Source organism: Mesocricetus auratus, unplaced genomic scaffold, assembly GCF_017639785.1.
Source record: "Mesocricetus auratus isolate SY011 unplaced genomic scaffold, BCM_Maur_2.0 Super-Scaffold_4256, whole genome shotgun sequence".
Taxonomy (NCBI): Eukaryota; Metazoa; Chordata; class Mammalia; order Rodentia; family Cricetidae; genus Mesocricetus; species Mesocricetus auratus.
Window position 1 is genome coordinate 71,507,900 of NW_024429182.1, and position 138,678 is coordinate 71,646,577.

At 50.3% G+C, this 138,678-nt stretch overlaps 8 protein-coding genes, 1 long non-coding RNA gene and 1 pseudogene across 18 annotated transcripts; 3 read left to right on the top strand and 7 right to left on the bottom strand.

Moving 5' to 3' along the window:
* The first annotated feature begins 7,192 nt into the window (after positions 1 to 7,192).
* Stx1b (syntaxin 1B) lies at positions 7,193 to 26,684 on the top strand. Its single transcript, XM_005064344.4, has 10 exons — positions 7,193 to 7,485; positions 16,531 to 16,605; positions 16,776 to 16,875; positions 16,949 to 17,023; positions 19,756 to 19,829; positions 20,016 to 20,124; positions 20,301 to 20,374; positions 22,854 to 22,991; positions 23,092 to 23,202; positions 23,430 to 26,684. The coding sequence occupies exons 1-10, from the start codon at positions 7,456 to 7,458 to the stop codon at positions 23,508 to 23,510; spliced, it is 867 nt and encodes a 288-aa protein (XP_005064401.1). The 5' UTR covers positions 7,193 to 7,455; the 3' UTR covers positions 23,511 to 26,684.
* Positions 26,685 to 26,779: 95 nt separating this feature from the next.
* On the bottom strand, positions 26,780 to 30,156 carry Hsd3b7 (hydroxy-delta-5-steroid dehydrogenase, 3 beta- and steroid delta-isomerase 7). Of its 2 annotated transcripts, XM_005064345.4 has the most exons (7): positions 29,719 to 30,140; positions 29,200 to 29,371; positions 28,823 to 28,978; positions 28,529 to 28,637; positions 28,359 to 28,458; positions 28,061 to 28,223; positions 26,780 to 27,776 (listed from the first exon to the last, which is right to left on the bottom strand). In XM_005064345.4, the coding sequence occupies exons 2-7, from the start codon at positions 29,363 to 29,365 to the stop codon at positions 27,361 to 27,363; spliced, it is 1,110 nt and encodes a 369-aa protein (XP_005064402.1). In that variant the 5' UTR covers positions 29,366 to 29,371; positions 29,719 to 30,140; the 3' UTR covers positions 26,780 to 27,360. The 2 variants fall into 2 exon arrangements, with proteins under 2 accessions (XP_005064402.1, XP_012967206.1); XM_013111752.3 differs by lacking the exon at positions 28,823 to 28,978 and having other exon boundaries at positions 29,719 to 30,156.
* A 135-nt stretch (positions 30,157 to 30,291) lies between these two features.
* On the bottom strand, positions 30,292 to 54,591 carry Setd1a (SET domain containing 1A, histone lysine methyltransferase). 6 transcript variants are annotated; one of them, XM_040753711.1, is made up of 19 exons: positions 54,348 to 54,591; positions 52,959 to 53,123; positions 52,650 to 52,745; positions 49,861 to 50,131; positions 46,832 to 46,953; positions 46,369 to 46,598; positions 44,900 to 45,809; positions 43,973 to 44,764; positions 43,361 to 43,537; positions 43,088 to 43,175; positions 42,265 to 42,422; positions 42,017 to 42,104; positions 38,885 to 39,211; positions 33,559 to 34,617; positions 33,010 to 33,182; positions 32,823 to 32,933; positions 32,542 to 32,661; positions 31,191 to 31,328; positions 30,292 to 31,114 (listed from the first exon to the last, which is right to left on the bottom strand). In XM_040753711.1, exons 2-19 carry the CDS (start codon positions 53,106 to 53,108, stop codon positions 30,941 to 30,943), a joined length of 5,184 nt encoding a protein of 1,727 aa, XP_040609645.1. In that variant the 5' UTR covers positions 53,109 to 53,123; positions 54,348 to 54,591; the 3' UTR covers positions 30,292 to 30,940. The 6 variants fall into 6 exon arrangements, with proteins under 6 accessions (XP_040609645.1, XP_012967125.1, XP_021084337.1 ...); XM_013111671.3 differs by having other exon boundaries at positions 53,876 to 54,591; XM_021228678.2 differs by lacking the exon at positions 54,348 to 54,591 and adding an exon at positions 53,710 to 53,823 and having other exon boundaries at positions 44,900 to 45,806.
* Positions 54,592 to 56,085: 1,494 nt separating this feature from the next.
* Positions 56,086 to 62,094, bottom strand: Orai3 (ORAI calcium release-activated calcium modulator 3). Its single transcript, XM_005064349.4, has 2 exons — positions 61,265 to 62,094; positions 56,086 to 57,357 (listed from the first exon to the last, which is right to left on the bottom strand). Exons 1-2 carry the CDS (start codon positions 61,490 to 61,492, stop codon positions 56,713 to 56,715), a joined length of 873 nt encoding a protein of 290 aa, XP_005064406.1. The 5' UTR covers positions 61,493 to 62,094; the 3' UTR covers positions 56,086 to 56,712.
* Positions 62,095 to 62,559: 465 nt separating this feature from the next.
* Fbxl19 (F-box and leucine rich repeat protein 19) lies at positions 62,560 to 83,243 on the bottom strand. The gene is given in 12 exon segments (XM_040753752.1): positions 62,560 to 63,652; positions 63,757 to 63,793; positions 63,795 to 63,976; positions 68,128 to 68,289; positions 68,405 to 68,568; positions 77,375 to 77,886; positions 79,010 to 79,042; positions 79,546 to 79,761; positions 79,842 to 79,928; positions 80,053 to 80,196; positions 81,596 to 81,796; positions 82,916 to 83,243. Coding segments are annotated over 11 exon segments (1,893 nt in total). The 5' UTR covers positions 81,773 to 81,796; positions 82,916 to 83,243; the 3' UTR covers positions 62,560 to 63,473.
* A 574-nt stretch (positions 83,244 to 83,817) lies between these two features.
* On the bottom strand, positions 83,818 to 85,771 carry LOC106020935. The gene is made up of 3 exons (XR_001196325.3): positions 85,535 to 85,771; positions 85,265 to 85,407; positions 83,818 to 84,929 (listed from the first exon to the last, which is right to left on the bottom strand). It is a non-coding gene; the product is annotated as an uncharacterized LOC106020935 (long non-coding RNA).
* A 15,224-nt stretch (positions 85,772 to 100,995) lies between these two features.
* On the top strand, positions 100,996 to 103,968 carry LOC101840897 (cardiotrophin-2). The gene is made up of 2 exons (XM_040753782.1): positions 100,996 to 101,363; positions 102,769 to 103,968. Exons 1-2 carry the CDS (start codon positions 101,175 to 101,177, stop codon positions 103,225 to 103,227), a joined length of 648 nt encoding a protein of 215 aa, XP_040609716.1. The 5' UTR covers positions 100,996 to 101,174; the 3' UTR covers positions 103,228 to 103,968.
* Positions 103,906 to 108,526, bottom strand: LOC101841165 (cardiotrophin-1). Of its 4 annotated transcripts, none has more exons than XM_040753766.1 (3): positions 108,432 to 108,526; positions 107,148 to 107,263; positions 103,906 to 105,064 (listed from the first exon to the last, which is right to left on the bottom strand). In XM_040753766.1, exons 1-3 carry the CDS (start codon positions 108,454 to 108,456, stop codon positions 104,597 to 104,599), a joined length of 609 nt encoding a protein of 202 aa, XP_040609700.1. In that variant the 5' UTR covers positions 108,457 to 108,526; the 3' UTR covers positions 103,906 to 104,596. The 4 variants fall into 4 exon arrangements, with proteins under 4 accessions (XP_040609700.1, XP_040609693.1, XP_040609712.1 ...); XM_040753759.1 differs by having other exon boundaries at positions 107,148 to 107,266; positions 108,432 to 108,522; XM_040753778.1 differs by lacking the exon at positions 108,432 to 108,526 and adding an exon at positions 108,159 to 108,264.
* Positions 108,527 to 112,189: 3,663 nt separating this feature from the next.
* Positions 112,190 to 116,135, top strand: Bcl7c (BAF chromatin remodeling complex subunit BCL7C). Its single transcript, XM_005064351.4, is given in 8 exon segments — positions 112,190 to 112,642; positions 113,107 to 113,185; positions 113,494 to 113,602; positions 113,684 to 113,845; positions 115,289 to 115,323; positions 115,325 to 115,375; positions 115,936 to 116,019; positions 116,022 to 116,135. Coding segments are annotated over 8 exon segments (654 nt in total). The 5' UTR covers positions 112,190 to 112,550; the 3' UTR covers positions 116,064 to 116,135.
* Positions 116,136 to 122,412: 6,277 nt separating this feature from the next.
* On the bottom strand, positions 122,413 to 122,649 carry LOC101827197 (annotated as a pseudogene).
* Positions 122,650 to 138,678: the final 16,029 nt, after the last annotated feature.

Here is a 138,678-nt window from a genome sequence, read left to right on the forward strand (position 1 = left end):
AGCAAGCTACTTCAATTCCTTGTAATCTGTAAATGGAGATGATAGCAGTAACCTCAGACAGTCATTGGGAGAAGTAAATGCCTACAACATATTTAAACAGTGTTCGAGGGGCTGGAGAGATAGTTCAGTGGTTAAGAGCACTGACTGCTCTTCCAGAGGATCTGGGTTCAATTCCTAGCACCCACGCGGCAGCTCATAACTGTCTGTAATTCCAGTTCTAGGGGACCCGACAATGCACATAAAATAAAAACAGGTAAAAAATTAAAATCCTGCAATTAAAAAGCAAAACCAAACAAAACAGAGATTGGTACCTCATGAGCACTGGGTAAGAGTAATATGTCAGCAGCATCATTACCATCTTAATTAGTAAATAATCTTTATTAATATTTAAGTTAGCATAGAAAGACCATCACTGTTATTAATAATATTATTGTTACTTTCAGGTTCATGACAGTTTGATGGGGCAGTGAATGTGATGAGGAGAGAGACATAAAACCAAGTTCCAAGACCCTAATGGGATAGACTGGAAACAGGCCGAATCCGCAGAGAGCGGGAAGCGTGCCCACTGGAGTCACAGGCCCTCCCATGACCACTTGAACTCAGACCCTCTAGTTCTGGTGATTTCCATGGTCATTTTCTCAGTGATTCCTTTCTCTGGGCCCAAACCAGAAGGTATCAGAGCTGCTTTACAAGCTTAGAAACTAGGGTTCAGAAAAGACAGGCACTCGGGCTGGAGAGATGGCTCAGAGGTTAAGAGCACTGGGCTGCTCTTTCAGAGGTCCTGAGTTCAATTCCCAGCAACCACATGGTGCCTCACAACCATCTACAATTAAATCTGGTGCCCTCTTCTGGCATTTAGGCAGAACACTGTGTATGTAATAAATAAAAAAAAAGAAAAAGAAAAAGAAAAGACAGGCACTCAACTCACTCCTTAAGGGCAGTCCTGATGTCCCCTCCAGTGGCTCGTGGTGACCACGGGGCAGAGCTTCCTTAGACACTAACAGATGGATGCTCCGGTCTGATTGATGGCTGTTCATCTCTCCCCAGTCAGGCGAGCTGTGGCAGGTACTGTGTGCTGTGGATGGGCCAGGGGCTTAACCAGAGAGAGTTCAGCAGGTAATCAGCTGTGTATATGTGCTCCACCTGGAGCACAGTCTCCCTTATGAAAAGAATCTCTGCCGGGTGGTGATGGCACAAGCCTTTAATGACAGCACTCAGGAGACAGAGCCAGAACATCTCTGTAAGTTCAAGGTCAGCCTGGCCTACAGGGAGAGTCCTAGAACAGCCAAGACTATACAGAGAAACCCTGTCTCGAACCACCCCCCCAAAAAATGAAGAAGAAAAAAAAAAGAGAATCTCTGGAAAGTAAGCCAAACTTCCATAGGTTTTTGTGTGGCCTTGCCTGCCCTGGAACTCTGGAGACCAGGCTAACCTCAAACCCAGAGTGCTGGAATTAAAGGCATGCTCTACCACACCCAACCTAAAAATCTCTGCAGCCGTAAATTACTCAAGATTAGAGGGATTTCTGTCTGTTTTGTTTTTGTAGCATAACCTGGCTAACCTAATATCCAACAATTTTCAAACTTGATTGCAAAGAAGTCCCCAGGTAACTGCTAAGAACTCAGGTCACATCTATGGAATCAGAATTTCTAGGAAAGGGGCTAGACAATCTAATGGGCTATATCACCCAAACTCCATGGGAGTTAAGAAAAGTTGGAGAAGCTAAGCTGTGAAGTTATGACCTCCTGGAGATAGGAGCTTGCAGAAAGGCATGGTGGGAGAAAAGTGTGGGGAATGGCTTGAGCCAGGAGTCAGGGTGCTCATGAAATGGCAGCATGTGCCAATGTGAGCAACGGGGAGCACAGACACTCCTGGACAGGGGCTGCCTGGGTATATATACTGAGCCTCTAGTAAGGTCACTCAGGTAGAGAGACTGCAAAAGAAACTGATGCGTGGAGCAGACTCCCCTCATAGGTTTATTTGGTAGACTTTAAGTGATCCTGGATGTGATAAGTGGGAGTCACTGAAGATCTAGCAATCAGTCCCGGGGACCACAAGCAAATGAAACAGAAACCGCAGAAGGTACAATCTGAGCGTGGTGGCCGCCACATTTAAGGGATTGGTTCCTATTGTATGAGTGAGTGAGTGTGCGCGTACACAGTGTGAGTGGAGGCCAGAGTACAAGAGTGGGCTCTGTCCCTGCACCATGGATTCCAAGGACTGAATTCAGATCGTAGGTGGCAGCAAGTCCCTCCGCCTGAGCCACCTTGCTGGCCCTGGTGCATACCTTCAAATACAGCAACTTGGGAAGCTACAGCAGAACAGAAAGTTCAGTCAGCCTGAGCAAGTTAGCAATATTCTATCTCAAAATAGAAAATTCAAAGGAGGCACTGGAGAGATGGCTCAGCAGATAAGAGCACCGGCTGCTCTTGCAGAGGACCCAGGTTCAGCACCCACATGGTGGCTAAAACCGTCTGTAACTCCAGTTTCAGGGGATCTGATGCCCTCTTCTGACCTCCATGGGCACCAGGCACACATGTAGTGCACGGACATACATGTGACTGAAACATATAAAATAAATATGTTTTAAAATGTAAAAGGAGGGGCTAGAGAGACAGCTTAGCAGTTGAGAGAGCATACTGCACTTGCAGAGGCTCTGAGTTTGGGCAAGCACCCATGCTGGGCAGCTCACAGCTGCCTACAACTGCAGCTCTAGAGGATTCAACACCTCTGGCCTCCATAGGCACTGCATTCATACACATGAACCCCCCACACACACACACATACACATACATACATATTAAAAATAATAATAAATCTTGGCCAGGTAAGGTGGCACATGATTTTGGACAAGTGGATCTTTGTAAGATTGAGGCTAGCCTGGTCTACATAACAAGTCCCAAGCCAGCCAACGCTACATAATGAGAGCCTGTCTCAGATAATCATCATCATCATCATCATCATCATCATCATCTTTCAAAATGAAGACTGGGGGCTGGAGAGATGGCTCAGAGGTTAAGAGCACTGACTGCTCTTCCAGAGGTCTTGAGTTCAATTCCCAGCAACCACATGGTGGCTGACAACCATCTACAATTCAATCTGGTGTATATGTAATAAATAAATAAAATCTTTTAAAAAAATGAAGACTGGAAATGTAGCTCAATGCTTTTTCTCATACCCAAGGTTCCAGGTTCAATCACCAGCACCACATAAATAAAAAAGTTCATCATATCCTCTGTGTGAGCCATGTCCACTCACTCTATTTACTCACTCATCGCCTTAACAAACATGGTGTACTCACCGTGTTCAAGGGTCCACAAAACCACGGGAAATTAGCAATAAGCACAATAGACAAAATCACTAACTTTGTTAGGCTTATTTCCTTTGTCTTTGTACATGGGTAAAGGTGTGAGTCAACATGCCTCTTATTCAGATTTCTGGAGTGTCTACTTTGTGCTTGGCTTGTGTCAGATCCTGGGAAAACGTAGTCAGCAATTAGGCCTGTGCTACCCTGGCAGGAGGCTGGAACCTGGCCTCACAGGATGTGGTGGCTTGAATAGAAATGGCCCCCACAGACTCGTGTGTTGAATACTTGTGATGGCAAAAAAGGAAACATTCCACAATTAGATCACTAACTCCTCCTTCTGGACCCTTTCACCTTGCCAAGACCTGCTGTCTGCTCACCTTCAGTGGCCTGGTTACTAGGCATCAACCCCTCTCCTTTGATTACTCTGCCCTACCTAGTTTCCCGCAATAACCACTATATAACGGGCCTGAGAAAAATAAATATCACAGCTTGATCAGCCATGTTGTCTTGCTGTCCATTTCTATGTCTCTTGTCCTGTCATTCCAGGCTCCCGTGGGCTAACCGTGGTTGTGCCCTGCTGGCTAGGGCATTTGGTCCATAGGGAGTGACAGTATTCAGAGGTGTGGCCTTGTCAGAGTAGGTGTGGCCTTGTTGGAGTAAGTGTGTCACTATTGGGACAGGCCAGTGTGTGATAGTCTCCTGCTGCCTGGTGATCCAGATGTAGAACTCTGAGCTCCTCTCCTGCACCACGTCTGCCTGCTCACTGCCATGCTTCCCACCATGATGACAATGGACTAAACCTCTGAACCGTAAGCCAGCCCCAAGTAAATATTTTCCCTTATAAGAAATGCCTGCCCAGCACTCGGGAGGCAGAGGCAGGCGGATCTCTGTGAGTTTGAGGCCAGCCTGGTCTACAGAGCGAGTTCCAGGACAGCCTCCAAAACAATACAGAGAAACCCTGTCTCGAAAAAAACCAAAAAAAAAAAGAAAAAAAAAAGAAATGCCTGGTGATGGTGTCTCTTCACAGCAATAAGACTCTAACTAAGAGGTAGAATCAATGTGTGACTGTCACACAAAGGACTCAGTGCTACGCCACACACAGCCCCGCCCACAGCAAGAGGCTCGATTAGTCGAGGTTATGATGTCTTGGATGAAGGGAGGTGATGGGGAAAGGGGGTGAGGTTGATGTAGTCAAATGGCAGAGGAGGCTTTTGTTTGTTTTAGAGACTTTTATCTAACAGTATTTTGTCTGCATGAATGTATATGTACTACACGTGTCCCTGGTGCTTGAGGAGGCCAGAAGAGGGCACCAACCCCTCTGGAACCAGAGTCACAGATGGTTGAGTGACACGTGGGTACTGGGAACTGAGCTGGGGTCCACGGCAAGAACAGTTCTTAGCTGTTGATCCATCTTTCCAGCTCCTAAAGATTTGTATTTAAGTGTGAGTGTTTCACCTGTGTGTGTCAAGGCACCACCTGGGAGCGGTGCCTGTGGAGGCCAGAAGAGGGCGTCATAGCCATTGGGACAGGAGCGACAGGCAGTTGTCAGTGCCATGGGGGTGCTGAAATCTGAAGAACACCTCTGTATGAACACCCTGTGCTCTTAACTGCCCATTCGTCATTCTGAATTAAAGTTCCACCGCATAACCAGGCTGGCTTCCAACTCGACATCTTCCTGTCTCTGCTTCCTGAGTCCTAGGCTTGCAGGTACACACCACCATGCCAGGCCTTAGATTAGCTTCTGAGGGCAATCCTGAAAGCCATGGGATGTGGGAGGTGGTGGTACTGCAGGTAGCATACTCACACAGCTTGGAGACAACCATATCAGAATCCAGGGAGGAGGAGGGGCATAAAGGAAAGGGCCTTCAAGAGGGAAGAACATTGAGGAAGTGACCCTGATGATTCAGGTGAAAGGAAGGTGGTGAGACTTCAGACTGATCTGAGGTGGTGGGGATAGTTCGGGTGTGGCAAACCAGGGCTGAGATGAAGCTCACTGTAGAGAATTTAGCCGGCATGTGACAAGCCAACTTTGATCTCCAGCGTCAGGAGGGAGAAACTGTCAGAGAGAGCTCTGCCTTGTAACACTGGACACACTACTTAGTTCTTCGAAGCCCTAGTTTGCTGATCTGTACACTTGGGCTAGGGGGAGTGGCTAGGAGGCTGGTGAGTTGCCATGTGGTGAGTTGGACATGGTGGATACTCATAGCAGCAGCCCTGTGGTGGGGAGGGAGTAGCTGGATCCTTTGATGGAGAACAGGAAGAAGCACTTAGTAGCCAAAGCTGACCCTGTTTGGGGTTCCCTCGCCACAGTGCTAGCCTTGCTCTCTGACATCTCCGATTGTACGTTTGGTTTTTTAATTTTTATTATTTTTTTGTGTCTTTGCTCTTGGACTCAGGCTATGGTAGGGCTTTCCTCCGAGAAGGGCTCGGTGCACAGGTGTAGGTGCCCCAGGCATAAAGGCACAGAAAGGAGCGAGATGAGAACCTGGGCTCAGTGGACGGTGTGTACCTGAGTTCCGATGCCCAGAATCCACATGAAAGCTGTGCATGACAGCACACATCTATAACCCTGTAAGACCCCCCCCCCAGGAGGGGTGGCGGAAACAGGAAGGCTCCAGGGGCTCTCGGTCAATAAGTACATCTAAAATGGAAAGCTGCAGGGTCAGTGCAAGATCCTGTCTCAAAAACTAAAAGTAAAGCAGAGAGAAACAGACGCCATCCAGCCCTGACTTCTGCCTGCATGTGTACACATGTACATGTGAGCATACCTGCACACACATGTGTACGTGAAGTCAAAGGGTTAAAAAAGAAGATGAGATCCTAGCATGATACCCAGGAACCTTGACTGAGGGTCATGGGGCAGAGGAGGAGCCTGGAGGCTGTGGCGGGGAACAGGAGGCAGGCAAGGACACAGGAAGGGGGGTTTTCACAAGAAAGCCACTGGCTTTAGGAGCTGTTGAAGGTCATGGATGTTAGGTCCAGCCATGACACAGACAAATTGTGTCTCAGGGTAGTTACTTGGCAAAAACAAGGACAAAGGCCACTCCACTGACAGTCCAAAGCTCACTGCAAAGGAGAGGAAGAATTCATGTGTTCTTAAGGGATGGGATGGAGAGAGGAAGAGGGGAGGGTGGAGGGCTCACTGGGCCTTCTGCAGATTCAAGATTGCAAGATTCAGCAGAGATTTTCCTTTCTTCTACAACCCCCCACACATACACACCCCTGGCGTTAGGGGTAGAATCCGGGGCCTTGCAGGCACGCTAGGCAAGCATGTACCACTGAGACTCATCCTAGGACAGGATGAATGCCATTTGTAACAGAGCCATCTAAAATGCCAGGCCAGAAGGTCTCAGCAGGTAGTGACCACCCTGTTCTTCTTGGTGGACAAGCTGAAACCCACCAGCACCAGGGCACTCCCACGTAGGGTGACGAAGGATGTACAGAGAAAGTATGTCCTTCTCAGCAAGCAATAGCCACACACAGGGTCAGGGCTGTTATTTCTAGTCCAAAGAGCCTCCTGCAGAGCCGAAGGGTCAGGATAAAAGTGGCCCGGTGTAGGCTCATGGAGACACCCGTACATACACTCTACCTCTCTCAGGTTATTCCCGTAATTCACTGCCTTAGACTGCTGGTCCACCCCAACAGCCGTTCACCCAGCATCCTTGTCCCTGCCTTTGCATCTCTCCCTGATTCTTGGGCTCTGTTCTCCCTCCCCCCCCCCCGCACTTCTGAGCCTCCCCTGTGCCCCTCCCGTGGGTGCCCCTCCCTGGACTACAACCCCCAGGCGCCCCCAGCCCGGGGCGCTGCGCATGCCCCCTGCTCCCCGCCCCCTCCTGCTCCCCCTCCCGTCCCTTCTTCCTCACCTCCCTCCGCCCCCCTCCCCCGCGCCTCGGCTCCCGCATCCCTCCATCCAACCCTGTGCCGCAGCCGCATCGCCACCGCAGCCCAGGCAGAGCCCAGTCGGCCCAGGCCCCTGTCTCTGCCTGGCCTCAGCTCCTCGCCCCCCCGCCGCGCACCTTACCCGCACATCCCTCGGAGGTCTAGTCCGCACGGTGCCCCCAGACCCCGGCCTCCAGCACAGAGGCAGGAGGCAGAAAGAAGCAGCGGAGGCGGGAGGACGAAGAAGGGGAGGAGGAGCCCGTCGCAGGATGAAGGATCGGACTCAGGAGCTGCGGAGTGTGAGCTAGGGGGTGGGAGAGGTGGGGAGGCGGGACCCTGTATTTGGGGAGTGCGTGGGGATGGAGTGGCGGAGATTCTGGGGCATGGGGGGCAAATGATAAGGCTAGAGGTTGGAAGTCAGGAACCCTAACATCCCCTGGCACCTGATATCTCCAGTGAACCTGCAATTGGAGGACAGTGGCTGGAAGGAGTTGAAGGCCATTAAGACACAAGGGGGCAGGAGAGGTCTCAGGGGCCTGGGCAGCCCAGATGCCCAGGAGGGCCCTGGGATCTGACCTGGGGATGGGAAAGAGTGAATGTCAAGAGAGGATCGAGGAACACCATTCTCCCTGGAGCTGGCTTATCAAATTGGTCCGATGCAGATGGTTACTGGCCTGGCCGGGCCCAGTAGGACCCAGATTTGGTATGCTATGGAGGACACAGGTTGGGGCTAGATACCAGCTCCTAGCAGTGAATGAAGTGTGTGGTGGTGTTCGTGATGTGTGTGCACGCAAGCGCACTGGTGTGTTGCTCCGTGGGGAGAGGGCACTGCTCAGGGGGAGTGCAGGGGGGGGCTGAGCTCCCCGGGGCCAGAGACTCCGCTGAGGTGACCCCAAAGGTGGGAGAGGAGAGAAAGATCTACCCACCAGGTCACCGAATTGGGTTGTGTGACATAGGCCACATAGTGCTTGGGGGAACTGGGGCATGGGAGCAGCCAGGGGCAGCTGCTGGCAGCCAGGGCCCAGGCTCCGGGAGGCTGGCCGGCAGAGCTGGGCGAGGATAGGTCAGGAGGTTGCAGGGGAACCTGCTCTTTGGAGGGACTGCAGCGGCCTGATGAGAAGGGTTTCCGGGGTGGGGGGGCACTGAAACATTTGGAGAATGACATGGGCCCAAAGAGGTTGAGGTACCAGTCTGCTGTGTGATGGTGGCCACTGGGTCCTGAGTGGGTTATGCCAGAATTCCCATAGATGGTTATTCCATCTGGCAGGTGAGGAAACTGAGGTCCAGGGATGGGAAGGGACTGCCCCAAGGTCATCAAGAAAGTGCATATGTAGTGCAGGTCAAATGGCTCAGGGGCTGCTGAACTGACATGGGGCTACAGCTCTCTGCCTTTGAAATACAAGTTTGGGAGTGGAGGCAAAGAGCTCTGTTGTGAGAGATTCTCTAAAGGCTGGACTTGGAGTTGGGGACCCCAGTTCACAGGAGACACAGGGACTGCTTGTGGGGGCAGGTGGGAAGTGTCGGAAGAATGGAGGAGCTGACGGTAGAGGGAGGGGATAGGAAGGATTATTTACTGCGTGGGGAAAGGATAGTAGCAATGGCAACTCTATTCTGCGTGTTTTATAGGAAATCACCTCTGATTACCGGCAATCCTATGAGGCTGGCGTTAGCATGAGCTCATCCCACAGAAAAGGAAGCAGAGGCTCAGAGACGTTAAGGAACTTGGCCCAAGTTACATAGCTAGAAAAAGACAGGATTCAAACCCAGATCAGCAGTATCAGTATCTAAACTCCCCTCCAGGTGCAGTTTGCAAAGCAGGTTGTCATGGCAATCCCATTAAATTCCAACCAACTTCCTAGTAAGGTAGACAGGGAGTCTGCCTTGTCTAATATTTGGGAAAATCAAAGCCCAGAGGTTTTGAAGAATTTCCCCCTCCACACAGCTAAGCAAGGAAGAAAACAGAATTTGAACTCAGATCCCCAGCTGCTAAGAATGTTCCATGATACCCAAACCTAGAGACATGTGATGGAGTAGGGGCGGGACTGTGGTAAAATTGGAGGGAGAGGGAGAGGAGAGTGGGGAGTCCTCTGAGTCAGGGCTCCCTGCCCCGAGGTGAGGAAACCTGTGGCCAGGACTGTGGGGAGAAGCCAGGTGGCTGACGCAGGAGGCAAATGCCGTGGAGGGCTGGGGCTGAGGGGCCGGGTGGGTGCCGTGGAGGGCTGGGGCTGAGGGGCCGGGTGGGTGCTGGCGGCGGCTTGGTTGTTAGTCACAGCTTAGGGAAAGTGGAGGTTTGGGAGGGTGCCGGTGGAGAGGGCTGGGTAGGCGCTCCAGATGTCTGGAGTGCAAGAGTCTGCCAGAGTTGCAAGCCAAGCTATGGGAAGGCAGGAGAGGCTCAGCAGCCCTGATGAGGACGTGGTAAAGGGGCCTCAGGGACGCTAGCTGAGAGACTGGTTGTCCTGCCGGGGCTCCATAGTCTTCCCAAGGAGTTTTCAAATCTGTTTATCCTATGGAGGCTGAGGGCTCACACTTGGAAGTCAGATTGTCTGGGCTTATGTCCTAACTTAGTTACTTCATGTGTGACCTTGGGCAAGTTACTTAACCTGTCTAGAAGTCAGGGTGTTTTGATGGTGGTGGCGGGTGGCTTTTGTTTGTTTTCTGTAGTGTGTATGTGTGTGTGTTTGTGCATCTGTGACTGTGTATGTGCGTATCTGTGTATCTATGTGTGTATGAGTATAAGTATCTGTGTATCTATGTGTGTGTGCATCTGTGTCTGTGTGTATATGTTTGTGCATGTATCTGTGTGTGTGTGTCTGTGCCTGTCTTTGTATGTGTGTATGTACATGTGTGTATCTGTGTGTGTGTTTGTGTGTGTTCCTGTCTCTGTATGTGTATATGTGTCTGTCTGTGTGTATGTATATAACTGTGTGTATGTATATATCTGTGTGTGTGTGTGTGTGTGTGTGTGTGTGTGTGTGTGTGTGGTGCTGGGACTGAACTGAGCGCATGGAATACACCAGGCAGGTACTATGTCATTGGACTGCACCCCAGCCCCAGACTCTTCATGTGTAATTTGAGTGTAATGGTATTCCCTTGTTCCACAGAATTATTTGGAGAATTAAAAGTTGATGAATCCATGGTGCCTAAGCACAGCAGTGCTGTGTGGTTGCTATGCCCAGGTGACTTCTGAGTTTCTCTGGAACATCACATAAGCCCCTTGGATGACACCTAATTGATGTTGGAATTACCCGAGGGCTGCAGGAAAAAAGACAGACTTGCCAGAGATGCCAGAGGTGCCATAGCTGGTGGAGCTGGTGTTGACCAGGGCTTGCTGTGGCAGGTTTTCCAGAAATTTTGGTTGGGAGCTAGGAGGCACTAGGCTAGACATGGACCCTCAGTGGGAAGGCCTCAGTCGAGTAGGTGTCCCGGGTCCAAGGAGGAAGCCAACCAAGACATCAGAGACTTGAGTGAGGAAAAACAGGAGAACATGTGCTGGCTTGGGGTGGGAGGGCAAAGGGAGGAAGGAGGGGGGGAGGGGAGGCCAGGAAGCCTGCAGTGAGGATGGCCTCCCAGCTCACAAGAGCAGCAGAGACTAGAGTGAACAGGTTCATTCCGTCCAATGCACTGGGCTTTCCTTCTGCCCAGGAATACTGTTCCCATTGCCTTAAGTTCAGTTTCTCCCACACTGCAGCACGACTGGACTCCACTCAAATGTCACCTGCTCAGAAAGACCCTCCCTGGCCATCTGAATAAAGTTGCACATGCATGTTGCACACACAGACACACACACACACACACACACACACACACTCCATCCCGTTTATCTCCCTCTGCTGCTTCTCACATTTAGGCACTATCTTACTCATTTTTTTCACCATTTGTCCCCCCCCAACGCACACACCCCTCAGCTCCTTGGAGGCAAGTCCTTCCTTCTCAGGCTTGCTCGCCCCCGGTGCCAATCACATGTATTTGTTAGATGAATGAGTGAGCTGGGAGGCAGGAAGATCAGGAAGGGAGCAGGCGGGTTAGGTCGGGCTAACAGAGGAAAAGGAGGTGTGGAGAGCCAGGCTGGACCATGGGGGTCGGGGGAGGCCCAAGCTAAGGAGGCAGATGGACAGAATGGCGAGAGGTGCAGGAGGGGGTCTGTGACATAGTGCTTGCACATTGAAGAGCCTGGGTGGGCAGCATATGGTAGTGTGTGTGAGCATGTGTGTATCTGATACCCTCGGTTCAATCTCCAACACCACACACATGCACACATGTGAACACACACGTGCACACACACTCCAGAACCCTCTTGTTGCTGATGTGAAGAACTTGGACTTGAAGGAGCCAGCTCGAATGGATGCCCCACACTGCCGAGGAAGCTTCAGAGGGTGACAGGAGCTCTAATTAATCCCCTGAATTCTCCCAGGTGGTCAGCAGTTGGTGGACAGTGACAAGCAGTGCCCTGCCACCCACCAACACCTCATTGGCTGACCACCCTTGGGCAAGTTACGTAACCCTTCTGTGCCTCTGTTTCTTTATCTGTCAAGCAGGAGTGAGAGCATCTGCCTCACGGAGTGACTGTGACATTAAATGTGAGGAACTGCATGCTGGCCATGGGCTCACACCTGTGATCCCAACACTTGAGAGGGTGAGGCAGGAGGATTGCTGCAAGTTTGAGGCTACTCTGAGACACATAGTGAGGCCCTGGAGAGAAATGGGTGGAGGAACAGGCGATAGGAGAGAGTGAGCATAATTGTTCTCTGTGGCCAGGTAGGAATGGAGGGGCTGCCTCCTGTCGTTAGGATGCATGGGAAAGCCTTGAGACTTGACAGGTCTCCACCTCAAGCTCCACCTCTGGCCCTGTTTGCTGTGAAGCCTCAGGTGATAGAGTGACCTGTCTAAGCTGTCCCCTCATTGTCACTCAGAAGGCACAGGGGCTCACAGACCACCTTCACCAAACACTTCCCCCTGGCGGCATTAGGCATTTCCCTCCTCTCTCATTGCTTCCTCCTGTCCTCTGTGGGAGGAGACTGCCTTTTGACAAAAGAAGGTATGAGGCCCGGAAGGCGGGAGCCTACAAGCCAGTTTAGCTGCAAAATGGGTGCAGATTCACTGACCTTTCTCTGCCTAAAGTTTTCCCACTTATAAAAGGGGGATGTGATAGTATTGTCTCAGGAGACTGTTGTAAGAAATGAATAAATCTGGTGGTGTGGTTTATAATCCCAGCACTCAGGAAGTAGAGGCAATAGGATTCCAAGTTAAAGGCTACTCTGAGCTACAGCAAGACTCTGTCTCAGAAAACCAAGAGCTGGCATGGTCACTCAATGACAGTGTTACCTAGCATGCATGAGGTGCTAGGTTCCATCCCCCCCCACAGACACCACACACATAGACACACACATAGACACACAGACACACACACACATACACAGACACACAGATATCACACACATAGACACACAGCACACACACATACACAGACAGACACACACAGATATCACACACAGAGAGGGACACACACAGACATAACACACACAGACACCACACACACACACACAAAGGCACCACACACACAAAGACACCTCACACACATACACATCACACACACAGACATCACACACACACCACCCACACACACATACATCAATAATGAATTAAATGGGAAGCATGTGCAGAATATGCAGACAAGCACCCTGAACTTTGTAACACTGTTTAAATGTTTGTCAGAGCTCAATTGTGTCACTCAGTGGTCATTACAGAGTTTTTGTTTGTTTGTTGTTTGTTTGTTTTAGACAGGGTCTTCCTATGGAGTCCTGTCTGGCTTGGAAATGGCTGTGTAGACCAGCCTGGCTTTGAACTCACAGAGATTCACCTCTCCCTACCTCTACTGTGATTAAAAGTGTGAGCATGCCAGGTATATGACTGTTCTTGAGACAGGATCTTATTCTGTAACCCAGGCTGAGCTGGAACTCACTTGCTTCAAACTCATGGCAATCCTCCTGCCTCGGCTTTCCATGCTAGGATTATAGGTATTTGTTTCTTACAGAGTTATTTATTTACTTTGCATGAGTGTTTTGTCTGCATCTTCATCACAGTCGTGCCTGGTGCCCCCGGAGGCCAGAAGAGGATGTCTGGACTCCCCAGGGTTGGTGTTCCAGAGGGTTGTGAGCTACCATGTGGGTCATGGGATGGAGCCTGAAGCCTGTGCAAGGGCAGCCATCTCTCCAGACCCTGTTTTTGTTTTGTTTGTAAGATTTTAAAATAGATTTTGTTTTATTTTTGGGTTGTTTTGTTTTGGTTTGTTTGGTTTTTTGAGACAGGGTTTCTCTGTATTGCTTTGAAACCTGTTCTGGAACTCACTCTGTAGACCAGGCTGGTCTCGAACTCACAGAGATCCGCCTGCCTCTGCCTCCCGAGTGCTGGGATTAAAGGCATGCGCCACCACTGCCCAGATTATTTTTGTTGTTTTTGAGACAAGGTTTCTCTATGTAATCTTGGCTGTCCTGGAACTCACTTGCTGTAGACCAGGCTGGCCTTGAACTCAGAGAACTCCCTGCCTATGCCTCCCAGGTACTGGAGGCAGCATTACCACACCTAGCTTTAAAAAATATTTTTTAATCTCCCCCCCCCCCCCCCGTGTGTGTGTGTGTGTGTGTGTGTGTGTGTGTGTGTGTGTGTGTGTGTTGGTATATGTGTGTACTGAGTGCAAGGACCTACACAGACCAGAAGAGGGCGTCAGATTCCCTGGAGTGGCGTTACATACAGGTGGTTGTGAGCTACCCAACGTGGGTGCTCTGCAAGATCAATACATGCTTTTAAGAGCTGAGCCATAGCCGGGCGTTGGTGGCGCACGCCTTTAATCCCAGCACTTGGGAGGCAGAGGCAGGCGGATCTCTGTGAGTTCCAGGCCAGCCTGGTCTACAAAGTGAGTTCCAGGACAGCCTCCAAAGCCACAGAGAAACCCTGTCTCGAAAAACCAAAAAAAAAAAAAAAAAAAAAAAAAAAAAAAAAAGAGCTGAGCCATGGTCCCAGCCCCTCCATCCAGAGTTTTGAAGATCAGGGGACGAGGAGAGTGTAAGGTACCTGCAGGAGGCGCTGGCACTGTGGCTGGGTTGTCAGGACTCACACCTCTCCTAGGCAGGAGCTGGCCTGGGAGGGAAAGGAACCCATGGCAAATAATGATTGCTAGGGCAGCAGAGCCTTGGGGGCAGCAGACCATGTTCCTGGACCACAGTACCCTGGTCCTACTCTGCCTTGGGCAAATCACTGTCCTTTCCCGCCCTGGCACCTTCATCTATGAAACATGAACAGTATTTGTCCAGCTTTTCTCACTGGACTGTGGAGTGAGGATCAAAAGGGATTATGAATGGGAACATGTTTGTACACACAGAGGAATTTAGCTCTCTTTGTAATTATTAGTCAAACCTTTATACTTTCCTCTTCTCAAGGACAAGTAAATAAGTAACTTGAGTGCTCTAGGAAGAATCTGAGGGAAGAGGCTTTGAAAACATCAGGAGAAAGTGAAATCAGACTTTAGGAAGGACTTCCTCAAGTTGGCATGGGAAGGGAAAGAGCCAGAGAAGAGGAAGGTTCCCAGCTACCTAGACCAGCAAAGGGTCTCCTGACCTGTATGAAGCTGGCCGAGGGTGGGCGAGTGGCGGATGGGAAGGTCAGCGGGAGGTTGTGGCCCTGGAGGCTGAGAAGCTGGGAAGCACCATAAGAAACTAGTTCACCCCAAAGATGAGCCCTTCTGCTCAGAGGCTTGCAGGGCCAGCATCTGCCGGGCCAAGTTGAGGCTGGAGAAGCCGGAAGTCCTAGCAGAGTCTTTGAAACCCTCGAGTTCTGTTTGAGCAAGACCTGGGCAGAATCAGGTGGCTGTCTGGCCTCAGCAGGAGGTCTCCCCCCTGGGTTGTGCTGGTCCCAGAGCTGCCTGGGTTCTGTGGATCCCAAGCCATCTTGGTGTCTTGGTGGCATCTTGGTCCCATCTGGCTCTGTGTAGGTTCAGTCTGAACAGATGCGTCTTAGCCGAGTGCAGTTCCCTGCACTCTGTTGTCTGGGATCCGCTACAGAAGGGCCCGCTCCCTGCTACAGGTCCAGTGGCTCCACTTCCAGGCAACTGCTGTTTGGCCCCTGTCTTGATCTCATGCAGGCTCTCTTGGCTGCATTCTGTCTCAACTCTGGCTCAACCTGTCTGGGATTCAGGCTGACCCCTTTAACTTTCCACTGGGGCTGACTAAGGCTCCAGACTTAAAGCCAGTCAATGGCTGAGCTCAACTTTGTCCTGAGAATTTTGTCCCAAGCAAAGCTGAGTGGGGATCCCAGGGGAGCCCTCCTGTGCTTTCTGCCCAGCTGGCTGAGAATGCAGTTCTGGGGCTCACAGGCTGGGTGACTAGCAGTACCCTCCCCCCCTCCTGGGGACATGGCTGCGGGTCTCTGTGTCCTCGTGTCAGTGAGGCAGCTCCGCCTGGCAGCGCGGCAGTGTGGCTCTATGTGGGTGTCAGGGGCCTATTTCTGTGTGTGTCAGCTCTTCTGTCTGTGTCACTGGTCTGCCTGGAGATGGCAGTGTGGGTGGGTAAATCCCTTTGTGTCTCTGAGCTCTGAGGGTGGAGGGCTGAGCAGCTGCCGGTTGCAACTGGGAAATCCGAGTCAGAGAGAGTTGGTGGGTGTGGGGTTGGAAAGGACTGGAAGAAAGTGAGTGAACGGCGTGGGGGAAAGAATGGTCTTCAACCGCTGTGTGCAGGGCGGGGGCGTGGGGGGAGCAGGTCAGAGTGCTGCCGGCATGGCTCAGCCAGTCCTTACTAGGCCTGGCTGTGTTTGCTCAACTTGGCATCAACCACCGGCACTTGGCAGCGATGTGACCTGCCTGCCATGAGGAGATGAATGGGCAGGGCAGGGAAAAGGGAGACCCCAGCAGGCACTGCTAGAGGATGATGGGAAGGTTCGCAGCCTGGGAAAACATCCTTGGAGATCACAGACCACTGTCACAAACATGGGGTTTAGCTGGTTGTTAAAATATTGAAATTTATTTTACCCAGCAGTCAATAGCGTCAGCCTCGACTGATGTCTCTTTCTAGGGAGACTCTGAAGACAGGAGGTGTTCCTACCTCAGAGATTGCCTTTAGCTGACTCACTTGGAAGTACCAGGGCAACTAAGACACTGTCCTTCAAGATATCCCGAGCTGGCTCTGACTGTTGGTGTCCTTGCCCTTCCTGCTGACTAGGACCCTTCCCTAGTTTCTGAGCCTAGAATTGGTACCATCCATGTATGTGAGGCGGGAAGAGGACCGGAGAGCAGGAGAGTCAACCGTGGGGAGCAGGATAGGGACCACTCATGGATCTGGCCTTGCTTTGCTTCCCAGGCGAAAGACAGTGATGATGAAGAGGAGGTGGTCCATGTGGATCGAGACCACTTCATGGATGAGTTCTTTGAACAGGTAGAGCCCCCAATGCCCTGACCGGAACCGTGCCCCTTCCCAGCAACTTCCTTTGCCACCTGCACCCCTCTTTCCTGCATACCCCTGGGCCTTCTGGGTTTAGTGTGTTTAACTGAGCACTGGCCAGCAGTCCTGATTCCCTGGGTGAGGTGTCCGTGCTTTCTGCCCAGGTGGAAGAGATCCGAGGCTGCATCGAGAAGCTGTCTGAGGACGTGGAGCAGGTGAAGAAGCAACACAGTGCCATCCTCGCCGCCCCCAACCCAGATGAGAGTGAGTGCTGCTTCGGGGGCTCGGGGCTCGGGTCCCCCGCAGGCTCTCACTCCCCTCTCTGCCCTTCCCGCAGAGACTAAGCAGGAGCTGGAGGACCTCACAGCAGACATCAAAAAGACTGCAAACAAGGTCCGGTCCAAGTTGAAAGGTGAGCAGTGTAACCCTGCAATTGCAGAGAAAGATCTCTGCCCTGCCCTGGACAAAACAGGTCTGTGTGAGCAGTGCTCACTGGCTTCTGGGGGCCAGATTCCTAATCAGGGAGAAATACACAAGCCCACTTTTGCCCGTGACACATGACAGGGGAGTGAGCTGGGTAGGGTTTCCGCCTGACTGCACCTGAGAGCCATCAATCAGAGAAATACAGATTTCCAGTCAGTCAGGGTGGTGACGACCTACAATCCCAGAACTCGGGAGGCTGCTACAGGAAAAGTGAGAGTTCCTGATGCACGTGGGCTAACAGTGAGACTCGGTTTCAAAAACCCAAGAAGGAAGGGAGGGGTAAAATGAAGGAAATGTACTCCTCCGAGAGGTTTGAGTTTTGTTCAGTTAACAGGCCCTGAGCAGGGGCACAGAGCACCCAGTAGGTGGCTCAGCAAATGCTTCTGAATTATTGTCCTCAGCTCAGGACAGATTGGACAGTGTGGCTGACATCAGGGGTTGGCACGCTTTCAGGAGGGCCTTGCCAAACGCTCATGTATTCGCTCTAATTTAAGGACTTGGGTGCTGGTAATGATCACCTTCCCTCAAAGCACTGTGGGTTGGGAACCTCCTTGTCTGCTGGTGCCAGGGGAATAGCAGTGGTAAGGAGCAGTCCCCGGTGTAATTCGGCAGCATGAGACAGTTACCAAATGTCTGCAGCACTGCGACCCCATTGACAGGCTTTAGCCAGGCCTTGGCAAAGGCCTGTCCCCCAAGCCTTGCCTGAGGAGGTGAGGAAACAGGCTTTGTGTCCTTTTGGACTAAGGGAAGGCTGTGTGTAAGCCTTTGATGCTGACCTGTAAAGACAAGCCCTTTGTACTCAGTGAGGGTGCTCTGGAACCAGCCATGTTTATGCAATCTACGTGGAGGAGTCCAGCCCCCAATGTCAACTCATTGTGGACAGTTCCTGTCCTTGGTTTGCTCATCAGTATAGTCGGGGAAACTGAAGCAATTACAAAATGCCCTTATTTGCTTCTGTTTTTGACAACAAAACATTTTTCTCCAGATAAAGTCTTACCAAGAATCTCAAATACGAAACATAAAAATTGCCAGATGTGATGATGCCCTTTAGGCTCAGCATAGGGAGGCAGAGGCAGGTAAATCTCTATGAGTTTGAGGCCAGCCTGGTCTACACTGTGAGTTCCAGGCAGCCAGAATTGTAAGGTGACAATCTCAAAACAAATATCATAAAAGGTGGTTTGCATCCAACCATGGTGTGCCCCCACAATTTTAGCACTTGGTAGGCTGAGATGTGGGGAGGCTCACAGGCCCAGGACTCTCGGTGGTTTCTTCAGATCCATTGTGTCCTGTTCTAGAACACTTTCTAGGAGACCATGAAGAAAGCCTAGTGGTCAGGTGCTCAGGAATAGGTCCAGACAGAAGACAAAAGTTTAACGAAACTGACCAAGAAAAAATCCCCACCTTTTCCCAGTTGATGGCATCAGGATGACCTTGATGAGTTGTCTCAGGAATTCAAACCCCAGTTTCTAGTGTGCACTACCAACCGGTATCAAGGAGTTCCCAGAATTGCTGTATAAAAGACCCCTCTGTCGACACTTAGTCCTAGCCCCAGGTCTCACAATACAGCCCAGCAGGACCAGCAGGTCTCTGGGGCCCTGGTCCTGTGTGCCTGGTGTTTCTCTGCTAGCGCTGTCACTGTTCCTGCTTTTGCTTAAGGAGAGTCCTGGGGAGCCATCTAGTCCCATCCCTCCCCCGCTGCTGGTAGGACAGAGAGGCGGTATTCTCAGGACTGTCCCAGAGCCCCTGAGTCTAAGCACGCCAGGCAATTCCTCCCTGCTGCACTTTCTGATCCAACCTGGAGGAGCTGTGATTGCTTTTCTGAGAAAATCTGAGTGACGACTCAGGACTCCACGGCCCAGAAGCAGTACAAGACATCCGTTAGAAGTGGGAACTCGCCTGGCGGTGGTGCCGCACGCCTTTGATCCCAGAACTCGGGAGGCAGAGGCAGACAGATCTCTGAGTTCAACGGCCAGCCTGGTCTATAGGGAGGCCGAGTTCCAGACAGCTAGGCTACACAGAGTAACCTTGTCTCAGAAAACCACAAAATAAAATAAAGAAGTGAAACTCACAGGACAGGCAGGCAGAAGGAGAGCTAAGTTTCCTGGGCTAGAACATCACCTGTCAGTTACAGAATTCTCATGGAAAGATCAGCCACCAAGAGCATCAGAAGGTGGTGGGAGGGTCTTTGCTTGCAGGAGCAGCTGCTCAGAAAGTTGAGGCAGAAGTGTCTTTGAGTCCACATGTTCCAGGCAATGTAACAGCATCCCATCTTTAAAGGGAAAAAAAAAATGCTGGTGGGTTTTGCTTCTTGTTCAGAGGTGAGAGGAACTGGAGACTACTTTGGGGGGAGCAGTGTCCCCTCTAGTGGACTGGTTATATTCCCTCGTGAGCTTGGGCTCTTTCCAAGGCAAAACCCTTCCATCAGAACAAACCTGTCTGGTGACCTTTTGACTCTGTCTCTCCCTACCTGCCTTAGGAAACCCCCTCAGATCCCTGGGCCTGTGTACTTGGCAGCCTGTAAAACTATACCCCGCCGTCGTTCCTTTCATGGAGCATGGTGTCTCTTCCCCAAGCCTGGAACCTGCCTCTTCCTGCACCCCAGATCCTGGTCCCCTGCCCAGCCCCCTGATTTCCAGCCTGTCACTGCCTTCTCTCCCACAGCTATCGAGCAAAGCATTGAGCAGGAAGAGGGGCTGAATCGTTCCTCCGCGGACCTGCGCATCCGCAAGACGCAGGTAGGCTCAGGGTGCAGGGGACCAGCCGGGGCTGGAGTGGTCTCCGTGGGGGGCTTTGGGTACCATTTGTTGCCTGCGGGGAAAGGATGGGGATGTGGCTTTGAATTCGTGGGCGGCTGGTGCTGCAGCCTCCTCAGCCTGGCGTCTGCCCCTGACGCCCCGCGGTGTCTTCCCCCATTCTCTTAGCACTCCACACTCTCGCGGAAGTTCGTGGAGGTAATGACCGAGTATAACGCAACCCAGTCCAAGTACCGGGACCGCTGCAAGGACCGCATCCAGCGGCAGCTGGAGATCAGTGCGTGTGCCCCTTCTCTCCCCAAACTCCAGGGCTTCCCAGGCCCCTCCAGGTGGTTCCTCCCTGGAGGCAGCACCTGGCCGGAGCCTGGTGGAAGGGTGGGTCCTGGGTTCCTGCTCCCTTCATCCCACCGCCTCAGGCCCACTTCCTGAACAGGAAGTCCTTTCTCTCCACAGCTGGCAGGACGACTACCAATGAAGAACTGGAAGACATGTTGGAAAGTGGGAAGCTGGCCATCTTCACAGACGACGTGAGCCCCCGGGTCGGGTCAGGGGCTGTCGGGAAGACGGTTGCCTCTCCCCCTGCCCCCATCCACCCAGGCATATCAGACAAAGGGCAATTTGAACCAAGAACTGGGGGATTCCATGGGGGCAGGGCAGGAAGGCAGCTCCTTAAACACGGTTGATAATGCTGTGCCAGGCAGAATTTTTTGTTTTGTTTTGTTTTTGGTACAGAATCATGTTATGTGGCACAGGCTTGTTTCAAATTACAATCCTCTTGCCTCAGATGAAATTACAGGGGTATACCACTGTGTCTAGCTTCATTTAATCTTCCCCATAATCTCAGAGGTAGCCCATTTCACAGATGAGGAAAATTGAGCCAGAAGGTGAAATAATTTGCGGAGAACTCAACTCCACAGTCTAATTTACTAGTCAGAGCTCTTAGTATGGCAACTGACAGTATGCTTCCCTCCCCAGACTCACAGGCGAGCACAGCCCCCGCCTGAGGCATGTCATTCTCTGTGACTTGGTTTTGGAGGCTTTTCTTTTGGTTTGCCTTATGTTTTCCACACTGCCCTGTTCTGTTCTGTGTTAGTGGATGGGCTTTCCCTGAACCCAGGTTCTCTTTCTCCTTGTGGACATGTGCTCTGGCCTGCCCAGTCCTGCCTCCGTTTCTGCCTCTGTGGCCAGAATTGGGAAACAGGTGTAGACCGGGTGAAAAGTATTCACCGTGATTGTCTGATGGTTTGCAGTAAAGTGGTGTTTGAATAGTTGTTTTTTGTTGAATTAACCCTGGGCAGATAGGTTGTGGGCCAGTTAGATACTCTTCCTCCTCCCCCCAGTACAGCTCTCCTGAGACTGTCTGTCTTTCTGTGTGAGACTGGAGAGGACCCTGGTGGGTGACTCTAAGAGATCTCACTTTAGTGGGTAAGAGTTGACCTCTGGCCAGGCATGGTGGTGCACACCTTTGATTCCAGTACTTGGGAGGCAGAAGCAGGAAGATCTCTGTGAGTTCAAGTTCAGCCTGGTCTGCATAGCCTCCAGGACAGCCAGGACTTATATGGAGAGACCTGCGCGTGCGCACACACACGCACACACACGCACACACACGCACACACACACACACAAAGAGTTGACCTCTACTCCCTGGCATTCCATAGTGCAGTGGAAACCACCTTTACGAAACTCTCTCGGTTTCACAATATCAGTGGTTGTGAGCCTGGCTGAGGGTTCAGGAAACTGCAGATGAGCCCTGTGTGTTGCCTGGGATTATTAGTACTGGGGTGAAGGAAGACGTCAAGAGAAGGCATTCAGATGGTCTGAAAAGGCAACAGGGTATGGGGAGAGATGGTTCGGTGAGTATAGCACCAGAGTTCAGTCCCCAACAACTATGTCAGGGGTTCACAACTTCCTGTAATTCCAGCTCCAGGAGATTCAAACTCCTTGACCCATGTGGACACCTGTGTGCACATTCACGTGCAAACACATGTATACACTTTAAAAATCTAAAAAGAGAGAAGCAAATGAGCTTTTAGATATGAGAATATTGGCAAAGAGTAGTCAAAAACAGGGAGATGGGAACTCATGCAGGGCAGCTGTTGGATGACCTTGGCTCTTACAACACGGGCAGGAAATATGGGCAGAAAGGCTGTTTTGGGAGTGAGTTTGGAGCAGGGGAGAGTGGAGGGGGTGTGTTGCTCCTAATGTGTGGGGAGGGACTTGGGGAAGGGAAGGGCAGGTGTGACATTCTACTGCTTCTAAGCTCAGCAAGGGCCAACAGTGGGTCAGGAGCAGAGGGGGCACTGTAGCTGTGAGCTGGAATTTCTCCTGGTCTCTTGAGGCCGCTGTGCATTTTGCCCTTATGTCTCCCTGCTTCACCTCAGGCAGGCTTCTGTTGACTCCCGGGCACACTGCCTTCACGTCTGAGCCTCCTGTCTGTTCCGCTTTCCTACCTGCCCTATCTCTCCATCACCCTGTCGGCTCTAACCATCTTCCTTCCCTGGGCTTCCTTGATGTGTGCACTACTCCAGGGAGCCCTGGGTGAGAGTGTGGACTCTATAAGCTTTATTCCTTGTCATTCAACAGACTTCTCTTTGATGCTTATGGTGTTCCAGGGATTGTTTAACGTCACACACACAAACTCACTCAACTTCACAACAGTCTTCTGAGATAGAGCTATTATGAGCCATGCTCTCTCTCTCTGTCTCTCTCTCTCTCTCCAGAAAGGGTTTCTCTGTGTAGCTCTGGCTGTCCTGGAACTCTGTCTGTAGATCAGGCTGGCCTTGAATTCACAGAGATCCACCTGCCTCTGCCTCCTGAGTGCTGGGATCAAAGGGGTGCGCCACCATACCTGGCTTATGATCCATATTTTCTAGGTGGCGCTAACAAGGTCTAGAAGAGGGTAAATACTTTGCCCAGGGATTTGAACCCAGCCCCTCCAGCTGTTAAGTTGAAGCTGTCACATGGCAAAGATTGGTCACAACCCTCTCTTCCCTACTGTCACCCTAGATCAAAATGGACTCCCAGATGACAAAGCAGGCACTAAATGAGATCGAGACAAGACACAATGAGATCATCAAGCTGGAAACCAGCATCCGAGAGCTGCATGATATGTTTGTGGACATGGCCATGCTCGTAGAGAGTCAGGTACGGGCGGCACCAGTCTGGAAGCCCCCCTGAACCCCACCCAGGGTTGCCTCTTCCAACTCCACCCTCCTTATCCCCTCCTCACACTCCCACTCTGCAGGGCGAGATGATTGACCGCATTGAATACAATGTGGAACATTCCGTGGACTATGTGGAACGAGCTGTGTCTGACACCAAGAAAGCTGTGAAATATCAGAGCAAGGCTCGGAGGGTAAGCCAGCGGAGGTGGCCTGTTGAAGGGGTGGGGGACCCATGGGTGGGGTGTGGCAGTTATGATATGGGTGAGCGGCCTTATCTCTGGCTCTGACCTCTTCCTGTTTCTGTTTTCTCTCCCCTCTCTTTCCTTATGCCCCACATCCTAACTCTCCCTTAATCTGTCTGTCTGTCTGTCTGTCTCTTGCCTCTCTCCCTCTTCCCCCCTAATCTTTCCACCTGCAGAAGAAAATCATGATCATCATTTGCTGTGTGGTGCTGGGGGTGGTCTTGGCGTCATCCATTGGGGGGACACTGGGCTTGTAGGCCCCTACCCTTCTCTTCCCTAGGTTCCTCTCCACACATCGGGAGCAATACCCCCACCACCCTTCCACTCTCCCCTGCTCCAAGCTCACTCCCAAAACAGACCCAGGCAGTTCCAGCTCCTCTCACCCTTACCGCAGACCCCGGAGTCCCTGGCTCTCACCTTGCCATGGATCCCCCTCCACCTTGCCGCACATAGATAGCAGCAGGCGTGATCACACATGCACACCAACATGCATGCCGCGGGCACATGCTCAAGACGTGTGGATACCCCAGCGTGTGTGTGCCTGTGTAGATGTATGCAGATGCCCTGAACCCTTCCTTGCTGCCATCTCCATCCTGTGTGGTCTGAACTTCCCTCTCTATCTGGCTGCTGTGCAGAGTGGCTGAGTATAACACAACAGCCGACCATGCCCCAACCTGTCTTTTGTGAATAGACATATGTGTAGTACAGGCGTGCATGTGTGTGTGCGTGTGCGCGTGCACGCGTGCGTGTGTGCGTGCATGAACATGTGTGTACATGGAGTTTTGTAAGTGTGAAAACCCAATGCAAAAGCAATTCCTTCACTGACCTTCTCTCCTATCTGCTATTTGGAGTGGGAGGTAGGTGTGAAGATAATTCACACCTTCAGAGGATCCAGGGAGGTCCAGAGACCATGGCACATGTTTCAAGTGATGTAGAACAAATTCACAAACTCTCCTGGCTCAGTTACTGCCAGGGATTGCATCATGTCCTGGGACCACCTCCCCCACCGTGTGTGTGTGTGTGTGTGTGTGTGTGTGTGTGTGTGTGTGTGTTGAGCCTTGGAGTTCAGGGGAGGCAAGTGGAAGCCTGTGTGTAAATGATAAACAACCTGTCTTAGTTTGTATGAATGTGTATTTCCCCAACAGATGATGTAAAGGGCTTGTGTGTGTGTGTGTGTGTGTGTGTGTGTGTGTGTGTGTGTGTGTGTGTGGTGATAGTTTTCTCTTCAGACAGAGCTATCCATGCTGTGAATCAGACACTAGTTTGGATGGGGACAGATGTCTGTTTCTAAGTTACCTGGAATTTGACTCTGTGTATGTACACGTTTCTGCTTCTGCATAGGACATGCACACACATTTCTTTTTAAGGACGTGCTCCCCAGGGTTTGCTTCTGCGGACTTAGTTTCTCCCTCCCTCTGCTCAGAACAGCAGCCACACACACTACACTGCTCCCGCAAGAGTGTGCAAGCCGTGCTCCTCTTCCCCAGACTGTGTGACGGACACACACCCAGACTCTACCTTTCTGTCTCTGCCTGACAGTAGCACTGAGCCTTGGATAGGTAGCACATCCTAGTGTGTTCATAAATGCCGAGCTGCGGAAGTTGAGAAAGGTGACCTCACATTAGTGCTGGGCCTCACACATGAACAGCACGGTGCCCATCCTGGGCCACACCCATTTGCACATCAACTGTCTCCTGGAAGGAGTGTGGTGGACCAAAGGAGGTAGGATGTCAAGGGCTGCTCCAGGCAGGCAGGAAACCATGGCATTTCCTCTTCCTGCCTCTCAGATTCACTCAGAAGCTATTGTTTGTCCTCACTGCCTCAGCTGATGCTCTGGACTCTTCCTCAAGAAACTTGGGTTTGGGAACTGGATTTCACACATACCTGAGTGGCTACTTAGGGCCGTCCTTGAATCTGTCCCTCGGACATGTGTACTGCTGAAACATGAGCCATGGCCACTACCACAGCTGGGTGACAGGGAGGGTGAGACAGTGAGACAGGGATTGTTCTTTGCGGTGAGGATGGCTGTGCATTTTGTGGGTTCTCTGGGAGTAAGCAGGAGGTAAGTGGGATAAAGGACTGGGCTAGAAGTCCTGTGAATGTGTAGGTGACACACAGAGATGCATGTCCTGCCCTGGACTGGGGAAGCCATGTGTGTACACGAGTGTGTGCAGGACTGGGGGAGAAGGGGGAGGAGACCCTGCAAATATGACGAGACTTCTGAGCAAGCCTTGACAGTGCGGCTCCTCCCCGCCTAGCTGTTTGAGCTCTGCCCACCTGGTGTGTGTGTGTGTGTGTGTGTGTGTGCCTGTGTCCACATGTATGTAACCCCAGGTTAGCTGTGCTGAGGAGGGAGCTTGCCTATCAATTTCCAGAATATTCTTTGACAGGACAGGAGTCCACCCAGAGCCTACTGCCCCCATCCTTGGCTTCTTTGGAGATGTCACAGGGGGCCAAGCCCCAGCATCCATCCGTCGTCCCCTTCTTCCTTCAGCCCGGCCAAAACTCCCTTTAACCCAGGTGTTTCCAGCAGCCTCCTTGGCACCCCAGCCACGGTGTCCACCAGGACAGGACTGTGGCTGGCATGCTGCTTCTGCCTCTTTGGATGGCACTGGGCCCATTGCTGTCCACCACTGGGCCTCAAGTGGATTAGCAGTCCGAGTCTGCTGTAACCCAGCTTTCTACAAGCCACATGATGGACATGTGTGTGGACTGCTGTCCAGATGTGTGTTCTGGATGACTGTCTGGGGGCTGGTGTCTTTTGCATGTTCTCAGATAAGTGTGTGCCGCCTGCTCTCCACACACCTAAAACCATCGAGCCCAAATGTGCCCCCTTGGTGGTCCTGGGCCCACGCCAGGACTCGCTGCTTCCGTCGTCACTTTCCTTGCCTCTTACAAAGCACACCGTGTGTCCATCCCCTGTGCCTGTGGGTCATCACGCTCTTGCCATGCCTTGAGCGTGTACACATGATGTGTTCTATGCACTTACCCTGCCCCACCCACCTCACAGAGGACAAGATGGTTGGTCCCTAGTTCCCTTCTCCCAGACCTAGACTCCCCACGCCCCGCTGTGCAGCTGTGTGTGTTGGTGTGTTTCTGTGTCGCTGGCGTGTCATGTGATGTAGCCATGTTTGCTGACATGAGCCCCTGCCCCCTTCTCTTTTTCTCCATTGGTTTCTAGAACTCTCTCCCTTCCCTCCCCTGAGGGACAGGACTCCTGGGGCCTGGCTGGGGGCCCAGAGCCTGGCCACCCCCCTGTTACCCCCTCAGAGTCTTATTTCTCTCTATTGGTGACCAAGTTGCAAATGGATAAAATACAGGAAATTCTGACCCCCTGCCCCAGACCTGCATGTCCTGTCTCCAGAGCCCCTTGGACCCCATCTTGGGCCAGGTTGGGCCTGGTGGGACGGGAGAAATAGCAACTAATCCAACAGCGGGCTTGCTGTGTGCTCCTTCTGTCCCTGCACGGGACAGGCGCCGTGGAGAGGGGAGACATGAGGGTGGGGAGCAACAGGTAGAGACAGACTTGGAAAAGGATTTTAATCCAGGCTTGGTCAGATACAGCATGGTTGACATTCTCGGCCAAAAGCTAACAGTGTCACAGGCATTGAATTTGGTTGGAGAGGCAAGACATGAGTTCTTCAGCCTTCTTTAAAGCAAATGAAAAGATAAACATCTAAGAGATACACTTAAGAAATTCACGGAACTGTAACCCTTAAGGAGAGCCAGATGTGGCAGAAGCCAGGTTTGAAGACAGCATCCAGAGTACGCCAACCAGCACTGGTTCTCTGGGACCTTTGCCCCTTCCTGCTTGAGAAACTGGAAATGTGAAGGGGTCATGAGACCATTTAGGAATCAGTTTTGCCAACCAGCTGGCAGGCCTCAGTTGGGACCAAAGACAGGCCTGTCCCCAAACCCTGTCCTAGAACTTGGAGACTGGGATACCATCCATGTTCAAGATCTGTGTAGGTAAAACGTGGCAAGGTCCATACTGCCCAGGCAGACACCGCAGCCCCCACTTCAGAAGGCAGCCATTTCTCTCCATCCGGGCTCTGAAGGCTCAGGCTCTGAGTATACCACAGTGACCTCCAGTCCTCGGCCCTGCTGTCACCAGGCCGAACCCTCCAAGGCCTGCACCCACTGAATGGTGCGGGCCTTGCTCTCTTCCCATGAGAAGAGGGGCTTGTAGCCAAAATGGCGCTGTGCCTTGTTGGTACTGACAGTAAAGGTGGTGTTGGCCACGGCCAGGGTGTAGGGATTCAGCAGGGGTGTGTACAGCACCAGTGGGCGGAGCAGCCACTGCAGCAGGGCATTGAGGGTAGCCAGCAGCACCAGCAGCCAGTAGGGCAGCAATGGGTGGGTGCCTATCAGTCGAAGTCCACAGGGACCCAGAAACTCCATGTTGAAGTCCTCATAGCTCTTGTACGGTGACTTGTCATAGCAGAAATACACCTGGCCACCCATGAGTGCTGCCCGCTGCTCCAGCTCCCGGGCCACCAGCACGTGCATCCAAGCCACATTGCCTACCAATAGGGAGGGAGGTAGATATGTCACTGAGGGCCCCTGATCCAGTCCCCGTTTGGCCCCATATAGATGCCACCCAATGTCACTACTGTCTGGATGTCCTGCATAGATGCTGCCCTTCTCTTTCTTTGGAGAACTGTCACTCACATTGCTTCAGTGCTCAGCATAACTTAGGACATATTTTTATGTCAGCCCTCAGGGGGCCAGGGGACACTCATGACTCTGCCATCTTTAGACACAGTCCCCTTGCCCTGCTCTCGGCCTCCCTTTGCCCTGTCCTTACCGACATACACCCGACCGTGCTCCACAGAAGCTGGGATGGCCCGAAACAGCCGACCCCCAAAGCGCAGGCCCTGGTTGTAGAAGTCTCTCATGACCTGATGACCTTCACCATAGATGCCTGTGGGTCGAAGGGCACATGTCACGAGGGGTAGCCCTCCGTTGACCTGGTAACAAAGGGAAAGTGTTGGAGCACACCGCTCTACCCTGGCCACCATGCAGTGGAGATGGAGTCAAAGAAGCCTGGGGGTCAGGCTCTCCCTCTGCCTTCAGCACTCCAAACAACTATCTTTGCAGAGTACCTTCCTCCCATTGGCCTCCAGGACCAGTTGCTCAGCAAGGGCTTTGCTGCAAGGGTACGGGTGCCTGTGGACTGCCTCGTATGGGGTATCTTCATTGCCCCTAGAGCAGAAGAAAAAAGACTCAGTGCTGGAGGGAAATGGACTCTGAAATTAAGTGGGGCTAAGCTTACCTGTAGAAGGGGTGGCCCTTGACATTAGGTCCCACAACTTCCATGCTGCTTGTGTAGATCAAGAACTGAGTTCCAGTCTGCATACAAGCCTCAATCACATTCTGTGTGCCTGTGAAGGGAAGGGACAGATGCAAGCTGTGTCTTCCTGACTCGACCTCCTCCTGCTCCACCCAGTGTCTAAGGAGAGGGTAGGACAGCAGTGATGGGGCTGGGTTTTCAGCAGGACAGGAAGATGACAGGATGGCCAGACTAAAGAATGACAGGTGTCACTCTAACAGGTAGGTAGCACCTCACCCTGCACATTCACTCTGTGGATGGTCTGTGGACTGGCCTTCCCAAACACATCCACCAGCCCAGCTGTGTGGATGACCACGTGAGATCCGGCCACGGCAGCTGCCACCTCGTGGGCCTGAGTCACATCCCCTTGGATGGCGGTCACCTGCACAGGCCCTGGTGGAGAGGCCCCAGGCAGTGTCAGAGCTGGGGCCTTGGCCAGCTGCTGAATTCAGCCTGCATGCCTCCAGGGGCCACGTGCTCCCAGTGACTCACGCATCCCAGCTGTGTGAGCTGGAGACCAACACAGGACTCATCTTTCCCACAAGTGCAAGCATCCCAGTCAGGGAGGGATGGAGCACCACACCCTCCTCACGCTCCTGCCCCACTTCCATCACCTGTCTTCAGCTCCTCTAGCCAGGGACTCAGGTGCAGGTCAAAGACACGCAGCTCCCGGAGCCTGGGCTCCCGTTCCAGCAGCATTCGAACAATATGCTCCCCCAGGAAGCCACAGCCACCTGTGACTAGGTATACCAGTGATGGCACCTGCGCAGGTTCTGCCATGCCCAGCTGTGGGAAGAGAGTCTTGCTCACTAGAATTGCCGGATACCGCCTGCTTCAAGTGTGTGATTCCTAGACGGAATCTAGCAGGTGGGGCAACGATGTGGAAGGCGCTGAGCACTAGCTGTGGGTTGCAGTTGTGCGCTCGTAGCAGTCGGGCTGCCTGCCCTCTTGACCCTAACCGCTGAGTCACTAGGGCTGGATGCAGAAAGGGTTAGGGATTGAGGTGGATGGAAAAAATGACTGGGAATACCAAAGAGGAAGAAAATGGCAGAGCTGGACAGAAAGGGCTTAGGGAGGGAGGAAGGGCTGAGACCAAGAGAAGGGCCACCTGGAGTGCAGTGTCATCTGCCTACCTGTTGCTAGTCCCAGGGAGTCCAAACTGGCCACTGGGAGAGGTTGTCCTGGGCTGGTGGGTCAACTAGCTGCACACGGGCTTCCTTCCTTCCGCTTGCTCCTCCCTCCTGCCCCATTCCAGGAAGGAGACCAGCCTAGCCTCCACCCCTAGGGGCGGGCAAGGAAGTTTGGAGAAGGGAATTTTGCTAGAGTGCCCCCTGGTGGCCAGTTCACTCTGTGGCAGGCAGGCAGAGGACAGAACCTACCCACTTGGTAATGTAGTTGGGGATAATGGAGTAGAAACAGGGTGACCTTGGTTCATCCCTCCTACTGGGTTCCCCAGTAGGCTGGAGGCCCAGCACTAGCTGTGGTTCTGGGGAAAGAGAGGGAAGCCTGATCTTGGTACAGCTCTGGCTAGCGTGCATGGGGAGATATTGGCGTGGTTGTTGTGGTCGTTAGGTTGGTCCACAGCAGCACTGTGTTGTAGGCCTACTCACCCCAAACTTCAAGCCACCCATTTTCCCCTTATCTTGCTCCACCCACTATGTCAACTTGCATCCCAGCCTGCTCTTCGCAAAGATAGTGACCAAGCATTTTTGTACAATAAAGTTTAATCACAATTATAAAAATGTGGCGTTGGGTTTTCACTATTAACATTATGTACAATCCAGCCCAACAAGAAGGGCCTTCCCACCACCATCCTGGCCCACTGAGCCAGAGCCCTGAGACACCAGGGTGGGAGGGTGACCCACAGGGTCTGGCAGGAACAGATGAGGCAGGGTTCCAGGCACAGAGTTCCCAGGACTAGGGGCCAAAGGCCCCCCCAGGGGGAGAACATGGCCACTGCCCCAGAGACCCCTAAACTGGGGAGGGGTGCACATAGAGCTGAAGGGGAAGTCCCCACTAACATGAAGCAGAGGGGGCTATTTAGCCCCCAAGAATAGCATCTATACAGGCTGGTACCCCAGGTTTCCACAGGAAACAGCTGCTGGCAGCTACAAAACATTTACAGCTTCTTCTCCGCAAAGAAAAAAAAATTAAGAGGGTGGTTGGGCATGGGGTACAGGGGAGTCAAAAGTTACCTCAAAGGACTGAGGCTCCCTTGCTGGGCTCAGGGCCCCTATCCCACATGTGGAGATGGGGGCATGTGGACCCTGCTGAGCCCACTAAGGCTGGGGGTGCTGGGAGCTTAGGGCACCAAGGGGGAATAAATAGGGGTGAGGGCACCAGTCCTGCCCCACCTCAGTTGAGGGAGCCACGGCAGCTTTCGGTGCCGCACAGACACGGGATCTTGTTGTCTTCCAGTGGGAACTTGTAGTCGTAGGTGATCTCCTCATCCACGCCAATGGGCTGCTTGGAGTAGATCACAATCTTCTTCTGAGACTCGATGGTGATCACCTTAGCGTAGCAGTTGGGCTGCAGGAGGGGCAGTGTAAGCCGCAGCCCCACCTCACCCCTGCCCAGCCCAGCCCTGGCCCAGCCCTGAGCGCACCGTGCAGCAGTGGTTGATGAACCTGGCGAGGTTGCCACACTTGGTGGCATCAATGATGGTATCGTGATCCACCCGGAAAAGGTAGCTGCTGCCAATGCCCTCCTGAACGTAGCGTTTCTCCCGCATGTCAGCTACCATCTGGGAGGATGAGATGCACACATGTCATGGACTTCCGCCACTGCATGAGCTAGCTGGCCAAGCCAACAGCTCTTGGGGCCACGCTGGCTGGATATGCATTGGGGTCTACCTGCTTCCACCCATTCTGGTCCAAAGTCAGTCAGAAGGACTCTAGGGAAGACAGTACTGGCTCTTCTGAGAACCTGTGTGGCCACAATGGAGCTCACAGTATGCTGTGGGCCCGCAGCAGCTTCTGACGTGACAGTGGCCATGCCTTCAACTGAATCCTTTCCTAGGACTATCCTTCCCAGACACCTACTGGGCAGCTGGTGAGAGCAGATGGCAGACGGTCTGTGCCAGAACAAAGGCCTTTCAGCAAGGGGCAGCTATTCCCAGGAAACAGGCAATGCATTCGCCACTCTCACTGGGTGACCTTACCCCTTTGCAGAGTTCTAACCTCCAGCTCTAAGGGAGGACTCCACCCAGGCTTCAATCTCCAGCCAAGTCCACCTCTGTAGGACTGTGGGACGTCATCCCTACCTACAACCCTAGGACCCCAAGCTCACATCTGCACTGGGACAAATCTTGACTACATTTCTGTTCCTTCTGCTGCTCCCAACTACAATATTCAAAGCTACTGGGGATGCCCTGAGGAAAGCCTTAACAACTTATTTTCACCCTCTACTACCTGGTTCTGTCAACCACTTTGGACCCACAGGCTAGATTCCTGTTACCCCTGATGCCACTACCTCATCCATACCTTGGCTATGACCTGCCACGAAGCCCCACTGGGGCCAGTCCACACAAGCTCTTTTTACACAGCCAGAGGGAGCTTATTAGGTTCTCAAGGCCTTGCTTGCATGACTCCCAGGACACCCCATCCATGTGCAAGGCTGCACGTGAGCAATAGGGCTCTCTAAGAGGACACAGCTTCTGAGCCTCGGCACATGCTGTCTCCAGAACGGAGCATATGCACCCTGATGCCCCAGGAGTTCATTACCCTTTAGCGTGCAGGTCTTTGGGCAGTTATGGGTCCCCACACCTACAATCCTCTAGCATCAACACCACTCTTTACTATCGTTACTGTCCAGTGTTCCTGGCTGGACCACTAACGTCAAAGCTGGGCAGCAGCAGTAGCAGTAATGAGTGAGGCTTTGTACAAAAGACCAGATGGTGGCATGAAATCCATGCGGCTGTACAGTCAGTGACTGGGCTGTGCTGAGTGGAACCTTACCTGGCGGATGTTCTGGCCAACATACTCTATCACCATCTCATCAGCTGCGATGGGTTCCATGGCAAAGAGACCCCACTCATGGATACGGCTCCGCCCAAATCGGAGTTTCTTTTTCCGGAACTAGGGGACAAAAGGCAGCTTTAACTGCTGGATGTTCCCACAAACTTGCCCCTTCCCTTCCCCTCAGCCTTCCCCTGTCCCACAGGGTCCACAGGGGCAATCTCCTTGCTGTGGTTTTGTTTCCACTGGGTCTCCTCCCTGCTCCAGTCTCCCCTCCTGACCTTGAGCTGGTTTAACTTTAGCAGGTCACTATCCATGATGGCTGAGGTGCCAATGGCGCTCAGTAACCGCCGCTGCTCTGACCGTCGCTCAGAAAGTACCCGATTAGTCCCCTGTGAGCAAGACAGGTGATGAGTGCTTAAAGGACAGGAAGGAGGCAGCAAGCTAGGGCCTGGGGCAGGGCTCTACCTGAGTGTCCACGCCTTCCAGCTGTCGGGCTGAGACAGGGCACACATCTAGGTACTTGTCCTTCTCTTTCTTGCTGATGGGATAGTAGCCTTCACTGCGCGCAGAGCCTGTCTGATGTTCCCGGGGCCCATCTTGAGGCCGCCGCTTACGCTTTGGAGTGCTTAGGTTGGTGAGTGCAGGGTGTTAAGGAAGAAAACAGGTTTCCTATGGCCAATCCCTTGGTGCTCACACCTCCTACCCACCCCAGACCCAGCCTACAGGGTAGCTGGTCCGATGGTGAGAATACTCAGGAGACAGACAGGAGAAGGCAAGTCTAGACCTTACCTGTTCAGCCATAAGAGACACAAGGCAGAGGGAAAAGATAGCTGGCCACTAGAGAAGAACCCAAAGCTAATCAAGGCACAGTAAGTTAGACAGATAGGAGACTACTGCAGCCGTAGGACTGACCTGAGGATGACATTCTGGCCATACAATCCCAGGGGAAAGCTGACCCCATCCCAGCCCTGTGCCTTGCTCTAGGGTGCAAGCAGGCTCTGTGGCTCAGGATATTTGTGTGATGGACCCAGTGGGTATCATTAAGCCAGTCAGCCCCACTGGTCTGCTGCAACAGTCGCTCATATGTAAGCCGCAAGTAGCTCATGTCTTCTAAGTCCAGGCCTGAGTTCCAAATGTCATATAGGATGGTCATCTGCTCAAATTCACTCCTTGGCTCAAAGGAAGGAGGGGGTGGGGGTGGGGGTGGGAGTGGTGGCCGTCTTCGTCGAGTGTGGGAGCGGAGGCTACGCCTCCTGATAGCCCCTTCCTCATCACTGCTGCTGCTGCTGCTACTGCTTTCTGAAGACTCCTCCTCCTCCTCCTCCTCCCCTTCCTCCTCCTCCTCCCCTTCCTGCTCCGGATGCTGCTGCTGCTGCTGCTGCTTTGGCTCCTCTGCTTCAGCCACCACCACCTCAGGGGCCTCTAAGACTTCATCCGCTGGGGAGCTGAAGAGTGCAGCAAGGGCAGGAGCTGGTTCTAGGGACCGAGGTGCTGGTGTGGCAGGTGGGGGCTTGATGGCCAGGGCATAATTGTGTTCCAAGAGGATGTGGCTGAGAAGAGGGCTCGGGCGTTCAGCCTCATCTGAGGTCTCTGTGGCCTCTGAGTCGTCACCAGTGGGTAGGGTAGCCAACCCCCGTCGTGCTGGAGTCAGGGCTAGGTCAGCCAGCACTGCCAGGTCCACTTCTGTCCCTGACTCCGTGGCCTCTTCTTCCTCAGCAGAGCGGACACGACCTCCAGCCCGATTCCGACCCCCTCGGGACACCTCCTCAGGCCAACTTTTAACCAGAGATGCATGGTCCAGGGGTAGGTTACGAATGGTCCGTTCCACAACCCGGGGAACTTTTCGAGAGACTGGGCCAGGAGACTTGGCTTGCAGTGGGGCAGCTGGGGGAGGCTCTGGAGCTGGCGTCTCCTCTGTAGCAGAGAAGGAGACAGTTTTCCGGCGTTTCTTGGGTGGGGGTAGGAGAGGGATAGGAGAAGAGGGGCGCTCATCCAGGCGAGGGGCAGGGTCTGGAGGTCCAGCTGCTGGCTCTGGAGGAGGTTGTGGTATATTAGGTGTTTCCTCAGCGGAACCTGGGGATAGAAGCACATGGGCAAAGGTCAACGGCATCAGACAACTGTCAGGGCTGGAGACCTGGGCTCAGCTATATTGGAGTGAGGCAGCCTTACTTCATCAAGTTCTACCCTATTCTGCTTAGCTTCTATCTCGTACACTCATGGTGATATGTGCACATACCTGCTTACACAGCTGACAGACACTCTGTCTGCCTCTCTCCTGCCCATATCATTCTCAGCATTGTGTACTCCCTGAACAGGATAGTACCTGTCCATTATTCCAGGATATACTGAGTCTGGTCATGTCAGGTATGGAGAAAACTCAGCAACAGTTAAGTGCAGGAAGCTTTCATTTGAATGGGATAACCAACCAAATCAAATGGCTAGCCAAACTAGGAAAACTGGGGAGGGAAGGGCTTCCATTAACACTGGGCTTATAGACTGTAAGACTGCAGGAAGAGAACATATTCCATAACTAGACACTTATGAGCTCAGAACTTCTACATCTGGCTCTACCATTTTCAGAACTAAGTGGTAGCCAGTCCCATATCTGACTGGCCAGGCAGCAATCAGCTGTGCATATTGCCTTAAACTGACAGCATCTTACTTGGGAGCACTAAGTAGGGCCCTTCAATGTGTTGTGTCCTAGGTCCTGGCCATCACGTGGGTCTCAGACAGTGGCAAAGTATACAACTAGACGTCCAACTCAGCTTTCTTCACACAGATCCCTCTGTTCTCTCACTGCCCCAGGCTTTCATTTAGTTAGGATACAATTTGGGTTACCTGCTCAGTCAGTACAACTTTTTTTTTTTTTTTCTGGGAATTGCTCTCCATGGCCTCAAATTCTTAAAAACAAGAACCTAGAAGTCCGTTCCTCCCAGTTTCCTTCTCAGGGCCATCACTGACTGAAACCATAAAGACTGTCACCAGATCAAGCTAGCCCAATCAGAAACTTTCCTAAAACCGTCTAAGATAGTAGGTTGGCCTGTTGCTAGCCTGGTGGTTGGGCAGGTATGAACACTGAGCTGGAATGAAGAGACAGAGGAAACCTAATTCCTGGGGAAAGCAAAAATAAACCAAACTCGAAGACAAAAGAAAGGCAAGACTAAGGTGTTCTATTTGTCTCTGAAATCTCCCAGTCAGGCATACCCTGTAAACATATGCACTCACCCACCCCATCCCCTGCTTTTTGAGAGAGGTCTCATGTAGCTCAGACTAGCCTGGAATTCCCTGATGCCCAGGATGAAGCTGATTCCCCTGTAAATGCTGGGATCACAGGCATGTACCATTATACCCAGTTTTCCCTTCTGCTATTTAAACTGACTGAAACTGCCTGCTGTCACTAGACACTTAACAACCTTTCTCCAATTAGGCTACTGTTTATTAAGTTGCCACTTTCCAAAGGAAAGTGACGACTACCTTTTCAGGCCTTCCCCAATCTCCTGGCACTAAGCCACACAGCCCTAGGTACTCTACCCTTACAGAAAACTAGCTATCACTGTTGTTTTTTGTTTGTTTTTCAAGACACGGTTTCTCTGTGTAACAGCCCTGGCTGTCCTGGAACTTACTCTGTAGATCAGGCTGGCCTCAAACTCAAGAGATCCACCTACCTCTGCCTCCCGAGCGTTGGGACTAAAGGTGTGCACATCTACCACACAGTTCACATTATTTTTTCTCACCCCTTAGTACTTGTCTTCAGTCTGAACTATTCATCTGAAATCTGTAATTCCAATGACCTGTCAAGTAATTGTATCTTATTATAACTTCTGTGGCCCTCTCATTCATTCATTCGTTTGTGTGTTTACTCATTCATTTGTTCATTCAGTTAGTACTGTACATTGAACCTAGGGCCTCATGCATGCTAAAGTAAATACTATCACTGAGCTAGATGGCTGAACCTTTGTCAAAATTTATTTTGATACAGTCTTGCTATATTGTCAAGATTAGGCCTGAAAAGCCTAGGATGGCCTCAAACTTGATATCCTGCCAGATCCTCAAGCAGCTGGGACTACACCGCTGTGCCACCACACCTGTCTACACTTTCCTTTTGAACAAAACAAAAACAAAAAACCCAAATTTTTCTGTGTATGGTTGCTTTCACTGTCTGTGGATTCCCTGGAATGAGAATTACAGATAGCTTTAAGCCTCCAAATGGATGCTGGGAATTGAACCCTAGTTCTCTGAAAGAGCTGCCAGTATTCTTAACCATTGAACCATCTTCCATTGTCCCCTCCTTTATTTATTTATTTATTTATTTATTTATTTATTTATTTATTTATTTATTGGTTTTTACGAGACAGGGTTTCTCTGTATTGTTTTGGAGGCTATCGATCCAGCCCGGCCTCAAACTCACAGAGATCTTCCTGCCTCTGCCTTCCGAGTGCTGGGATTAAAGGCGTGCGCCACCACCGCCCGGCGTCCCCTCCATTTTTAAAGATAGGAGTTGGAGAAATAGCTCTGCAGTTAAGAGTATTTCCTGATCTTGCAGAGGACCTAGGTTCAGTTCCCTGCACCTTACATGGTGGTTTGCAATAGCCTGTAATTCCAGTCCCAGGGGGTCTGAAGAACTCTTCTGGCCTCTGTAGGTACTGTATGCATGTAGTATACAGACATACAAGCAAACACCCACATGAACACATAGAACTATAACCACAGCACCTGGTTTTTACTTCCCTCTTACACCTCTGCTTTGCTTGATGAACAAAACATTACCCTCCCTGGCTTCGCCCTCTGCCCCTGCTCTCTCATCCCATGTTCTTCAGGGTGGACAACTGAGTTCACATCAGTGCTCTCACTGCTCTTGGGCAGACTGTTCTTCCCAAAGCCTTGGCTCTATAATCCAATTGCCAATGTTTTTTTTTTTTAAAGACTTATTTATTTATTATATATACAAAGTTCTGTCTACATACCAGAAAAGGGCACCAGATTGAATTGTAAATGGTTGTGAGCCACCATGTGGTTGCTGGGAATTTAACTTAGGACCTCTGGAAGAGCCGTCACTGCTCCTAACCTCTGAGCCATCTCTCCATCCCAAATTGCCAATGTTTTTATCTCAAAAGTCCAGAGGCCTCAACTCAACTCTAAGTCATCAGTGTCTGTAATCCTAGATCACTTTACTGAACATCTTTTTGTGGCATGCAGTCCAAGTCATTTATCTTCTGTCTTCATTCCTATTTCCACTATCCCTGATTCTCAGCCTCAAGTGTAGTTCTTCAACTGTCCACCTTGTTTTTTGATATACAGTCTTTCACTGGGACAAGGAGCTCAGCCCCAGGGATCTGTCTCTGCTTCCCCAAACCTGGGGTTGCAAGTGCAAGCCACCACACCTTTATGTGGGTGCTCAAATCAAACCCAAAAGTTCTCAGGCTTGTGTGGCAAGCACTTTACCTACTGGGCTCTATCCCCAGTCCTAGACTGTATTTTTCCTGTATCCCTTCTAATGAGACCCTTATATCTCCTTCCCCTTTCCCAACTCTCTCTTTCTGCCAGAACAGTCATTTTGGGGTGCAGATGTGGGCTCAGAAAGTGGAATGAGTCTCTGCTGCCCAGAGACTCACAAGAGGCTGTGAGTGAATGAGGTGTCAGAAGAGGTCAGCGTCCTATGGATGCTGACATTTTTTAAAATTTAATTTTAGAGGGATCCTTATGTCTCAGCATCCCATTCTCCATTCTTTGCTATCTTCCCAGGCTCTGAACAGTCTCCCTGGCTCCTTTCCAACTCTTCTTTGTAATGCATCCTTTCAAATCACTATCATCTAGCAATTTGCTTTCTACACAGACTCCACATTTTACATGGGGTCTTTACCAACTTCTTCAGTTCTCGCCACCATCCACCCGAAATCTTCAACGCACCACAGGGTGAACCCTCTTCCATTCTGTGCCTTATGCAGAGCCTATATATCTGCTAATTCTTCCTCACTATCTGTTTTGCTCAGACTTCAGCCCAACTGTGCTGTTCCCAGACCCACAGATGCCTTCAGGACCCCGAGTTCCTTGCACTTTTCCTTCATAGTATTTATTGGTTTGAAATCACAGTTATTTTTATGCCTGTATCTCCCTGTAAATTGACACACCATATCTTTGTACCAAACTTGTACTGTATGAATGAATAGTCTCTACAAACATCTACAAAGAAAAGCAAAGCAGAGCTCAGTTATGAGTTAATGTTACTATGTTATGTGCTCATTTAACTGTCCCCACACATACACACCATCTCTGGTATGGAATGTAGGTAGACACTGACAAACATACATCTTAGTCACGTCACCTGTCCCATGACACCTACCTGTAGGCCGTGTGGGTGATGTCCCCTTTTCAGGGAGAGGCATGACAGGAGAATCTACACCCCTGTCTGCCTCAGGCTTCTCATCAGGTGCTGGAAGGGGTTCTGGAACTTCTCTGGGGGTTGGTGACACTGGGGGAATGACTGCTGACTGTTCCTCTTCTTCAGAGGAGGACTCTGATGAGGAAGATGAGGATGACGAGGAGGAAGAAGAGGAGGAGCAAGAGGAAGAGGAGCTGCTACTCTCAGAGTCTGATGTGCTACCATTTTCACCATCTGAGTCAGCATACAGAGAGCACTGGGAGGACGAGTCGCTGTCCTCATCCTCACCTGGAATCCAGAAGAGACAATCAGTGGTCAATCTGAAGGATCACTCATTAAGCACTCTGCATGTGAGGCTCTAGACCAAGTGCCAGAAGTCCAAGAAGTCAAGAGGTTAAATAAGCAAGCATCTGCTCACGGTGACAATGTCAGTATAAGGGACTGAAAAACACAGAAAGGAAAGCCCTGAGTTCTACTTAAAAGAGCAAGTCTGGGAGGAGACATCCCACCACAAACAAATGGAGATGAAGCAGTAGTGTCAACAGCAACAAAACAAAAATAGGGAGAGACCTGGAGACTAGCAAGCAGTCAGCTTGGATTACCAAAGTGGGTTTGTGAAGTTGTACTCACAAAGAATTCTGGAATAACAGTACATGATTTGAAAGTAGAAAGGACCTAGATGTGTATAGGGAATGGAGAGAGGTCTAAAAAAAAGGGAGAACGAGGGAGGGCAATGAACAAATGTGGCATCAAGCAAAAAGAGGGTCAACTCAGGGGAGAGGGTACCAGCAAGGAGCAGTGAAGGCATGAATAGTGCATAGTCATATAAATGTATAGCGTCACAATGAAAATCTTAGATTGTATGCTAAATTAAAGAATTTAATTAATTAAAATAAAAAGTCAGTCAACTAGGCAGTGGTAGTGCATGTCTTTAATACTAGCACTCGGGAGGCAGAGGCAGGTGGATCTCTGGGAGTTTGAGGACACTTCCATTTACAGAGTGAGTCCCAGGCCAGTCAGGGTTACACAGAGAAACCCTGTCTTGAAAAAAACAAAACAATTTAAAAAAAAATTAAAAATAGGGGCTGGAGAGATGGCTCAGTGGTTAAAAATAATGGCTGCTCTTCCAGAGGTCCTGAGTTCAATTCCCAGCACCCGCATGGTGGCTCACAACCATCTGTTATGAGTCCTGACATCCTCTTCTGGCCTGCAGGCACACATGCAGACAGAATACTGTATACATAAATAAATCTTGCAGCTCACAACTGTCTGTAACTCCAGTTCCAGGAGATCTGACACCTTTACATCAATGCCCATAAAATAAAGTTAAATAAATCAAATCAAATCAATAAACCGATAAAAACCAGTCATGAGCTGGGCATTGGTGGCATATGCCTTTAATCCCAGCACTTGAGAGGCAGAGGCAGGCAGATCTCTGTGAATTTGAGGCTAGCCTGGTCTACAGAGCAAGTTCCAGAACAGCCTCCAAAACAATACAGAGAAACCCTGTGTTGAAAAACAGTCATGGTGGTAGGTACATGTAATCTAGAGGGAGAGGCAGGAAGACCAAAAGTTTAAGGTCATGTTCATCTACACAGTAAGTTAGAGACCTTCCTGGGCTATGTGACTCTTCCTCAACAAAACAAAACAAGGATCTAGCAAGATGGCTTCAGCAGACACCTGTTACCAAACTGATGACCTGAGTTTGAACACTGAAACTTAGATGTAAAAGGAGAGAGCTGACACACATGCACATACATATCATGGCACAGGCCAAAACATATATATACCACACTTATGGAAGATCAGTATCAGATGAGAGAGCACTAAAAAATTCTGAAGAGGTATAATGGAAAATGCCTGTAATTCCAGTACTTGAAAGGATAAGTAAGGCAATGAGGACAGGGAGAGAGGGAGAGAGAAAGAGAGGGTCTAAACACATGACATATAGTGCCACTTTGGCAGAAAGTAGGGAGTCAGGCAAAGACCTTGTAGAAAAGAGTACATTTCCTAAAATATATATTTTAGGAAAGGAAATTTTATTAGCAGTTTGGAAAATGGAACAGAAGGAAGGAAATAGACAGATATCACTCAAGACTGCAGCAAAGGAGCCAGGGGATAGCAGGTCAATTGGTAGAGTGCTTGTCTAGCACAAGGCCTAGGTTTGATCCCCAGCACAGCCCACACCAGGCATGATGGCATGCTTGCAATTCTAGCACTCCATTTAGACAGAACTAGGAAAGGATTACAAAAGAAGTAAGGCCAGCCTGGGCTAAAGACCCTGTCCCTAAGAATCTAAATGAGAAAAGCAGACCAGAAGTAGCAAAGACTACAAATTCAGGGTGCACGTTAGAGGTACAGCTGATGGGAAGGCAGTCAAAGGACCTACGGGACCCAGCTGTCTTCATTCTAAGCAAGAAACCCAGCCCGTTGCTTCTTCTGTAAGGCCTTAAACCTCACCGTTACCAACCCTGGCCACTGCTGAAACAGTATTTCAGAAGAATACCTATCGCCATGCAGACCACAGTGGCTCTTTCCTAGGGTCTAGCACATTGCCAGACTTTTTACCCTAGGCCATCACCTTAAAAAGTAGCCTGTCCCAGCACTTGGGAGGCAGAGGCAGGTGAATCTCTGAGAGTTCGAGACCAGCCTGGTCTACAAGAGCTAGTTCTAGGACAGCCTCCAAAGCCACAGAGAAACCCTGTCTCGAAAAACCAAAAAAAACCAAGTAGCCTGTCTGCAGTGATGGCCGGGCCTCACAGGAAGAGCAGTGCTCTAACATGAGGAAGCTTAGAATGGTAGCATCAAGGTGCCAAAGGAGAATGCATACCCTTCACGTCTAGGACCTGGGGAAAGAAACAGACTTTGCTGGACTGTCCACAAGGAGACCTGTTTCAGAAGAGGGAGCACTCTGAACTAATAGGGTTAATGTCCCGAAGAGTCTCAGATTCCAAAAGACATTGCTAAAAGAACTGTTTTTGCGAAGGGCAAGACTGGCCAGGAGTCCAGCAGGAAAGGTCTATGAATTTGGGAAAAGATAAACAAGATAGTATACCCCAGTTGAGTATACTCTACTCAACTGTCTACACTTACCATCTGATGCCTCTGCCTCCTTCTTGGTGGCATCTACAGTTTCCTCCCGCTCTTCATCTTCCTCATCTTCTTCATCTTCCTCCTCATCCTTAAAGAAAAGAACAAATTGAGACTAACAAGAAAAAGACAGGGTTTCACCCATGAAGCCCTGCTGGCTGCCTGGGCCCCAGCTTAGTGAGAAGCTGGCTGTACAAACAGGTGCTCAGGAAAGCTTCTGGCAGACACCGGGTGCCTGGCATCTCTCTCACCTTCTCTGAGGAAGACTCCTGGGATGCCTCTTCCCCCTCACTGTCCAGAGCAAAGGGTTTCCGGTGCTTCCCTTGCGTCTTCCCTCGCTCTTCATCCCGCTTCGGAGGCTTGGTCCCTGGACGTCCTGGTTCCCCAGCTTCCTTCTCTCGATCAGGGTCTGCAAGAGGAAGTCGGAGCAATCACAATGTATCAGTAATTACTGCTCTCCTATCCCAGATGGAAGGAACTTTATATACTACGTCTACTTCACAGACAGGCAGAACTCACAGAGAGCAAAGTTGAAACTTAGCACACAGACAAACACACCAACACGTCATACAACTTAAGATACATCCCACAGATTTCTTTTCACCATTTTCTAAGCTGTGTGAAAAAAGATGCCAACTCTTTTTACCTTGCCTAAGAAAGTAATAAAAGGCAGAGTTCTCCAGGGAAAAAACTCTGACTCAAAATAAAGACGGTTCAAGTCACAGAAGCTGCCAACCAACAGCCCAGACTTCAACAGACTGTACCACAAAAGCATTAGATGGTGAACTCCAGATGTGAAATTTCTTCTTTGTAAGTGAAAACACAGAACTATTTAAATCAGCATAGCAGAGCTAAGAACCATAACTCAGGGGAAAGCCTATCTGATGTTTCTGATGCCTTTTGGAATTCCTTTCATTCACTTGAACTGATGCCTTTTGGAATTCCTTTCATTCACTTGAACTCTGCATCAAGGTCTCCATTTGGTTCCTCATCCTTAGAGATAACCCTGACTGCCTCACCTCTTCTCTTGCTTCCTATCTGACTCTAAGCAGACCACCCTCCTGTTCTACTTACCATCTTCATCTTCCTCGGCTGGAGTAGAAGGCCTGGGCCTCTTTTCCTCACTGGCCTCTGAAATTTCTGATGGTTCTTTCCGCTTTACCTGGCAGATGCAGAAAAATAGTGACCACTTAGAACTTAATCAGGGAGGAGGATGAGGAGGGAGGAAAAATTTTTTAAAAACCCTCACTCAACTACCATCACCCACAGTCTCACCCGACTCCCAACAACCATTTCCCCAAGGAAGGGAGGCCCACCAGCTTTCCCCATCACCACATTCCTGGATACCTTGAATGAAGGCAACCGCAGGGCCCCTCGTAGCCCTGACCCAAAGGCAAAGGCCTCAATGCCTGTGATACCGCCACTCTTGGCCCAGTCTACGAGGGACAGCATGCCTGGCTCTTTAAGCTTCATCTTTTCTTTATCCTCCTCCTTGGCTTGCTGTTTGGCTGCATTCTGGAATGGCTGCAGATAGTAGGGAGACTGAGCTGCAGAACCCAGAGCACAGTTATTCCCTCCTGCCCAAGAACCAACAATGTGCCTCAGGAACACAGACATCCTTTAGCTGATACTATCTCTGGCCAATTAAAGCAGATTCTCAAGTCTGATAACTTAGGCCATCTATCCTTAGGAAACACGTGACAAATGGTAGAACTGAAGACAGGGCAGAAACACTTAAGAGTTCTGTCCACTGCAAGAGCAAAGGAGCCAGCACAAAGCTCGTCTGACCCAGGCCTATGTTTACCTTTGCTCTGTGCCTGATTCCCCTCTCATAAGGCCCACATCCACTTCACTTTCTCCTATCCCTACTTTTAACCGGACAATCTGGGAAAGTCAAAGGTCTATCTCCTTCAGCAAAACACCCAAGCGTCCATGGTCCCCAGCACCAGACCTCCTCACCTTGGCCTTTTCTTCCTTGCTCTCCCACCACTGGTCAAAGGCTCCAAAGGCCACATTCTCCACCATCTTGCGGTTGAGGTCTCGCTGCATAATGCTCTTCATCTCTTGAACAAGGGTAGCCAGCACTCGACCCACAGTGCCTGCTGATGGTAGGGCCTTGCTTTCTGCCATGTCTGCTTCTTCCCTGTGAGGCAGCCGGGCCTCTTCTCCGGAGATTGAGGAAGAAGGCAGGGGCTCGGCTGCCATGGGCAAGGGCAGGTGGTAGGCCTCCCGAGAGTATGCCCCACGACCTTCTTGCCCTTGTGTGTACAGAGCGTAGGGCAAGCCATAGGATGCCTCTTGTGGGGGTGGGAAAGGGAGGAAGGCCTCGCCAAAGGCCCCACCAGGAGGACCAGCTGAGGCAGCAGTCAATCCCTTGCCCTGCCGAAGCTGGTGGAGCCGAGTTAACATCTGGGTCTGCATCTGGAAGGACATGGGCATCCCTCCCCACTGCGCCCCAAGTCGATCCATAAGTTCCAGGGAGTTCACAAAGTCATAGATGTGGGGTGGTGGTGGCGGAGGTGGAGGAGGATACTCAGGGGGTGGTGGTCCATCTGGGTGGGGTGGGAGGAGGTAGGCAGGTTGATGGGGAGGATAACCTAGAGGAAGGGAAGAAAGGTAGGGAGGAGGAGGGGGAGGTGGTGGCGGCGGTGGCGGCGGCGGCTGCTGGGGGGGCGTTGGGGCTGGAGGAGGTGAACCACCCCTGTCATCATCAGAGATCTCCATATCTTCTCCAGAAGAACACGGAGAAGCCTGTAGGGAATGGAGGAGAGTCACAGACAGTTCCTACTAGAGCTCCCTGAGCTTGCCCTCAAATTTGTTTTCTTGTCTGACCATCTTCCCTCTCCCCTAAGATATAAGCTTCCTTCCCAGATGCTACAGACTCACCTGATTCTGTCCATTGGCCTTTGGTGACTCCCGGGTAGCCCCTGGCTCTCCACTCCCTGTAGGTGCTACATCTTCAAAATTAGCTGGGGCAGGAGGGGGTGTGCAGGGCCCATGACCTGCCCCAGAAGGCACCTCACCCCCTGCATCTCTAGCTCCAGGGCCTGCACTGTTGTTTTCTTCTTCTTCTTCTGTATCAGAGGCCAGGAAAGAAAATTTGGAGCGTTGTTCCTTCAGCAGCATTTCAATGCGGGAGTCCAAGCTGCTGTGCTGAGCAAAGGGGACACTCTCGTTGGTGGTCTCTGGGGCTGGGGAGCCAGAGCGGGCAGGTGAAGGTGGGTGTGGGGAAGTCCGGGCTTCTTCTCTCTCAGGGCTGGGTGCCCCACCACCACCACCACCACCGCCACCACCACCACCGCTGCCGCCACCACCACCGCCGCTGCCGCCACCACCACCACCACCAGGTTCTGGAGGCTCTGGAGGTGGGGCCTCTGAGACAGGGGGCCGATAGTCTTGGTCAGTGGATCGGTTAGGCTCAGGGGCCAAGTAAGAGGTATAGGAAGGTGGGAAGCGCTCAGCCGTATTTTCAGCAAATGGAGCCCCAGGAGGGTCCTCTCTAGTTGCCCGGCGAGGTGGGTAGGAACTGTGCCGCTGGTAGCGATTCCAGCTTTCATAATATGCTGGGTAGCTAGAGTCAGAACCACGAAACTGAGAGGCTGAGGAAGAGGAGGAGGAGGAGGAGGACGATGAGGAGGATGAAGGTGTGGAAGAGGAGGCTGCAGTGGTTGCTGCAGACGCCGAGGTGGCAGTGGAGGTGGTTGCAGGGGCTGAAGATGCAGAGAAATGGCGGCGAGAAAAAGAATCTTGATAGCTGTTCTCTGACCGCCGGGGTTTGAAGGAAGTTGAAGTGCTGCTGAAGGAGGAAGGGAGTTAGCCAGGCTCCACCCTATGTGACCTAACCTGACATTTCCATTCACAGTCAGATACCCCTAGTGACAGATTCTATCCCAGCACCCACATGGTAGTTCAAACCATCTCTCACTCCAGTTCCAGGTGATCCTCTGCATGGGAACTAAGAACGCTGTGTGCACAGACATACATGCAGGCAAAACACTCAGACACGTAAAAACCTTTTAAAATCTAACAATGAGCTGTAGAGATACTCAGAAGTTAAGAGTACAGACTGCTCTTGCAGATGATCCAGGTTCAATTCTCAACACCCACATGAAGGTACAGACAACCTTCTATAACTACACACACACACACCCTAAGAACAAAATTCCTCAACATCTGCTTCTATGTACTGATTAAGTATCCCATTAGTATCCCTGAAAACAGCAATTTGTCAGTTGAAACTAGAGATTAAAACAAACAGTTTCCAATTCCTTCTCACAGACACTTGGGGCTTGTTCTTCACAGCTCCAACTCCCAGAATCAAATGGCTCAGGCCAAGACAGGTGTGCTTTTCATACCTGCTGGAGTAGGCAGAGTCCTGAGAGTAGGGGGTGCTGCCCCGAGGTGTGTAGGGGGTTCCTTGGGAGGACTGAGGGGTGAACTGGCCAAAGGAAGATGGGGTATCTTGTCGACTGCTGGAGAAATTTGTATCTTGGGAACAAGGAGTGCCATTGCCAGGGGTGCCCCCCACAGCAGTGCCTGCTGGGTAGGCAGCTGTGTCAGAGGAAGATCGTCGACGGGCTTCAGTCTGGATAAAAAGTGAGGCAAGGAGAAAGAAAAAAAGATCAGGAATAATTTAAAAATGTGTCCTGCACCAGTCCAAGAATCCCAGTTCTTTGTTTCTGAAAGCACCTAGGCATCATTCCTTAGCTCTTCCTATACTTAACAGTAAAGTTTAGGACCTTCCCAGATGGCTCCTGTTCCTGGTGACCAGGTAATGAGTCCCTGTATCTAACGCCATGGCAGCCACAAGCTTCTCACCGTCTCAGTGGCTGCACCAGAGCTCTGGAACTTCTCACTCAGGGCCTTGCCTCCAGTGGGCACAGTCTGAGGAGTGTAGGAGCCATTGACAATCAATTCATAGTACTTCATTCGTTGTTGTCCTAGATGGAGAGAAATGTAAATCAACAGTCAGAAGGAAAAACAACTTCCCTGATTTAGTAGTCTTGTTTCTTCCTCAGGCCTCAAGTTTCCTACAATTTCTTGAGCTGTATGCTTTAAGACATCTGTCTCTCTCTCATTTTTCCAACCAGGATTCGGCATATATCTTGGAACTCACTCTGTACACCAGGCTGGCCTCAAATACACACAAATCTGCCTGCTGAATATCAATCTCATGCTTAACTTAATCCTTGGGAACGTGTACCTCATTTCTACCTGCTGGTTGTTGTTTTGACTAGCTCTATCATTTCTTTTTATTTTATTGAGACAAGGTCTCATATAACCAGACTGGTCAAACTTCCTAAATAAAAACAATGGCCAGGTGTTGGTGGCGCACGCCTTTAATCCCAGCACTTGGGAGGCAGAAGCAGGCAGATCTCTGTGAGTTTGAGGCTAGCCTGGTTTACAGAGAGAGTTCCAGGACAGGCAGGACTATACAGAGAAATCCTAATCTTGAAATTTCAACAAAAAAAATTTTTTCAGAAAAACAGAGGTGAAACAAAACAAACAAAAAAAAAGCCAAAGAGGTGCCAGTATAGTGGTACATGTCTATAACCCTCATACTTGGGAGACTGAAACAAGGCCAAGGATCCATCCAACTCAACATGAGCTACACAGTTAGTACAGGTCAACCAGAGACAGATAGCAAGACTGACTCAAAAACATGAAACAGGGAACTGCAGTATAGCCAAGTGGATAGAGTATCTTCCTGGATTTCATCCCCAGCACCACACAAACTAAGCATACTGGTACAAGCCTATAATCCAGGATGAAGAAGGATTAGAAATCAAACTCATCCTTGGCTATAAATGAAGTTCAAACCCAGGCTTGGCAACATGAGACTCTGTCCGGAAAAACAAAAACAAGGACCTGGAGAGGCTCAGTGGTTAAGAACACTTACAGAGGACCTGGGTTTGGTTCCTACCATCCACAGGGTGGCTCGTTAACTATCCCTGACTCCAATTGCAGGGGATCCAACATCCTCCTCTGGCACACACACACACACACACACACACACACACACACACACACACACACACACACACAAGCACACATATACTCAAACAAACATACTGTACATAAAATAAATCTTTAGAGGCAAAACAAAACACACCAAAAATAAAACCCATGGTCAAGTGTAGAATTCAAGGGCAGCCTAAGCTATGGAGTGAGACCTATAAAACAAATAAAAAAGTCAAAAAAGTTAATAACAACAAAAACTATTAAAGGCTCTTTAATCCCAGAGCTCAGGTAGCAGAGGCAGGCAGATTTCTGTGAGTTCAAGGCCAGCCAAAGCTATATAGTGAGATTCTATCTCAAAAACAAACATGAAAACCATGAGTTACATATGAAAGTCTACAGTCAAATTTGAGAACGTCGGTCTTCACTCTCACTTGCAAACACCAATTACAGCTGCTTTCTTTGGCACTGTAACCTAGTTTGCCATGTCTCATTTCTCCCCTGTAATTCCTTGAAAGCAGTTCAAACCAGCTCCATCTTTCTTTCTTTGTGTGTGTGTGTGTGTGTGGACTTGTGGCTGTCCAAGTGCATATGCATGGAGGCCAAAGAAGACACTGGATATCTCCCAATATTGCACTCTATCGCACCCCTTCAAGACAGGGTCTCACTACAACTGAAGCTTGCCATTTCTTATGCTGGCTGGTCAGTGAATTTCTGGCATCTGCTTGTCCCTACATACCAACACCAAAGTTACAGGCACAAGCAACTACACCTGGATTTTATGAGTCATGTTCATTCAAATTCAAGTCTATACTTACCCACTGAGTTATCTCCTAGTTCCTTTTTAGTTTTTTTGAGACAGGATCTCATTACGTAGCCCCAGTTGGCCCAGAATCATCTCTGTAGACAGGTTAGCCTCAAATAATCCTCCCATCTCTGTTTCCCAAACACTAGGATTATAGGCACATGCCATAATGAAGCTCTGCTTTATTTACCTGAATCCTCATAGGTCTTTTTTTGGGCATGTCCTCTACTACTAAAACTCCAGTTCCTCAATTACCTGAATTTCAATCTTAGCATATGTGCTGCCAAAGCAGGCACAAACTACAATTTCAAAACAAACAAACAAACAAAAAAGCCTCACTCTGCCAGGAGAGACGACTCAGCAGTTAAGTGCACCCAATGCTCTTCCGGAGGACTGGAGTTAGTTCCCAGCACCCATGTGGTGGCTCACAACCATCAAAACTCCAGTACCAGGGGAATCTGATACAAGCATCAGGCATACATTCTGTACACAGATATACATGCAAGCAAAAGAGTCATACACATAAATACACACACACACACACACACACACACACACACTCCTCTTAAAGTTTCCGTACTTTGGAGAACCCAGTATTAAGTTAACTACAGTTCAAGCCTTACCCTAAGTACAATTTCTTTTTTTTTTTTTTTTTTTTTTTTTTTGGTTTTTCGAGACAGGGTTTCTCTGTGGCTTTGGAGGCTGTCCTGGAACTAGCCCTTGTAGACCAGGCTGGCCTCGAACTCACAGAGATCCGCCTGCCTCTGCCTCCCAAGTGCTGGGATTAAAGGCGTGCACCACCAACGCCCGGCTAGTACAATTTCTTATAAGCAGAAAAATGTGATTGACAATGGGATACTGACATTACCATGTTATCAACACCACACAAAAAGACTTTCATGTACCTTAATTTTTCTCTAAAACGTGAAAGATTTTAAGTTCAGAAACACATCTGACCTCAAGAATTTGAGTAAAAAAGCATGATCCCAATTACTTGGCTGAGCCCAATAGGTATGTACCAGTTATTTGTAGATATAATCCCTGACAGAGACCAACCTTAAGCAACAGGCAGGGGAGCCCTCACCTTTGATATCAAGCTGAGCATGGATGATATTGCCCATGACCGAGGTGAGGTGTAGGTTTTTGACAGTTTCCTTGGCACCCCGAGTGCTGGTGAAGAGCACACGGGCCAGGCCCAGGTGCTTCCGTGTGCGGGGGTGAAGAAGGATCTCCACTTCTTCCACCTCACCATATTTCCGGCACATGTCCTTCAGGAAGGTTTCCCGCACATTGTCATTGAGCCTTGCAAAAGTCACTTCTTTCAGTGGAATCTGTCCAATATAGAATTCATCCAGCTGTGGAAAGACAAGAGTTAGGCTGGGGATTCCATAAGGAGCACAGTTCCCTTACCATCTGGGAAACTTGAGAGATCCATGAGTCAAGACAGTCTGAGAGACTGGCATAATGGGCAAGTGAAGTGGGCATCATGGGCCCTGCAGTAGTCCTGACCTCTCTCTCTGAATTCCTCTTATGACAAAAAGCAGGGAAAAAGACACACGCAATCTAAGAATCAATACACACAATAGGAAATAGTAAAAGGAAATAATTTATTAGTTCAGGTCTACTGACTACCACAGGCTAGATATTAGAAACACAAGAGTAGCACACGTCAAGTAGCACTTGAGAAGCAGAGGCAGAGGCAGGTGGATTTCAGTGAGTTCAAGGCCAGCTTTGTCTGTAAAGATTCAGGCATTATGCTGGCCTGCCCCGTCACCTGGAAGAATGCACTCAGGCAGTACTCTGGTCAGCCCAGGGTTCTGTGGTTGCATGGTCTCCACCAAGGTGCAAAGGACCCTTTAAAAGACAGACCCCTGCCCACTTACACGCTCTTTCCTGTTCTCTTTGCCCACTCCCCTCTTTCCCACTCTCTTTCCCTTGGGGCAGACAGGACTTTTCCTGTCTCCCTCTTCTCTTCTGCTCTCTGTCTATTCACCCCCCTTTCTAATAAAACTTCTCACTAAGTTCTGTCTGTCTTCCTCTACCTCGGCCAACCTCGTCCAACACGGAATCCCCAAAGGTGCCACTTGAGCTTTATTATAACATGGTCTACAAAGCAAGTTCCAGGTCAGTCAGAACCATCACACAGAAAAACCGTGTCTTGAAAAACCCAGGGGTGGGGTAGAGAAACACATAGGTAAGAAAAAAATTTCCCATTCAGAAAAGACAAGACAGCGGTAAGTGTAGTGTGCACTTCTATAATACTAGCAAATACTAGCATTCGGAAGCTGATGTACAAGTATCCTCAGTTCAAGGCCAGCCTGAGTTACTTAGGGAGGCCATGCCTCATAAAGAAAAAATAAGATAAGCCACCCACACAATCTAAACATGACACAATGGTAACAGAGGTATAGACAGGGTGTCTTCAAGCCAAGAAAAGGATTCTTCATACAAAGAATCAAGAAGATGCTGGCATTCTTACTGGACTTTGTAGATAACTCAAAGCTTACCAAAACAACAGATTTCTAAGACATGGAATTATCCATCTTGAAGTTTTCTAAACATTGAAGAGGGTCTGGCTCGGATATAACAGGAGTATGGTGGCAAGGAAGTGATAAGGCCTGCCCAATTCAATCACATGCCAATGCTTCAAAACAGACTTAATGTGACAGCAAGGTGGCTCAGTGGACATAGGCACTTGCCACCAAGCTGACAACCTTGAGTTTGATCCTTGGAACCCATGGTGAAAACCAGCTTCCACAAATGACGCTCCAATTTTCTACATGTGCACAACAGCATGCAAGTTTGAGTGTAAACATACACACATACACACACACACACACACACACACACACACACACACACACACACGAAAAATAACATAATAAAAAAAAACAGACTTGCCCTAGGGTGTTAGCGCACGCCTTTGATCCCAGCACTCAGGAGGCAGAGGCAAGCAAATCTCTGAGTTCAAAGCTAGCCTGGTCTACATTGTGAGATCCAGAACAGCTGAGGCTATACACCGAGTAACCCTGTCTGAAAAATATTAAAAAAGAAAAAACACTCAGAAGATAAAAATAAAATAAGAACAACAGTGCCAGACACTAGCGACAGCAAGATAGAACCTAAAATTGAGGAGGGGCCAGAAAGACCAAGTGAAATGAACATAAGACTCTAGGTGAAGAAAACGGCACCGGAAGACAAAGATTACCAGGCACCTCCTAGGGTTTCGAGCTTGTGCATCTGAGCACCTGGTGGTGCTGTTTATCAGTAGAGAAAAAACGAAAAGGACTGAGAGAATAAGGATAATGTGCTTAGGTCTCTAGTGTCTGGTTGGTGCTAGTTGGAAGTAGGTATGGGAAATAAACACTCCGGCAACAGAGCTTAAGTGAGACTGCCCAGGGAAAGTGGAAGAGGGGAAAGCCCCCAACAAATTACTTCAAAAATCAGCGAAAACAACAAAACGAGGAACCACCAGTTTTCTAGGCTCAGTCCAAAACCTGAAGAACATCCCACTCGCAGGAAATGGAGCTGCTCTTACAAACAAGCTGGAGCACACACCCAAAAGACAGTGAGGAGCCTAGGACACCAAGTGGGCAGGGGCCTTAGCAGTGGCCCTAACTGTTGAATAACTAGGGCACCCCAGCGTCACTGCGTGCAAACACCCACCCGCACCATCCCTCTACTGGAGACACCTCAGCCATACAAGCAAGCCTCCTGTCCCAAACATCTCAGCCTCACGACTCAACGGCAATGACATCCGGTTGTCAGCATTCCACTGGGACAGCCGCTTCAGGAGACTACATAACGACCAGGGTGCTGGGATCCTTGACACTCTCCAAGAACCAACATGCTGGGAGACCGGCAGACACTTACCTTAAACTTAGGAACCGGGAGAGAAAAGTCTCTGTTTTTGGACCTGACATGGCAGCGGGGGTCTTGGAGGTCTTCCACTGGAGTGTACTTTGAGTCCTAGCAAACAGAAAGAGACAAAACCAGCATGAAAATTTACCAGGCTACCAACCCTATGAAACCACATACAGAAGAGCTGGCATAGCCTGCTCGTTCTCAAAAATCCCAGCCACAGGTAGAGGAGGGAGGTCTGGTGTTGAACGCCGGACAGGGGGATGGGAGCAGAGGAGACTGGAGGTCCAAGGGAGTCAAGAAGAGATGTGGCGCACTCACACTGACACTGAAGTGGACTCCATCATAGCGGTACACCTTTTGAGAAGGTCTGCGCAAGGCAGGGTCCAGAGCAGGATCCACTATGAGCTTGTAGTTCCGCCACTGGAAGCTCGGGGCTTTCTGCCCATCTCCCCCACCTTCCTGGTCCATCCTTGCTCATTTACACTGTCAGGAAAAGAGGGATACGCAATGGGGGTCCAAGGCTTAGGCCTGACTCCGTTGCTGTCCCTCAGTGGCTTGCCCAGATCCCGGCTTCTCACAACAGTCCGGTTTCCACACCTCAGCATGACCCCTGGCTCCCTCAGATTTTGCCCTGAGGACCCAGGTTCACTGTAACACTCCATTCCTCTCCACCCCCAATTCTACCCTCAGGGCCCAGGCCCATCTCGCGCCCCCTTACCTTCCCGCTCTCCCTAGCGCGCCCCACTTGGCCTCCACGCAAGACCCCTCCCCCGTCCCCTCGCAGGCCCCGCCCCCTCCCGCCTCCTCACCGGCCAGCGGCCCGGGCCAAGCCCCGCTCCCGCTCCCACACAGCCGCTCGCGTCCCCGCGCCCCGGTCCTCTGGACCAGAGGTGGCACTTCTTCGGGGCGTTGGAAACACCGCGAGACCAAGCCTGAGACCCAGCCTCGGTCTCTGAATCCGGGCGGGGGGGGGCGGGTAACGCGCGCCGCTGCCCTCTCCTCCCGCCCGGGCGCGTTCGGTGCCCCCCCACACCCCGGCTCCGCGCACGCGCGCCAAGGCCCTACTCACCCGCTCGTGGCGAGCGGCTCACCCTCCCCCCACCGCGCGCAGCACCTCAGCGGCGTGAGGCGGCGGCGGCGGCGGCGGCAGCGCGAGACCCGGCCCCGCAGCGGTGGCGGCGGCGGCGCCCCCCCACCACCACCTCCCCGGCGCGCGCACCAAACACCACCGCCACCTGCACGAGGCCCAGCGGGCACAGCGTCTGCATTCGCACTTTCGCTGCGAGTGCTGCGGAGGGATCCACGGGGCCGAGCGTAGCGGCCTTGCCTCGGGCGGCGCCCTGTAAGGCTCGGGAGTTGTAGCCCAGGGAGCCTGAAGATTGGCCGCATCCCCCGGAGAGTGGACTGCACCACCCTTATCCAGCTGCTCCGGCCTTGGGGTTCGTGACGAATCGGCGGCGACGAAAGCTGCGACAAGCCCCTGAGGAAAGGGGGGCGGAGCGAGGGGGAGGAGGCCAGCCGGAGCTCGGGAGATTTGAGTGGTGCGTCGAACGACGCAGATTCGCGAGGCGGGCGGGGCAGATGAGTGGACAGGATGCGCGCTCCTTTGCTCCTCTTCCCTGCCCCTTCCTTGCGCAGCTCTAATGCCTATGAGGCTGCAGTGCAGATTCGCCACCGTTCTGGGCTTTGGCCGTCACCTCCTCTCACCTGCGGTGGAGTCGAGAAAATGACGCCCGGGTAGCCAAGCCCTGTTGGCAGTGTCGACCGCTATTCCTGGATCTTTCTTTCTAGCACAACTCAAGTAGCAGCCGAATTCGGGCTCAGGGCGAAATGTTTACAGGGAAAAAGTCTTCTCAGAGTTTCTTGAAAATTTTCAGACAAGGTGCCCAAATAATCCTAAGGAGTCGGGTAGCGAATCTGCGGATCCTGTTGTGGGCGGGGCTAACGCGCCGCGCAGAGAGGCGTGGCCAGGCGTGCGGAGCACAGCGTAACGGGCTGCTTCCCGTAGACTCCACCAAAACCTGGGCGGGATGGGAGGTGGAAAAATACAACCAGGAGCGGTGACTCAGGCACTTTACCTCCCCGCGCACATAATGAAGTGATCGGTCGATTCCCGCTATTCTACTCGGGTCCCTGTTGTTTTTCAGACAGAATAACATCGAACTTGCTATGCGCCGAAGGATGGCCTCGAACTCCTGATCTTTTTGCTCCTGTCTCCTGAGTGCTGGGGTTACAGGTGTGCCATCATAACCGGTTTATAGGATGCTGGGGGTCTAGCCTAGGGCTTCTTGCATGCTAGGTACCCTAGTTATACGTCTCTTGGGCTTGTTTTAAAATGTATGTTTGACCAACGGGGAGACTGAGCTATATCGAACAGACCCAATGGAGGTGTAACTAGATTTAAAATTGTCTCAGGTTTAAGAGAGGCCTAAAGACCCTTAAGTGGGTCCTATGAAAGTAAAGGTCTGATAGTAACCCACTTATCCATAGGCAGTTCCTAGACTAGGGCTCCCTGTGCTCACTGAAGCCCAGCTAGGGTCTCACTTGGGAGCCTGAAGCTGAGATTGCACCAAGGTTGAACACCCCTTTTCATCCGCTGAACGCTGGCATTCCCACCAGATCCACTTCCTAAGCTGAGGATGCCCTAAGTGGCTCCTCTACAACAGTCCCTCATATTGATCTTAGTTTCAGGTTATCCCTCCAAGAGTGGATGGCCTCTGGTCACAAAAAGACTTACTGTACCCCTCACAACTGTGTAGGAAAAACTATTGGTGCCTAGCTTTACTTTTTTTGTTTTGTTTTGGAGACAGGGTTTCTCTGTGGCTTTAGAGGCTGTCCTGGAACTAGTTCTTGTAGACCAGGCTGGTCTCAAAACTCAGTGATCTGCCTGCCTCTGCCTCCCCAGTGCTGGGATTAAAGGCGTGCGCCACCACCTCCTGGCAGCTTTACACATCTTAATTGACCAAGTAATCAAATGAAGACTGTCCAAGGCCTCTCACCACAAGACTGACAGGAATTGTGCTCTACAATTATGAGACTGAGAAAGAAATACGTGAAGGCACAGATGATGTTCCTTGTTTTGTTTCAGTTGAAGGGTACCAAGTCATTTCCTTTTCAGAAATCCCTATATAATGGTAATCGCGCTCAGACTGTGCGGCTGTGGGCAAGATCAGCAGCAGCCTTCCTGGTCTCAGCTGCCTGTCTGAAATGGAAAAGATACTTGTTTATTTAGATGGCTGTGAGGCCTAAATGAGAGAACCTACGAACAGTCCTATAGGATGATGTGGTCACTTAGGAAGAAACTTACATGAAATCCCAAGTGTAGAAACAAGCGTTCAGAGAGGCCTTGCCAGCCCCCGAGGGAATCATACCCCACATCAGACCCATTGCCTCCACAAGTAACCTTACCCAAGGTTTCCCTTCACCCCATTCAGTCACAGGAACATACGTGAGACATAATTTATTACCAAAACAAGGTGCATCAAAAATTCCATGTCTAGAGAGCTCTGCTTTCTAAGGGCTGAATTTTCACCCAACCCTTGTCAATCCCTCAGTCTTCAAAGATTCCTCTTACCCCAGCTGTGGCCAAAGAGGGCGAGAGCCAGATGAGCCTGGGGCAGTAGAGCAGGCACAACCACAAGTCACCAAGTGGGAAGTGGTTCATCCTAGGAGCAAACACCCAGGTCCTCTACAGCAGCCAAATCAGGGATGGGGAACCATCCAAACCATGACAGGGAGAAATCTCCTACCATGCCAACTGTGAAATAGATTATGCACCAGCAAGGGATGATTGCCTTGGAGGACAGTGGTGCAGGCATGTACCCTCCCTGTAGAGGAGCAAGCAACTGCTCAGCACCACTGAAGAACCCAGTAAGGCCTCCTCAGGCTGAGACCTTCCCAGTTTCTTGTTCCTCCAGCCAAGCAGAGTGGAGCTTACAAAACCCAGTGAGACATGGAAACAGGGAACATCCCTGGGAGTGTAGGACTGAGCAGGAATGTGGCCTCTGCCCAAGAGTAGTTTACAGGACAGGGCTCCAGTCTGGGGCAGGAATGAGGTCTGTAGATCCCGGGCTCACACAGCCTGCAGCTCCCCCTGCAGGCGACTGAGTTCTTCCAGCTCCTGTTTGTGGCGGTCTGTCTTGTGTGCCACCAAAGATCGGTAGAAATGTAGGGCAAAGGCCATAAACACAAGTCCCACAGGTACCATGATTGCTGTGGAGGCCATAGCTGCCTGCCAACCAGGTCCATGGGCACCACCACACACTTGCCGGGGTGGGCAGGCTTTGGAAGGCTGCTGTGATGTGGATACAGAAGCAGAGGATGGTGTGAGGTTGGAAGCTAAACTAAGGGAGACGGTCACTGGTGGCACCTGGGACATAGGTACCACAGGAGCTGGTTTGTTCATGGGTGCCCCGATGGGCACAAACTTAACCCAGCCCACCAGAACAACTTCAGCCAGGAAGAGGAAGGTGCCCAGGGCCGTGGAGAAGCCCCAGGCCAGCTCCACATATCGGTGGAGCCGTTGGTGTGGCGACTGGTGGACAGAGTTCAGGTTGTGGATGTTGCTCACGGCTTCGATATGGGGAAGCAGACACGTGGAGACCATGAGTGCAAAGAGGTGCACGGCCACTAAGACGGTGGTGCAGGCACTGAAGGCCACTAGCAGGCCTGGCGGGTACTCGTGGCCGCTCTCCAGCTGGACCTCCACCATGGCCACCTGTGGGCACAAGGGAAACGCTGAGTCCCACAGCACCGTCGTCAGGGGTTCGGTTTTGCCCGTTTACCATCAGCATTGCTACCCTAAAACCTAGGACAGTGCCTAGAAGGAAGAAGATACTCCGCTCCCCCTGCCCACCCCACCCCTTTCTTTAGGTAGGGTCTTACTGGTCTTTTGTTTTGTTTCAACTTTTGGTTTTTCAAGACAGGGTTTCTCTGTGTAACAGCCCTGGCTGTCCTGGAATTCCCTCTGTAAACCAGGCTGGCCTCAAAACCAGAGGCCCACCTGCTTCTGCCTGCCAAGTGCTGGCATTAAAGGCATGCACCACCACCACCACCATCTGTATTTTACTCTTATAATTTAGGCTAGTCTGGAATTTGCTAGACAGCCCAGGCTGGGCTGAAACTTGTGACCCTCCTGTCCCAGCTTTCCCACGGGCTGGGATAAGACACTATAACTATGCCTTTCAGCTACTCATGGTCTTAAAAGGCTCTGCTGTGTCCTGTACCTTGATTTCCCACCTCACTATCAAAGGGACTGGCTAACATTTTCCTGAGTTTTTACCTAGTTACAACATAGGGGTAAAAGAAGCACAGACTCGGGCTGGAGAGATGGCTGTTAAGAGCCATCTTGTTCCTCTAGAGGACCTGGAGTCAATTCCCAGCACTCACATGGCAGCTTAGAATGTCTATAACTCCAGTTCCAAGGGACTCATGACACCAGGTATGCACATGGCACATGCAGGCAAAACATCCATACACTTGAAATAAAAATGTAAAAAAAAAAAGGGGGGGACTCAGGGGCTGGGGGTGCAGTTCAGTAGTAGAGCCCTCACTTGGCATTCACAAAACATTCTCTCTAGGTTCAGTCCACAGTACCATCCCCTCCCCAAACCAGACTCAGGCTGGTGTGTTAACACATACTTATTATCTCACCATGTGGGAAAGCTGAAACAGGAGGGTCTCAGGTTTGAGAGCAGTCTACGTTACATATTGAAACCTCATCTCAAAAGAACCCAAAAGTGGCGCACCCCTTTAATCCCAGCACTCAGGAGGCAAAGGCAGAGGCAGACAGATCTCTGTGAGTTCGAGGCCAGTCTGGTCTACAGAGCAAGCTAGGGCTACACAGACACTGTATATATGTATTTTTGTAAAACCAGCCAGAGAGTGGCACACACCTTTAATTCCAACACTTGGGAGGCAGAGGCAGGTGAATCTCTGAGTTTGAGGCTGAGAAACCATGTCTCAAAAAAACAAACAAACAAAAAGTCACAAAAGCTCAAAACAAGCAAACAAAAAGCCTCTGGGCTGCTTGGATCCATTCTTAGCTCTCCAATCTGTAATCCCCCCCCCCCCCCCAGTCCAATGGTCCAGACTTGCCTCCTGCTTCAATGTCCTGAGTAGGGTTAGGGTTATGTGCTACCTTGGCCAGCTGTGTAACCTCTGAGCAAATGCCTCCCTCAATTTCCTACCTGAAAAAAAAATGGGGATAACAGGCTCATTGAGAATGTTAAGTTAAATAATACACATTAACTGCTATGAATAGAGCCAGGCACAGACTAAACACTATTAGAGTATGATGCTAACCTCCAAGGCACTTAAACAAAACCCAAGTAGTAGTTGCCAACTCTTAAAACTTAAGGAGCATCACATGTTTCCAAATCAATCTGAAAACTGTGCAGATGCAGCCACACCAGGACCACTGAAATATGGCAACCATCCAAACTGAGTCGTAGCCGCTCATTTTTGACAGATCAGGGAGTCTCTTGACCACATGACTCCACCCAGCCAGCCAGACTGCAAACATTTGAGTTGATGTACAAATTTGGGCTCTAAAGCCAGGCTGCTGAAGTAAAAATCCTGCCACTAGCTTGCTGCGCCTCAACATCTCAGACCTTGTCTCACCTGAAAACTAACCACCTATACACACTTACTCCATGAGCACTGTACCATAGGATTTCATGGAGCCCAGGCTAGCTAGCATACGAACTCTGTGTAGCCACGGACAACCTTGGTTTTTTATTTCTATCTCAAGTGCTGGGATTATAGGTGTGCTCCACTGTATCTGGGTTATATGGAAACAGAACCTAGGGTGTCCTGTGGTAGGCAAACACTGTACCAACTAGGCTATCTCCACAGCCTTAGAATACAATTTGTATAAAGTTATTCTACCTCAAGCCACCTGGTCTTAAGATGATTTCCCCTAATTTCTGTTTCTTCTTTTCTTTCTTTTTTTGTTTTTTGAGGCAGGGTTTCTCTGTGGCTTTGGAGGCTGTCCTGGAACTTGCTCTTGTAGACTAGACTGGTCTTGAACTCACAGAGATCTGCCTGCCTCTGCCTCCCGAGTGCTGGGATTAAAGGAGTGAGCCACCAACACTCGACAATTTCTGCTTCTTAAAGATCCTAGAGATTGTGCCAGGGCTAGAAGGGAAGGTACAGGACAGCAGTGGTGGTAAGAAAATAAAATTGAGTGTTTTGGGAAATTGGGCCATGGCACAGAGTAGGCACGTGTTTTCACAAACAGGATCTGGGCCAGCCTTGGTTCTGGTTTCTCTCAGGTCTGACCCAACCTTTTCTTGTCAGGACTTGGGGAAGTCCCTGCCCCCAGAACTGAGAAGGCCCTAACTTTCACGCTGTCTTCCCAATGAACTACAAGTTCTGCAGGCTGAACTGTTCTTTAGAAGCAGGCTGAGCCACAGGCTGGGCTCCCTCAAACTGGAGTTACTGTGCTTGTCTGTTTTTGGTAACGATGGGGAGCTGATTCCTTGTGTGAGATGTCATCCCCATCAGGGACTGTGGGCTGCTCTGAGAATCTGAGCCCTCTATAAACTCCACAGACCAAGAACAACCGTTAGGATTAGATTTTTTTTTCATTCAGTTATAGGGGTTGAAAAACAAAGGGACATGCTAAACCAAGTTAGTTCTTATATGACCTCACCTTAACTCCCTCCAATGTTTACTTCCACGAAGGTACGTTCTGAAGGATGCCCTCCCTCCAGGCCTGTTTTCTCCCCCGCCCCCTCCAATCGTGTGGAGAAAACTTAACCTAGCAGAGGTTCACTCCACACCCGTCCCCTGCTGAGTGCCCTCGACAAAACAGCTTCCACCCAGGCTACTTAGCACTGTTCAGAGGCTCCTTTGGTGAGAGGAGCTTGCCCTGACACACCTAGTTCTTTCTAGGGGTCTCCGTAACACTCCCAGCTTCCCTGGACAAAAGCTTGGCAAAGCGCAAAGTCAGCACCTTCTACGCTCTCCCAACTTCCTACTGACGGCAAAAGGAGTGGAGGGCGGTTGGCTCAGGGTCACACAGCTGGCCGTAAGCAGGGAGGAACCAGGACACATCTGCAGACTGCACTCTGGAATCTTCGGTCCCACTTCCTGCGGCCACTGCTGGGACCGTTAGCTGATACTATCCTCCCACACCTGCAGTTTGTCAGACTCGCTGGTCAGCTTCCTTGCCCCGCTTTTACTTTTCGGGGCAATTCTAGCAGCATTTTTTGTGCCTTCTGAGGTGAGGCATCTTCCCGAGGACCGGCCCTAACCTTGAGTGACTTCCGTACCCTACCTCTCTTCCCCCGAACTGGTTGACAACGGCTCTCATCAGCCCGATTTGCCTTCCTACTCTCTCGAGGACTTGGTAGCTATGCCCACTTCGGTGAGAACACTTTTCCCCACCATCCTGCCCCTGCTGACCTCGGTCTGTTTACATGCTTAGGGCCATGCCTGCTACAACCCTGTGCCTGACAGAGGGCTTTTCCAGTCCCTGGAGATTCCGTTCCTTCCGTTACCCTAAAGAAACCCTTTTATTTCGTCCTGCACTCCTTTGGGGCCACCTTCTTTTCTTGCCTCCTCAACCCCGAGCCCACCACGTGCTTCACCCACCCTGTGTGCCCCTTCCCGCCCCTCACCATGGCGAAGCCCGACAGCAGAGCAGACGTGCGGCTGGAGGCTTTGAGCTTAGCCCGGCTGAGGTAGAGGCGGCGCCAGCTGAGCGCCCGCAGCGAGTGCTGACTGGCCCCCATAAGGTCCAGGTAGCCGCGGTGCACGAACTCCCGGTACGTGGCGGAGCCCGCAGGGCTGTCCACCTCCGGGTTCAACGGGGCCTGTTCGCCCGTGTCCCCCTCGCCGCCCTTCATCCTGTGAGCGGCTACACCACCAGCGCCGACGGTCGTGGAGGGGCCGAGGCGCCTCGGGACCCCAGGAAGGGCTGGCCCAAGCGCAGCCGGGGCCCCATCTCCGGCGGCACAGCAGCCCCAGTGGGAGCAGGAGAACCGGGCGTCTATAAGGCCCAGGGGCTGAAACAGGAACTGGGGCAGGGGCGGAGCCCCACGACCACATGATTGGGTGGAGCCCAGAGACCGAACCCCAGCAGTCTGGCCCGTGGGCAGGGATCCCAAGGGAACCCCCACGACCCAGGCCACCAAAAATATCCTAGTGCCTTCGAGTCACCAAGGGGAACGCCCACAGCTTGTGTGGGAATTCGCCAATTTCAGACCACCCAAAGTATACCTGGGCATTCCCAGGTGTCCAAGCTCCCACATTCCTCCTCCAACAGTGGGAAAGTGACCCCATTCTCCGCAAATTAACCACTGGAGCCCCTTCCGCCATCCTCACCCACCACTCAAGACTCAGACACAGGAAGTCAGCGGCCCCGGCTAGGAGATTCTGAGTTTTATACAAACCATATTGTACAGACTTGGGGGCTCAAGGGGTCCAGCCAGGCTGGGTACCCCACTTGCACTTGCCAGGGTGCCTCTGCCCCTCCCTCAAGCTGCCCCATCAAGCCTTTCTCCAATCCCAGGCCCCCTCCCTCCTGCCTTTGGTCGGCCCAGGTCCCGCCCCCAACCCGCACACCTTCCTGTTACCTCAGGTATGTGGATAGATTCCCCTCCCCCACCCCCATGTGGTACAATCCAGTTCCCCCTGGCCTAAGTTGAATGAGACCTGGACTGACTCCTCACTCAGGTTCTTGAGACCCCACCCCCACACTGGATGAAGGGAAGGGGTGTAGAGAGTGGAGATGCCAAGAGTCTGTTACTAAGTTCCCACAGCAACTAAGAGGGACCATTTCCAGTCTTAGTACTGATTTCTGGAGGTTTCCATTGGCTGCTATTTCCATGCAACCAGGAGTGGCAGTTCCCTAGGCAAATGGGACACACGTTTCCATGACGATGAAAAAATGGGAAGAGCCAAACTGGAGAAGTCCCATCTTGCTCATCTTTAAGCTGATATCTCCCACCCCCAACTCAAGTCAGAGGGGTGGAGCTGTTCAAGACAGTAAGAGCTGGGGGTGGGACAGTCCAAACTGGGTACCCACCAGCCCAGTCTTGGTCAAGCCGGTCCCCTCACACCACAATCCCCCAATTCCGAGGTTCCCCGGGTTCAAGTAACACTTCAGTACAGATGAATGTCCAAATATTGTGTAGAGAGCCAGGCAGGGGTCTGGGCTCCCCCTCAACACTCCCCTCACCACGAGCTGGACAACAGGTAGCCCGTGGCCCTACTCCTTGCAATAGCTGCCATGTTCAGTGACGTTCAAGGAGTCTGGGCGGGGAAAGAAGTGGAATCTGCTGGAAGGGAGAGGGGTAACCCAGAGAGGGCACTATCTCCACATCTGCTCCTCCCCCAGCCCCAGTCCTGGGTTTCTTGGCTTCTCGAGCCCCCTATCTGATACCTGGATCCCCAATTGCTCCTCTGGTTTCCCTTTTTGGCCCCATCCCACCCAACTGGTCTTTGTTCCCTGAACCCTTGTTGGTCTGCTTTCTGCCCTCCCCACAACAGTATCCTGTGTACAAGATGCCACCTCCTCACTCTTCCTACTTGAGACGTGCACCTTCACCGCCCCTCCCGCCGTCCCTGTGGCTCAGCCCCTCCCCAGTACCTGCTGACCCACTCCCCCAGGGGAGGACGGTGAAGCGGGGAAGGGAGAGGCGGGGAGCAAGAGCCCCAGAGACTTCAGTGCAGGCGGGAGGGGAGGGCTGGCTCAAGTCACTGGGCAGGAAGCTCAAGTCACTGAACGCAGAGGAGAGCCAAGTCACCAGAGAAGTAACCTGGCCTCCCGCGGGTGGAATGAAAGGGAGAGGCACAGTCCCGGGGGAAGGGAGCATAGGCACCCAACTAGCTGTCCTTGAGAAGTAGTTTCTCTTCTGGGCAGCGAAAGGGGCCAGGTGGCCCAGCAGCTGCCAACCGGGCACAAGCTTCAGGTGAGAGCTGGCGGCAGGAGCGTAGGTCCAGGCGGCGAAGACGTGGGCAGCGACGGAACAGTGGAAGGCAGTGGTCCGTGAGGCGGTGGCACCCTGAAGATGAGGCATAGCGGCTCAGACTACGTAGGTGAGTGGGCAGTAGACAGTGGACAGGGTCCACATCGCCAGGCAAGCAAGGCAGACAGGATCGCACTCACCAGCAAGGTTGAGGTGCACCAGTGTCTCTCGGAGAGGGGGAAGTGGGAGCTGTGAGGAGGTGGACACTTGGGTCCCCAACATGGGCGCAGTGACTCAAATCCAGGGCACTGAGCTGGGGAGCGTGGCGCAGTAAGAGCCTCAGGGAGGCATCAGTGAGTTCCAGGCCTGCCAGGCGAAGTTCTGCCACACCCTGCAGCCGACCCCTGCTCTCTGTTTGCCCTGGGAAGACAAAGAATTTAGCACTCAAGGCCCCTCCTCCCTGGACCCTACCCCAGAGCTCTGCCCTCATTATCTCCCCGCACCCCCTCCCAACATGTGAGAGCCCCCCCACTCTGCCCCATATGATTTGCTCTTCCAAACACCCACAGCACCCAATGTTGTCTGGCCATCTGACAGTTGCTCCTATCCCCTCAGGAAGCCTCCCATGGGCGCTCAAGTCTTCACATTCCTCTCCTAACTCCCACCCCCAGTATCTGATTCACTGTATACATTTTTCCTTAGGGATCTTTTTCTCCCTACATAAAAATGTCAGTTCAAGAAAGTAGGAACTTTTGCTCACTGCTCTGTCCCTAGTAGGATGCCTAGTATTTTCTCCCTGAATCCAATAAACAACACTCCCCCACCCTCCCCATGACTAGTGAGGTCACTGTTCTGGCTCAACAGCCTCACTTGAACTCCTCTTGTCCCTTCTCCATCAAGAACCAGATCTGACCACAGACACCCTCCTACACTCTTGCTACGTAACTCTGGCTGGCCTGAACTCCCTATAGCCCTAGTTGGCCTCAAATTAGCAGCAATTCTGTCTCTACCTGCTGAATGCTACCATGCCTGATCTACTTTTTACTATCAAGGAACCATTCTCAAACACAAAATACTATCTCTCCTCTGCGTGAAATGCTCTGGAGGTATGTGCTGGCTAGGTTTTCTCCTTTTTATTTTTGTCAGTTTGACACAAGCCAGAATCATCTTCGAAGAGAGAATGTCAACTGAAGAATGGCCTCAATCAGATTGGCCTGCAGGCAAGTCTGTAGGGGCATGTTTCTTATTAATGACTGATGTGGGACCGCACAGTTCACTGTGGGCAAGCAGATCTGGTCTGGTATAACAGAGGCAAGCTGAGCAAGCCATGGGCAAGCCAGTTAGCAGTGTACCTCCATGGTCTCTGCTTCAGTTCCCGCCTTGACTTCCTACCCTGACTTCATAATGAACTACAAGGTATAAGATGAAATTAACCCTCCCCTCCCGAAGTTCCTTTGGTCACAATGTCTTATCACAGCTATAGAAAACTAAGCAGGACAGGGTAACTTCCCCATCGAATGCTGACTCCACAAATGGCTCTATCCACAAATCCTGATGGAATGACCTATGCACAAAAGAGAATGCTGGTCACTGCAGAATGAGTCCAGAGGTCTCCTTCTCCCGTCTTCGGGGGAAAGGGTTTAGTGTCCTCCCACTCCATACTGCTGGCTTGAGAGCCTGACTGGTGGAGAACAGGCCTCGCCCCAGAACTGCCGTAGGTCTAGCAGGAGGCCCAAGATCTCAGGTTTACTTTTCTTCCAAATTCTCTTGCAGAAACACTGTTAGGCTTGTAACTACACTCTATGAAGTCAAGGCCTGGTCAGGCAGAGGTGGCGCACACCTTTAATATCAGTAAGTGGAAGGCAGAAGCAGGTGGAGCTCTGTAAATCTGAGTGAGTTCCAGGACAGCCTGGGCTAGCTACAGAAAAAAAAAAAAAAAAGCCTCAGGGCTACAGAGATGGCTCAGTGGTTAGGCACACCATCCTTCCTAGTACCTACATCAGAAGGGCCACTGCCACCTGCATCTGACACCCCTGGCCTGTATGAGCATCTGCACTCATGTGCACATCCACACACAGATATATGCATATAATTTTAAATAATAAAAATAAAGGAAGCCAAGCCTCTCCTTTGATCACCTCTGTTCACAGATGGGGATACTGAGGCTCAGGTCACAAAGTCACCTGTCAAAGAACCCATGCTTAAGAAGTAACAGAGCCAGTACCCCCAGATCTAGGGACTGAATCAAATTCTTACCACAATGCTATCACCTGCCAGGCAGTAGCCTAGCTCTGAGAAAAACATCACCAGATGTCACAGACTAACAAGACAAATTTCCAAAAATGTTCTGTGGCATCTGCACAGTGCTGAAAATCATGGTGGGGCAGGTGGGGAGTCCTTAGGGATTGAACCTAGGGCTGCATGTGTTAGGTGAACACTCTCCACTAACCTGTATCCTCATTTACTTTCAGTTGCCTAGGCTTGCCCTGAATTCCTGATACTCCTGCCTCAATTCCTGAGTATCTCAGATCACAGAAATGGACTACTAAGCTTCACTTAGAATTACTCTGTAAAATTTATTTTTGAGACAAAAATCTTAGTATTTAGCTCAGGCTAGCTGCTTACTCCCCTGCTTCTGCCTCAGGAGTACTGGGACTACAAGGTGGGCCACTACACCCAGCCTGGCTTAAAACTTTTTAGTGATCTGGGCGTTGGTGGCACACAGGCAGGTGGATCTCTGGGAGTTCGAGATCAGCCTGGTCTACAAGAGCTAGTTCCAGGACAACCTCCAAAGCCACAGAGAAACCCTGCCTCGAAAAAACAAACAAAAACAACTTTTAAGCGAATGACTAACAATTTGTTGTTCTTGCTTTGTTTTTCAAGACAGGGTTTCTCTGTGTAGCCCTGGCTGTCCTGGAACTCTCTAACTCTGTAGACCAGGCTGCTGTCTCTTCCTCCCGATTGCAGGATTAAAGGTGTTCAGTCACCACTGATCGGCTATATGTTTTAAATAGATGGGTATTTTGCTTGCATGTATACTATACGTGTGAAGTGGCATAGGAAGTCAGAAAAGGTTATTGTGTCCCCTGGAACTTGAGTTACAGATGGTTGTGAACAACCATGTAGGTGCTGAGATTGAAACACAGGCCCTGTGGAAGGAGAGTAGCCGCTGAACCATCTCTCTGCCTCCTTAAATGATATTTCAATATAGAAATTTAGATCAGACTTTTCTTGAAAACCCATGCTTACTTTACCCTGACAATGAATGGCAGCAATAGGGCTGCTGGTGCCACTTCCTAAGGTCTGGCACCCAAACATCACTTCTGTTACTACCTCTGTGGGCATTCAACTTGGCAAGCCCTGATTCTAACCCTCCACACAGCTCACAGCCTAGAGAAGAAGCACATTTACAGACTGGCCACAGCCCAAGTCTACCAGAAGAAAGGAAGGTTATTCAGAACTTGTGGGGAAAAGGACAGGGGATATTAGTGTATGTCACAGAAGTGAGAAAACTGAGCATATTAAATAAGAGCTGAGACAGCTTCCTGAGTGGAAGAAACAAATGATCAGAAAAAGAAGGAAGGCAGGATGAAAGGGTGTGGGTCCCACTGAAGCCCCAGCCGCCCTGCTCACAGTCACACTTGGTGAGAACCTACAGTAAGACTGTCCCGAATCCTCTTCCCCATGGATTCAGTCTCAGAGACGTAAAATGTGAAAGACTAAGAAAAACAAAATACAAGTGTGGGGTCTTTTCCTCCAAGGAACTTAAAAGGACAGCTGTTAATTAGATGAAGGATGGTGTAGCATCAGAGGTAAAGAAGACGGGAAAAGGAAAAGGTCCCAGAACTGGAGAGAGCTTGGCAAGAAGGTTGAAACAACTAACTACAGGGATGGCGTAGGGCAGCTAACCTAGCCCTCAGCCACCACTGTGAAAAATACTGGCTGTATCCAAGGACGGTGGTCCACATCTCTCAACTCAGTACCCAGGAGATCACAGGTTCCAGGTTGGACTAGGCAACAGAACAAAAGCTGTCTCAAAACCAAACAAGAACAAAAACTAAGACATGGTTCACACTAATCCCAGCATATGGGAGACAAAAGCTCATCCCTTGACTTTGAAGCCAGCCTGGTCTACATAATGAGACCCTGTGTAAAACCACATTAACAACAAAGCCCAACCCCATGAGCTCAGTGGTAGAGGCTGAGTTCCCTAGACATAGGAAACAAAAAAGTGGCCTTTACCCACGCGATTAGACAAGGAGAGTTAAAGCACAGGGTGACACACTGAAGTGCCCTCTCTGGAGCCTCTTCTAGCACTGGTATGAAGAGACTGCTGGGGCCAGAGAGGATGTCTGAACACAACCCTCCTCACCAGGCCTTCCCTTCCTAGGAAGCCCTCTCCTTTTGTGACTTAGTTCCAAGCACGCAGCAGGAAAGTGAGTGAATGAAAAATGGCCAAGACAGGTCTTCCGCTCAGACTCCTGTGTTCTTCCATTCTTACTGAGCAGCATTCAGAGCCCACATCTCCACTCTACCTAACCCATCTGCACATGAACACACGGTGGATAAACCTGGTTTAGTGTCTGGTGGAGGCAGCAGCAGCTCACGAAGCTGTGAGTCTTTGACATCTTCAATCCAGCGGAGGTCCAAGAGCCGAAGCGCTGGCAGTGGGGCCGAGCCCAGGGCTGAGACGGAGAGCCAGGAGCACCCGGAAAGCACCAACTCCTGCAGGCCTAGAAGCAAGGTCAGGAAGCAGATGCTGGGACTTCCCCGTACCGCCTTGCTGTCGTGTGTGTGTGTGTCCTGTCCTGCCCCACCCCCCACGTCCTGACTCACCACCAGCCCTACCTTGCAGTCGATTCAGAAGCCACATGAGCTGCTTTTTGGAGACACCTGTCCAGCTGAGGTCCAGAGCACGCGGCTGGCGGCGAACAACTCCACTAAGCATGGGTGGGGTCAGTGACTTCCTTCGGCTTAGGTCCATCCTAGGCCACAGACGCTTGTCGTAGCACCTGCCAGCCACAGGGGGGAGACAGAGTCCTCAGTCTCAACTCTCATCAGCTCCCCAGCTCTTTCCTGTCCCAAGGACAGCAAGAATCTTCTGGCCCTTAGACCAAAGGACTGGATTTAGGACCCCACATCATTGCTAACTGGAAGGAAGACCCTGGGCAAGTCCATTCCTCTCCCTGAGTCAGAAAGACTTCAGTTATAAACTGAAGATAATGACTCAGGCTGCTTGCAGGGCCGCTTTAAGATCAAATGAAATAATTACAGTTCATGGACCTTACAACTTATAAAGTGCTTTGCCAGATAGCTACACAAACTTCATACACACTATTTGATGTAATTAATGCCAAAGAGATCTGAAAAGAGCCCCTAGACTCTACCTCTGGCTTCCTGGTTGCTCTCCCTTACTAAGTTAGGACAGCTCACAGGCACGCCACAGCTTTCCTCTGCCGTGTGTAACTTTGGCCTTATAGCCCTGATATCTTCTGTGTGTTGGATTATGGAGTTCCCCCCACTAGGATGTAAGTTCCATAGGGGCAGATTTGGCCTTTTTCACCTCTGGATCCTAGCATCCAACACACTAAAGGCAGGTGCAGAGTACAGGTGAGCTACCACACACTCTTTGCCCATGTGCCGAATGAATCAAGCCAGGCTTCCATTATGCACTCTCCCACCAACAACTCGAATCACCATTTTGCATTTATTAAGTGTTTATGGAAGGCCTTGTGGGTTCCAGGCCCTGGAGAACAAATGCAAACACATAGACTCTGAAGCAAACAAGTCTGACTCCAGCACCCCAAAAGACTCAACTGGTCCACACGCATCGAGTGGGAGGCTCCCAAATATTATGGAGTAGTCTTTCCCCAGCTCTCCTTAAGGAAGCTGTTAACATCTTGTGATACCCTGAAGTTCCACCAGACTCCACGGCCTTCTGCTTGGGTAATTTTCAAAGGTGAGCCAGGAAATGCCCACTGAACTAGATGGGCAGGCTGGGGATGAGACCTGGAAACGTGAGGTTGGAGGAGGAATTTCTATGTCTTTTATCTGTCTTCTATCTCTTTCTCTGCATAACATGGGTTTATCTTCTTTGGTTTGTTTGAGAAAGAATATCAAACTGTAGCCCAGACTGGTCTGAAACTCACTCTGTAACCCAAACTGGTTTGGAACTCACCGTTTAGGCTACTTTAGAACTGAAGGTGGGCCAGGCATGATGGTGCACGCCTTTAATCCCAGCACTCAAGAAGCACAGGCAGGTAGATCTCTAAGTTTGGTTCTAGGACAATGAGTTCTAGGACAGACTGGGCTCAAAACACACCTTTAATTCTAGCACTCAGGAGGCAGAGGCAGGTGGTCCCTGAGTTCGAGGCTAGCCTGGTCTACAGAGTGACATCCAGGACAGTCAGGACAACACAGAGAAACCCTATCTCAAAAAAGAAAACAAAACCAAACCACAAATAACAGAAAAAGAAACAAAAGACCTTGAGGTGTTCTTCCTATCAACTAGGATGCAGGTGTGTGCTACCATCCTATTTGGCACGATTTAAATCATTCTCTATCTGCACCTGAACCAGTGCTGTACCCGGAGTAGAGGCACATGCCTGCAATTCTAGCACTGAGAGTGGAGATGAACAGCAGACAACAGTGGTTCACAGAAGTGTGTAACTTAAATAAACACAAGGACTGGTGATGCTCGTCAGTAAAACACTCAACAAACAAGCCTGATGACCTGCCGAGGTCTATCTTAGGACCATGTGACGGTGGAGAGAGAACTGACACTCTTAAACCTCACCTCCTCCCAAATAAGGAAAAAATTAAAAAGCCAGTCTACATTGCGTAATGGGACACTGTCACCAGAAACCAGTGAGATGACTCAGTAGGTAAGGGTGCTAGTGCCAAAGCTGATGACAGAGTTCAATTCCCAGGATGACACCTCATCCCACTTCACCCCACTGCCAGCCCCTTGAGCGACACACACAAAAACAGATAAATATAATGAAAAAGCCAGTAAAGAAATGAAATTTAAATAAATACAGTTAAAACTATTACATTCCAGTCAGGAGTTACTATGGTGTAGGTCAGCTCCCTAAAACAAGTTAAGCAAATGATATGGATTAGAAAGGTGTTAAAGATGAAATGGCGGCCGGGCGGTGGTGGAGCACGCCTTTAATCCCAGCACTCAGGAAGCAGAGGCAGGCAGATCTCTGTGAGTTCGAGGCCAGCCTGGTCTACAATGGAGTGCCAGGATAGGCTCCAAAACAATACAGAGAAACCCTGTCTCGAAAAAAATACAAGCAAAGAGATGCAATGACTCCCAGTATCAATAGATTTCCTTTTGAAAACCAACAGATTTAGCCTTCATTTGCTGTCACTTGAAGAGTCAGGTAACTTGGCACATAGAAGATGCTGATAGCCCTAGCTGCTCAGGAGGCTGAGGTAGGAGTATTACTCGGCTAAGGAGTTTGAGGTCACCTTGGGTAGTTGGAGTCAGAGCCTGACTCAAAACACAAACTGGCCGTGGAAGTGTACCCCTGTAATAACAGTCCATGGGAGGCCAAGACGGTGTATCACAAGTTTGAGGTCTGAAAGGGCTACATATTAAGACCCTGACTAAAGGAGGGAGGGAGGGAGGGAGGGAGGGAGGGAGGGAGGGAGGGAGGGAGGGAGGGAGAGAGAGAGAGAGAGCGCGCAACAAACAACAATGAAAACAAAACATAAAAACCTTGTTAACACTCCACAGCACTTCAGCAAAGGCTATAGTCAGGCTTCAGTGGGAACCAAGTCCTCTGCTCCCCACAGCCTATGCCTTCCTTTCTTTCAATTCTTCCCTTCTAACTGCCATTCTAGTCTCTCCTCTCCACCCCTCCATTCAACCAATAAACACACACACCTCTGCAATTCTAAGAAAAAACAGCCAGCTCCATCACCAGCTTCTTCCTTTGCTACTCTGACCTGCTATACCGAAGTCCTTCCTGGCCAGCTCCTCTCCTGGCAGACCTCCTGGTTGACCACACTTGGAAAGAAAATCCTAATTTTCGGATACTCACAGATCCCCAATTGTGTTTCTGTATCATATTCCACAAACTCCAGGCCAGAATACCTACATGCCTATATAGGCATGCAATGCCATCTAGTGCCAACATATTCTGGCACATTCTTTGTTGCCAGGAAGGCTAACTCTCCCAGGTGCTTCAAGGCTCAACTCTAAACCTCACATTCAGGAAGTCTCCCTGATGTCTCTAGACTGAAGTGAACTCATACCGTGGCAATCAGGTCCAGGACACCCAGATTAACCCTCAGTGTGGTAGTCAACAACTGCTGAGGTCTTACTGGTACGAGTATCCAGCTTCCTCTGGTCACGAGGAACAAAAACACTACCGGGGAAGACCAAGATAAGGACACAGCCCCTCAACCCAGACCAAGAGAAGGGAGCATCCTGTAGAGATAATGCCTGAGCTAAGGCTGTGATGAAGCCTTACTCCAGGCAGGGGAAGGTGGACAAGGGCAGAGTCTGTCTACACCCAGGAGCAGGACAACAAACAGGGCAGCTCTGGAAAACTCAGGAGGCAAGAACAAGGACAATTCACCTTAACATAATGGTGCTGACGGCTACAGGACTAACAGCACTTGTTTACTCAAGGGTTACTATGTCCTGAGTTCTGTTCTTTGCACTAAGCATTAAGTCCACATCATCCCTGGGTGATGATTATCACCTCCTTTGTTCAGTTAAGAAAAATAAGGCCCGGAGAGGTTAAAAATGTGCCTAAGAGCTGGAGCGAGGGCTTAGCAGTAAAGAGAGCACTTACTGCTCTTGCAGAGGACCTGGGTTTGGCTCTCAGAGCCAACATGGCAGCTCACAACTGCCTGATGCTCTGGTTCTAGGGGATCCAACGTGCTCATAACTCACACAAGCACACAATATACATAAATAAAAACAAAAACGAAATCTTGTTCAAGGACCTGTAGGTATTACATGGATGGAGCCTGAACCCTGAATGGGAAAAGGCATGAATGAGGCTACCAAGGAAGCCAGAGCGGCAATAGGGAGGTCAAAGAGGACTTCAATGCCAGGTACGCACACTGTCACAGGCACAGAACCAGAGTGGAATGCTTAATCTGGGGAAATTTAACCCCAGTTCCACACTTGGGGAGACCTCCCTGGGCCTCTATTTCTCAAGCCATAAAATGGGGTAAGAGTTCTGACTTCAAAGACTTGTCATACCAAAGGGAGCACAGGAAGGGTTCACTGGGGCCCAGCATATGTCCAATGGGACTGTGAATTGGTCGACAGAGAACCATGGATGTCCTTCTAGCTGAGGAGGTGACACTGTGAAAAGTGGCACTTAAAAGACAAGGCATACAAATATTCTCTCTCTCTCTCCCCCTCCTTGAGACAGGGTTTCTCGGTATAGCCATAGCTGTCCTGGAACTTGCTCTGTAGACCACGCTGGCCTCAAACTCCGAGATTCACCTGCCTCTGCCTCCCGAGTGCTGGAATAAAAGACTTGCATCACCACCTGGCAACATCCCTGTTTTGACTTCAGCCTAGTCCACATCCTCCTGTCCTCTGCTGCAGTTTCAAACCCCATCTTGCCCCTGGGGACAGAGGCTTCTAAGTGCTCTCTACAGGCTCTGCATCACTCTGGACACAGGCGACAGCTAGTTCTCCCTTCTAAGAGCTCTCTGGGATCCCGAAACTATCCCTGTCCTCCAGTCTCCCACCAGCCAGCCTTGACCAGGGGCCATTGCCTTCCTTACTTCCTTCTCTGCCCACGTCCTTGAAAACTGCAATGTCTACCTAGTACATCAACACCTCCTCCACAACCCCCCCACTCGCCCTTTGCCTCCCAGTTCTAAATAATCAAAGCCACCAGACAGGAAAGCCTGCAACTGCCTGCTCTCCCACTTAGACCTCTCCAGCTACACCCTCTTCTACCTCTCCCACACCCATTTCTTCATTTATGCTCATTCACTCACTGTTGCCTTAATAGCTGGTGAATGCCAGCTGCCTTCTCAGAAACCAGGGACACACAGCAGGAGCACTGGGCCAAGTCCCTGACTTGGAGTTGATGTCTGACTCTGGCTTTGGCTCTCCTCTCTCGAGCATAGCCAAGAATAGCAAGGTTGTGTATGTATGTGTGGCTTGAGACAGAACCCAGGTCTTCTGCATATTAGGCAAGCATTCTCCCACTAGTCCTGATAACAGCGTCAATTATCACCTTTGGTCACTCATCTCCCCTGACCTCTCATCATCTGTCCTTCCTCAGCTTCTTTTTGTAGGGCCTACCGTGATCTCCCACAATTCTTGGGTTGCTCTTTCTCTAGCTCACATTCATATTCCGTCTCTGCTCTCTATCAGCAGTTCTCAACCTGTGGGTCAAGACCCCTTTGGGGATAGGAATGACCCGCACACAGGAGTTGCCTATGACCATCGGAAACCAGATATTTACATTACAACCCCTAATAGCAGCAAAATTACAGTTATGAAATAGCAACAAAAATAATTTTATGGTTGGGGGGGGTCACCGCAACATGAGGAACTGTATTCAGGGATCACGGCATTAAGAAGGTTGAGAACCACACTGCTCTGTCAAATCTGCTACTCATAGGATAAAAAATTTCAAGTCAGCACCAGACTGTACTTTCTCAGCAGTGGTATCTGACTGGTTCAGAAGCTTTTTCAGACCCAAGAGATCAAATCTGAACTCTCTCTCCACTCAAACTGCTCCTCCTTTGTGATTCCCAAGCTTCAAGAAGATCTCTATCTCCCATCCAGGCTCCTGGATCACAAACTTAGTTGACATTCACAATACAGTCTGCAGACAATGAGTCAGCAAGTCCTACCCAACTTTCTGCATTACGAAGGCTTGAACCTAGGACCATGATAAACAGGTGCTCTCTACAACTCCTGTCCTCTTCAAGAGCAGTGCAGGCTCTTAACTGATGAACCATCTCTCTAGCTGCTCCCCACCCCCCTTGCTTTTTTGAAACAGGGTCTCTTCCCAGGAACTAGGGCTTGTTGATCAGGTTAGGCTGGCTGGCCAGCAAGCCCCAGGAATTCTCTTGTCTCAATGCTGGCCTTTTACATGGGTTCTGGGAATGGAACTTTGGTCTTTACAACAAATCCTTTACTGACAGAACTATCTCCCCAGCCCCCACCCTTTCCCCTTTCTCCTTATTTCTTCTTCTTCTTTTTTTTTTTTAATTAAATGGAGGTTGTCCTGGAACTCACTCTGCAGACCAGGCTGGCCTCAATTTACAGAGATCTGCCTGCCTCTGCCTCCCAAGAGCTGGGATTAAAGGCGTGTGCCACCACACTCATTTCTCCTAGTCCTTTTATCCTGAGAAGGGCCAAATAAATTGCTGACGCTAGCCTTGAGGTTGCCATCTGTCTGCCTCAATCTCCAAGTAATGGAATTACAGACCTGCGCCCTCAAGCCCAGGTGCCATTCCTCTTCGAGGCAGGCGTGTGGGTGCAATACCGAAGCAGGGGGTTCTGAACCGCTGGCAAAACTTTGTCTCCTCACTTCCTCCCTGAAGTCTCAGTCTGTACCCCTCCCTACCACTCCTGCTTCAGTGCCCAGATCTGGCCGAGCTTCCTGAAAGGTCCCCCACTGTGGTCCCCACAAGCCTGCTTTGTCCTTGTTGGTTCTCACCTGAAGGCACCATTTACTGAGGGCTTAGTACCCTCAGGCACTATGCTAAATGCTCTGCGGAACCGCCTCATTAAAACCCACAAGGTAAATAGGACTTGGCTTCTGTATCTGAGGTTCTGCATCTAAAGAGTCAACCGCCCACGGGTAGAAACATTCAAAACAAAAACTGCCTAAGTACAGAAGGAGACAAGTTTTGTTCCTCCCCAAACAATACAGTATAGTAACTATTTCCATATTATCTGCATTGTATTAGACAACTACAAGTCATCTACTGAGTGAGCAGATTATATACAAACACTATGCTGTTTGGATTTTGGTATCCTTACGTGCAATGGCATTTTAGAGCTAATCCTTCTTAGGACCTGAGCTCCAACTACATTACAAGTGAGAAATAGAGGCCGCATGAGATATAAGTCATCATTGATGAAAGCCATGGGCTAGGCTGCAAGGCCCAAACTTGGAAACACTATGCACTCACTGGTCTCTCTGCTTTGACCACCTCCAGCGACAGGTCTCTTCATGGATCCCATGTGTCAAGCATAGAGCTAGCCAAAAATGCATGGACAATCACGTCCTCAGGAATTACATCAGATGGTGTGGTTACTCTCAGCAACTTCTGTGATTGCATCTATGCTGTAGTCTATCAAATCTTCCAAAGCACCCTTTTTTTGGGGGGGGGGTGGATGGACGCTGAGACATGGTTTCTGTGTGAAACCACTCTGACCTGGAACTTACTCTGTAGATTAGGCTGGCCTTGAAACTCAGATAGGCCTGCCTCTGCCTTCCAAGTACTGGGATTAAAAGTGTTCCTCAACACCACCTGGTTATCCTGTTTTTTTTAATGAAGAAAATGAGGCCAGGACTGGTGGTGCAGACCTGTAACCCTAGCTACTTGGGAGTAAAAGGATCACAAGGACAGCCTATGCAGTTTGGAGAGTCTGTCTCAAAAATAAAAAGGAAGAAGATGGCTCAGAGTATAATTCAGTAGTGGAGGATGGCCTCCCCACCAGTCCCTGGGTTCAATTCCTAGTACAGGCAAAGGAGAGAAGGAGGGAGGATAAAAAAGAAAGTAAGTAAGGCAGGCAGGCATGAGGAAGTTAAAAACTAGCCCCAGGGCATAAACTCACTGGAACAAACAGTCTACCAGAGGCATTTGCCTCTGGCTCTCACATACCAGTCTCCCTGGCTCTACGGAAACCAGAAGGCAAAGAAGTGGCTCTCCAGATCCTGTCCCAAAGGAAGAGGGAGGGAGTTTTGTTTAGCCCCTAACTTAACTTGGAAGCTTCAAGCCTGCTCAACCCTCATGAGTGCTGCTGTTACAAAGATAACCATCACACTCTTTTTTTTTTTTTTTTTTTTTGAGGCAAAGTATCATTATGTAGCCAAGACAGGCCTCCAACTCAGGCTCCCCCTGCCTCAGGCTCCTCCTGCCTCAGCCTCCTCAGGGCTGGAGATGCAACAATGTTGAAGCCCTGACAGGAATCTGAGTCCTGGGAAAAAGCTTGAATTTACTCAGTAAAACACTTCTTTCACATCAATCTATACAGTCTTTGTACTATGCTGGGGATATGAAGATAAAAATCGATACACAGTATGTGCCCCAACCCCAAAAACTAAAGGGAACATGAAAATAAATAATGAAAGCTTGTCCACATGCCAAAGGCCTCTATGCTCCATTAGGGGAACAGCATGCTGTGGGAGCATGATAGAGGAAGCTTGTTGGGAGAGGATCAGAAGGGAAGACAGGCTTTGGAAGATGACCCTACACAGAGTTGAGGGTGTAGGGAGGAAGGAGTCGGCTGGTTCAGGAGGCCCAAGCATAGCTGCTTCAGAGAGCAACAGCTCCCTTAGCAAAGCTGGGACCAAAGCAGACTGTTTTCAGAAGATGGAGCTCAGAACAAGAAAAGTGGACACCGCCTGACACTATGCTTGGTGTATACTCTTAACATAAAAGGGAAATGGTTGGAGCCACAGGGTCCAGATTCAAACTCCTGGTTCTCATATCTCTCCTCCACAGAGGCGCTGGAGGCAAAGTGAGCTCAGAGGATCACATTACAACAGACACATCAAGGAAGGAAGGATTCAGAGAATCAGAGACCTGTTAGAGGTCACCCAGCAAGCAAGAATCAACAGAACTCAGGCCTGTCTAGCCACTCACCAGCGGCTCCAAGTCCGGCAGACTCGCATGCAGACACATAGCTCTCGGGGTCCCAGGTGCTGGAAGACACGAAGCCAGGCAGCCCGAGGCAGAGGGTGGTCGGATCCAGCAGCCAAAGGCAGAGTGTCAGGCTCTGGACTTCGAGGGGGTGGGCGTACCACGTGCCGCTCCAACTGTGGAGGCCGTGGTGGTGGGGCAGGACCCAGGGGCCAGCTGAGCAGTGGTCCCCCACTTCCAGGGCGTACAGCCCGCCGCCCCCCACGGTTCTCCTTCTCGCCAGAGCTACCCCGGGCTGGCCGCCGCCCATTGCGAGCCTCCCCAGGAGCTTCATCCTCACTAAGCGATGTGCCAGATGAGTCTGAGTCAGAGTCCGAGTCTGAGGAGGACGAGGAGGTATCAGGCACCCGCTCCAGCAGCTGGCACATCCGCTTAAAACGCTCCAGTTTCTCCCTCTGTGGTGATGGGGATGGCACTGCAGGTCCCTCAGCAGAGGCCATAGGTGGCTTTGGTTTCTGCAGAGAAACAGGTGAAGCTGTACATGGGTCTAAAGTGACTTTCCCAACCACTCACCCAAAAGGAGTCACCAGAGGATGAAGAGCCCAGGAGACAGTCCTGAGTTCCTAATTGCTCCCAAACAGTCCATCTCTGGACTTCAGTTTCCTTATCTACAGTGTGGATTCAAAGTCCAGGTAGCCTGGTGGGTCAGTCAATGGCTCATGAACTCCCAGAGAGTGCTGGCTTGCCTTTTCAATTCTGGGACGTGTAAAGTCCTGCTTCACCATTTACAACATGGAACAGCTAGACTAGACAAGTCCACAATGTGGGAAGAGCAGTAACTGTCTTGCAGTGAAATACTCTTGCTGTCTGACTCAGGTCCTCACAGTGACCGATCATAGGGACAACTTGGGCTCCTCCTTTTAGATATGAGAAAACTGAGTGAGGCTCAAAAAGACCAAGTGGTCCATCCAAGGTCACAAACTGACATTTGGTGGATTTGTTTGGACAGTCATACAGAACCTTCTGTGTAGACTGCTAGTGCAGAGTAATATCAGAACTCTGGCTTTGCAGTGTGACCTTGGGCCAATCTTTTAACTTTTCTGGGCCCCATTACTTTTATATCTCATTGGATATACCTAGTGCTGTGGGAATAGTAGGTAAGCTTAGTAAGTAGCTGTCTTCATCTCACAAATTAGACAACCCATTTGTCAGTCCTGAGTGGCTAACAAATTGCCAAGACCATATAAAGAAGCAGTGATGTGGCAGAATTTAAATACATTTCTTTACATTCTGGCTTAGAAAACTGAGGAAAACGGGTCAGACGGCAGCCCAACGGTTACTGGAAATGAGGGCTTCCTATGACCTGGACCCAGTCTACCACCCCAGCCAACTCTCTCCAGGGGTCTAACCATGTGGGGTTAGGGCAAGACAACATGAGCAGGGACAGATCTCAGTCTCCACACGGAAGGGAGGGCAAGGAAGGGAGGGGTAGGGAGGTCCCCGGCACACCTCCCAGCTCTCGGGAGGGAGCCCAGGGTGGCAGGCTGAGAATGCCTGGCTCGGATTCAGAACCCTGGGGGGCAGAAGGCCGGGGCTGCCTGGGTCCGCTCCTCGGAGGAGGCAGGCATCTCCACCCACCTTCTTCAAGTGCCTCTCTCGGCCTCCTTTCACCTACCGGGAGAAGGAGATACGGAAAGAAAGAGAACCCATTAGAGAGAGGCCCTAACTGACTACCAAACTAAGGGCCACGTCCTCCTCTTGGACTACAAATCCCAGAAGCCCCCACCCCAGGAAGCCTGCTCAGCATGCTAACCTTGTAATCAGTGTGTTGGCTTACTGAGCATGCTCCTCAGCTCCTTTCTTCCCCCTCAGGCTCTTTCGAGTCCTTCCCTGGGCCTCTGAAGTAGTTTGAGCATGCTCTGTAGCTCCTCCCTAATCCTCCAGGTCTCTCAGATTCCTGGCCTGTACCAGTTACTCCTCACTTATGTTTCTTCTTCATAGTGAGCATGCTCCATCCACAGCCCCCGCCACAACTGCTAACACCTCTGAGGGAATCCACTTAGCCTCTCTCCCCAGGTAAAGCAGGGCCTGGCTCCAGAACCAATGCACCCACCAGGCTAAGACTACAGCTCCCAGAATCCCATGAGCTACACCAGCCTCACCCTTCCGCTCACCTTTTTCCTTGGGGTGGGGGGCTCATTCCCCGCCTCCCTCTCCTTGCGTTTGGGGGCCCCAGGCACATCGTCGGGGGTTGGGCCAGCAGGTAAGGGTCCCTTTCTTCTGGGCAAAGGTGGTGGTGGCGGCTCCTCTGTCAGCTTCCATCCACCCCCTAGGTTAGCGCCTTCATCACCATTGTCAGCCCTACGGCGCCCTGGACCCTCACCTGCATCCTGGAAAGTGTAAGCTGGGGATGAGGCCCCACCTAGCTCTCAATCCCCCACCCTGCCCCTATCCCAGTCCCTGCTTTTACCTTGCTTGTCCGTCCTTCCTGGGTACATCGGGGGCACTCCCAGCAGTTGGGAATCTCTGAATTAATAACACCCTCAGCCTTTCCCATCTGTAGGCAAGAGATCAAATAATGAATAGAAGGTGCCACTGTATGCCCAGAGATATACTGGCCTACCTCCTTACTACCTGATAGTTTAGCCCACCCCAGAGTTCAGGGTTCCTAGACTTAGCACCTTCAGGCAGCCAGGGTGGACGATCTCGTTGCAAATTGTACACTCCATGAGGCTCAAACCAAATTTCTCTTCCTCTCCTTCCACTGTATCCTCCTTCCCTGCCTCCCCACACAAGAGGCATACAGCTGTGTGTGGGAGCACGGGCTGTTGGAAAAGAGGAGGCATTAGAGACCCCAAAACCAAGGGCAGAACTTCAGCATCAGCTGTAGGAGGAAGCAGGTTCTAACCCCACAGGCCAAATCCTTATTTTGGTTCTTTTGCCAGGATGACCTTCAACGATTGATTTTCTGCATCTTGACGAAGGGGTGAGAGATCTTTCCTTTGCAGGACCATTGGTAAGAACAAGACAAAGCATGAAGGGGATTGGAGACACAACTATTGTCATTACTGGAATTGTCAGCACAAGGTCCAGGGCTAGTGTGGTCCTGAAATTATAACTGGCTTGGAGTAGAAGAGACCCCAGACAAATGACAATACTCAGAACAGTAGCTTGGGGGTAATTCTAAGGTTGTTCAGTTCCAAAGAGTGGCTCTGGAACATACAGTGAGACCAATTAGGGAAAGATCCCTGGGAACATGTAAAGCCACTGCTGCTTAGTTTTGGGGGAAAAGGCAGCAGCCTCCAGACAATGTGACTTTAGGGAGGACAATGGTGACATTGAATCCTATCAGGGATGCGAAAGGCCATGGATCTAGATCAAGAAGGATCAGAAAGTAAGGCAAGGGGCTGGGGGGCGAGGAAGGAAAGCAGCTGTGAGGGTGCAGACGCAAGCAGGAACGCGTGGCTGGAGGACGGGAGGCAGGCAGGGATGTATGTTAAGGGTAAGTCAGCTCCTCGTGGTTACTGGGGAATGGCCAGTTTGGTGGCCAGAGCTGCTTAAAGGATGAGGGAGGCATGGAAGAAACCACATTTCACAGATAACCAGTATGTACCAGGCCTTTCAATAGGGCATTCATAGCATACTACTGTCTAATCTTTGCAACTCAGAAAAGAAACATTTTACAGAAATGGTACTTGAAGACCAGTGATTTGCTCAAGGTCACAAGAAGGGGGTCCTGGACTCAAGATACCCGAAGGTGTATGTAAGAGGCCAGACAAAGGCAAAAGCTATTCTCCAGTGATAGGGATGGGTTCCTCTTGCACAGACATCCAGGCAGAGGCATACAGCAGGGGCTGAGCTCTCTATAGACCTGAGGCAGATTCTTCAGTGAACCTCACTTTGTGACAAAGACAAAACCAGACAGACATTGAAACAAATCAGTGAAGAAGACAGGAAGTGAGCGAATGAACAAACAGCACCTCTCAGGTACATTCAGGAAGCAGCCACTAGACACTCAGAGAGCTCAGGCCAGTACTAGTGTAATGGTGCTCAGGGGAGGTACTCCTGGGATTCCAAGGCGTGGGGGGCTAGACTCACCACGTGCACTGTACATTCAGGAAGCAGCCACTAGACACCCAGAGAGCTCAGGCCAGGGCTACTGATGGTGCTCTGGGGAAGCAGGCCTGGGGTTCCAAGGAACCTGACATGGGGGGCAAGACTCACCGCAGTGCACTGCCGAAGCAGGCATGACTGCTTCATGCGCCCGGGCCCCCCGAACTTCTTCATGTCTCGGCAGAAGTGGCAATCCCCGCACTCAGTTCGGACACAGGCCCGGCAGCGGCGGCAGCGGGTTCGGCGTCGGCGCGCTCCGGCCCCCGGCCCCCGGCTGCTCGACGACATTGGGGGCGTCAGCAACGCCGAGGGCTGTGGGCAGATGGTGGTAGGGTCAGAGAGGCCTGCTGAAGCTGGCCTGAGAGATTCCTGGCCGCAAGCTCCCTGCACCTCTGATGGGGCAGGGCTCCTATTTCTACCCTCGAGACAAGAAGGTCAGCCCTCTAGTGTGTGTCCTGAGCAGTGGGCCACTCCCTCCTCTAACATTCCCTCCTGCTTATTCTTCCCAAGCCCAGGAAGGAGACACTGAGGCCCCTCCTCTAACATCTCCAACCAAGGTTCCTGGAAAGGGCTTCGTGTCTGCAGCATTACCTCAGGGAGCTTCCAATTCATACCTGTTACCCAAACATCCCATGCTCTCCCAGATTTACCTCCAGATGGCAGGGTGCAAACACCACACTTTTCCTTCTCCCTCTCTCCTTTCTCTTTCTCATGGATACTAATCATTCAAACCTTCCAAAACTGGATCCTCTGACGAGATCCCCTCCATTCTAATGACCCACTGTGCTCTCAACTTCCTAGGGCTGACACCCCTGAGATGCTTAAGTGCCCCCTCTCAGCCCACACAGAAGTCCTTCTGCTCCAAGACATCCAATCTCAGAAACCCGGGTTCCCTGGGATTCTATAAGCCAGCCTAGTATCTCAACAAAATTCAAGGTGGGCTCGGTTTTTTCATCCCCCCCGCCACACTACCCCACATCTTACCAGCCTGCTTTTCATCCCTAATTGTCTGGAACCCCTGGGGCTCTCCTGCCCATGGAAACCAGATCCTCTGAAATCCCACATGGACTCTGCAAGCCTGGAGGGTCTCTTCCCAGCCAGTCTTAGACCTGCTTCCCCCTGGCTTCCCCTTTCCAAGGACTTCCAGACCATCCACAGGGTATGGGGCCCTCCAGCACTCTAGGGGAGGGGCCTAGAGGGCGGCGACTGGAGGCGGGGGATGGAGGGGGAGGTCTGCAAGGGGCAGAGGGGTCGGGGAAGGAAGGCCAGTTCCCTAGGGTTGGGAGGTTATAGGAAAGAAGGTTGGAGAAGAGTTTGGAGCAAAGGGAGGGTGAGGCTGGGGGCGGGGAAGACAAGGAGAGGCCAGGCTGAGGATGAATGGGAGTGGGAGCTGCCCAGGTCTGGGGGTGAGGAGGAGCCGCATGAACCCACCTCACACGTGTCCCGGGAGCCATCTCTCCCTTCTCGGCAGCTCCCGGCGGGTCGGCGGCCATCGGCGGCGGGGGGGCCGGGCGGCGCGGGGCGCGGAACGCTCAGAACGCCGGGGTCCACGGCCCCCCGAGGGCGCTCGGCCCCTCCCTCCGGCGGAGGCCGGGACAGCAGCGAGTGGAGATGGGGAGCGCCGGGGGCGAGGCCCTCCCACGGGCTGCGGCGCGGCCCTTCCAGGGGGAGGTCCTGCTCTGGGGGGCTCAGTCCCACAGCCCCCCCAGGCCAACAGGGGCTCCTCGGGCGCAGGGTGCTCAGCTTCTGCCCGGGCCCCACTCAGTCCCGGGTACGAGTCTCAGCTCCCCACCCCCACCTCTCCCCAAAGCCCCCGACCCTTAACTGGCTCCTTCCCAGCTCCAACTGCCCAGGGGTCCAGGGACAGACCCGGGGGCCCCCCACCGTTTCCGGGGTTCAAACCCCGCCCACCGCCGGTTCCCGGGGAGGGGGGGGTCGCTGCAACCTGCCCCCCTCCCCTGGGTCCGCCCCTGTACTGCGGCCCCTTGACCTACGGGGACGGGGCGCGCAGAGGGGGGGGTGAAGGAAGCTGCTCCGGCCCCGCCCCCAGCTTGCGCGCGCCCCCGCCCTCCCCCCTCCAAACGCGCGACCCTCGAGATATAGGGATTTAAATAATATTTGGATAAATCCTCTCCTAAAATGGGAGGGTGTAAGGAAAGGATGGGACAGAGGCAAGAAGGGGGTGGGGGCAGCTGGGGTGTCTCAGCACCCCTAGTCCCCTAGCCTCGCGCTGCTTCGGCCCCGGGCCCTGGTCGCCGCTCTCATCCCTTCTCAGCTCCTTCCTCCTTCCTCCTCTCCTCCCTCTCCCCTCCCTTCTTCCCACCTCCTCCTCCTTTTTACTCCCTCCTTCTCCCAGAGGAACCCCGCCCCCTTCTCCCTCCTTCCTCCACCACCTCTACTTTCCAGGACGAGCGCGTGCAAAGCACGACGGGAGATGTAGTCCTGCAAATTCTGGAGCTATCGTGGGAAAAGTGGGATACTGAGGCCAGCCAGCACTACAAATAAGATGGCGAAAGGCAAGCCACGCTGGGAGCCGAGCATGGCGGGAATTATAGTCCAGCTGACCCGAGACTCCCCGTAGCAGGACATAGAGAAGGAGCGGGAACGATGACTACAAACAAGATGGCCTTTTCCCCCGACCCGACCTCCTTTCCAGGCACTCACACGCCCTCTGGTCCACAACCCTCCGCGTGTGTGGTACCTGACGGGAGTCGCAGTCCATCTGCTGCCTTCCCGCTGCCATTTCTACTCGTCAGGAACAATGGAAAGGTGAAAAGGAACGAGGACTACAAGCAAGATGGCGAACGAGGGGCGTACACCTAATAAGTCGATCTTATGAAGTGGGATGGGAATAGTAGTTTCCTAGTCTTCCTGTGATCCTTAAGAATGCCAGAACCAGGAGGATAAAGAGACTACCATAAAGATGGCAGGCTACCTAACCTCTCCTGGTCGCTTCATTCTACCACTTTGAGCGCCTAACCCGCCTGAACTATCAAAATCCCGCACTCGGTGGTGCAAAGCCGGCCGGGAATTGTAGTCTTCCCCGCGCCCCCCTTTTATCTTCTGTCGAGACAATGGAAGTGTGAGGGCGGGGACTACCGCAAAGATGGCGGATGAAGGCGCAGAGGATGCTATGGGATTTGTAGTCCAACAGCTAAGACTATTCTCTGCGATTAAGTACGAAAGCACTGCTTGTAGAGATGGCAACCTAGTCGCTTGCCCTCGGTGCCTGTACCTGCTGAGGTATGTAGTCTCTTCTTTAGCTGTACAGAGAAAGGACACTAGCTGTTGAAATATGTATCACCTCGAACACGCCAAATTGCAAGCGAACGGAAACGGAAAGTCTATTTCCTCCTGGCCTTCTTTTGTAAAGGGCTTGCAGGGAAATGTAGTCTCAGGCTTTCATTCTCCAGTGGAGAATTGATGTCACCTGTGGGAATCAGTGCTGGTGAGAGAGAAACATCGGGGTGATCAGGGAGTATAGAATATCCGCCTTCCCGAATAGTGAGGATTTCATGTTTTAAAAGAAATCATCCATAACAAATATTGTCGCAGCAAGGGAGGCGTGGTTCTCGCCGGAAAGTACACCCACGCTGTTGTCCCTTAGGAAGCCTGGGCATCTCACACGCGATGCTCCTACTCCCAAACCTTTGCAAATCGATACCTTACACGTCAGCCGTACCAAAGGAAGAAGGCCTTGGAATATGCAAAATCTCTTCCCGCCTTAGGAAGTCATCAAACCTCAGTTTCTTATCCGAAAAGAGGGGTGGTAATACTCACCTTCAAGCAGAGTTAGCGTTAAAAGTGTTCAAGAAAGTAACCAGTTCTGGTACGGGGCATGTGACGGCAGTTATTTTTTCGAGGTCCCTTCCAGGCCTTTCGTTTTGGAAGCCCAGGAATCCACCATGCCGGACAGATGGCTTCTGTGAGAAGAAAACTGAGGAGTAGATTACCCCCATCTTAACCCCCACCCGTCTTCCGTCCATCTCTACCCAGCACTTTTCCCAGGGGGCGCCATCTCTCCTTTTAACAGAGGACTCGCACACTGACCAAATTTCCTCAACACGAACTTGTAGCGTTTGTATGCTGAGAAGCCTCCTGCCCTGTCTTTTCAGCCTTGCGGGCTTCCTCTGACCTCTAGGATGCCAATGGGTCTGCTTTATGCTATCTTGATATTCCTCCTGCGCCCTGGAAAATCCGCTCACTACTACCTCAAGCCAGTCCCCCGGCTTCCTCGTCTCCACTGAGTTTCCAGCCCTGCTGGAGACTTGGTGGGTGTGGTTTTTCTGCCTGGGAAGTTAACTCTGACCAAAACTGTGTCAAGTCGCAGTTTGTTAGTACTACTAGCCCTAAGGTAAATGGAGCCGGGCGTTGGTGGCACACGCCTTTAATCCCAGCACTCGGGAGGCAGAGACAGGCGGATCTTTGTGAGTTCGAGGTCTACAGAGTGAGTTCCAGAACAGCCTCCAAAACAATACAGAGAAACCCTGTCTCGAAACCCCCCCCCAAAAAAAAGGTAAATGGAGGCTCCTTGCAGCCAACACATCAGTCTCAGTTTCCAGGGAAGTGTTTGAACACTTTAAATCCACTCTGCTTTTACTCCAGCCGGCAAGGACTGCTTTCTGGTCTTTCACTCCAGCCGGCAAGGACTGCTTTCTGGTCTTTCACTCCAGCCTGCAAGGACTGCCTTACTAGCACTGTCCACACATGGACCAAAGTGGCACTTTTCCTTCTATTCCATGTCCCCACCCAGTAGTTTATCCTTCGAGTCCCTATTAAAATTCCACTGCCCTAGTAAAGCCTTCCGATAATTCCCAAATGAGATTTCATCGCTGGACGGTGGTGGCACACACCTTTAATCCCAGCACTCTGGAGGCAGGTGGATCTCTGTGAGATCGAGACAAGACCTAGTTCCAGGACAGCCTCCAAAGCCACAGAGAAACCCTGTCTCAAAACCAACCCCCCCAAAATAAATAAATAAAATGAGATTTCATTTATTGTCCTGCGTTGACTTCTAAGCTTACTGAGTCCACCTCCCAGGTTTTGTTTGGTTTTGCCATGCTGGGACTCAAACCAGCGATCATTGGTGCTAGGCCAGCACTCTACCATGAGCTACATCTCAGTCCTACCTCGAATACCTCTAAATGTTTTCAGTTTCTCATTTGATCCTCCTAAGAATCCCGTAAGAGTGGATGGGGCCTGGTGGCCCACTTCTTAATCCCAGCCCTTGGGAGGGAGAGGCAGGCAGATTTCTTTCTTTCTTTCTTTCTTTCTTTCTTTTTTTTTTTTTTTTGGTTTTTTGAGACAGGGTTTCTCTGTGGCTTTGGAGGCTGTCCTGGCACTCGCTCTGTAGACCAGGCTGGCCTCGAACTCACAGAGATCCGCCTGCCTCTGCCTCCCCAGTGCTGGGATTAAAGGCTTGCACCTTCACCACCCAGCCCTTGTTGACTGTTTTTACTCTGTACTTTTTGGGGGACCTGCGATCCAGTCCCCAAATCATACACACAGAGCCCTATAAATGCCCCGCTTTACCTTGGGTTGTTTCTAATCAGCTTTTCTTAAATTATCCCACCTACTTTTTGCCTCTGGGCATTTGTTTTTTGTTTTTAAAGAATTGTTTATGTATGAGTACTCTATCTGAATTATGACTTTATGCTAGAAGAGGGCATCGATGGTTGTGAGCCACAGTGTGGTTGCTAGGAATTGAACTCAGGACCTCTGGAAGAGCATCCAGTGCTCTTAACCCCTGAGCCATGTCTCCAGCCCATCTTTCTCTACTTCTGTGTACCTTACTTTCACTCTTACTCTGTGGCTGGATGGCTGGCCCTTAGCGTCTTCTCTTCTTGCTCTCTTGCTCCTTGATTCCTGTTTTCTTTATCTCCCCTTTTCTATTTATTCTCTCTGCCTGCCAGCCCTGCCTATCCTTTCTCCTGCCTTGCTATTTACTCTTCAGTTCTTTATTAGACTAATCAGGTGTTTTAGACAAGCAAAGTAACACAGCTTCACATAGTTAAACAAATGCTACATAAAAGAATGCAACACATCTTTGCAATGTTTCATAGTATAAAGAAATGAACACATCTTTTTTTAGATTTATTTATATATTTCATATACAGTAGTCTGCCTACATGCCAGAAGAGGGCACCAGATTGAAATGTAAATGGTTGTGAGCCACCTTGTGGTTGCTGGGAATTGAACTCAGGACCTCTGGAAGAATAGTCAGTGCTCTTAACCTCTGAGCCATCTCTCCAGCCCCAGTAACACATCTTAAAATAATATTCTACAGCAGTACAGGTCTTTAATCCCAGCACTTGAGAGGCAGAGGTAGGTGAATCTCTGAGTTCAAGGCCAGCCTGATCTACAGAACAAGTTCCAGCACAGCCAGAGCTACACAGAAAAACCCTGTCTCCGGGGGGGGGGGACGAGGGACTTGAAAACGCAAACACACAAAGAAATGGTTTAGTTTTATTCTAGTGCATATGGTAACTGTGTCTGGGTCCAGCCTCACAATCTGTTCATTTGTTTGTTTTGATTGTTGTTTTGGTTTTTTTTAAGACAGGGTTTCTCTGTGGCTCCGGAGCCTGTCCTAGAAGTAGCTATGTAGACCAGGCTGGTCTCTACTCACAGAGATCCGCCTTCCTCTGCCTCCCAAATGCTGGGATTAAAGGCGTGCGCCACAACACCCGGCTCTTATTCAGTTGGCTCCTCTGAAAATAATTGGTGCACAGGAAATGAAGGAGGTGGGGGAAAGGAGTCACTGCTCCAAGCACTGGTCACTGCTCCAGGCCATCAAATTCCTAGACTAGGGTAGTAGACCTTTGTGTAAACAAAGGTTTTACAGGGTAGAGAAGACTAAAAACAATTTGCATAAAAGTCTTACATGGAGAGAGAAATTGAAAATATTTTAATTCCATGTCCTAAACACAAGTTTTATAGTAGTAGAGAAGACTCACATTTGATATTTCTACACTCAACTATACACAAGAGATAAATGATAAGAGTTGCTGGGTGTTGGTAGCACACACCTTTAATCCCAGACCTTGGGAGGAAGAGGTAGACAGATCTCTGTGAGTTAGAGGCCAGCCTGGTCTGCAGAGTTAGTGCCACCAGGATAGACTCCAAAGCCACAGAGAAACCCTGTCACAGAAAAAAAGAAAGAAAGAAAGAAAGAAAAAGAAAGGAGGGAAGAAAGAGTTGGAATTAAAACTCAAGTCCAGAGCCCAAGTTCAAAACTACTGTAACATCCTATACTGACAAAATCCAGTTATGTACATTTGACATAACTACAGAAAAACTTTCATGCAGATAGACTTCCAACTTTTCTTCAAAAATTCTAAAACTTCTGAATTAGTTTGTATTATTTGATAAAGAAACAGCTAGAGCCAAGTACCTGCTTCCTTTTTTTAGGAAGCAGTAGAGATGACTCAGCAGTTAAAAGCATTTGTTGCTCTTGTGGAGTATTGGAGTTCAATTTTCATCACTTGCATGAGGCAGCTCATGACTGCCTGTAATTCAACTCCAGTGATCTGATGCTTCTTCTGGCCTGAGGGCACCTGTGGACATGCACATAGCAACACAGAGATACAGGAGGAAGGAATGAAAAAGAGAGGGGGGAGGGGAAAGATAAGAGGAGGGAGAGGAGAAGAAAGATAGGTTTCAAAAACAAAAAGCACTATATTCATCCTCATTCTCCACAGTCTTTACATGTAAGGATTGTAGGCCTTTAATCCCAGAGTTCTGGAGACAGAGACAGGTGGATCTCTGTGAGTTTGAGGCCAGCCTGGTCTACAGAGCAAGTTTTTTGTTTTTGTTTTTGTTTTAATTGGTTTTTCGAGACAGGGTTTCTCTGTGGCTTTGGAGACTGTCCTGGAACTAGCTCTTGTAGACCAGGCTGGTCTACAACACCCGGCCAGAGCTAGTTTTAGGACAGGCTCCAAAGGTACAGAGAAACCCTGCCTTGAAAAAAGAAAGAAAGAAAGAAAGAAAGAAAGAAAGAAAGAAAGAAAGAAAGAAAGAAAGAAAGAGCCGGGCGTTGGTGGTGCACGCCTTTAATCCCAGCACTTGGGAGGCAGAGGCAGGCGGATCTCTGTGAGTTCTAGACCAGCCTGGTCTACAGAGTGAGGTCCAGGACAGCCTCCAAAGCCACAGAGAAACCTTGTCTCGAAAAAAAAAAAAAAAAAAAGAAAGAAAGAAGGAAAGGAAGGTAGGAAGGAAGGAAGAGGCAGGCAGACCTCAGTGAGTTCAAAGATAGTCTGTTCTACAAAGCAAGTTCCAGAACAGCCAGGACTGAACTGTTACACAGAGAAACCCTGTCTGGAACACCCCCCCCCAAAAAAATAAAAACAACAAACCTATGAATTGAGCCTAGGAGGCTGAGATAGAAACAATCCCTGAGCTGAAGAATTTAAAACCAACCTGAGTAACACAACAACAACAACAACAAAAAACAAAAAACAAAAAAAACAGACTCCACCTGAAAATAAATAAACAAAATAAAGAAGAAGAAGAAGAAGAAAAAAAAATACATGAGTGAGAAACTCAGCAATTTGCCTAGAACCTGGCCTGGAACCTGTTCTAACAGCCCAGTGGTTTGAGGAATTCCGTGAGAACAGTCCCAGCCTTGGGATGTGTGGACTTGTTGGAGGAGGTGAGTCACTGGGGAGATGTGTCGCTGGCACTCCCACCATTCCCGTGTGTGGATCAAGAGGTGAGCTCTCCTGCTGCCCTGCCTTGGCTCAGCCACCATGGACTCTAGCCCTCGGAAACCGTAAGCCAAAAGCACTTCATTTTGTAAGGTGCATAGGTCACAGTGTTTTATCACTATGATAGGAAATGTGTGTTCTTCCTGGGCAGCCAGTGGGATTACAAGGATGTGTTTCCACTACTATGGCCTGTGATGCATTTAATCCTCTCTCTTCCTCTTTTCTTGAGACAGATTCTCACAATGGAAGCCCAGCCTGGCTTCAAATGCATGATCCTGCCTCAGCCTCCTGAATGCTGACAATACAGGCATGTGGTACCATTTTTTTTCTCAGTCTTGGGAAGGAAACCCAGAGCTGCTTCACATGTGTCACACAAACTCTCTACCAAGGAGCTATCCCCAGAGCCCTTTTCTAAAATCTTTTCATCGTGCTGGAGACCAAACCCAGGGAGTTAAGCAGTCATCCTATCACTAAGCTAAATCCCAGCTCCTTTCTACTTTTCTGTGAAAGATATGTGGCAATAATTACAGCTGACAAACTAGCATGAGATGATTTAGAACAAAAAAAGTTAAGTGAAAAAATAACCTAATGTACAGAACAATGTCGATGGTCTTCCATCATTTGTTTCAAAAAGACAACTAAAACTACATCTAAGTAATCAAATATACATAAAATCCTAGAACTCACTCGGTAGACCAGGCTGGCCTCGAACTCACAGAGATCAGCCTGCCTCTGCCTCCCGAGTGCTGGGATTAAAGGCGTGCACCACCGCCGCCCGGCCCTACAGTCCTGTTTTAAGAAGCAAATGTTAAGTGTCTGTGTGTGTTGGTGTGGGTTTATGTGCATGCTGATGTGAATGGAGGGCAGAGAGCACAGACCCCATGGAACTGGAATTACACTGTGATCACCTGATTCGTTGCTGGGAACTGAGTCTTCTTCTGTAAGAGCAGTGAGTGCTGTTTCCCATTGAACCATCTCTCAAGCCCTCCAGTGTGGCAAGCTTTCTTGTCAGACTGTCTTTGGACCACCCGTCTGCAAATAATGACGCAGAGACTTGTCATTAATTATGAAAGCTTGGCCTTAGCTTAGGCTTTTCCCAACAAGCTCTTAGAACTTAATTAACCCATATTTTAAAATCTACATTCTCCAGGCTGTCCTCAAACTCAAAGAACCCTGTCTCTGCCACCCCAATGCTGGGGTTAAAGACAAGTGCCGAAGTGTCTGCTACCAGCTAGCTGTGTGACACAGAACTAATTGCTTCACCTTGCTGTGCCTCAATTACCTATCTGGACAAGAAACATACTACCATGCTCAACAAGGAACCTATCTTGAAGACACAAAAAAGAAAAAGTATCTCTGGACACGCTCACTGAAGCCTCTCTATGGTGCGTGGCCCAATGGTAGGATGTGGAGATGGCAGGGGATAAAGACCCAGAGGCATGACGATGAGGAAGGGGATCAGTCAATAGACGAGGGCCACAAGGATCTGAGAGTCAAAGGAGCCGCAGAATCTAGCAAGGTTAAAGGTTGGAAAGCTTCTCAGAAGAGGCAGAGCTCAAGGGGAGGTTCCGGTGTGAGGAAGACCCATACGCTGGAGGGCAAGGGTGTGTTGTCCTCTGGAACCATGAAGGGGTGCAGCTGGAGGGCAGGTAGGCAGAGAGGAAGGCCTTAGAGACAGAAGGTCTTGAAAGCCAGGCTAAAGGAAGGAGACACTGTCCTGGGGGCACTGGAGGTCAGGGAAAGAATGGCACAGGGCAGCAGGACACCAAAGATCCTTGTTGTCCCCTAAACTGTAGTATGTCATCAGCCACCAATACCCTTGCTTTTTCTATGGCTTGTCACCCTGCTCCCATTTTAGACTGGAACAAAGAATTACAGTCAGGAACAGGATTGGGGTGAATATTGGACCCCATATGTTTCCTGAATGATACTCAGATTGGGCTTTGGTGTCTTGGGGGCAGAGTGATTATTTGTGATTGGGACAAGGATTAGGCTCAGAAGTAAGGCATGAGAGGACATTAAGTCTTCATCACTGGGGAACTGAGGAGACAACTCAGTTGGTAAAATCCTTTCTACACCAGTACAAGGACCTGGGTTTGATCTCCAGCACCCACATAAGAGACTAGGTGGAGCCGGGCGGTAGTGACACACACGTTTAATCCCAGCACTCAGGAAGCAGAGGCAGAAGCACACAATTAGAGGCCAGCTTGGTCTACAGTGAGTTCCAGGACAGATAGGGCTACTCTGTCTCAAAGAATCAAAAGAAAACGAAACAAAACAAAAAGTCTAGATGTAGGGTTTGAGATTTAGTTCAGTTTTAGTTCAATGGTAGAGCACTTGTCCAATAAACCCTGGGTTCAATTCAAGAACTGGGGGGGAAAGGTAAAAATCAAGATATTAAGATAGTTAATTTAGCCAGGCAGTGGTGGCACATGCCTTTAATCTCAGCACTCCAGAGGCAGAAGTAGGCAAATTTCTGGGAGTTCGAGTCCAACTTGGTCTACAGAGCGAGTGCCAGGACAAGCTCCAAAGATACACAGAGAAACCCTGTCTCGAAAATTAAAAAAAGAAAGGTAACTTAAGAGGCTAGAGATGGTTCGATGGTTAAGAGCACTGGTTGCTCCTGTGGAAGGCCTGGGTCAGTTTCCAGTACTCACGTGTTAGCTTACAACTGTCTGCAATTCAGTTCCAAGGAATTTGACACTCTCTTCTGGCCTCCATGAGACCCAGGCACATACATGGTGCACATTCATACATACATACATGCAAGAAAACACTTATGAAATAAAAACAAACTAACAAACAAGGTTAGGACCAGGTGTGGTGGCACTTGTCTTTAGCCCCAGTACTTGAGTGGCAGAGGCAGGCCACTCTTGTGAGTTCCAGGCTAGCCTGGCCTACATAGTGAGTTTCAGGACAGCCAGAACTACATAGTGAGACCCTGTTTCAAAACAACAACACCCTGGAAAAATGGACACTGTGCACAGCCTGCACAGTTTAGGTGAATGTCAACAGAGGACTATACATAAGTAGTCTACATATATATATATATATATATATATATATATATATATATATATATATGCGTGTGTGTGTGTGTGTGTGTGTGTGTGTGTGTGTGTGTGAGAGAGAGAGAGAGAGAGAGAGAGAGAGAGACAGAGAGACAGAGAGAGACAGAGAGAGACAGAGAGAGACAGAGAGGCACATGCAAGCGGAACTCAGAGAACAACTCTCGTGAGATGCTGGGATGGCGCGCAGTTGGTAGAGTGTTTATCTAGTATTCAAAAAACCCTGGGGGCTGGAGAGATGGCTCAGAGGTTAAGAGCACTGACTGCTCTTCCAGAGGTCCTGAGTTCAATTCCCAGCAACCACATGGTGGCTCACAACCATCTACAATTCAATCTGGTGCCCTCTTCTGGCGTGTAGACAGAACACTGTATATATAATAAATAAATCTTTAAAAAAAAATACCACAGACAGGGTGGCTTGACCAACAAGGGAAAAAAAAAAAACTGGGTTCAATCCACAGCACTGCATAAACCACATGTGTAATCCCAGCACTGGAGAGGCTATGGCAGAGAATTGTTGAGTTGGAGGCTGCTCTACCATATAGAATGAGTCAGTCCCTGTCTTTAAAAAAAAGTAGGGGTGGACAGCCAGCTTAAAAGAAGCTCACGGCCGGGCATTGGTGGCGCACGCCTTTAATCCCAGCACTCGGGAGGCAGAGGCAGGCGGATCTCTGTGAGTTCGAGGCCAGCCTGGTCTACAAGAGCTAGTTCCAGGACAGCTTCCAAAGCCACAGAGAAACCCTGTCTCGAAAAACCAAAAAAAAAAAAAAAAAAAAAAAAAAAAGAAGCTCACAACACCTGCACCTCCAGCTGCAGGAGCACTTAACATCTTCTGCCTCCACAGGCACTCACACCCACGTGTCCACATGTGTAAGTACATGTACACAAACCATAAAAATAAATCTTTAAAAACAAAACGAACAAAGTGGAGTGGCAGGAAGGTAACTCGTGAAGGAGTATTTGACTAGCATAGGAAAGGGATTGAGTTCAATTCTTTTTTCTCTTTTTTTTCCTTTGGCGTTTGAGCCAGCGTCTTTCTATGCTGCACCTAGAACTCACTATCAAGACCAGGCTGCCCTCTAGCTCACAAAGATCCTTCTGCCTCTGCCTTCCTAGCGCTAGGATTAAAGGCGCACACCACCAATATCACAAGGAAGGAAGGGAGGAAGGGAGGAAGGAAGGAAGGAAGGAAGAAAAGACTACATCTCAGACAGATCATCTTTCTCAAGCCAGTGATGAACAGGCAAGACTTGCATACCTACTGACTCCTAAACTGCTAGGATCCTTAAGGGATTGGCTTCTAGAGAGAGCAGAACTACAACAGAGACAGGCAGCTTTATAGGGCAGGGTGTGTCCGGGTTGGCAGAGCTGCTGATCTCCTCAACACCAAGAGGGTCACTTTAGACAGAAGGAGCTGGCCCTGGGGTGGGAGTTAAACCCTCCAGCTCTGAGGGGAACATGAAACCTTTAATGGGGGCAGGCAGTAGCAAGGCTGGTGGGGGCTGGCCTTCCCTCCGGGGTGAGGGCCACGTACACCCTCACCTGCGAACAGCGCAGATCGTGTATCTGTTCCCCTCCCCCTCCCCCCTCTATTCCACTGCCATGGCCCAGGCCCACGCCTCAGTGCACCCACTCAATGGGCCTTCCCTAATCCCCTGACATCATCGCCTACCTATCCCTGGCCCTACTTGCCAATCTGGCAGCCCCCATCCTATTCAGAAACCCCCTACTCAGAGCTGTGTCCTCAACTTCCTTCCTATCTGAGTCTACAGTTCAGAACTGAGATACCCACTCCTGTCCCCAAGCTGGGGACAGGGTCTAGGATTTGCCCTGGCTTTGCTGTGTGATCCCAGGTAAGCAAATACCCCCTTTCTGGACCTCGGGCTCCTTAGCTGATTTTGCTTCAGTCCTCACCCCAACTAATTACTCTGAACCCTTTTGCCTTCTCAGCCACTTTTCATTTGAGGAAACCTTGGTTTATTTTACTCAATTTCATTTTGAGACAGGGTCTCATTATGTAGTCCAGGCTGGCCTCAAAATCAAGATTTCCCTCTGCCTTACCTCCCTCAGTCCTGGGATTATAAATATGTGCTATCCTCCAGTCTGAAACATTCGCATGTCAGCGTGTGTTTATTGTATCCTCTCCATCTTCACCCCAGGGCCATATACAGTAGGTGCTGAGCTGTGTCTGTTGTGAATGAATTTGACTTCCTCTCCACATTACCCTCTACTAGGAGAGGTGGGGTGAACGGTCTTCCTAAAGGGAGTAAGGATGAGCATCTGGCCGACAAGCTCTGCCAGAGTGAAAACAGCATCACCCCATGGTGGGCAGGTTCCCAAAGCTCTGAGGAGGAGCCAGAAGGGGCTTTTCTGCCTCCCCCCCACACTTGTCCAGGGAGGAAGAGGGTCTCAGGAGAATGCACATGAGGCCACCTGTACATGTGTCCATGTATGCTGTACCTGGGCAGTGGGAGAGGAGCTCCTAGGAGGTTGAGATGTGGCTGGGATGGCTGGGTGAGGACCCCAGACAGCTGTATGTGAGAGGTGTGACCATCTCTAAGTGCACATATGCCCTCTGTAGGTGCTCCAGCTGGGATTCCAGGTGTTTGTGCATCTGTGTGCATCTGTACATATGAGCTCTTATCTGTCTAGGACTCTGGATATGCGATATGTGCAAGTCTGATATAACATGTGCATATAGACATGTGGGCAGGGATTTTTGCCTATCGGTTCCATGTCCTGTGCTAAGCACTGGAATAGGGGCTGGCACTCAGGCCACGAGTACTTGAACTAATGAGCATGTGAAATTGCCAACACAGGGCATGTTCCTGTATTCAGGGGGCACACCTGGGTGTGGGTCATGGGGTTCCCAAACCACTCCTCCTGTTCCTTTTCCAAACTCCTTGAAAGTCAGGTCCCAGTGCCTGGGTCCCCATGGGCGGAGCAGGGGGCGGCCTCCTCCTGGGAAATTGGATCCCAAGACGTGCAGAGCAGCAGGGAGCAGGGCTGCCCCTTTGTCCCCCATAATCCTCTCCCCGCCCTTGCCCCCCCTTACAACCACCAGGGTTTAAGGTCAAGTTTGGGGGCTGTAGGGGTCTAGGTTGTCACCTTAGTGTCCTCTTCTCTGGCTATCCCTTGCCCTGGGGCTTCTGGTTGGCCTGGAATATATGCTCTCATCTTGGTCTCTCTCAAAACTCCCCATCCTGTTCCCTGGCTGGGTCTCATTCTCTGCCAGGGCCCTGTCTGCTGCCTGCCCTCCTTTCCTAGGGAGTAGCTCCCCTCCCTCCTGGGCGGCTCCAGGGCTCAGTCCCAGGTATAAAGCTACCCAAGGGACAGAAGGACAGGTGCCCTGGAAAGACCCAGAGACTGCAGAGGAAGGAGCCAAGGAGGGAGCATGTACTGCCTGCTGGGTGAGTGAGGGTACAAGGCACCAGGGCCCAGAAACCAGGATGGAAGGAGACTCTGCAAGCTACCTGCTGCTGCTCAGTCTCAGGGTCCCGTGCAGCTACTGGGAACTTGCACATCCTATACACTGAAGGATTTACTCACCATCCATCCAAGGAGTATTTGTTGAAGCCCCACTATGTGCTGGTACAGTTGTCTCTTGGTATCCACTGAACACTGATTCCAGGACTTCCTCAGTGAAGACCAAACTCCAGTGATGCTTCAGTCTCTTACATAAAATGTGATATTTGCATATAACCTATGCACATCTTTCTGTATACTTTATATGCCCTTCTAGATTATTATAACAGTTGACAAAATGACAATACTGTCTAAGTAGTTGGTATGTTGTATTGTTTAGGAAACAAGGTAAGGGGAAAAATCTTTGTATGCCCAATACAAATGTAATTTTCCACCTGTAGTTGCATGAACACATGGGCGCAGATAGAGAAGGCTAATTATATTGTTGAGAGATTTGGGATAGACGGAAGAAAACTGACAACAATCTACAGAGTGATGGTGATTACCTTGTCAGATTTGTGTTGCAAGCAACAAGAGCAGATGGTGATACATGCCTGTAACCCAGCACTTGGGAGGTTGAGGCTGGAGGATGCTGAGTTTGAGGCTAGCTTGTAGTACATAGCAAATTCCATCCTAGGCCACATAACAAGACCCTGGTTACATAACAGTAAATTATAATGGCACATGAGAAGAGAGGAGCTCATTCAAACTTGTTGAATGAATGACTAAAGTGTCTCTACTATTAGGCTTCTTTCTTGTTTATTTTTTTATTTTTTTTTGAGACAAGATCTCACTGTGTAACAGCCCTGGCTATCCTGGAACTCACTCTGTAGACCAGGCTGGCCTCGAACTCACCGAGATCTGCCTGCCTCTGCCTCCTGAGGACTGTACCACCACTCGACTTGCCTTTTTTAAATGAGAGGTTTCACTCACTGTGTAGACCAGACTGATCTAGAGCTCAGAGATCTGTCCCCTCTGCTTCCTGAGTGCTGGCGTTAAAAGTATACACCACACCCTGCTTACCTTCCGTTCTCTCCTAACTGGTTCTGAATTTGGGATGTAAAGGAACTAAGGGGACCATCTGCACTTGCCTTCCTCCTACCCAGGTGGGTGAGCCTCACACTTGCTGGGGGCACAAGCTGCATCTGGGATTTGAGAGGACAATCTGTCAGCAAGTACTCAAATGGAAAACAGTCAGCACAGATGCTTATGAAGTAGGCGGGTGGCAAGAAATCTCAGGGACAGACAGCCTCAGCATTTATTTAGTGAGACCCTAACTGAATAACAAACCATGAAGAGCTTGCTAGGGCCTGGGCTGCCAAGCTCAGTTGGGAGAATACTTGCATTGCATGCCAGTAGCTTTGGGGTTATCTCCAACACCACATAAACTAGGCGTAGTGCTGCCAGACTGGAGACCCTGTCTCAAAACAAGCAGACAAAAACAAACAAAAAAACAAGACTGGAACAGAGATATATGCACATTCATATTGCAGGACTGGTCACAATAGCCAAACCTGGAACCAGTTTAGGTGTCCATCGATAGATGGATGAATGGCAAAAAGAAAATATGATAGTTACACACAATGAAATTTTATTCAGCTTGGCTGGGTGTTGGTGGCGCACGCCTTTAATCCCAGCACTCGGGAGGCAGAGGCAGGCAGATCTCTGTGAGTTCGAGGCCAGCCTGGTCTACAGTGCAAGTTCCAGGACAGCCTCTAAAACAATTCAGAGACACCCTGTCTTGGAAAAAAACAAAACAAAACAAAAAGAAATTTAAAAAAAGAAATTTTATTCAGCTGTAGAAAAATGAAACTACAACATTTTCAAGAAAAACGAAGGGAACTGAGATCACGATGGTAAGAAAAATAAGCCACATTCAGACAAGCATTGTATGTTTTCTCTCACGCAGAATCTGTTTAAGTTTATATGTACAGAGCATGAATGTAGAAAGGGGACTATGACAGGAGAAAACATGGCTAAAGAGGGAACAGGAGACAGCAATGGAATGCATGTCACATGAAAACAGAAGGGGCTTCTTTGGGGGAAGAAACCTTTAAAAGGAGAAGACAGGAGAGGGTGACTAAGAATAAAGTGTGTGTGTGTGTGTGTGTGTGTGTGTGTGTTACAATGAAACACTTTTCTTTGTCTGCTAGCCAAGATATTAAATAAATAAATACTGATTATATAGCTCAAAGGAGGGAGAAAGAGCCTGGAAATAAGGCTGTTTATTGTTACATTCACTCAACAAATGTTTATTTTATGGAGGCAGCAATGAACCAGGTAAGGGTTCTCTTTCCTGGGACAGCATTAGGGAAAGATAGCAACAAGCTGGTAAATAAATAAGTAATTGTAGACAACAGGTCTCTAAGGACAATAAACCAGGAGAGAGACATTGTCTTCTAACACTGTGCTTATTACTGTTGCGTGAGTCGTGTGTGATTTGTGCAGATATGAAAAGACCTCGGGGAGGCTTTCAGGACTTGGTTCTCTCCTTCCCACTATGGATTCTGCGGATCAAAACTCAGCTTGTCAGCCTCGAGTGGAAGGTGCTTTTACCCACTGAGCCAGACTTTTGATGCGAGGCCAGGATTTGCTGAGCGGAGGCCTAAAGAACAGGAAGGAAACAGCCTTGGAAATGTTTGGGGGTTCCTGTGGGGCACAGCAAGGGTGAGGTCCTGAGGGAGGAATGTGGGCAGAACATAGAGAGAAGACAGTGAGCGAACAGAAAATTGCAGCCCACCTGGGAACTTCTGGTTACCCTGAATGAGGCAGCCATGGTGACGTTTGAACAGCAGAGGGACATACTCAGATAGGAGGACTGTATAAGACGTCTACCAGGTGGGAACAGAAACCAGAGGAGAGGGAGGTGACAGGGCTTAACCAGAAGTGCTACAAGTGGTAAGGAGAGAAGTGATTAGGCTCCGGGTGCATCTTTTGACTCTTTTCAAAGTTTGTTGTTGCCGTTGTTTTTAATTTTATTGTTTTTAATGCCTGGGGAGGCCGAAAGAAAGCACTGGATCCCCTGGAACTGGAGTTACAGAAAGTTGTGAGCCACCATGCGGGTGCTAGGAATTGAACCTGTGTCCTATGGAAGAGTAGTGAGTGCTCTAAACCGATGTGCCATCTCTCTGGACTCCTTCAATTTTTTTTTTTTTTTTTTTTTTTTTTGGTTTTTCGAGACAGGGTTTCTCTGTGGCTTTGGAGGCTGTCCTGGAACTCGCTCGGTAGTCCAGGCTGGTCTCGAACTCACAGAGATCCGCCTGCCTCTGCCTCCCGAGTGCTGGGATTAAAGGCGTGCGCTACCAACGCCCGGCTCCTTCAATTTTTTTTAAAAGATTTATTTATTTATTATGAATACAACATCCTGCCTCCATGCATGTCTGCAATACCAGAAGAGGGCGCCAGATCTCATTACAGATGGTTGTGAGCCACCATGTGGTTGCTGGGAATTGAACTCAGGACCTCTAGAAGAACAGTCAGTGCTCTTAACCTCTGAGCCATCTCTCCAGCCCGTCCTTCAATTTTTTTAATTGAAAGTAACATAGCAGGTCAGTGGTGGCACACGCCTTTAATCCCAGCACTCGGGAGGCAGAGGCAGGCAGATCTCTGTGAGTTTGAGACCAGCCTGGTCTACAGAGCAAGTTCTAGAACAGCCTCTAAAGACACAGAGAAACTCTGCCTCGAAAAATCAAAAATGAGAAAGTAACAAATATACTGAAAGGTACACATTATACTTGTGGGTGGCCTAGTACAGCTGGATGGGTTTTCTTTTTTTTTTTTTTTTTTTTGGTTTTTTTTTTTTGGTTTTTTTTTTTTTTTTGGTTTTTTCGAGACAGGGTTTCTCTGTGGCTTTGGAGGCTGTCCTGGAACTAGCTCTATAGACCAGGCTGGCCTCGAACTCACAGAGATCCGCCTGTCTCTGCCTCCCAAGTGCTGGGATTAAAGGCATGCGACACCAACACCCGGCTTTGGATGGGTTTTCATAAAGGGAACATTTTTTTTTTTTTTTTTTTGGTGTTTCGAGACAGGGTTTCTCTGTGGCTTTGGAGGCTGTCCTGGAACTAGCTCTTGTAGACCAGGCTGGCCTCAAACTCACAGAGATCCGCCTGCCTCTGCCTCCCAAGTGCTGGGATTAAAGGCGTGCGCCACCAACGCCCGGCTAAAGGGAACATTTCTAATGAGTATTCAAACAAAAAGCACTTCCAGAATTGCATAAAGTGGTGCATGCCTGTAATCCCAGGACTCAGGAGGCAGAGGCAGGTAGATCTCTGTGAGCTTGAAGCCAGCCTAGTCTACACAGTAAGCTCCAGGACAGTCAGGCCTACACAGTGAGATCTTGTCTCAAAGGGGGGTTTCTGGGCATGAAACAGTCTGCCAAGCAGGTAATTTTGCTCTGACTTGAATAGACATCACAGGCTACAAAGGCCATCATCTTCGAAGGCACTGTTGGAATGAATGAATGATGAGAGGGCCAAGGACTTAATGCTGACCCTCTTCCGTCCTGTACCAGCTCCCCTCTGCCTCCTGAGCCTGCTGCCACCCCTCAGTCTCTCGGCCCCTATCTCCCCATCGGAGCCCATCAGTCAAGCCTATAGCCTGGCTCTCTACATGCAGAAGAACACATCAACACTGCTGCAGACCTACGTGAGTGACACTGGGCAAATGCAGGGTTCTGGGGGAGGAGGTGTTGGCTTGGACAGGGCAAGCACAGCAGGTCCAGGAGACCCCTCTGTGAGCCTGAGGGTGCAGAGGCTCTTAGCCAGAGACACATTCATATATGTTGTCACTTTAGGCAATCATTCTCCTGGAACCACCTCATGCCCTGTACTTACAAAATCCACCCCTAGTCTATGTTGGGGGCTCGATCCCATTGGCTCATGGGCCCTCCATACTTTTCTGAGAGGTGGAACTAGAATCTATTTCACAGGTGAGAAAATGGAGCTGTAGAGAGGTAGGTAATTTGCCTTCAGGCACCGAGCTCTTGAGGGCAATGCCAGCGTCCGGAGCCGGGTGTGGGGGACTCCACTGTAGAACCTCCCACCCACACTTACCTAGAGCTGCCAGCTTGCTTCCGGGGTCTTAGACGCTTGTTTGCTTGACCCATCCTCAGAAGCAGGGACAGGGATCTCCATAGCAGGGCACAAGCTTGACCTGTCTTAGCCCTGCCTCTTCCTGCATCACGTAACTGCCTGGTCCTGAGACCCTCTCTTCCACTGCAACTGTTCCGCACACCAGTGTGATTACAAAACCTAGGCTCTAGGTTGGGGGTGATGGATCCCACCTTTAATACCAGCAACAAGGGGAAAGAGGAAAGCAGGTCTCTGTGAGTTTGAGGCCAGCCTACAGAGAGATAGACAGTGAGATCCTGTTTAAAAAAATAGAGAACCATCAGCTGTTACATTTTAATAATGTACTCAGAATGAACAGTCATACAGCTCACTGACATTCATGTTAGTAGATAGTGGCTCTCACCTTGCATGTCAGATGCTGTGTTTGTTTTTATGTCTATTATTTCCTATCATTGTACAACATTGCCATGTAAAGATATGGGTTTTTTGGGGGGAGGTTGAGACAGGGTTTCTCTATTGTTTTGGAGACTGTCCTGGAACTAGCTCTGTAGACCAGGCTGGCCTCGAACTCACAGAGATCCGCCTGCCTCTGCCTCCCGAGTGCTGGGATTAAAGGCGTGCGCCACCAACGCCTGGCAAGATATGGGTTTTTGTTGTTGTTGTTTTTGGTTTTTTGAGGCAGGGTTTCTCTGAGTCTTTGGAGGCTGTCCTGGAACTCGCTGTTGTAGACCAGGCTGGTCTCAAACTCACAGAGATCTGCCTGCCTCTGCCTCCTGAGTGCTGGGACTGAAGCTATGGATTCTTTTGGTTCAGTGAGGCACAGCTGACACCCAGAGGACAAATGAGCCCGTAGCTCACTTGCTTTTCCCTGCAGCTTGCGAAGGGTGCCGAATGGGGGCTTCCTCTGGGAAAGTGCCAGTCTCAGAGGCACCAGAAACCCCTTCAGCCACTTTACGTCTATTTGTCTGTCACCTGTGCAGCTCCGGTACCAGGGTAGCCCCTTCAGTGACCCTGGCTTTGCAGCACCTGAACTTCAGCTCAGCAGCCTGCCTCCTGCTGCAGTCTCCTTCAAGACCTGGCATGCAATGGACGATGCAGAGAGGCTGAGGCGAGCCCAGGGAGCCTTCCTGGCCTTGACCCAGCACCTCCAGCTCGTGGGCGATGACCAGAGTGATCTGAATCCTGACAGTCCCGTTCTGCAGGCCCAGATAGGAGCGGCAAGACTCAGGGCCCAAGGCCTATTGGGCAACATGGCTGCTATTATGACTGCTCTGGGGCTGCCCATACCCCCTGAAGAGGACACTCTGGGCCTTGTCCCTTTTGGGGCCTCAGCCTTCGAGAGGAAATGTCGAGGCTACATAGTGACCCGGGAATATGGTCATTGGACGGACCGGGCTGTGAGGGACTTGGCTCTACTCAAGGCCAAGTACCCGGCGTAGAAGTTTCCCTCAGAGGACTCATTCCTGCCTTCCTTCTGAGATGCAGATTACATCACATCTCACTTAGCAGTCAAGCATTTGGGACTACTTCCTGGAAGCTAAGCTTCCTGCCCATCCTAGAGACTCCCTTACAGACCTGGGCAGGACTCGGGGATCCAACAAAGCCAGTGGTGTGTTGATATTCCTACTTCCTGGCTAGAAAGCAGAGTCCTTCTGAAGAGGCTTCAGTTCCCACCCCAGGGAGAGGACAGCTGGTCTCCCTCCTGGGCTTACCTTTTCTTTCCTCTCCCTGTATTTGAGGAAGTCCAGGGTTGCTTCCTGTCATTGTCTACCTCAATTCCTAGGTAAAGACATGGACTTTCTGAACACAGGCCTCTAATTGCTGGGGTTCTCCTTAGTCTACCTCTCCATTGATGGTTTCAGTTGAACTCCCCAGCGGACAGAAGCCCAACGATCACAGCCACTAGGACTCATGTCTCATCTATTTCCTGCCAAGGGTATGAGGATATCCACTTTGTGTTTAGGACCGACAAGTGGCACCCTGGCCTGGGCCCTTCATGAGTTTATTTGTACTGTGCCTTTGTGGGTCAGCAGGGTATGTGGGAGACCTTCTGTACCCCAAAGATCCTATTCTCCTTAAATCTCCCCATCGGGAACAGCTGTTTCATTACACTGTGCTTTGTTGTTAAACATTTATTTACAAAATTAATTTATTCTCAAATAAAACTCTCTTAAGATGTTTTTCTGCCTTTCCCTCTCCAGACTAGAGCTGGGGGCCGCTGGGAACAGGGTAGGGAGGTAAGAAAGGAAGGACATTGAAGGGGGAAGGATTGGGCACCAAAGGATCGGGCAGGAGAGAGTACACCAGGGAGATGGTCCTGACGATGGCTACCAGAGGACCAGCAGGCACTTCTCTGGTCAGGAAGGGACAAAGGGACTGAAGGAAGAGAAAGTGTCACCTCCACACTCATATGGACCATGAGGAGACAGATGGGGAAACTGGGAGTCAGAGGCAGGTGGATCTCTGTGAGTTCTAGGCCAGCCTTTCCTACACAGCAAACTCCAGGCCACCCAGGGCTACCGAGTGAGACCCTGTCTCGCAGACAAACAAAGAATAAGAGACAAGGAACAAGACGCAGAAACCTACCGGAGACAAAAGAATTAAAGACAGGAGAGAAAGAGAAAAAACGAGAAACTCTAGTCAAGTGAAGCTCCCTGGGGAGACAAGATCCGAAGAGAATGTGACCACACTGCAGGAAGACGGGACAGTCCAAGAACACACTGACACAGATGGAGAGACAGGATTGGAAGCCAAAGAGGTGGGACAGAGTAGAGTGAGCTTGCAAGAGCCAGTACTGAGTACCGACTCTCAGGCGACGTCCCCAGGCACCAGCTGGCTCAGGTCGCCCTCTGTGCGGTTCACCCACTCGCCGTAGAGGCCGCACACATGGAGCCCCAGCACCTTGGCTGAGAAGATGCCCGCGGCGTTGTTGGCGGTGGAAAGGGCGGTGGTGGCGGCGGGCTCCGGGCCGGGCCCGCGGGCTGCCGAGCCCAGAGCGGCCAGCACCGTCTCCACCGCGACTCCCAGGGCCCGAGCCTGGCGGGCCGCGTCCTCCAGGTTCCGCAGCAGGCGCGGGGAGCTCGGGTTCAGCTCCGCTTGGCGGCGGCGCACAGCATCCAGCAGCCCGGGGAGCGCGTCCAATGCGGCCGCGTCCTGGCGCAAACGCTCGGACAGCGGTAGCCCCATGTGGCTCGGGGACGGGCCACTCAGGCCGGCTAGTGACAGTCGCGGTGGTGAGAAGCCCGGCAGCCCAAAGGGATCTCCCTGCTGCTGCACCTGTGGAGATATGGCCACAGGTCAGCCGGACTCCTAGGACCTTAATGGAGGCTGTCCCCTCCTAACAGCCCTCCTCCCTTCTCCCGGGGCCTTAGTTTCCTCATCTTGCAAATGGCAGATCCTATTGTGTTTGAGACTAAACCAAAAAATTACACGGGGTTTACAGACCACTGTCTCTGTTTCTCTAACAGCTAACACGAGTATTAGTTTCATAGGGTAGTTAGGAGTATGGAGGGTCCGATGGACAAGTGGTAGAACACAGAAAGTTATTTTTAAATTACTTTGGGTTTTTTTTGTTGTTGTTTTTTTTCGAGACAGGGTTTCTCTGTGGCTTTGGAGGCTGTCCTGGTACTCACTCTGTAGACCAGGCTGGCCTCGAACTCAGAGATCCGCCTGCCTCTGCCTCCCGAGTGCTGGGATTAAAGGCGTGGGCCACCAACGCCCGGCGGGGGGGGGGGTGGTTTATTTTTGAGACGGGTCTTATTATGTAGTATCCTGGAACTCACTCTGTCCACCAGGCTGGCCTCCAACTCGTCAAGATCTGCCTGCCTCTATTTCTTGAGTGCTGGGATTAAAGGCGTGTGCCACCACACCCGGCTTTACTTGTTTGAGACAGGGTTTTTCACTATAGCTTTTGCTGGCCTGACACTCACTATTTAGACCAGGCTGGCCTCAAACTCACAGAAATCTGCCTGCCCCTGGTGTATGCCCTACTATTTTTTAAAGTGTGTGTGTCTGGTGTGCCGGGAGGATGGTGCTACCTTGCACATGTGACAGTCAAGGACAACTTTATAGAGCTGGTTTTCTCCCACCTTTATGTTGGTTCTGCAGATCAAACCCTGGTCACCACGTTGCCCGGGACGCTCCTTTACCAGTCAAGCCACATCTTCAGTCCCAGAGCCAGTTACTCCCGTCTGCCACTTACTAGCTGTGGCTTCTGGCAAGATCCTTCCCTTCTTTTGACCTCAGCCTACTCATGTGTGAAAGTAAGGAATGCTCCCTGTTCTGTCTTCCTATCAGAGGTCACAGAAACAGTGCAGGGACCCTGTCAGGTTCACCTCCTCCCCTTCTTGATAAACACCATATGAAAGAATGCACGAAAGACAAAGGTGACTCATAATTTGTCAGATGCTCTAACAATAATATGCATCCTTCGCAAATACCTTGCCTTTGGTGCAGGCCTTGTGGTTGCTACTTTGAATGGGGATGATAATGGTGAGGATGGTTTGAAGATGAAATTGTGGCCCATTGTGATGGCTGCCAGCCCGACAACCTGAGTTTGACCCCAGGATCCACATGGTAAAAGAGAGAACCATGTCCCCCAGCTGCCCTCTGACTCTCAGACACACACCATGGCACTTCTGTGCCCACTCACTCAAGCACACAAAATACATGAATACGATTTTTAAAAATGGGCTGAATACAAAGATTGGCAGTAGGTTACCCACCCGGGAAGCAAACGAGCTGGAATTTGGACCAAAGTTGTTATATCTACAAAGCTGGCTGTATATCCTACTGCCACTGTTATCACTGTTATATTCCTTTTAAGTATCACCATTACATCCCAAGGTCATAGGTTAGCAACCCTGCAGTCTGTCTGAATCAAAACACCAGCCTTTCACCACTACACCTTGGTAATCAGGAGAAGTCTTTTTATGTGGGCAGAACAGGACTGTTGACACGTCTCTTTCCTCTGTAAAAGTCCCCTCATGGGTAGATTTTTAGCCCCTGGTTGAAACCCCTTCTTGGCTTCTCTAAATGTCCATGTGGAAGGGGGCCACAGTTCATAATATTCAACTGTTTCATTGTACAGCCCAAAGAGACCTGAAGATCACACTGAGCCCAAATCTGGGTTTCCTGACTCCTAGAGTTCCCTTTGTTTGCTCAGACAGGCTCTGCTTTCCAGGATGGTGTCTCCAGGCTGAGGCTCAGATCAACTGGTAACTTCACTTCTGTGTGGCCAGAAGAAAGTTAGTGCTCCCCTCAGAAACTGTGATTTCCACTGCTGGAGATGAAGCCTCGGGTGAAGACATCTGTGATGTGTGCTTCCCCATTCCACGCCCCCAACCCTACCCCCACTCACATATTCCTCCAGCAGCTGCTCTGCATATTTGGTCAGGAGGCGTGCAAGGTTGTGTGTCTGGCGGATCTTGGCCTCCAAATGGGGAAGGAATGAGACTGGGGAGTCAGCCTGGGGGTCTTCTGGTGGGAAAGAGGGGGAGTGAGGGGTTATGAGGGCAACCCAAACCACGCCTCCGCAACTTTCCTAAGCTGGCTCTTCCTGAGCCCAGAGGCTCTGCTCTGGATGCTAACAATCAAGCTAGGAAAAATCTGTCCCTGTGGAGGGAAAATCAGGTGCCAAGCAGCTTCTCAACACGAAATGTCTCTCTTGCTCCCAAATCACAGTTGAAACCCTATTAAGACCAAATTCAATACTGCCTCCATACGGGCTGCCTCCAGATTCCCACTCCCCTCAAATCAGCTTCTTGTTCACTTCCAAGGTAGCTTCTTTTATCCACGGGAAGACTCCTTAGAAGGCAGCTATGCTCATCCTAAACCACCAATGCTATCCCGAGACCCTTTAAGAGACAAAATCACTTATTTTTGGATTTCTCCAACCGTTAGTTGCATTCAGTCAGCCTCACGCAAGCACAGAAGTTCACGTTGGAACACGTTTTTCCCGGCCTGTTCTACAGAGAAACCGCAAACCTATTCCCTTCCTCATGATTCTAGGTGAGATTCTAGCATCAAAGTATCAAGGGCAGGCTGGCCTGCCCTGACACAAACCAGAGGGTGGTGCCAAAGGAGGACGACTACATTTCCCAAGACGCACACTGCAAGCATCCCAATGCATGCTGGGGAATGTAGTCCCGACCCGACAACACTTTCCGTCTGAGTTTCCCACCTCCAGCCAAGATCTCAGAAGCCGGTACTGTGTGGCCTCCCTCTTGTCGCTCAAAGCTCTTTCGTGTACCAAAGATTCCTTAACTCGGCCTCTCCCTCCAGTCCTCGGCTTTGATTCTTTCCTAATACCGTGAGAGGCACTGTGATCCTGCCCCAGCCCGACCCCAGCCCTTCTTCAGGGTGTACTCACCCATATATTCGGTGCTCTAACCCCTGAACCCAAGCCCCTGAAGCATCAAGTCCAGGCCTCCTTTTAAACCCTTGCGCCTGCCCTTTGTCCCAACTCAGCCGCTGGTTACCTGACACCGGCGTTTCCTCCCTCCCCCGACCCCCCCCCCCCCAGGTCTTTCCCCTCCCAGACTCCGGGGTGGGATGGTGTTGACAGAGATCCAAACACCAGCTTTCGGCCCCACTCACTCCTGTCCCCATCAGGGACCCAGGATCCAGTCACTCAGCCCCTTACCCAGACTTCCCTCCCTCTGGCTCATGTTGGCCCTTGGCCGATCCCGGTTTCCCTCAACACACCCTTACCGGAGGGGTGGGGGGAGGGGGGAAAGGGGGGAAAGGGTTAGGGGCGTGGCTTGGGCTCAGCCAATCATACAAACTTTTCCTTCCCACCACTACTTTCAGGCTAGATTCCTTGGCCTTGAGCTCAGTAACCCGCTTGTGAGGCTTCTGCTGGGAAGGGGCCAGAGTGGGGAGGCAGGTGTTGGCACAGTGAATGGGCACTTGGGCCTTTAAGGCGGCTCTTGTGTCTTGCTGGGAGGAGGAGACTCAGACTCCGACCTGAGGTAGAGCCTGACAATAAGGGCTGCTTTGAGGGAAAAGCTGGGAAAGCAGAGAGGAGAGCTTCAGGGCTGGCAGGAGAACACAGGCAGGTCCTCCCTCTGGGCCAAGACAGAGAGGCGAGGGCAGGCCTGTCTAGATTAGGGTGCACCCAAGGCACACACCCCCTGACCTGGCTTCTTGTTCTAGATGCCTTCCACTTTCCCTGTCACTCTGATCAGGAGTGAGATGGTCCTTGCCCTCCCTCACCTTTCCACTGCAGACCCCCAACGCCCCTCCATGCGTGTAGTTAGGCGTCTAGACACACACACACACACACACACACACACACACACGCACGCACGCACGCACGCACACGCACGCATGCGCGTGTGCACATGTGTTTAGGCATCTGCTCTCACACAGGTGAGCACAGGCTTCAGACAGGTCACACCCAACCTGAGGGGACACTGGAAGACTGCACATGCTTGTCCTGCAATTGGTTCCCAAGCTCCCCCTCTGTCTTGGGCTCTGGCACAGAGAGGATCGATACTTGGCTTCAGGCTTCAGATAATGGAGTTTGTGAGCAAAAGGACTGAAAAGGCCTGTGTGAGGAAGTTAACACGAGCAAACCATTAGAGCCAAGGGGTTCATTACCAGAGTGCATGACAGCCACCTTTGAAGCCAGACTGTCAGCAGTGGCCACAACCGCACACTGACCAGCAGTAGTTACTGGGTGTTCACTGTGTGCTGGACACCATCCTAAGTGCTATGTGTATACACATGAACTTATTTCCATGTTATAGATAAGGCAATAAAGATAAATGACTGGCCCAAAGTCATGCAGGCGGGTGTGACAGAGCTGAGCTTTTGCCACTTACAGTTTGATTCCAGAAATGCTGTCAGACATGGTGGATGTGATCACACCAGAACTTTGCAGACACCCTTCACACACAAACACAGCAGACATGTCCTATCTACTGATGGTCAGCTTCAAATAAAATAAAATCAATCAAGATGCTTTCAGTTTCTTTCCTTTTTATTTGGGGGGGGGCATATGTGCATCTGAGTGCAGTTGCTAGAGGAAGCCAGAAGAGGGCATTCAATCCCCTGGAGCAGTGCAACAAGGGGTGCTGGAGACCAAACTAGGGTCCTCTGGAAAATCAATAAGGGCTCTTCACCACTGAGCCTTCTCTCTAGCCCCTTCTTCCTTCCTTCTTTCCTCTCTCCATTCCTCCTTTCCTCCCTCCCTTCCTTCCTCCCTCTCTTCCTCCCTCCCTCCTTTCCTTCCCTTTCCTTCCTTCCTTTCTTCAGTTTTTCGAGACAGGGTTTCATGGTGTGTAGCCCTGGCTGTCCTGGAACTCACTCTGTAGTCCAGGCTGGCCTTGAAATCACAGGGATCACCTGTGGTATGCACCACCAATGCCTGGCCAGAGTTACTTTTTTTAAAGGAAAAAAAAAAAAAACCTCTACATCTATTTTGCATATGTATTGATGTTTAAGGTGTGTAGAAATGAGAGAACTATCAGAAGTGGCCTCTCCTCTTTTACCACATGGGGTTCAAGTTATTAAACTCAGGTCAGCAGGCTTGGTGTTAAGTGCCTTATTCACACTGGGTGTTGGTAGTGCATACCTTTAATCCCAGCACTCGGGAGGCAGAGGCAGGTGGATGTCTGTGAGTTTAAGACAAGCCTGGTCTACTGAGCGAGTTCTAGGACAGGCTGAAAAAAAATACAGAGAAACCCTGTCTCGAAAAACAAAACAAAAATAAAAAAGGGCCTTATTTACTGAGCCATCTTGCCAACCTTCATTTTTTTCTTTTTTTGTTTTTTTAAGACAGGGTTCCTCTGTATTGTTTTGGAGGCTGTCCTGGAACTCTCTCTGTAGACCATGCTGGCCTCAAACTCACAGAGAAATCGCCTGCCTCTGCCTCCTGAGTGCTGGGATTAAAGGCGTGCACCACAACCGCCCGGTGCCAGACTTCATTTTAAGAAAACTTTTAGCAAACTATAATATGCAAAAGAAAAATTACACATGCAATAAATGTATATCCAGGCAGACTAAATAACAGGGTGTGTGACAAGCTCCCAGAAACTCCTTCTTCCTCTCAGGCCCAAGGGTGCTCCCAGTCCTTACCCCTCACACCGTAAATGTATTTGTTTTCTGAACTTATATGGTAGAACTACCTAATGCATGCTGTCACATCTGGCTTCTTTTATCCAAGACTCATCCCCACTGTTGGCATAGCAGGACTTTGGTCATTCTGGTTGTTGTGACTGTGTCCATGGTATAAACAGGTTAACTGGTTTTTCATTCCATTCTGTTGAGGAGTTGCTCCCAGGTTGGTGTTATTGTAAAAAGAGATACAAACTTTCCAGTACACATGTCCAGTACACAGAAGCATTTTGTCCTAGTGAGGTTTCTATTGCTGATAAACAGCATGATCAAAAGCAATGTAGGACCGGGCGTTGGTGGCACATGCCTTTAATCCCAGCACTTGGGAGGCAGAGGCAGGCGGATCTCTGTGAGTTCGAGGCCAGCCTGGTCTAACAGAGCGAGTTCCAGGACAGCCTCCAAAGCAATACAGAGAAACCCTGTCATGAAAAACCAAAAACCAAACCAAAACAAACAAACAACAACAACAACAATAACAAAAAACCCCAAAAACCAAAAGCAACGTAGGGAGGCAAGAGTTCATTTCAGCTTAGTTACAGTCCATCATGAAGGGAAGTCAGGGCAGGAACTCAAAGCAGGAACCTGGAAGAAGGAACCCAAGCTCACGCGCGCGGTGGTGTGGGGGAACTTGAAGGAACGCTGCTTACTGATTTGCTCCCCATGGCTTTCTCCGTCTGCTTTCTTACTGTACCCAGGACCCGTTCGCTCAGCGGTGGCATCGCCTACAGTGGTCTAGGCTCTCCCACATCAATTATTAATCAAGAGTATGCCCCACAAACTTAGCTATGGGGCAACGTGATGGAGTCATTTTCTCAATCAGGGTTCCTTCATCCCAGATGACCCTGGCTTACTTATGTCGAGTACACAAAAAACTAGACAGCACCCATTTCTTCGGTTGGGAATTGCTGGGAGACCGGGTCGGCACAAGTTTAGCTTCACTGGAAAACTGTCAGTTTTCCAAAGTATCTCTACAATTGCACTCCCTGATTGAAGGAATGCCGAGTTGTTCTGCCACCTCATTTGTCTTTTTCACTTCCGCCCTTCTGGCTGAGGAGGCCGCTCCCACTCGAAAGTCAGCCACGCACTTGGCACTGTTAATGAGACTTGAATGAATGGATGAACAAGTTAAGTTGGGCAGCGTAGAACCAAACAGCCTGGAGAGGGCAGACGCACGCACACACAGCATTTCAGGGACGCCCACCCGCCGCGGACGCACACCAGGACAGTCCCTCTCGCGCACCCCTGTGCCCACGTGGCCGGAACGCACCGCCTCGCTCGGGCCGCGCGCGTCCAGCCGCACAGCTGCCCCCCAGCTCTCCCTCTCCGCGGCGGGCAGAGGGCGCTGTGCGTCCGTGCGCCCCGAGGGGCGGGCCCGGGCCGGGGCGGGGCTGGCCGGGCTTCCAGGCCGGGGCTCTAGCCGCCCGCACCGCCCGGGCCGCTCCGGGGACGGGCCGGGGCGGGGCGCGGTCGCAGGAAGCCAGGCGGGGACGCGCGGAGGCGTTGGGGAGCGAGGGAGGGCGCGGCTAACTCCCGGAGGGACGGCAGGCCGAAAGAGCGGCGCCGGGGCCTGGCGTGCAGCCTGAGATCGCCGGACCGCAGGCCGTCCCACCACGGGCTCAGTCCCGGCCCCAGCCCCGCCAGCATGGCCGGCCGGACCGTGCGGGCCGAGACCCGGAGCCGGGCCAAAGATGACATCAAGAAGGTGATGGCGACCATCGAGAAGGTCCGGAGATGGTGAGCGCTGCCCCTGGGCCAGGGACACAGCCAAGCCACCTCCTCCAAAAGCGTCCGCCCTTTCCTGGCCAGCTGCCCCCGCCCACCAGCTGAGCTCTGAATCGACTGGGCTCCCCCTTTCCCTGGCAATTCCCAGAGGTCTACAAAGCGTGGTCCGGAGTGGTGCTTTCCCAGAGCGGGAGCCCTCATCTATGCCCCGCCCCCTGACGCTTTGACACTCTTGCAAGCTCGGCCCCGGGTCTTCTTTGCCAGAGTCCCTGGCCAGGCCTTGGTGGCGCCCTGCTGAGTGCTCCAGGTGTCTGCAGAACCGCAGCTCTAAGTTATATCCGTCTATGTCCTGGGCTTTGCAGGGCTCTTTCTGCTTCTATGCCCTGTTAGCAAAGCTTCCCTTACCCTAGCACATCTCCTGGCTATACGGGCCTCAACCTTGGACCTCCCTGACACAGTCTCCTGCCCTCTCACAGGGAGAAGCGCTGGGTGACTGTGGGTGACACTTCCCTTCGAATCTTCAAGTGGGTTCCTGTGGTGGATCCCCAGGAGGAGGTGAGCAAGCCCAACCCCCAACAGACCTTGCATCTGTGCAACCTCAGGCAATTTCCCTCCCTACCTTGGCCTCCACCTTAAGTCGATTGGATTCTCCAGTGTGGAACTCAGGCAGATGGTAACGATTATTAGCACACACACACACACACACACACACTAATGCCCCCTCCCCCCAGTTCAAGACCTAACTCAGCCTACAGAACCTGAGACAGCTGCTCTTGCTTCCCTGAGTCCAGATTTCCTTAGTTATATTGAGATTTGTAAGCACTCAACCTTACCTTACCTTACCTTACCATTCTAACCCTCAGGAGAGGCGTCGGGCAGGAGGCGGGGCAGAGAGATCCCGTGGCCGGGAGAGACGGGGCAGGGGCACCAGTCCCAGAGGGGGTGGCCCCCTCATCCTGTTGGATCTCAATGGTATGTACAGACCCTGGAATGGGGAGGAAAGGAAGCTACTGGGGGCCCTCTAGCCAACCAACTCGGCTTTTGCTTCAGCAGATGAGAACAGCAACCAGAGTTTCCATTCAGAAGGCTCACTGCAGAAAGGCACTGAGCCCAGCCCCGGGGGGACTCCTCAGCCCAGCCGTCCTGGGTCCCCGACTGGACCCCCAGAAGCTATTACAGAGGATACTCAGCCCCCACAGTTGGGCCAAGAGAGAGGTAGGACCAGATGGCTCTCAGGAGCACAATCTTCAAAGTTGAACCCACCATCTCGTCCTTGTACCTACGCCATGTCCTTTCTCCCCATCCTGCCCTGCCTCCCGGCCCCCAACCTTCCCAGACCCTGGCAGAAAGGACATAATCGAGCTGCTGTCTCAGTCCTCTGGCTTCTTAGATTTGTAGGCAGCAGTCACCATCTGAACTTTGTATGCAGATTTGTTTCTTTGCCTGCTTATTGTCGTTTCCTGTTACCATCTCATGCCAGCCATGCCTGTAACATCCTGTTCTGTGGGATACATAATAGATGTCCAGTAAATACTTCGTGGGGAATAAGTAATTCTGATGATCAGAGTGATTAATAGCAGAGTAACAGCTAGCAAAGCCCCTTCCCCGGTAGGTGTTCTGAGCACTTCAACGTTTGTTTTTTGTTTTCTCGTTTAATCTTCACTGTCACTTTATGGGAGGATGATCCTATTACGATTGCTCTTTATACACGAGGAGCCCGTCATCCAGAGAAAGATGTCCAGACTCACAGAGCCAGTGAGTCAACACCTTGGGCCTGAGCCCTCTTCAGCCTCTCTGTCTTCATATAGTCGGTCCCTTGTCTGGTCAGTACTGCTTCCCAAGTTCAGCTGATTTCTGTGCCTCGGGCCCTGCCTCCTCATTTCCCACCTGTATCTGCTCTGGCTTCCCTGCCTGTCCCTGGTGGCCTCCACACAGCTGCAGAACGCTTTTTCCTAAAGCACAAATTCAAAATGATTATCTCCTGCCTCCTCTCCTTCAGTGGCTCCGTATGGCCTTTGGTTCTTCAGTTTGATACGGGGCCTTCACAAACTGTCACCACCGAAATCGTTCCCCCAACAAGAACACCATGACATGAGCGGGCCTCAGGACCATGTCTGGATTGTTCCAGATACCTTTACTAATGTAAAATGATAGGACAGGGGATGCAGCTCAGTGTAGAATGTTTGTCTAACATCCCCATTTCTAATACTGTAAAAATGAAGGAATGAAAATGCTAGCTAACACTTACTGAGCACATACTATGTACTAAGGACTTTACAGGTTTTGCTTCATTTCATCCTCATAGCCGTCTCTTGTGGTATTACTGTCACTATTCCCATTCTGCAGGTGATTTAGTTGAGGCTCAGAGAAATAGTTTGCCTAAGGCCAGGATTCAGCTTTAGTACAACATAGAAACTGTGGTCACTAAGCGCTAGTTTCCCTCTGCCTAAATTCTGCTCTGCCTCTGCTTGTCTCCTGGCTCACTTCCTACCAACAAAATCCAACCTGAATCTTCCTCCCTGGGCATCTTGGTGCCTCTCTGGCTCCCACAGTGTTGTCTTGTGTGATTGGTGCCTGCCCAGTTCTTCTGCCCACCCCTGCCTGTTCTCCCAGCACAGAGTGGCTGCTCAGGCGATGTCTGTTCATTTGACATTCCAGACCCAGGGGGCACACCCGCAGGCGGTACTGATGACCCCCCCGAAGCTGACCAAGGAGGAGCCTGTTCCAGAATTGCTGGAAGCTGAGGTGAGAGAGGCCAGAGGCTGGACTCTGAACTTGTGGGGAATGGGACTGGGGGCTGCATTCTAGGGTCCAGGAGGGAGATGTGAGCCTCAAACTCACCGAAAGGTTTAGTCGAGGTTGGATTCTTGGGTGAAGAGGAGTGTTTTAGAGACATTGTCCTGAGGGCTGGATCACAGCTGCTTTAGGAGCATGGAGAGCCTGAAATGATCTTGGTGCTCGCTCCTCTAAGGATTAGAGAACAAAAGTTTAGACTCAGAGCAGCATGGTGCTGCTCCACGTCCTCAGCCTGCACAAAGAGCTTGGGTCCCCTACATCACACAGACACACATCCTGAGCTGTCAAGTCAGCTAACACATTGCCTTGCCTTTCCCTGCAAGGACTACCTTGATTCACTTTCCAGAAAAATCCAGTTCTTTCCCCCAAACAGCATTGCCATTGTTTTTGGTCCCTTGGTCCTGGGCCAGACTCTGGATCCCCAGGGAAATAGAGTGGAAAAGGCAGAGGCTAGGAGGCTGTACCCCGGGTCAGAGTGGAGCTCACACCTGTCCGCCCTTCCTCTTCAGGCCCCTGAAGCTTACCCTGTCTTTGAGCCAGTGCCACCTGTCCCTGAGGCAGCCCAGGGTGACACAGAGGACTCGGAGGGCGCCCCCCCCCACTCAAGCGCATCTGTGCAAATGCCCCTGACCCCTGAGAAGCTGCCTGCCTCCTGTCCTGTTGCTCCAAGGGCCCCTTTGGCTTTTTATAAATAAAGACCCTTTTGTAATTTTGTGTCATGTCATTTCCCTGTCAAGGCTGGGGAGGGTCTTTGGAGACAGTTTTGGCTCATGCTCTATTCCTCAGACGGGGTCACCAGGGCTCTGAGATGACACCATGTGAATGAGCGTGTAGATGAGCAGTGAGGGCCTGAGCCACGACCCCGCCTCCCACCCTGCCCTTCTTCACCGACTTTTACCCTCCCCGGGCCCGGCAGATACTGCAACTCCCGTTTCACTTACAGAAACACAGGCCCAGAGCGGTAGAGGCTTGCAAGGACCCAGCTCCTTCCCTGCCCTCAGGAGGCTACAGCATGTGTCTCCAGCTGAACCATCCCTTCCGAGTGAAACTCTAGGCCACACTTCTGTGCTGAGTCCTCTTGTCTCTTGTGCGGTTGTCACCTCCTCCTAGATGCCTTCCCGGATTCCAGACTCTATCAGCATCATCTCCTTTGAGCTTCCTTCCATTTGTCTCAGCATTTATCTGGATGTTTGGAGACCATGAGTCTGTATTTCTGTCTTTTAAACTGCAGGCATCTCAAGGACAGAACTAGATTCCCAGCCTGACCCTACTTAACACTGGGAGCACAGTAAGCCTAGCAAATGCTTCATGAATGAATGAGTAAATGAACAGGGCAGGGCATGGTGGCACACGCTTGTAATCCCAGTACCCAGGAGGCTGAGGCAGGAGGATTGTGAGTTCCTCTGTCACTATCTGTGTGGCCCTAGAAAGGTTGTTTCTACTCTCTGACTCTTTGCTCACTGGACTAATGGGGTAATAATTAGGCCTCACCCCCCCTCCCCCACGCCCACCCCAGCCAGTGCCCAGTGAGAAACTTCCCTCAATCTGTACTTCTCAGAGAAGCAGGGTCAGGTGAGGTAGCCCTGTTTTAATTTTTAACAAAAGGAGGGACTGAGGTTTAGGAAGGAATCATTTAAAAATGTCAGTGTCTGCTGTAGTGACGGGGGAGCCAGGGCTGGCTAGGCAGGCCTTTGCCGGGTTATGACTGTGTGTGTTCCTATTGCTGTAGAAACAAATGGACTGGCCTAGTGCTCCACAGACTCACGATGACGTCACCATTCTGAAGGCCACAAGTCTAGAATCTGTCGCTGGGCCAGGCAGGGCATCTGCAGGGCTGGCTCCTGGAGCAAGCTGTCTGGGGGATTCTTCTGGCCTGTCCAGCTTCTACAAGCTGCTTGCGTTCAGGAATGGATTCAAACTGTGGCTTGTCCTCTCTCGATCCCGCCTAATCTCTCTGCCTTTCTGATTTTACCATTGCATCTCTTTAACTGGCCTTCCTGCTGCTTGTGTGCCCCCCCCCCGTTATCAATCATACAGGCCTTCCTAGGAATACAGGGTCATCCCGCCATCTTGGTATTTAGTCCCTCTGAAAATCCCATTGTCAGTAAAGTAACATGCTCACATGCTGGGGTTTAGGATATGCACATCTCTGGAAAGTCAGTAATCAGTATGCCCACATGTGGTAACCTCAGCACTTTCCCAGGTGAGTGAGTCATCTTAGTGACACTATGCAGTAATGTAAATGCTCTGCAAACTGTAAAGCGCCTTGTATGGCTTAGCAGTTCTGGCCTTGAATTCTGGGTTTGAATTTCACCAGATGATTTCACTTTCTTAATTTTATGTGTATGAGTGTTTTGCCTGCAACTATGCCTATCACTATGTGTGTGCAGCGCCTGAGGCGACTGGAAGAGGGTGATAGATCTCCTGAAACTAGAGTTATAGCTTTTAGCTGCCATGTGGGTGCTGGGAATCTTGGGTCCTCTGGAAGAGCAACCAGTGCTCTTAACTGCTGAGCCTTCTCTGTAGCCCCATTTTTAAAAGTTATTATGTATAGAGGTGTGTTTGTGTGTGTGTCTGCATGTGGGTATGTGCACATGAGTGCAGGTGCCCTCGGAAGTCAGAGGTGTTGAATGCCCTGGGCTGAAGTTATAGACGATTATCTCTACCTCCCCTCTAGGAGCCTTCGAGGCCTTGAGTCTGGTTATAGGCCCAGAAGCAACTTGGTGGCTCTGGAGGACAGTGTTCTCTTGCCTGGCATTTCTTTCAGGGGAAGGGTTAACAGACAGTGAAGGATTGATTTTCTCAGGCAAAGGCAGAAAAGGCAGCCTTTCCAGAAGGGAGATGGGGGCAGGACTGCATCTTCGGGTGAGATAAACCCTTGGGTCTCTGACGGTAGGGTCCTCTCCACCTCTCCATTTGGAAGTCACAGGATCCCTGGCTTTACCAACTAATGTCCTTACCTTGACCTCTGACACCTTCCAAGGCTTGGGCTTGCTTGCATGTTTGTTGTAATTCAGCTAATCTTACAATGAGGGCTTTGTTGTGATTTTCTGCAACTTGAGCTCTGTGGCTGTTGGAGAGATTTTCTTCCAGGGCACACTTAGAAACCTTTAGACTGATTACAGGCATCTGGAGCTGGTCAGTTTATCACTGAGTTCATTGTTTTCCTTCACCATATTCTGAGATGCTGGAAGTTGGCCAGTTTCATCGTGAAACTCTTTTTTTTTTTTCCTCCACAAGACAGGGTTTCTCTGTGGCTTTGGAGGCTGTTCTAGAACTCACTCTGTAGACCAGGCTGGTCTTTAACTTACAAAGATCCACCTGCCTCTGCCTCCTGAGTGCTGGGATTAAAGGAGTGCACCACAATGCCCAGCTCAACCTCACAATTTTATTCAGTTGGCTCATCTGAAAGTAATTGGTGCACCGGAAATGAAGGAGGTGGGGGAAAGGAGTCACTGCTCCAAGCACTGGTCACTGCTCCAGGCCATCAAATCCCTAGACTAGGGTAGTAGGCTTTTATGTAAACAAAGGTTTTACTGGGTAGAAAAGAGTAAAACAATTTGCATAAAAGTCTTACATGGAGAGAGAAATTGAAAATATTTTAATTCCTTGTCCTAAACACAAGTTTTATAGTAGTTGATAGAGAAGACTCACATTTGATATTTCTTACACTCAACTGTACACTATATATAGAATCACTTAATTCCTTGCTTTTCACAATTAGGTGAATCAGGATAATCAAATAATTTGTCCCAATAAGTTTGTCAGATAGTTCATAAAAGGGTTTTTACTGCTCTTCATGCTTCTAGGAGAGGCTTCAATAACTCAGCAAATTAGAAAACTTGTTCCAGATACTTTTTTTTTTTTTTTTTTTGGTTTTACAAGACAGGGTTTCTCTGTATTGTTTTGGAGGCTGTCGGTCCAGCCCGGCCTCGAACTCACAGAAATCCGCCTGCCTCTGCCTCCCGAGTGCTGGGATTAAAGGTGTGCACCACCACCACCCGGCTGTTCCAGATACTTAAAGAAAAATTCATCCTTATACTTCTGTTGCTCTAGAAGCAACTGCTCCTGGTACCACAATCTGTATTGGTCGGGGTTCTCTAGAGGAACAGAACTTATTATAGATGGACAAGTATATGTAAAGGGAGTTTATTACAATACAATGGCTTCCAGGGTGTGGTCTGGCTAGTCCAACAATGGCTGTCTCTTGACCGAAAAGTCCAAGAGTCCAATGGTTGGCAACCTATGATGCTGGATGTCTCAGCTGGTCTCCAGTACACATTGGAATCCCAAAGAAGGTTCTGATACCAGTGAAGGAATGAACTTGCCAGGTAGAGTGAGGGCAAGAAGCAAAACTTCCTTCTTCTGTTAGACTGCCACCAGAAGGTTTGACCTTGATTTACCGTAGGTCTTCCCGCTTCAAATCCAGGGAAGAAAACCTGTCTCGTGTCCCTGCTTGGGTTTTGTTAGCTCCAATTGTAGTCACTTTAACAGAAACAGCCCCACAGTAGTCTAGCGTGTGGACCTCAAGTCTCCATCTTCCCAGTCTTGGGTCACAGGCACTCGGAGGGTTGAACCTGGGGGTGTGTGGGTGCTAACCCAGCTCTCCACCACTGAGCACGTCCTCACCCTTGCCCTACTTTCAAGGAAAGTGCTGCCGCAGCTTCCTGACCGTTTCTTGCTTCACTCTGGTCCCCTGGTGCCCGGGCTCCTCTGCTGTGCAGTGGGCAGCCCTTCACAAGCCTACAGCTAGCCATGGCGCCGCCCGCCAAGCCTTCTTGTCTGGCTCCTTCCATGCAGGATGTGGCCTCTACTGCTGCGCACCATCAGCTGCTTCCCCAGATGCCCTGAGTGATGGTCTCCCCTCTAAAACTTCACTTCCTGTGTCCCCTATGTCACAACCCCCTCCTCCCCGTCACCTGTCAGGTTCCTCTTGTCTCTCAAACTTCGGCTTCACAGTAGTGGTGTCATCTTGCCTCTTTGACCTTCCATAGTGGAACTTTCCCTAGCTCTGAGGGCCTAGCATAGGTATGGTCAGCCTGAGACTCAGCAACTCCATGAGTGCAGATGAATTCCCTGGATTAGTGACGAGGAGTTATGGTGTGCTCACTGTTTGCTGGGCACTCTTCTGGGCTCTGGGGATATAACTCTAACAAACACTGCCTTCAGGAAGCTTGTCCAGGGGATAATGGGGCCCCTTATCAGGAAGCCAGAAAGACACTCATAGTCCCACAAGGAAGAGATGCTTGGACAAATGCATGTTGGGCATTTTCATTGTTGTGTGACATTGTAGAGTGCGTGAACACAAAGTGAGAAAACTCTAATGTCCCCAGGTGATATAGTCTTATTTGAGATGGTCTTATATGCTGCTTGTTGCCCACGGGAGCATCTTTGTGTGGCTTGTAAGGGCACTTTGGGAAAATTCTGCAGAGATGGGAGAAAGAACCAGTTGCAGTTTTAATTAGAGAGGTCAGAAGAGGCGCTGGGGCGATGTTGAAGAAAACCTTGGAAGACAGGAGGCTATAAGCATGTGAGAGTCTGTGCAGAGGGAGTGGCCAGTGTGAAAGCCCTGACTAGGGCGTGCCTGGCAACAAGGCCGGGTTGCTGGAGCTGAAGGGAGGAGAGGACATGACTTGTGAGTTCATGTGGGGACAGCCTCACGGCAGGGCAAGTACACAATCTAGCGCTCAGATGACATGTATGTGTTGAGCATGTGAGCTCGCATGCACTTGTACTGCTTACAGCAGTGGAGACCAGAGGGCAGCTTGAAGGAGCTGGTCCTCCTTCCACCATGTGGTTACCCAGGACGGAACTCAGGTGTTGAGACAACACCAGCCCTACATCTGATTGTCTCTGTCTGTGTGTCTGTGTACACATGCCACAGTATGCAAGTAAAGGTCAGAGGACAACTTTCGGGGGTGTCCTTCCACCACAGGGGTCCTGGGGATAGTACTCAGGTCCTTAGGCTTAGAGCAGCAATCTCAGCCTTCCCAATGCTGCCACCCTTTAATGCAGTTCCTCATGTTGTGGTGACCCCAACCAGAAAACTATTGTTGTTGCTACTCAATAACTGTAATTTTGCTGCTCTTATGAATCATAATGTGAATGTCTGCATTTTCTCATGGTCTTAAGGGACCCTGTGAAAGGGTTGTTCACTCCTAAAGGGATCTCACCCTACAGGTTGAGAAATGCTGCTTAGGGGTGGATGCCTTTATCTACTGAGCCCTCTTGCCAGCCTAATCAATTTTTATTAAACCACACAGTGATCTACTACTATTCTGCTTTGAAGCCTTCATGACTCCCCAAGCCCTGAACCTGAATTCTAAGCAATACTAAGTGCTCCAACTTTTAGGCCTATGGACATGATTTGCTGGGTTTACATAACCTTGACTGGGTTGAGAACATTGAAAAATCTGGACTCCTGGCTGCCCTTGAAAGTAGAAATTCTGAAACACAAGTGTGCCTCCCAGAGTGCTTATGGCTCAGAGTGTAGGAATACTGCTAACTCCTATGTGGACGAAGCTTACGGCTCAGAGTGTAGGAATACTGCTAACTCCTATGTGGACGAAGCTTACGGCTCAGAGTGTAGGAATACTGCTAACTCCTATGTGGACGAAGCTTGGGCTGCTAACTCTTACTCTTCTAATGTTGGCCCTTTGTGTGGCCTCACTGTGGTCCATATGCCTCACCCCTCACTTAGTTCTAGTAATAGCTCACTGTAGTTGTTTGTTTTACTCTTTTTACCTTTACTCTTTGTTCTTTGCCTCCACCCAGCTCCCAAATAAGTCACACGGGGAGTCTGTTTCTTACTTACGAGTGAATGCCCAGCCCAAGCGTGGCTTGTTTCTTTTCCTTTCCTTTCCTTTCCTTTCCTTTCCTTTCCTTTCCTTTCCTTTCCTTTCCTTTCCTTTCCTTTCCTTTCCTTTCCTTTCCTTTCCTTTTGCTTTTCTTTTTCTTTTTTTTTTGAAGGTCTTCTTTTTTTATTCTTTATGTACAAAGATTAGCATGATGTTTCACTGGGTAGACAGTCTTGAATAATCCATTCAAGGTTGCTTAGTCCAACTTAATGAAGCCTATGTCCTTCGTGTACTGACGGAAGCACTGATGGCACATGTTCAGCCCGTATTTCCGGATCAGGCCATGGTGGTTAGAGCAGACGTGGCAAGAGCGCGAGCCCTGGCCGAACTTCGAGGGTGACTCCAGTAGAGCGGCTGTTGACCCATCTTGCCTTCAGCCAGCCCAAGAGGAGAAAGGTTTTGTTTTGTTTTTCAAGACAGGGTTTCTCTGTGGCTTTGGAGGCTGTCCTGGAACTCACTCTGTAGACCAGGCTGGCCTCGATCTCACAAAGATCCTCCTGCCTCTACCTCCCGAGTGCTGGGATTAAAGGCGTGTGCCACCAAGGCCCCGCTCCTAGCTAGCTTTTTTTTTTTTTTTTTTTTTTTTTTGGTTTTACAAGACAGGGTTTCTCTGTATTGTTTTGGAGGCTGTTGGTCCAGCCCGGCCTCGAACTCACAGAGATCCACCTGCCTCTGCCTCTCGAGTGCTGGGATTAAAGGCATGTGCCACCACCGCCCGGCTCCTAGCTAGCTTTTTAAAACTTAAATTATCCTGTCTATCTTTTACCTCTGGGCTTTTATCTTTCTCCATTTCTGTTTACCTGTCTTTACTTATTCCTCTGTGGCTGGCTGTGTAACTGGGTGGCTGGTCCCTGAGTCCTCCTCCTCCTCTTGCTCCCAGATCTTTTCTCTTTTTCTTCTACTTATTCTCTCTGCCTGCCAGCCTCGCCTATCCTTTCTCCTGCCTTGCTATTGGCTGTTCAGCTCTTTATTAGACCAGGTATTTTAGACAGTCAAAGTATCAGAGCTTTACAGAATTAAGCAAATGCAACTTAAAAGAATGGAACACATCTTTACATCATTAAACAAATGTTTCATAGCATGAATAAATGTAACATCTTAAATTAATATCCTACAACAGCTCATTGCCCTGTAGCCATTCAGGTACCATGTTGCCATTTTACCCTTGTCTTTACCTATAGTGCTCACCCACCAAGTTCTTCAGCATGGCAGACAAGGCCCTGTCCACGTGGTTCCTGCCCATGTCTCTTGCCCCTCTCCCTGGAATACTCTACCTGCCTTTTATTTTGTTTGTTTCTTCAAGACAGGGTTTCTCTGTGTAACCCTGGCTATCCTGGAACTATCCCTGTAGACCAGGCTGGCCTCAAACTGAGATCTGCCTGCTAAAGGCGTGCCCCCCCCCCAGCCTCTACCTAACTTTTAACACTGAAGCTGAGCTATAATCTCAACAGAAAGGTCAGGTGTTCAGGGCCATCATCAGCTGTACAGTGAGTTTGAGGCCAGCATGAGGTGCATGAAACACCATATCAAAAAAAAATTAAAAAACAAAACATTGGCAGCTGCCTGGGCTGATGTCATTTAGTTCCTGCTGTGCCTCTGGCTGGGAAGTCCTTCCTGTCCTCTCTCATTCAGCACTTACCTTTCAGAGCTAGGGGTCATCTCACCTCCTACCGGAAGGTTCCTCAACTTTCCAACTAAGTTAGACCCTGAGCGTGCTGCTGTACTTCCCATGTTGTTGGGTCTCTTTCTTCCTCTGAAGGGCATGTCTGTGCTTCCAGGGCACAGTGTGTGACGGTCACTCTTCATCAAAGGAAAGTGCAAATCATACATGTGTTAGGGATAAGCAGACAAATCCGAGCACATCTTCTTCACTGGTGAAGTCCTACTTGTTTTCTGGTTATGTTTCTGATACATTGTCAGGGTTAGAGATGCAGCTCATCTGATAGAACATTTGTCTAGCATTCATGATGTCCCGGGTTCATTCCCCAGCATCACATAAGCCAGGCAGGGTGGTTATTCTTGGCTACATAGTAAATTGTAGGCCTCAGATTCCTGCCAGTCCCTCACCTGGAGTCCAGGTGAGTCTGTCTCTGCATATGCATGCTCAGGCTTTTACTTGTGTCTGCCTCTGCCCTCCCGGAGACCTCTAGAAGTCAGGTGATCACAGAGTGTTGGACGCAGGCCATCTGTCTCATGGGTTCAGTGGTTCTTCCTCTTGTGGTTACTTGGCCAGGTCAGATGTCCTTAAAGCATACACTATTCAACTGTAAGAGCGTGTCATCAGGTAGCAGGGTGTCTGTAAGGCTTCGAAAGCAGGGGTGTTACTAGCTGGTGACCCCTAAGACCCCACAGAACACAGGGACAGTACAGTAGCCTTTCCATCCATTCAAACTTGGCTGTGGATTCAGGTTGTCATGTCTTTGCCTGGCCCTTTTGTCCCTGTTGGTGGAACAGACCTGAGAGGCATAGGACACAGATGCGAGACAGGAATGAGGCCATTCCTGGGTTCAAACTGACTTGTGCTTATTGTCATTTGGACAAGTCACATTGCCCATCTAGGTATTAGATATAAAGTGGAGACAATTAGTCAATGGTCTTTTCCTCCATTTTGGGGTCATCTGCATGAATTTTGTCAGGAATACTGTGAGCCAAGTTTCCAGGCCTGAGGACTTGTGACTTGGTCACTGTCCTGAGGCAGGCTCTGGCTGTGTAGCACAGGCTACCCTGGACTCACCATCTCCTGACCCAGCCTCCACAGCTTTGGCTGTGTAGCACAGGCTACCCTGGACTCACCTGAATCTCCTGACCCAGCCTCCACAGCTCTGGGATTCCAGTCCCCTCCCCCACTGTTCTCAGCATAATTACATTTACTCTTTTTTTGTTGTTGTTTTTTTGTTTTTCCGAGACAGGTTTTCTCTGTATTGTTTTTACATTTACTCCTGTATCTGAACTTCTTGCAGTTCTCTGCACACTCGAGGGAGTTTAGGAAATGCAGTGCTGAAGTCATATGTGTTGTAAAATCTGTAATGAGCCTGGTTGTGGTTTTCATGTATTTTAAGAACTTGGGAAGGAGTGGGTGGTAGATTATCGTGGATTCATCAATCATCAACCCCCACCCCCACACCCCACACACATATCCACATACACACCCACACTCCATACACACACACTCCCCCCACACCCTGTACACACACACACTCCATACACACACTCCCCCCACACCCTGTACACACACACACTCCATACACACACTCCCCCCACACCCCATACACCCTGTACACACACACACTCACACACACTCCCCACACCCCATAAACACACACCCCCACCCCCACCCCCACCCCACACACACTCCCCCCACATCCTGTACACACCCACTCACATACACACACACTCCCCCCACACCCCATACACACACACTCACACATACACACTCCCTCCACACCCCATACACCCTGTACACACACATACCCACTCACACACACACACACTCCCCACACCCCATAAACACACCCCCACACACCCCCACCCCACACACACTCCCCCCACCCAGTGACACACCCACACTCTCACACACACCACACACACACCCCTCAACCCCCCCACATACCCTCCACACAACACATGCACACATACCCACACCTCTCTTCCACACTCCCATTCACACACTCACACACACACCACACACACACCACACACACACTCACACACCCACACACTTACACACACCACACACTCACACACACTCACACACACACTCACACACACACTCACACACACACACACACACACACACACACTCCCCTGCCTTCGAGGGGCTGAGCCTGTAGAGTGAGGGCTGGCTCCCGCCTCCTGTTCAGTCTCTGTGGAACCAGAAAAATGGAGACAGGTGCTGCCCAGAGCACACTCCGCCTCGGTTTCCCCAGCACAGCTGGTGCATGTCAACAGGACTGCTGGTGCCAGGCAGCAACTCCCCAAACCACCGCTGTGACCCTGGGCAGCCTCGAGCCCCTTCTGGACCCTGGTTTTCTGGGCTGTGATGGATGAGGGCAGCTCGTGTTTTCAATTCACCTACTTGATTTCCTGATACCCCTTCTGCAGTCAAGGGAGGGGGCTGAGAAAGTTAGTTTGGAATGTGGATGCCCAATGGACTGAGGCCTGGGTCAGAAGCACAGCCCTGCATCCCTAACTGCTGCTCTGGAGGCTGGGCCAGCTCCTTCCCTCCCCTCCTCCTTCCCTTCCCTCTCACAGGGCCCTTATGCTGGCCGTGAACTTCTGGTCTTCCTCACTCCTTCCTAGTGTGGGAATCTCATGACACCTGTTTTCGTGTGCTGGGGGTGGAACCACGACCTCAAACATGCTAAGCAAGCCAGCACTCTGAACGGCACCCATAATAGAAGCTATCTGTGCTCCCTCCCTCCCTCCCTCCCTCCCTCCCTCCCTCCCTCCCTCCCTCTCTCTCTCTCTCTCTCTCTCTCTCTCTGTGTGTGTGTGTGTGTGTGTGTGTGTGTGTGTGTGTGTGTGTGGTGACCCCTCTTCATATTCCTCTCCATGATATTGTTTTTTAAGACAGGACTTCTGCTGAACCCAGAATCTCAATTTTGTTAGGCTGGCTAGCCAGCAGGAGTTCCAGGGTTCCACCTCTCCTCTCCTCCAAGCACTGAGGTAGAAGATCCTTCCTGCCATGCCCAACTTTTATGTGTGTGGCAAGAGGATCACCAATTTTAGACTATCCTGGGCTGTATAATGAGACCATATCTCAAAAGTCAACAGTTGTCACACAAACCTAACCCTGAGTTCAGTCCCTGGCTCCTACAGGGCTTGTGTGTGATGCGCTCTGTCTGTCTCTGTCTGTCTGTCTGTCTGTCTGTCTGTCTGTCTGTCTCTCTCTCTCTCTCTGTCTCTGTCTCTCTCTCTGTCTCTGTCTCTGTCTCTCTCTCACACACACACACACTTTAAAAATCGTTAAACCTCACCGGGCGTTGGTGGCGCACGCCTTTAACCCCAGCACTCGGGAGGCAGAGGCGGGCGGATCTCTGTGAGTTCGAGGCCAGCCTGGTCTACAGAGTGAGTTCCAAGACAGCCTCCAAAGCCACAGAGAAACCTTGTCTCGAAAAACCAAAAAAAAAAAAAATCGTTAAACCTCAGGGCTGGAGAGATGGCTTAGCAGCTAAGAGCACTGGCTCCTCTTCCAGAGGACCCAGGTTCAATTCTCAGCATCCACCTGGCAGCTCACAACTCTCTGTAACTCCAGGTCTAGGGGATCTGACACCCTCACACCAATATACATAAGTAAATTATTTTAAAAAAAACTTTAATTTTCGGCAGGCAGCAGTGGCACATGCCTTTAGTCCCAGGACTCAGGAGGCAGAGGCAGGCAGATCTCTGTAAGCTCCAGGCCAGCCTGGTCTACAGAGAGAGTTCCAGGACAGCCAAAGCTGTTACATCAAGAAACTGTTTCGAAAAACCAAACAAAACAACTTTAAACTCAGACAAGAACTGGAGCTGTACTTCAGTCCTTCAGCTGCTAGGCTGCTTGCCTAGTATGCACAGAGTCCTGGGTTTGATCCCGAGTACCGCATGAAACTGGGCATACTGGTGTATGCCTGCAACCCTAGTAAAGATAGTCTGTGTGTGTGTGTGTGTGTGTGTGTGTGTGTGTGTGCGTGCGTGTGTGTGTGTGTGTAGAGAGAGAGAGAGAATTAGTTATTATATGAGCATTGCATTTTCACATATGAACTCGGTGATGAATGAGTGCTATGCCTATATATAATCTCACAAATCATTTGAACTTCATCAGGTAAGTACTATTGTTTTCACTTTGCAGATGGGGAAACTGAGGCAGAGAAGTTAATTTACTTGTGCTTAGTGAATCACGGGCACAGACTGGAGACTGTATTCTTTAACACAAAGTTTGAAGAAGGGCAGGTTGTTTTTGTATTGTCCTTGGCAGCAGTATTTTAGGGTTCCCTATATGCTGGGTGCCCTGAGGCAGTCTGTAGCTGCTTGAGAAGAAAGATGACCCTTCCCAGAGAGGAGCTAGAGCACCCTAAGACTCTGTTCCCCAGCTCTTTATCCTCCCAGTTCTGCGCGTCTGAGGGAGAGTTAACTGCTGTCCTCATCTGGAACCACCATCCACTTACCGCATGCCAGGCATTTTTTTTCCGAGACAGGGTTCCTCTGTGTAACCATCTGGCTGTCCTGGAACTTGCTTTGTAGACCAGGTTGGTCTCATTGAGATCCGTCTGCCTTTGCCTCTTGAGTGCTGGGATTAAATGTGTGTGTCACCACCCAGCTACTACATGCCAGTCCATTTACAAGTTTTCTCAATGCAAATATCCAGCAAGGACTGATTACCCCCATTTTACAGATAAGTAACTTGCGTTTTAGAACAGTTAAGGGAATTACCTTGGCCATAGAGCTAGTGCTTCCACCAAGGAACCTGGAGACCCACCCAAGAGTCAACTGCTCTGTGAACTCCCTAGGGACCTTCTATATTTGGGAGCCACATACATGAAGTAGGTAGTGATGGCACTGTTGCCCAGCAAGTCCCATACTCTCACTGGCTCCAGTGTTGACTCTGTAAACCATCTCCCAACATTCTAATGCAAACAGGCTTTTCTTACTTTTCTTTTCTTTTCTTTCTTTTTTCCAGACAGGGTTTCTCTGTGTAGCCCTGGCTGTCTTGGAACTCATTCTGTAGGCGAGGCTGGCCTTGAACTCACAAAGTTCCACCTGCCTCTGCCTCCCAAGTGCTGGGACTAAAGGCCTATGATACCATTGCTCAGCTCCCTCCCTCCCTCCCTCCCTCCCTCCCTCCCTCCCTCCCTCCCTCCCTCCCTCCCTCTCTCTCATCTCATGTAGCCCAGGGTAGCCTCAAATTCACTATGTAGCTGAGGATGACCCTGAACTGTTGATCTTCCTACTCCAGTTTCCCAAGTGCCAGAATTTATGCTGCTGTTGAATGCATGCTAGGCCTTATGGATGTGGGTCACAGGGTGGGTTCAGAGGTATGAACAGTCTTCCTCCAAGCTCTAGAGCAGCACCCATCATGGCATCTGGAGGAGGAGCGTGGGCACTTTTGCGTCTGCTTGGGGATGGAAGTGTGGCAGCAACAGTGGTTCCTACTTAGTGTGTCTTACTCTCATTCAGGGTCCTGGGCGTTATCAGAGGTATTTTTGCATGTGCATAAGCTCGCACCACACTCACAATGTACAGCCATGCTTTCCAACTGTCTCACTCTAACTCTCTAGCTTGTGAGAAGGAAGTCTTCGTGGACATCATGTCATTCTGTCCCTTACTTTCTGTTTATTCCTTCTGTACTGTGCTAGGCCCATGCTGCACTCTTAAAAAGGATAGCCAAGCCAGGTGGTAGTGGCACACGCCTTTAATCCCAGCATTCGGGAGGCAGAGGCAGGTGGATCTCAGTGAGCTCATGGCCAGCCTGGTCTACAAAGTGAGTTCCAGGACAGACAGGACTGTTAAAGACTGAGACACCCTGCCTCAAAAAAAAAAAAAAAAAAAAAAAAGAAGAAGAAGAAGAAGAAGAAGAAAAGAAAAGATATCTAGCTGGGTGGTGGCGCATGCCTTTAATCCCAGCACTAAGGAGGCAGAAGTAGGTGGATGCCTGTGAGTTCCAGGACAGGCTTCAAAGTTACGCAGAGAAACCCTGGCTCTTTTTTTTTTTTAACTTTTCTCCATCTTTTTATTCACTTATCCCCTTTAAGCTTACTGGTGTTTCTCGTCTTTCCTTTTATTCTGTTTTGCTTTGTTTATTTTGGCTTGTTTTTTCAGGACATGGTTTCTCTGTGAAGTCCTGGATGTTCTGGAACTTGCTCTGTAGACCAGGCTGACCCTGAACTCACAGATCCATCTATCTTCTTTCCTTAGTTCATAATTATCTTAAAGTTTCCAGTGTAGCACATCATAAGCATGTCCTCTGTCCCCGGCCACACATGTCCTCAAGATCCCCTGGAGGGTGACAGCTCTGGGCTGTTTTCACTTTTCCTACCCTCCTCTACTCCTGGTATTTTACCGAGCAAGCTTATGAGTTTATGTCTGTAATAGATTTTTCATTGATCTGTTCTGTAAAATCATTTTTACATACAGTGCAAAACCCTCGTCCACCTTTAACCACATCTTCTGCAAGCCTCTCTCTTCATCTAACATTACCAAAGGGCTTTGGTTGTTGGGACTTTTTTTGTTCTTTTTGTTTCGAGTCATAATCTTCTGAGTGTAGCCCAAGCTGGCCTCGAGATCACTTTGGCTGAGCCTCCTGAGTGCCAAGGACTTTTGAGTCTTAGTCATTGCATGGAGGACTCTCTTGAGGACTCCCTGGGGTGAGGTGGAAGGAAACAGGCTCTGAGTCGCTAGAACATGCCCTGGATGGGAAATGATGTGACTGGCTTTCTGGTTCCAGGTGAGTTTCTTTTCCTGTGGTCTTACTCCCCTGTTTCCTGGCCGACAGCATCTGGGATGGCTGGTCTTCATGTTTGGTTCCTGCTCCTGTATAAGTTTTTCTACCTAGCTTCTAGGTTACTTTGCTTTTCTTTTTTTAATTTCAGAATTTCATCAGATGAGCATGTCAAATCTCTGGCTTGGTCTTCAGATCCACACTTAATGGCATGCCTTTTACAGACAGGCTCTCAGATTGTGTAGCTCAGGGTGGTCTCAGGTTCACTATGTATCCCAAGCTGGCCTTGAACACATGGCAGTCCTCCAGCATCAGCCCAAGCAACCATGCCCACTTCTGCATTTATGTTTATGTATGGTTACCGTTAGTGTCTCTGACTCTTTTGTGAGCAACTGTTCCAATTCCAAGTCCATCCTGCCCGAGGATCCAAGCGTCAGGAAAGAATATAGGACAGGCCTGTGTCTCCTCTTCTTGGTCTGGAGTAAGACTCCATCTTTGAAAGCTGCTACTTCATCAGATCATTGTGGTATTTTGGGTCCCTGTAAATAAGCATCAGTTTAGTCAATGGTCAGTAATCCTTAAGGGGTTTGTTTACATACTTCATTTTCTCCAGTCCACAGCCCTCCCAGTAAAAGATCAAAAGTAGCCAGGCGGTGGTGGCGCACGCCTTTAATCCCAGCACTCGGGAGGCAGAGGCAGGCGGATCTCTGTGAGTCTCCAAACCTACAGAGAAACTCTGTCTCAAAGGAAAAAAAAAAAGATCAAAAGTAACTTTGGGGAAGGCTTGGCTTGGAGAGGCATTTATAGCCAGTTCTTGAGGTATTAGTTCCAGGTCCTTCCTCAAGGACTTTTCTCTGTCCCTCTCCCTTCCCAGCAGGGTCTCACATAGTCTAGCCTGCCCTTGAACTCCCTGTGTGGCTGGAAATGACCTTGAACTGCTCTTGCCCCCAGCCCCGAGTGCTGGGCTCCAGGCATCCACCGCCATCCCGACTCCTGTGCATCTGAGGATCAAACCCAAGAAGCCCTGTGTCCTAGGCAAGCACTCTGTCACCTGCGCCACGTCCCTCACCTTGAGGCTCTGCCTTTTACCGTGGCAGCCTAAGTTAGGGTCTTGACCCTCTGCCGAGGCCCATGACGAGACCAACGCTTCCTGAGTGGTAGAATTAGTACTCCTGATAGTCTACCTCTCCATAAAAGCAACGAGAATGCTGGAGCAGTGAGCCTAGTAAGCATTTTTAGAACTGTGGAAACTAACCAAACTTGAGCCACAGTCCCAGGCATGTGGGTCTGAGAAAAAAACTGTGTCTTAGTAAAAGGCTCATATTTGTGGATGTCATTTTGGTTTTGTGGTGCTGAGATTCAAACCCAAATGTTCTTCCCCCCCACACACACAGCCCTTTTGGGTCTATAAGGTATCCTATTTCTATTTTCTCTTCCCTAGAGGTTCACAGTAACCTTGAAAGATGAAAGTCTCAAAACTAGAAGGCAAGACCCTCCAGTCTGGGAGCTGATGTGATGTGGCAGGAGTTAACAGCCCAGGCAATGGTTGAAAACAATTAGTGACAATATGTATCTGTTGAACATCACAACTGTCTGAGGGGTTCACACCAGCTTGGGGTAACCAAGGGATTGACACATGAATTCAGCAGAGAACTCTGAAAAATGGACCGATTCCTGGGATGTCCTAGAAAATCACCAGATGTCGTCAGCTGATCTCAGTACTAATATAGCAGATGACTCCAGCAATCACACAGCGAAGAACACACTTTATGGACAGAAGCAATGGCAAGCCTAGGGCGGCCCCGGATAGGGGTCTTGGAGCTGTCACAGTGTTAATGCTTTTGCAGTTTAGCTGGGGAAGAACCCAGGTCACTGAGCATGTTAGGCAAACATAGAGTGACAGCCACAGTCCCAGTCCCACATTCCACGTGCTCAGCCTACATAGATCACTTACTCTAGGGCTTTTGACCCCGTGTCTCTACGAGTCAGTGGGAACTAACCCAATACCTAACAGCACCGTTAGCTAGCACAGCACAACTTGTGCAGATGCGTGGAGTCCGTTCTGCACCATTATAGGGTTGGTTGAAAGTCTTGTCAAAGTTCATGGACTCACACTACATAAAGATGTAAATTTATGGCAAGAATAGCCCAGAGGGGAGAGAAGGATGGAGAGACTGGGGCACAGTCTGTGTGCTGCTGAACTAAGTCGGCACACTTGGATTGAGCTGTATCCTTAGGGAGCATTAAGAAAATGACTAGCAAGACAGATCAGCAGCGAGGATGCTTGTGGCTGGTCCTGATGGCCTGACTTGGAATCTTGAGACTCCTACAAATTGTCCTCCACTGCCAGCATGGTGTGCATGTTCCCTGGCCCATGAAATAGGTAAATAAATAAATTTTAAAAGAAATTAATGAGGTTGGAGAAATAGCTCAGCGGGTAAGACCACCTGCTTATCTTCTAGAACCCGTTTGGTGCCCAGCACCCAGGGAGGTAGCCCACAGCTGCCTGTAACTCATGCTCCAGGAGATCAGATCCCCTCTTAGGGCCTCCGTGGGTACCTTATACTTATGTGCACAGACATACATGCACACACATAACTAAAAATTAATCTTTAGGAAAAGAAAAAAGAGGTGTCTCCGTGGGTGAGGTGCTTGCAGTACAGGCGTGGCAGTGTGAGCTCAGCCCTGGGACCCACATTAAGGCGGGATGTTGCCCTCTTCAGGATGCATACCGTGGCGCAATTGTGCCCTCTTATCACGTGTGTGCACAGCAGTGACAGATTTAAAAAATAATATTTCTATATTCAACAAAAGAAAAGAGACAGAGAGAAAAATCAAAAGACCTCAGTGGAGTGAAAATCCAGGTGTGGTGGCACACACCTATAACTCCAGCACTCAGGATGTAAAAGCAGGAAGTCCAGCAGCTCAAGTCCAGCCTCAGCTACGTAGGGAATTTGGAGTCACTTTGGGTTATATGAAATTTTCTTTTGGAAAAAAATAGAGTAAAAGAAACAGCAAGGAAATAACAAATACTAAAATATACATGTATTTCTTTCCTTTAAAAAATTTGTTTTTGAGACTGGGTTTCTCAGTGTAGCCCTGGCTGTCCTAGAACTCACTCTATAGACCAGACTGACCTTGAACTCAGGAATCCACCTGCCTTTGCCTCCTCAATGCTGGGAATACAGACGTGCTCCACCATGACTGGCAGTTTGGGTGGATTGAGAGGAGTGAGCATCTACTTTCAAGGCATTTAAGCAGGTGTCATTGTCATTATCATTATTGTGCTGTATTAACCTATTAGACTGAATCTCGCTGTCCTTGTAATTCAGCAAATTAAAAATTGTATTTGACTTTTAGTAGTGTCAATCAGCTTGGGGTCTGTAAACCTAAGTCATGTTGGTGGCCTGTTTTTGTTTTTTTTGTTTTGTTTTATTTTGTTTTTTTGTTTTTGTTTTTTCGAGACAGGGTTTCTCTGTGGCTTTGGAGGCTGTCCTGGAACTCGCTCTGTAGACCAGGCTGGCCTCGAACTCACAGAGATCTGCCTGCCTCTGCCTCCCGAGTGCTGGGATTAAAGGCATGCGCCACCAACGCCCGGCTGGTGGCCTGTTTTTGAAGCTCTGGTTCTTAGGGTGTTATGTGACAGAGTTAGCAGACCTGGGCCTGTTGCTTTCAGAGAGAATCTGCCTTTGAAGTCAAGGGTAGCAATGACTAGGATCCCAAGGAACTTCAAGGTCATGTAGATCACAGTTTGCTCAGCTGTGATTCCTTGGTATATGAGCACTGCATTTTTTACTGGCAAAGAGTTCAGCACTGCGTGTAAACCCAAATGTGACCAAGCCAATCCCCCATCTCTTCCTTTCAGGTGTTTCTTGCAGCCATTGCCAGTACTAGTTAGAATAGCCAGGGTTCAATCAGTGTGGTAGTTTGAATGTAATTGGCCCCCATAATCTCATGGGGTGTGGCACTATTAGGAGGTGTGACTTTGTTGGAGTGGGTGTGGCCTTGTTGGAGGAAGTGTGTCACTGTGGGGGCAGACTTTGAAGTTTCCTATGCTCAGGATAGCACTCAGGGTTTCATCTGACTTTCTGTTGCCTGCGAGATGCAGGACTCTCAGCTCCAGCACCGTGTCTGCCTGCACGCTGCCATGCTCTGGTTGTGATGATAATGGACTAGACTTCTGAAACTGTAAGCGAGTCGCCCCAATTAAATGTTTTCTTTATACAAGGGGCTATGGTCATGGTGTCTTCACAGCAATAGAAACCCTAACTAAGACAACCATGAACCAGAGCTATGGGCTGGAGAGTTGACTCAGCAGTTGAGAGCACTGGCTGCTCTTCTAGACGTCCTGTGTTCAATTCTCAGCAACCACACGGTGGCTCACAACCATCTGTAGTGAGATCTGGTGCCCTCTTCTGGCCTGCAGGCATACACGCAGGCAGAACACAGTATACATAATAAATAAATCGAAAAAGAAAAAAGAAGCAGAACTGCAACAGGAATAATTCTGTTTAGCATACACTTGCAATCTCAGTACTTGGAAGGCTGAGGCACATCAAAAAAAAATCAAGGCCAATATAGGCTGTAATTTTGAGACCTTGTTTCAAACAAACAAAAGAATTATTAATAAATGATTTGAATGTAGGGCTTGGCTGCAAAGAGCCGAAGCAGTTCTAGAGAATACATATGACAGATATTGGGATTGGCCACTGTCCCTAAAGCTGAGTGTTAAGAAAGAGTCCTTACCAGGGCTAAGATGCACTCCAAAGATCTTAACAGGTAAGTGTCACTCAGCGATGCCTCAACAGTGGAACGTCCTAGGAGCCCACCATCTTCCGTGTCAGGTGAAGCTGCCTGGAACCGAGGACTGTGGCGCGTCTCCAATGTGTGGAGAGCATTGCTACACTGGACTTCCCTGTGTGATCTGCTTGGGGAGTGCCTGCGTGTCTTTCCCAGTCCTGCTGGAAGGGGTCAAACACTTTAGAAAGACAAGTCAGCGTAGGACTCAAGCCCTGGCCACACACACTCAGTGAGAGGGCGAGCCTGGGAGAAGCTGCAAGACACGGGTACTCCAGCACTTATAAGACAGTTGCTATAGAAACCAAGCGCCAGAGAAAGACTGCTGTGCCCCAGTTGAGCACTAGAGAAAGCTGCATCAAGGTCAAGGTGTAGTGTGTATGCAAGGATGTTTAAGTGTCAGAAATCTGTGCTGGCAAATGCATATGCTGTCTGGATTTGGATGTTGGGAGAGGCAGAGTGGTAAGGGAGCTGCAGCCTCCCTGCGGGTCTTTGTTCCAGACATCCGTGTAAGGCAGAGGACCACCAGGATGCCCCATCTACTGGCCCAGCAAAACTGCAACCAAAGACAAGAGAAAGGAAGCTCAGCGGGACCAGAACCGCAGAACAGCTACTTCGTCTTACAGTGTTCCTCTAGTGCCCCCTGCTGGCAAAGCTTCATGTGAGCCATCTAGCTGTGCCCACAATCAATCTTAAAGAAGGTATTGGAAGATGAACCAGGAGAAACAATAAACTGAATCTCCACAGAGGCCCTGTGACCCTCAGACTGACAGCTAATATAGGAGCAAGGGAGGGTTCAGTAGAAGGCTTGGAAACTTCTCTCCAGAAAGACCCATGGAAGCCCATGTCCCTGAGGAAAATACAGAGATTACTGAAATTATTCAAATTCTGGAGAATGATCGAAGATGACCATAAACTCTTATCAGGTGATGACCCCAATTGCAGCTGCCATATTGAGTACATCTTTCTTGGAACAAATCAATATGCCTCTTGATATTTGGTATGAAGCCAGCATCCTGGCATTTCCCCCCCCCCATATAAAGTATATCCCCCAAAAGAAGGATTCCAGGGCATCCTTGGTTACAAAGGAAGAACCCATGCCCCCCCGAAATTCCAGGGTTCATACCCCAGTGAGAGTTTTGTGGATAGGGTAATTTAAGATCTGTGAACGTATGTCCAATGTGAAAGCCAAGCTGCACCTCACACAGTCTACTCCCCGAAAAGAAGACCTGGTGCTCGGAGACCCTATTGGTGCATCAGGAGCAACATACTGGAGATCACCAATGGAGTTACCCATAGGCGCCAGCGTGACAAGGCTCCGAAGCCAACCCTTGCTGCAGTCCGTGCTGCTCCATGCTTGGCCCTTAGGACTCGACCAGTCGAGACTCAGTGTCTATGCAAATGATGGTACTTGCATCTAGCCAGCACCAATGGAAGGACTCAGATCCAAAAGATTCATTCATTCATTCATTCATTTTTGAGACAGGGCCTCACTGTGTAGCCCTGGCTGGTCCGGAACTCACTATGTAGACCAGGCTGGAGTTGAACTCATAGAGATCCTCCTGCCTCTGCCTCCCCAGTGCTGAGAGTGCATTTTTGTCACCAGTTCCAGAGTTTTTAAAGTTATAATTTAATTTTATGTGTGTGACTGTTGTGCCTACGTGTATGCCCTGCACCACTCTCATGCCTGGTGCCGTGGAAACCAGAAGGTGCCAGGTTCCCTGGAGGTAGAGTTACAAATGGTTGTGAGCTGCTGTGTGGGTGTTGGGAATGGAACTCAGGGCCACTGAAAGAACAGCCAGTGCTTTTAACTGCTGAGCCATCTCTCCAAGACTCTTTCTTTTAAAAAATATTCACTTATTTCATTTTATGTATATGGACTTTTTGTCTTCATGTATGTGCCTAGTGCCTTTGGTGGCCAGAAGAGGTCTTTGGGTCCCTTGGAACTGGAGTTGCAGGCAGTTGTGAGCCACTCTGTGGTGCTAGGAACCCAACCCAGGTCTTCTGGGAGAGCACTGAGCAATCTCTGCAGCCCACACACAACCCCTCTTTATAATGGTGGCCCTTGACATCTGCTGAAGCCATTGTCATCCTGAGACTGGCTCGGTCTTTTGCTACTTGCTGCTTACTGAAACAGTACTCGGCAGAAGCAGCCTTGAGAGGCATTGTCTAGATTACAGTTTCAGTCTGACCTGGTAGGGAGTGTGCCACAGCCTTTGTCCTTTGGATATGAAGTGTCCAGGCTGTGTATTCAAGCCTTGCCCAGAGATGGTGGGCTGCTTTGGAGAGACACATAGGAGGTGGCGTCCAATAGGAGGACTGGGTCACTGACCTTCAAAGGTTATCTTTCCTCTGTTTCCTGCCCACTCTGAGATGCAGTTAGCGGGTCTGTCACTCTGCCTTAAGACAAGTCCAGAAGCCAGGAGGTGGTGTCGCACGCCTTTAATCCCAGCACTCCAGAGGCAGATGCAGGCAGATGTGTGAGTTCGGGGCCAGTCTGGTTTACAGAGTGAGTTCCAGGATAACCAGGGCTGTTACACAGAGAAATCCTGTCTTGGAAAACAAAACAAACAAACAAACAAACAAAAATACAAGTCCAGAAACAATAGTGACTGTGGACTGGAACCTCTGAGACTGTGAGACAACAAACACCGCTGCTGCTTCCCCTCCTGCTCCTCCTCCTCCTCCTGCTCCTCCTGCTCCTCCTGCTCCTCCTCCTCCTCCTCCTGCTCCTCCTCCTCCTCCTCCTCCTGCTCCTGCTCCTCCTCCTCCTCCTCCTCCTCCTTTCTTCTTTTTCCTTCTCCTCCTCCCCCTCAATTTTTGAGGCAGGGTTTCTCTGTGTAGCTCTGGCTGTCCTGGAACTTGCTATCAACTTGCCTCGAACTCAGAGATCTGCCTGCCTCTGCCACCTGAGTGTTGGGATTAAAGGAATGTGCCACCACTGTCCAGATAAACCTTTCTTCTTCTTCTTCTTCTTCTTCTTCTTCTTCTTCTTCTTCTTCTTCTTCTTCTTCTTCTTCTTCTTCTTCTTCTTCTTCTTGTTTTTTTTTTGAGACAGAGTTTCTCTGTATTGTTTTGGAGGCTGTCCTGGAACTAGCTCTGTAGAACAGCCTGGCCTCAAACTCACAGAGATCCGCCTGCCTCTGCCTCCCGAGTGCTGGGATTAAAGGTATACATCACCAACA

What these genes read in the sequence shown, in the direction of transcription:
- Hsd3b7 (XM_005064345.4), bottom strand. Translation starts at nt 29,365, where the DNA reads ATGGCAGAACCTGCGCAGGTGCCATCACTGGTATACCTAGTCACAGGT. An exon ending in GCTAGAGGAGCTGAAGACAG is followed by an intron (nt 28,979 to 29,199) that starts GTGATGGAAGTG and finishes CCTCTCCACCAG; the next exon opens with GGCCTGTGCAGGTGACCGCC. An exon ending in CCACAGAGTGAATGTGCAGG is followed by an intron (nt 28,638 to 28,822) that starts GTGAGGTGCTAC and finishes TTCCCTTCACAG; the next exon opens with GCACACAGAATGTGATTGAG.
- Stx1b (XM_005064344.4), top strand. Translation starts at nt 7,456, where the DNA reads ATGAAGGATCGGACTCAGGAGCTGCGGAGT. An exon ending in GGACTCAGGAGCTGCGGAGT is followed by an intron (nt 7,486 to 16,530) that starts GTGAGCTAGGGG and finishes TTTGCTTCCCAG; the next exon opens with GCGAAAGACAGTGATGATGA. An exon ending in ATCAGAGCAAGGCTCGGAGG is followed by an intron (nt 23,203 to 23,429) that starts GTAAGCCAGCGG and finishes TTCCACCTGCAG; the next exon opens with AAGAAAATCATGATCATCAT.
- Orai3 (XM_005064349.4), bottom strand. Translation starts at nt 61,492, where the DNA reads ATGAAGGGCGGCGAGGGGGACACGGGCGAACAGGCCCCGTTGAACCCG. An exon ending in TGCTGTCGGGCTTCGCCATG is followed by an intron (nt 57,358 to 61,264) that starts GTGAGGGGCGGG and finishes TTGTGCCCACAG; the next exon opens with GTGGCCATGGTGGAGGTCCA.
- LOC101841165 (XM_040753759.1), bottom strand. Translation starts at nt 108,456, where the DNA reads ATGAGCCAGAGGGAGGGAAGTCTGG. An exon ending in CCAGAGGGAGGGAAGTCTGG is followed by an intron (nt 107,267 to 108,431) that starts GTAAGGGGCTGA and finishes CTTTCCCACCAG; the next exon opens with AAGACCCCCAGGCTGACTCC. An exon ending in AGCAGCTGCTGGAGGAATAT is followed by an intron (nt 105,065 to 107,147) that starts GTGAGTGGGGGT and finishes ATATCTCCACAG; the next exon opens with GTGCAGCAGCAGGGAGATCC.
- Setd1a (XM_040753711.1), bottom strand. Translation starts at nt 53,108, where the DNA reads ATGGACCAGGAAGGTGGGGGAGATGGGCAGAAAGCCCCGAGCTTCCAG. An exon ending in TGCTCAGCTTGATATCAAAG is followed by an intron (nt 46,954 to 49,860) that starts GTGAGGGCTCCC and finishes CTCTCCATCTAG; the next exon opens with GACAACAACGAATGAAGTAC. An exon ending in TGGAAGGCGTGGACACTCAG is followed by an intron (nt 32,934 to 33,009) that starts GTAGAGCCCTGC and finishes TCTTGCTCACAG; the next exon opens with GGGACTAATCGGGTACTTTC.
- LOC101840897 (XM_040753782.1), top strand. Translation starts at nt 101,175, where the DNA reads ATGAATGATGAGAGGGCCAAGGACTTAATGCTGACCCTCTTCCGTCCT. An exon ending in CAACACTGCTGCAGACCTAC is followed by an intron (nt 101,364 to 102,768) that starts GTGAGTGACACT and finishes TCACCTGTGCAG; the next exon opens with CTCCGGTACCAGGGTAGCCC.